The sequence below is a fragment of the Brienomyrus brachyistius genome, chromosome 8 (assembly GCF_023856365.1).
Source record: "Brienomyrus brachyistius isolate T26 chromosome 8, BBRACH_0.4, whole genome shotgun sequence".
NCBI lineage: Eukaryota > Metazoa > Chordata > Actinopteri > Osteoglossiformes > Mormyridae > Brienomyrus > Brienomyrus brachyistius.
This window is the reverse complement of record NC_064540.1, coordinates 11,670,089-11,813,405: the sequence shown is the minus strand read 5'-3', so window position 1 is coordinate 11,813,405 and position 143,317 is coordinate 11,670,089. Positions and strand designations below refer to the sequence as shown.

General features: G+C 43.5%; 8 protein-coding genes across 71 annotated transcripts; 4 read left to right on the top strand and 4 right to left on the bottom strand.

The window, feature by feature from the left end:
* The first annotated feature begins 6,563 nt into the window (after positions 1–6,563).
* On the top strand, positions 6,564–12,296 carry LOC125748203 (neurensin-1-like). Of its 2 annotated transcripts, XM_049024130.1 has the most exons (4): positions 6,564–6,627; positions 6,766–6,854; positions 8,732–8,957; positions 11,720–12,296. In XM_049024130.1, exons 3-4 carry the CDS (start codon positions 8,754–8,756, stop codon positions 12,089–12,091), a joined length of 576 nt encoding a protein of 191 aa, XP_048880087.1. In that variant the 5' UTR covers positions 6,564–6,627; positions 6,766–6,854; positions 8,732–8,753; the 3' UTR covers positions 12,092–12,296. The 2 variants fall into 2 exon arrangements, with proteins under 2 accessions (XP_048880087.1, XP_048880086.1); XM_049024129.1 differs by having other exon boundaries at positions 6,589–6,854.
* Positions 12,297–45,453: 33,157 nt separating this feature from the next.
* Positions 45,454–52,175, top strand: trib3 (tribbles pseudokinase 3). The gene is made up of 4 exons (XM_049022876.1): positions 45,454–46,751; positions 48,033–48,326; positions 48,711–49,003; positions 50,475–52,175. The coding sequence occupies exons 1-4, from the start codon at positions 46,728–46,730 to the stop codon at positions 50,938–50,940; spliced, it is 1,077 nt and encodes a 358-aa protein (XP_048878833.1). The 5' UTR covers positions 45,454–46,727; the 3' UTR covers positions 50,941–52,175.
* A 1,882-nt stretch (positions 52,176–54,057) lies between these two features.
* maf1a (MAF1 homolog, negative regulator of RNA polymerase III a) lies at positions 54,058–60,034 on the bottom strand. Of its 50 annotated transcripts, XR_007399215.1 has the most exons (9): positions 59,260–60,034; positions 58,804–58,932; positions 58,171–58,339; positions 57,860–57,981; positions 57,441–57,616; positions 57,273–57,328; positions 57,189–57,216; positions 56,654–57,049; positions 54,058–56,307 (listed from the first exon to the last, which is right to left on the bottom strand). XR_007399215.1 is itself a non-coding variant. In XM_049021993.1 (8 exons), exons 2-8 carry the CDS (start codon positions 59,340–59,342, stop codon positions 56,286–56,288), a joined length of 744 nt encoding a protein of 247 aa, XP_048877950.1. In that variant the 5' UTR covers positions 59,343–59,368; positions 59,678–60,034; the 3' UTR covers positions 54,058–56,285. The 50 variants fall into 50 exon arrangements, 1 of the variants encoding a protein (XP_048877950.1); XR_007399200.1 differs by having other exon boundaries at positions 57,273–57,616; XR_007399202.1 differs by having other exon boundaries at positions 56,654–57,021; positions 57,273–57,616.
* Positions 60,035–60,719: 685 nt separating this feature from the next.
* On the top strand, positions 60,720–67,800 carry rbck1 (RanBP-type and C3HC4-type zinc finger containing 1). Of its 2 annotated transcripts, none has more exons than XM_049021991.1 (13): positions 60,720–60,874; positions 61,203–61,275; positions 61,509–61,653; positions 61,731–61,827; positions 62,166–62,364; positions 62,857–63,005; positions 63,729–63,902; positions 64,232–64,392; positions 64,806–64,917; positions 65,266–65,445; positions 66,141–66,239; positions 66,523–66,666; positions 66,785–67,800. In XM_049021991.1, exons 2-13 carry the CDS (start codon positions 61,233–61,235, stop codon positions 66,863–66,865), a joined length of 1,584 nt encoding a protein of 527 aa, XP_048877948.1. In that variant the 5' UTR covers positions 60,720–60,874; positions 61,203–61,232; the 3' UTR covers positions 66,866–67,800. The 2 variants fall into 2 exon arrangements, with proteins under 2 accessions (XP_048877948.1, XP_048877949.1); XM_049021992.1 differs by having other exon boundaries at positions 60,725–60,874; positions 61,227–61,275.
* Positions 67,801–67,983: 183 nt separating this feature from the next.
* tbc1d20 (TBC1 domain family, member 20) lies at positions 67,984–80,370 on the bottom strand. 3 transcript variants are annotated; one of them, XM_049021990.1, is made up of 8 exons: positions 79,890–80,370; positions 79,066–79,315; positions 78,726–78,809; positions 75,665–75,851; positions 75,402–75,503; positions 71,986–72,127; positions 70,532–70,716; positions 67,984–69,511 (listed from the first exon to the last, which is right to left on the bottom strand). In XM_049021990.1, the coding sequence occupies exons 2-8, from the start codon at positions 79,259–79,261 to the stop codon at positions 69,247–69,249; spliced, it is 1,161 nt and encodes a 386-aa protein (XP_048877947.1). In that variant the 5' UTR covers positions 79,262–79,315; positions 79,890–80,370; the 3' UTR covers positions 67,984–69,246. The 3 variants fall into 3 exon arrangements, with proteins under 3 accessions (XP_048877947.1, XP_048877945.1, XP_048877946.1); XM_049021988.1 differs by having other exon boundaries at positions 79,066–79,251; XM_049021989.1 differs by having other exon boundaries at positions 78,726–78,806; positions 79,066–79,251.
* A 174-nt stretch (positions 80,371–80,544) lies between these two features.
* elmo2 (engulfment and cell motility 2) lies at positions 80,545–110,883 on the bottom strand. Of its 5 annotated transcripts, none has more exons than XM_049021789.1 (23): positions 110,800–110,883; positions 108,471–108,584; positions 101,385–101,485; positions 100,873–100,913; positions 96,152–96,224; positions 95,976–96,026; positions 95,367–95,536; positions 95,097–95,196; positions 93,046–93,197; positions 91,422–91,500; positions 90,481–90,516; positions 90,116–90,166; positions 89,668–89,790; positions 89,078–89,197; positions 88,492–88,596; positions 88,070–88,178; positions 87,248–87,384; positions 86,066–86,229; positions 85,576–85,688; positions 85,099–85,206; positions 84,661–84,743; positions 84,005–84,082; positions 80,545–83,732 (listed from the first exon to the last, which is right to left on the bottom strand). In XM_049021789.1, exons 3-23 carry the CDS (start codon positions 101,460–101,462, stop codon positions 83,532–83,534), a joined length of 2,172 nt encoding a protein of 723 aa, XP_048877746.1. In that variant the 5' UTR covers positions 101,463–101,485; positions 108,471–108,584; positions 110,800–110,883; the 3' UTR covers positions 80,545–83,531. The 5 variants fall into 5 exon arrangements, with proteins under 5 accessions (XP_048877746.1, XP_048877745.1, XP_048877747.1 ...); XM_049021788.1 differs by having other exon boundaries at positions 108,517–108,584; XM_049021790.1 differs by having other exon boundaries at positions 93,052–93,197; positions 108,517–108,584.
* A 1,935-nt stretch (positions 110,884–112,818) lies between these two features.
* On the bottom strand, positions 112,819–124,760 carry arfgap1 (ADP-ribosylation factor GTPase activating protein 1). Of its 7 annotated transcripts, none has more exons than XM_049021793.1 (14): positions 124,429–124,759; positions 123,646–123,710; positions 123,274–123,383; positions 122,862–123,033; positions 122,521–122,621; positions 122,280–122,369; positions 122,015–122,126; positions 121,725–121,781; positions 120,289–120,321; positions 119,387–119,416; positions 117,350–117,406; positions 116,783–116,842; positions 116,092–116,168; positions 112,819–115,743 (listed from the first exon to the last, which is right to left on the bottom strand). In XM_049021793.1, the coding sequence occupies exons 1-14, from the start codon at positions 124,613–124,615 to the stop codon at positions 115,407–115,409; spliced, it is 1,488 nt and encodes a 495-aa protein (XP_048877750.1). In that variant the 5' UTR covers positions 124,616–124,759; the 3' UTR covers positions 112,819–115,406. The 7 variants fall into 7 exon arrangements, with proteins under 7 accessions (XP_048877750.1, XP_048877756.1, XP_048877753.1 ...); XM_049021799.1 differs by having other exon boundaries at positions 124,286–124,509; XM_049021796.1 differs by lacking the exon at positions 116,783–116,842 and having other exon boundaries at positions 116,092–116,162; positions 124,429–124,760.
* A 2,507-nt stretch (positions 124,761–127,267) lies between these two features.
* rh50 (Rh50-like protein) lies at positions 127,268–129,255 on the top strand. The gene has a single exon (XM_049021801.1). It carries the CDS (start codon positions 127,394–127,396, stop codon positions 128,813–128,815), a length of 1,422 nt encoding a protein of 473 aa, XP_048877758.1. The 5' UTR covers positions 127,268–127,393; the 3' UTR covers positions 128,816–129,255.
* The last annotated feature ends 14,062 nt before the right edge of the window (positions 129,256–143,317 follow it).

Sequence of the window (143,317 nt, the reverse complement as noted above, 5' to 3'; positions counted from 1 at the left end):
TCGAATTTCATCCAATCAGAAAATAGATATTTAGAAACTCTATAAATTATGTCATAAATTTCTGGTTAATTATGTCATCTGCCATCCTACAAAAAATTGAACTGCTGCCATTGTCACACTTTTGATGGCTGGGTCCCCAGGCTTTGCCAAATAGGTCAATGGGTGACTGGGATCCAAGGTTAAAAAAAATGGGTGGAGCCTCCAACAGGCAATAAGAATTCAACAACAACAACAAATTTATTTTTGTACAGTATAGTGCATTATCACAACATTACATTGTCTCAAAGCGCTTTACAGCATCCCCACCCAAAGCCCCCAGTGAGTAAGCCATGGGCGACAGTGGCAAGGAAAAACTCCCTAGGAGGAAGAAACCTTGGGAGGGACCAGACTCAATGGGGGAGCCCAACCTCCAGGGGCCGGCAGGGAGAGTCAAATAGGAGAGATGGTTAAGTGCCAAGTCACGCTGTCCAAATCATAAGATTTGAGACATAACCGGGGAGCAGGGAGGTGATGACAAGCCGGTGCCGATTCTCCTTCCAATCACCAGGCAACCAGAGGTAAGGCAGTGAGTCATACATGGAAGATGACACAGGCAGAACGGCGAGCTGGATGCAGGGACGTCACTGGTGGTGGCGACGTCACATGTAGCAGGGTGTGCTGGACATCCTGATAGATTGAGGTCTCCAGGCAGCACACCCTGCCTGGAGAAATAAAATGTGCAATTAGTCAAAGCAGGGGAGTCTATAGGCAGTGCTAACAGCTAGGTGAGTGCAATATGAAGTGCAAAGTGTAAGCTCCTGTAGATAAGGCTAAGGCAGCATAAGTAGGAGGGAGAGGCAGGTGGGAACGCAGGTATAGGGAGTCCCTGAAATGTCAGCACTCCGATTCCACAAGGGATTGTGAAGCTAGAGTGACAGCACTGACAGTCCAGTTTATCCAATGTCAATGGCACCGATCCCCACCCAGCTCTACACCTCACACTATAGGCAGCTAGTGTCCCTATAAGTTAAACTAAACCGGTGTGTTTTTAGTCTAGACTTAAATATTGAGAGTCAGCCTGAATCCCACATATCCGCTGGCAGACCATTCCACAGCTGAGGAGCTCTATAGGAGAAAGCTCTGCAGCCTGCCGTAGCTATTTCTACACTAGGCACTAACAGATAACCCATGGCTTGAGAACGAAGCCAGCGTGGAGGGTCAGCAGGTCACTAAGGTATTCTGGTGCAAGGCCATTCAGTGCTGTATAGGTTAACTGCAATATTTTATAGTCAATCCAAGACTTAACTGGTAGCCAATGAAGGGAAGATAAGACCGGTGTAATGCGATCAGAATTCAGACTTTTAATGGCAGGATCCAAAAACATTGCACAGTTGGTTAATGAGCGACTGCGGTTGGTTAATGAGTGACTGCGGAAGTGGCCGGAGCCTCCAGCAGCCAATCAGAATTCACTCATTGAATTTAATGGGAAAATTTAAACTCCTGCCATCGTTATGCTTTTGATGGCAGGGTTCCCAAAACTTGTACAGTTGGTCAATGGGTGTCTGCCCCTATAGCAGGCCCTCTGATGGCGGACAGACCTGTCCCTAATAGGACAAGTAGTTTCAGAAAATGGATGGAGGAGCACACATGCCCCAAAAGTTAAAACTACGGAGTAGCACTTTTTTGCTTGAATTGTGTCCAAAAGTCTTGCAGGGTAAGTATCCAATAGTACCGGACGCACACTTTGGGAGTACTAGCCAGGAGAGAACCAGGAAAGCACAGTGAGATTTCAGTTGGACTGTTGGTGAACGGGTCTCCCAGAGTTTTTGTCAGATTAATGTGAGGGCTCAGACAGGGCCAGCCCTGGCTGTTTATCGTTTTATAGCTTTACTGCTGTGCTGTTGCCTTGGCAGTGTAACTTGGGTCATTGCTCCGTTGGGATGTAAATTACTCACCCAGTTTCAGTTTCCTGACAGAGGATAGGTGTTCTTCCAGAATCAGTCTACATTGAGAACCCTTCTGCCTTCCCTCTCTCCTCACAAACTGTAGAAACACCCCTCCCTATTCAGTTCTTGGACCCATAGACGGTCCAGTTTTTGCTCCCTCCCAGCTCCCTGCCCGACTATCCACATCTTTTGCTCCCTGCCAGCTTAAAGCAGAAACATGCAATGCCTGGGTTGGGAAACACTGCTCTAAAAGATGCTACCTCCTTCAATCTTTAGTGCAGGAATGGTGATCTTTACATGTTTGAATTTTGGATTTTTCTATCTTGGTGTCATCAAAACATGAAACCTTATATTTTAGATGAACCTCAGTCTGGCCTCGTTCTCTTAGAGTTTCTCTTCTTGGCACTCTTATAGAGAGATTTGCGCAAAACCTTTAACACTGTTGTAGCATACAAAAGTTAAGGGTTTGTTGACCAGATAGCTTGTAGGTTCTTCAAAGTGGCCCCTGGATCCTAGGGAGCTTCTTAAATTAATCTCATGGGTTTCTAGACCAGTTTGTTGGGAGGATCTGATGGAGGCAAGGTTGTTGTAGCGCCTTCCATTTCATACTGAGGATCTTCACTGGGAGTTTGTGTATCTGACAGGGATCAATCGTGATGTGGACTGTACGTCCCAACCAGCAGGTCTTCTAATGTCACACTAATGTCACAGGAAACGGGCAACTGACAGGACTATGGACTGCTGGTGGGCCTAGCGAACAAAACAGGACAAAAGTGGTGAACTCAATGGAGGAGAGAGACAGGAACCAAGAGTCCAATGAGGGGAAGGGAGCAGGAACAGAAGATGGGAACCAGGAATCCAAACAAGAAATGAGTATCAGGAACCAGAAACCAGGACACAGCAGCTGGCCAGGGGACTGCAGTCTAGTGACCAAGGAACTAGGAGATAGATTGCAACAATTTATGAACAGGGAGAAACAAGACCGGCCTTAAGGTGGACCCCAGAACAGGGAATGAGAAGACTTGGGTCAAAAATTAGAAATTAGGATCATGGTATCAAATGAAAGAGCACAAAAAATCCTTTCCAATGATGCTTGAATTTTAAGAATCGGACAAAAAATTATCAAGATATGCTAATTTGAAGTTTCACATTTTTGAGAAAAATGGTCCCAAAGATGATCAATATAAACTCCTTAGCAACACATATTACTTTTCAGGCAAATAAAATGAAATTCACACCATATATCAATCACATATAGACCAACATATTCATGAAAAATCTAATAACAAAATTGTAACAGGAACATATCAAACACATCTATTATACCATAATCCTAATTGCTAATTTTTGACCCAAGTGTACAGTTTTGTGCTGGAGGGTCACATATATTAGAATACATTCAATGTGCTGATTCATCAGTATAGCTCATTAGGTGTAATATAACTAGGTATGGCGCACTTGTCTGGGTAAATAAGTAATGAATGACAGCTATTAAATGTTAAATTTGACAGACTTCTCTGGAATCTATCGAGCCGGCCTTTGGCATACATACGTTTATCAAGGGGTAATGAGCAATATTAATCTAATTCACTTTCTGAAGGCTTAAGTCAAAATTGACATTAAATAGACACTTTAAACCAGTGAAACCAAAGCATACATTTCAATTTCCCCACAGTCCATGAGTACAATTTTCTAACAAACCATGAGCAACTACTAAAGCGAGGAACACAGCAGAGTATTACAGTACTTAAAGGCACGCTGGGGACTGGGGAACACACTCCAATTAACACAACCAGGAACTGGAACCCAAAATCTGACTGAGGGTAAATGAAGGTTTTCATGAGGGTGAGCAACTGCATCTTGTCCAAAATGCCCCAAACCAGACGTCTGCATAGAGAATGGCTATTTCCTGGCTGAGGCATCACCATGGGGACCAACCCCATCACCACCGGAGAGGAGAAGTTGCTAGAAACACATTTGCCAAACCTTGCCAGCTCCATTCTGCATTTAAGGTACCTGTGAGTGGTAGATCACCATGGTTGGTGGAGTAATCGCAGTACTGGCCCTAGAGCACAACCCTGAACCCTGACAACTGCTCCATGGATACCACATGAATGACTGACCTTCTACTCTGACTCGCGCTTCACTCTCACATGTGGAAGGCTCTGTGGAGAGCATGATGGGATATGCAAATCTAAAGAATTTCTATGTGGCCTAATTTTGTACAAATGGCAAATAAATTATAATCTGATGTGCTAAAAACTCCTTGTCGCCCTTTGCTGAGTACTAATGAGATACAGCACCTTGTAAAGAGAAGATCAACAAGGAGTAGGCACTTTAATCACTACAATAACACAGTCACTACAGCGGCAGATTAATGATTACTCACCTGGGAGGCAATTGGTCATGTCAGAGCCGATTAGCAATGACTGTTACTGGAGAGCTTTCAAAGATAGATCGCTTAAAAATGACACGAAAATAATGCAATATAATACAGCTCAGGGGTGGCTAGACGGCACAGTGTTTGGTACCAGGGTTTGAATCTCTGCCATGGTTCCATGTGTGTGGAGTTTGCATGTTCCCCTCATGTTCCACTGGGGGCTCCAATCCCCCCCCCCTCCCAGATATTATCAAATATCCCATAACTGTGAATGAATGAATGAATGGTGTGTGAGTGTGCCCTGTGTTAGGTTGGCACCCCATCTTGGTTTATTCCCTGTCTTGCACCCATAGCCTCTAGAATAGGCTCCGGATCCCCCGTGACCCTGAATAGATACAAAAAATGAAAAGATGGAATATATCTTAGTATCAGGCTCCGAAATGCAATGAAAGTTGACATTTAAAGGAAATTTAGATTCCTATGTCCAATTGATAACTTTCTTAATGAAGGATATTGTTATACATGTTGCTCAATGTTTTTTTTCTTGAAATGAATTATTACATTTGATTTCCATTTCCACACATTGCAATTTCCTGGCCAAATTTCTTCATCAGTTCTCCAACTGGAAATCACGAAATACATTTTTTTTTCCGCAAAGCCACATCAGATATGGCGATGACGCCTTCTGGCCTAGTGCTGGTGTACGTGTGTGTGCTGAGGAAATGCCTCACCACAGCCCACCCTGTCCCTGTTGCTAGGAGAGTCTGGAAAGGGCAGCTGACTCTGCTCTGAGTCACGCCTTACACCCCCACATTGCTGATCTGTGACTGAACGAAGGCAGCAAGGTGATTAATACAGGAAATTATTTTTTAAAAGCCCATCAGCTCCTTAGCAATTTACAAGAAAATGTATTTCACATTTCATTTGAGCCTGTCATTGTCTCGGTGTGACCCACCATTGAACTGTACTGTTAAGTGTATATCTTTTGGTTTTCTTTAATGTGCAACCTACTGATAGACAAAGCAATAGATGACAGCTGGGTTTGGTGGCCATGGTTGGTTACCAGTCAACAAATGCTCTCAGGTAATAAAACCCAGGTTGACTGGGCTGATCTCTTGGTTTAAATATGCTCAGCTGGGTGGAGTTTCTTACTATGCTGCCAGCAAGGAAACAGCGGCTGAACCCTAACCCTGACCCTAACCCTAACTCATATTTACCAGACTAGGGGCTTGAGTCTCCCCCGGCAAAGGTCAGTTCAGAGTTCAGAGTGCAGGTGAACTGGGCTTCTAATTTGGCCCGTAATGGGCTGGTATCCCATCCAGGGGACCCCCTGACCTATGCACCCTAGCACTGGCTGAATGATCTTCACTACTCTGTACTGTTTTTGTTTGTTTTGTTTTTATTCAACCCTTTATTGCTGTTGCAATATACCATGTCACTAGTTACGAGTACCAGCACTGGACAAGTAGTTTGAGGTTTGGATGCATCCCGCACTATTTAAGACAAATTTTTTAGGTGACGTGATCTTGAAGAATCATTGCAAATAAGTTACTGCATTGTAATAAATTACTACCGACGTTTAAATTATATATTGATCACAAGCAGCTGCGTTGCTCTTGAAGCACAGAGACAGTGTATGACAAAACTTTACACCGTAATATACAGGTGCACAACTGCCGATTGTAATTAAACCAACGTGAGTGGTGCCATAGCAACACAACACTGGACCAGATCTGAGTCACCAAGAAATGACCTGTGGGAGATGTTACCTTACTCAGTCAATGGGGGACTATTGCTCAGTCTACAGTATGATTTTGGGGATCTTGCTAAGAAATAAATTTACGTGTGCTCTTTCAGCAATGGAGTTCATTTTATGTAATATAGCTAGGAAATGTGCTTTTCTCTGGGGGGATTCATTAATGAGAGATCTTCAATTTGAATATTTCAGAGAGAATAATAAGCATGAATTTAAGTTTTACGGAAAGTTATGGCGTATTTTTCTCCAGCAAACACGCTACATCTACGCAACTAATCAAAAGCAACTGAAAAACACAAGAGTTACACTTTTGTACTAATATGTTGCTATAGCTAGATTTGCCATTCGCTTACCTGCAAATCAAAACACCAGAAGTTCTACAAATAAAAAAGAAATTACTGCATGGCTTTAATTTATTATCCATAGATGCCTTGTTTATTAACTTATACAGCTTTCAAGCACTCCATGTGTACAAGGCAGTGCTGTTTGCCAGTGCACAGATTAGTTTGAACCCCAACAGTGGGCAGATCTCCATCCTATAACCTTGAGGAGCAACTGAACGAAAGGTTTGCAGCGATCTTTTCGTGTTCCCGTCTCTCTCTCCCACGTCCATCCCGTTTCAGCACTCATAAACAGGCTGTGCGTATCGGACAGCTCCGGTGCTCCGGAGTGAATAACGCCGGATCTCGGTTTTTTCTCTCCAGCTTCGCCTAGTCTGATAGCCAGAAAGGCGTGTTTGTCTAGATACACAGACTGCCTGCGACGCGACAGAGAACAACATCTCAATTCACAGGTAAGCGCATCATCCATCCATGCATCTATTTGTCCTCTTTATGCTTCACGAGTTCCTCATTATAATCCCCTGTCTCGGTTACCCCTCCGTCTGAATGTGTATCTGTATGAACCCATCAGTCAGCAATCCGACAGATGTGTCAACATTCGTGCAATGAATGATAATACATATGTTTCAGTTACTCATAACGGAAAATGACCCAGCACTTTCCACCCGTCAATTAAATTTTGCATAAATAAATTCCGCAGCGCTTTACGATTGCGGATGATCATCATCAAAGCATCGATCAGTAATAAACTTTGGTTACTGATCATTCCTGAGCAGTTTTGTCTAGTTTCATGATGAGTAGGCTGTTTGAAATTAATTGAATGCTACAAGTGTTGCGCGGGATTAGATTTAGTGGCACGTTTTGACAGGATGTGCAGTTACAGCACTACCACAGCCGTCCATTTGCCTGGGGTTAGGGACATGGTGATGGGGTTACACAAACGGAATGGTCTGAGTCATAACTTACTGCTGTCTCGCATTTTTTACTTCCATTTTTTATGGGGGGAGGGGTGGCACATATGTAAAGATGATTTGCTTCTACCACAAAATTCACAAGAACAATGATTGCTAATCTATACAGATACACTAATCTGTAAACCTTTGTGAACAGGAAAAGGATGGATGGATTATTGTTTGATTGAATTGAAATTGCATGGTCAACATGAATGTCCATATTGCTTTTCGGGACTTATTTTATAGCTCCTCCTTCTCATTATTTTCCTCTGTGATTTTATGATCCGTATGTCATGGTGATGCTGCTTGCTGATTCTGCAGACTGCTTTTGAAGACCTGAGGTGTACATGTCTTTCTGCCCTTCTGGCTTTGATAGCTGGTCAGTGTTGAATGTACTGTATGGCTTTTCTTTTCAATAATAAGCCCAAGTGCCAACTGACTAAATGCAAAGTGCAGCTGAATCGTGTGCCAAGCACTTCCAAGAAGCAATTGCTAAATTTCAGCATCTGACTAAGCTTTACTTTGGCTGCATCAAAGCGACAAATCTTGACACATTATTCCTGAATATGTGCCAGTGCTCATGTGCCAGTTCACCAGAGTGAAAAAACTCTCCTAAAGACACATTTGCTGTAAGTTGCCGAAAATATTACTAATATTACTAAAATTGTTGTGAGTAATACACCGATTTTACCGGCACAAACACCTGGCAGCTATGCCTGATAACTGCCCTTTGGTTCAGGTGTCAGGTGCCAAAAGACAGCAAACTTTCCAACTCAAACGACTCCCGTCTTCCTGGGAGAAACAGTGAAACATGATAGACGCGGAGGCAGTGGTGGAGCCAGTGGCAGTGGTGGAGCCAGTGGCAGTGGTGGAGCCAGTGGCAGTGGTGAGGGTGGGAGCAGAAGTCATTTAGGGGGGGGGGGGTACATAAATTTAAATATTAATATAAGGCATCTAGAAAAAAAAGGGACTATTTAAGGTACCTAAATGCTATAACTCTATTTTGTCTATAATTCAGGCAGTGGTGGAATTATCAAATACACATTTAAAATGCGAATTTCTTGCAGTTAAGATAAAAAGCTTACATTAAGATCCCCAAACTTCTGCATTACTCCCTATGGCACATGTTTAGCTTAGCAGTACTACCAGTCTATCAGTATATCAAAGTCTGATTTAACCACAAAAATACAAATATGATGGGGGTTGGCCTGGGTTCAGTCCAGGGGGGCCGTGGCCACACCTTGCCGCCCCCCAGATCGGTGTATGCGCGTTGGCTGTGATTCTTAACTACATGTGTTCTCAGGGTAGCTGCGCATGGTTTTCCGCCATTTTTCGAGCGTCGCTGACTGCAGCCTGGCTCTGATTGGCTGTTACAGATCCACAGTGCAAGCTTGCCACATGGGGAGCGAATTGCCTTGCTGTTCTCTCCTCTCCACCACGCCTGCTGCTGTGAACCAGTCGTTTGGTGTGCGCTCCTACCTGCACCTCTTCTACGAGGACTGTGCCTTCTCGAGGGCCCAAGACGATGACGATGACGATGGTGATGAGGTGTCAGCGGAAGAAGCCCTGACTCAAGGTCTATGGATCTGGCTCCTTTGGAGGGTAGGGGCAGCATAGCCAGTATGACCAGTATGGCCAGTATGGCCAGTATATACCATTACTCCACTGTAATACTGTTTATCAGTCCCTGACCTCAGACAGTACAGCATCAATAAGGCAATTATCAGTTTATACATACACTCAGTGACAAATAAGTTAAGCACCCAGACGGAGTGATGGAAATTAAACGAATCTGCACATAATGAAACATCATATGATTGTATTATATGATATTATAATATATATATATAATATAATATATTATATTAACTTGCAATTATAATACCAGATCAAACAGACAACAGAGTGGACAGTATGGACACACTGCTGGTCCCATGTCAGTAGGGTGTGGCACCTCCCCGCCCCCCCCAGGCCTGAATACATGCGGCGATGCGGTGTGGAAGGGAGTCATACAGCCGTTGTATCCTCTTCTGCGGCAACTCGACCCACGGCTGTTGTAACTGGCCCTCGAGATCCTGCAGACTGGCACTGGGTCTGAGTTGATGTCTGAGCTGATCCCACACATGTTCGATTGGGGAAAGATCGGAGGACCTGGCTGGTCACGGGAGGACCTCAACATGACACAGGCAGTCCATGGACTCACATGCCGTATGTGGACAGGTGTTGTCTTGTTGAAAGACTGTGCCAGGGTTCTGTCTCAGGAGGGGTAAGACATGCAGACGCAGGATGTCACTGACGTAGCGCTGTGCCATCAGAGCCCTGAATCACTACCAGAGATGACCTGAAGTCATACCCTATGGCTCCCCACACCATGATGTCATACCCTATGGCTCCCCACACCATGATGTCATCCCCTATGGCTCCCCACACCATGATGTCATACCCTATGGCTCCCCACACCATGATGTCATACCCTATGGCTCCCCACACCATGATGTCATACCCTATGGCTCCCCACACCATGATGTCATCCCCTATGGCTCCCCACACCATGATGTCATACCCTATGGCTCCCCACACCATGATATCATACCCTATGGCTCCCCACACCATGATGTCATACCCTATGGCTCCCCACATCATGATGTCATACCCTATGACCCCCCACACCATGATGTCATACCCTATGGCCCCCCACACCATGATGTCATACCCTATGGCTCCCCACACCATGATGTCATACCCTATGGCCCCCCACACCATGATGTCATACCCTATGGCTCCCCACACCATGATGTCATACCCTATGGCTCCCCACACCATGATGTCATACCCTATGGCCCCCCACACCATGATGTCATACCCTATGGCTCCCCACACCATAATGTCATACCCTATGGCTCCCCACGCCATGATGCCAGGAGTAACGCCGGTGTATCTCTATACTACATTGGCAGGATTGGTCCTCCCCCTCAGTACCGGCATACGTCTATGACGGTCATCTGTGGTAATGCAGAACCGAGACCCATCACTGAAAATGGTACGACACCACTCATCATCAGTCCATGCCTCCCGGTTACGGCGCCACTACAAAGGCAGCCGTCTCTGCGCCGGTGTTAATGGCACCCTACAAATGGGAGGGTGAACCTGTAGTCCGGCTGATGCCAGTTGTCCAGACACAGTGCAGGATGACATAGGGCGTTATAGAGGGTCCAATACCTGTATCAGGATGGCAGAGGCAGATGTCATGGGGTTCTGTAATGCTTGGCACACAATACAACGATCCTCCCCTGGTGTGGTCTGACTTGGGCGACCGGAACCTTGACGCCGTGTGTCGGTTCCCTCACGTGCCCATTGGCTCCAACATCGAGTGACTGTGACATCTGCATGCCCCACATGCCAGGCAAATGCATGATACGACCCTCCGGCCTCATGTAAATCCACAATGTGACCCCATCAAACTCCGTTATGTGCTAGTAATGCTGTGTAATTTGTCTACGACGCATCCTCTGTGTCTGGTGACTAGACGTGTCAGTTCCTTGCAAATCAAAACATTTACATACCAATCGCTGGTCTGCACATGTAACAAATTACATTCAAATTGGACTATTACTTCTGGGTGCGTTTTTTGTCATTGAATGTACTTATGCATGTTTTTTAGTACTAACACCTTGTACCTGGGCATTCATTTTTAGTTATTTAGCAGACACTTTTATCTAAAGTGACATATAATTGAGTAGGGCTGATAGCGAAATGATAGCGAAAATGATTGCGATATAATTTTCCTCGATACAAATATAAAAATTGCTCAGTAAAAATGCTTTATGATTTAAGACCCAACATGTCATTGGCGACAAGTTTTGCATGATGTCACTTTTGTTTTGCATGATGTCACTGCTTCTCTGGACTGGCAATGGACCACAATACAAATACAACCATAGAAACACCCATATTGGTTCAAAACAAGACACAGCATGAAGCAGTATTGAATTATTATTGAAAATAATTATCCATATCAACTCATATGAAAATAATATATCATGATAAAATGTTTTGCCATAACACTGAGCCCTACAGTTGAGAAAGCCGGGTCTGCCAATCTCAGGGACAATTGGGGTAAAAGTTCTTGTTCAAAGGCCCATCAGTCACTCTACCGACCTCAGGAATCGAACTGGCAGACTTCCAATCACAAGCACAGCATCCCAACCCATTAAGCCATGCACAAATCAAAGAGTGACCTAGCTACACCTGTGTCCAGTCGTCTCTTTGCCGGCCCATATGTGTGTGATATGCTGTCTGCCTACATAAATGGGAATGTAGGAATATTTCTGTCTTCCAGAGTGACACTCTGCCCCCTGTTCCAGGCCAGCCTGGCGGTGGGGGTCCTGCTGGCATTGACGGGCTCCATGGCGCTGGGTGTCGGCCTGCTCCTGCCCCCACGCATCGAGGGTTTCGGGGACGGTGAGCTGCTGCTGGTGGACGAGCGCGCCGTTGGACACAACGGGGTCCTGCTGGCCTGCCAGCTGGTGGGGGGGGTTCTGCTGGGGCTCGGTGCTGGGGTGCTCCTGGGCTGCGTCCTGACGCGGCGTGCCAGCCAGCCCAGGGACGACGCCAGGGGGCTCTGGGACGGGAAGCCTCATGGAGCCTGGCCCCCTCCTAATGTATCCCCCATCCACTCCATGCTGCCCTCCAGCCTGTCCCAGACGTTTGGCACGCAGCCCAAAGCAGGCCTCTGAGCAGCCCGGGCAGAAGGGCTCAGCCTCCATCTCCATACAGTATGTCACCTGCATATGCCCCTTCTGTCCATTCTTTAGTCCAAATGTCAAGGAGCATCTTATCTACAGCGTTATTAATAAGTTGATCTGAAAGGAAATGGCTTTTCATTCAGGGATTCTTAAAGTGAAATATGTACAGTTGTGTCCTAGTGAAAATGCACCTTTTTTGCACATGCATTGTTTTTTAATAAAAATACAAGTCTGAATACTGTGCAGTTGCATCTGAATCTGTAAAAATCCGTAGCTGAAGAAAACTGTAAGGAACCATCGGCAACAGAAAGCAGTGCAAGGGAGCACAAGGAGCGCAGGGCAACAAGGCAGCAAAGGGCAGCACAGAGCAGCAGAGGCAGCACAGGGGACCACAGGTATCACAGAGCAGCACAGGGCAGTGCAGGACAGCACAGGCAGGACAGGGAAACAAGGCAGCAAAGGGCAGCACAGGGAGAGCAGGGCATCAGAGACAGTGAAAGGCAGCAAGAGCAGCATGGGGCACAAGGCTGAAGTACAGCCTGAATGAGATGCTAGTCCATCACAGGGCATGTCTGTACAAAATGGGCAATTCAGAGACATCAAAAAGCCTTCGGATTGTGTGAGGACACCAGCATACCCAGAGGGGTCCTACATGACACGGGCAGAGCATGCAAACTGCCCACATGGAACAGAGGTCAAAGTCAAGCCCCCAACCCTGGAGGTGTGAGGCAAGAGAGCTGCCCGCTGAGCCACCGTGCCACTTGTTAGGGGAACGAGAAAAACCACTGTGCAGCCCTTCTGATGCAGAGTTTATTTTTAGACAAGGTCATTTTTAAAGACGTATGCTGAAAAGCAGAGACCTGCTATCTCACCGGGAAGCCTGGTGGAAATGGCAGCTTGACATTGCGTCACACAAATGAGCATGATTTCCAATACAAGCTGTAGCAGATTTTTTTAAATTAGTTTTTCAAAGTCCATGACCATTTAGAGCAGTTTACATCATTACAGGGTCGGCAAAATAATGGAAACAGTGAACAATGTATTAATATCAAGGGTCAGATGAGAAGCAGGGCCATCCATTGCCTTCGTAACAGCTTCAGTCCTTGGAATGCTGCGACAGAATTCCTGAATAGTGTGCAGCGGGTTCTTTACGCTTCAGACTAAATGTAAAGGCATCAACACTACAGAATGACATATATGGAATTATGCACTGACCAAAAAAAATTATTATTTGTTTGGGGGGGGGGGGGGGGCTCTGTGTGCCTCTGCTTTTGGGGCTCAGATGGTTATCGGTTCAAACGCTGTAGTTGGCAGAGTGATGGCACCACGGGGCCCCTAAGTAAGGCCCTTAACCCCAATTGCTCCAGGGACTGGTCATAATGTTTTAGCACACTGGTATCTGTGTTTATGCTTGTGCCAAGACAGGCCACACCAAGGGAGGATTGTTGTATTGTGCGCCAAGCATTACAGAAGCCCATGACATCTGCGTCTGCCATCCGGACACAGGTATTGGACTCTCTACAACATATATATATATATATTGTACAGCTGTTTCCAGCACTTCAGCACTCAGATTAGATACCAAACTGCATTTTTTTCTGAGTTCTTCTTGGCATATGAAAATTAAATTGAATCTAATCTAATTTAATCTAACTAGCCTGTTAAATATTCATCTCTCCCTGTCACTGGCAAGCACTGCCCCTCTATGCCAGAACAGTTTGTCATATGCTTGATTAGCAGATGTTGTCATGCTTTTTTGCAACTGTTCCTCTTTACACATTAAATAATTTGTCAGTTTTTTGGCCTCTCTTGAAATTCTGTTAGATGTCTCATGTTTCTTTGAAAACTCACATGCCAAAGTGCTGACACATATTACTAATTAGCGCTGAACAAAATATGACTCACACTTGCTGCTCCATTTGTAATTGATTTTTAGTTTGAGCCACAATGTTAATGTCTCTTTTCTTGTGGTATTTCTAGTCTTTGTGTATGTGTGTGTGTGTGTGTGTGTGTGTGTGTGTGTGTGTTTGCGTGTGTTTGCGGGGTGAGGGGGGGATGTATATATTACATTGTCGTGAACTAAACAAATGTCCCCGCAATGTGATGAAGACTTATTTTTTTGACGTTATGGGGACCATTTTTCAGGTCCCCACAAAGATCTGTGAATGCAATAAAAAAACTAAAAATGCCAAAAGTCTTTAGTTTGGTTAGCTATGGTTAGGGTTAGGGATGGGTAGGGGTTGAGGTCGTCATGTTGGGATTGGAGTTTTATGTATAGAAATGAATGGAGAGTCCCCACAAAGATATAATTACAAACCTGTGTGTGTGTCTGTGTGTGTGTGTGTGTGTTGGCATATTACATTTATTAATTTAACCGAAGCTTTTATCCAAAATTTTGTACAATGGAGACAGGAGGGTCAACCAATCCTGGAGCATCTGCGGTAAATGGCGGTCACCGACGGTGACATCACTCTACCAGCTGTGGAATTTTAACTGGTTAACCTACCCCCCCCCCCCCCCCCCCCCCCCCCGCCCCAAGCCTAAACACGCAAGTGAAGGAAATATTAGTACAATTACTGCATCACTGGCTCATGTCTTAAGAAAACATCATTATGAGTTTCATTTAGGTGTGCTTTCTGTGTTCCTTGTAGTTTTGAGTCACAGACTGCAGTTGTATTTTATGGCCAAAAGGAGGCAGCAGAGAGTCATTTTCAGGAAAAGAGGCAGGTAATCTTTCAGATTTGGACATTTTTCCATTGAATTGCAGCATAAGCCTTTGCAGTAGCAGTTCTGTGGGGGGGTTGGTATGTTTTTTACCAGTATCAGTGATGTCTGACTTATAGAATGTCCCTGGAAGGGGTTCTCAAGGTCCCACGGGAAACAATTTATAGATAAACTCTGAGAGGAACACCTCCCTACCTCATTTAGGGAAGGAAGCTTCAAGCCAGGTGACAAACGAATGAGCTTTTTTTGAAATGACATTTCAACAATGAAAAGGCTGCCTTAAGTATATTCAGTAAATCTTATTTTTAAACATTTATATTACAGTTATTACCCAGGTGACCTCCATCCATCCATCCATTTTCCAAACCGCTTATCCTATTGGGTCGCGGGGGGTCCGGAGCCTATCCCGGAATCAATGGGCACGAGGCAGGGAACAACCCAGGATGGGGGGCCAGCCCATCGCAGGGCACACTCACACACCATTCACTCACACATGCACACCTACGGGCAATTCAGCAACTCCAATTAGCCTCAGCATGTTTTTGGACCGTGGGGGGAAACCGGAGTACCCGGAGGAAACCCCACGATGACATGGGGAGAACATGCAAACTCCACACACGTGAACCAGGCGGAGACTCGAACCCGGGTCCCAGAGGTGTGAGGCAACAGTGCTAACCACTGCACCACCATGCCACCCCCCACCCAGGTGACCTGTACTGGATAATTCTCATAATTCTTTTTATTCATCCCTCGAGAGGAAGACAGCAGATTACTGTCGTAGACAGCAGCACAATATAGCCAGATATGCAAAACTCCAAATACATTTTACGTAAAAGAACATATGCTTGTATCTGAAAAATCCAAGGCATATCCAAGGCTAATGTATTTGTTTATTAGAGTAATCACATGCCAGTTACGTCATTACAACAATTCATTTCATGTCCCGCCAGAAAACCAAATGTCCCTTGTCTGTGCTCAGTAGTGCATTTTAAATAAATAAATGGCAAATATTATGTTTGCCTTGCTAAGGACATAGAGCAGGGCAGATACCCACTGAACATGCTGAACGAAAACATGAGATCCTAGGTGAGGTACAGAACAGTCTGTCACTAAGCCTTGATCAAAAAGAGCTTTGCTGGTGCTTTCTACCGTAGAACACCCTTGGTGTCTAAACTGCCAGTATTTACAAATAAAAGCATACATCCTGCAGTCAATTGGAAGGGACTGTGCAGTCCAATTCCACTGATAAGATAATGCAGTATTTGTGAGAGTTGTATTTCGTACAAACATTTGGGTATGTGCCGGAGAGTTTCCATTGGTGCAAATATATGAGATACCTTTGGTCCGACAAGCATCTCTCTGGCCGTGGGATAGGGGGCGCTGTTGAGCGGGTAGGAGGAAAGCACAGGGGAGGTGGGAGGTATGTACAAATGTGGGGGCACACCTGCTGGCTGAGATGGCATATACCGCTTGCAGGCTGACATGAGAGGGAAGGGAGTTATCGTCTGGCTGGGGGTAGAACTACACCTGCACCCCACCCTTGAGAATTGGCCCCAGAAGCTGGCATCCGTCCAGAGTGTCCTGTGACTGAAATAGTCCTGGTGGAGGGTGAGCTTTTCCTGTCTCCTGAAGGATGCACTGTGTCCTGGTCAGTTAAAACTGGGCAAAAACACAGAAGGTTCATATCCTGCTGTTGACCGACTGAATGCTGAGAAACTGAGATTAATCCTAGCCGCTTTCTGGGTCAGGCGCGCTACCTCTTCTCATAATGAATTTGGGTCAAAAATGAAGCCAGATTCAAGGCCAAAGCTGCAATCTGAATGCTTTGTTCTAAAAGAGACACACAACTGAACAAACATAGGTCTGTTAACCATTTAAGACATGTAGCGATCACAAGGAGATGCTACAAAAGAGCCTTTTAAGCATTATTCACTGATTCTGCAGAGCCTGCATCCGGGAGTCTGCATGTATTGCAAAAAGGCATAAGAAATGCTCTTTATTCCTAATGAGCGATGTGCAGGACCAACAATAGTGACTCATGGGGCTTCTGCTGCCCTCTCACTGCCTGCTGCCCACAGAGAGGAAGTCACATGAAGGAAGTAACAGTGTCTGTCCTCGGCACAAAAAGGGCGTCGATGAGGTGGCCTGGCGCCGGCAGCCTGACCATCGCTCACGCCAACTCTCTGTCCCAGCACCGAAGTGAACAGCAGGCCTTGCAGAAACAGAGACTGTGGAGGGCCTCCAGCCAAGACCGGGGTCCTAACTGAACACAGTTGAACACTGACTGAATACAGGTGGGGATCTGACTGACCACGACCTTGGCCCTGACTGACCTCAGATGGGACCCTGACTGAACACTGGCAGGGATCTGGCTGACCACAGGTAGGGCTCTGATGGAAAACAGCTGAGGCCCTGACTTAACACCGGCAGGGATCTGACTGAACACTGGCGGGGATCTGGTTGAACACTGGCAGGGATCTGACTGAACACTGGTGGAGATTTGGCTGAACACTAGCAGGGATCTGACTGAACACTGGCGGGGATCTGACTGAACACTGGCGGGGATCTGGCTGACCACAGATGGGGCTCTGATTGAGGCCCTGACTGACTACAGCTGGGGTCCTGACTGAACACAAGCGCTGATCTGATTTACCACAGCCAAGGTCCTGGCTGAACACAGTTGGGGTCCTGACTGACACTGACTTACAGAACTATGGACACAGAAATACAACAATGGTTCCTAGTCACATTGCTGTTGGGCTCCTGAGCTGTGCAAGGTCATTAATCCTACAAAACAGTCCAGGGTGCTGGATAAATAGCTGACCCTGCATGCTGACTCCAGGCTTCACTCTACCCTGCATATGTGTGTGTCTAAGGCCTAGTTCAGCTTCCTGGAAAGGAGCGTTAGTGCAGGACCCTCTGCATTCCAGGATGTTCATAATTCTTGAGCCAATGCAACAGGCAACTGTACTGTAACAACAGGTCTGGGGTAACGCAGATAAGCAAATCTGCTCATTTGTTAAGTATCACATGCATGTTATATAAAAAAAAAAACAATCATTTCACTAATTTTACTAAAACTAACTGCATTATATATTTATAGTAAGCAAGGACAGAGATAGGGACTGTACATGGCATTACCATTCGAAGCATTTTATTTTAGCTTGCAGCCATCTGGGAGTCTTTATAATCGTGTTTTAAGGAAACGCACAAATGCCGGTGTTTCCAGACTTCCTCAGCCAGCCTTTCTTCGAATCCGTTCGCCGTATTTGTTTTCAGCCTGATCACAGAGGGCAGAAAAGGTGTTTACATACAATCTGGCCAAATCCTGCGGGGCCAGTAAACGATCGAGGCGCTCTTGCATCACCGGGCAGACGGTTGGCCTTGATCCAGTTCTCGAATGGTACGCACCATCACGAATGCCCCCCCCCCCCCCCCAATGTGGCTTCTACAGTTTGCCCCTGTGATGAAAATTACGTCATCACAACAGCGTGTGCAGCGGCGCCTGCAAGTATTAATTGGCCTGCAAGAAGATCACGACGGAGTCTATGACACTAAGCAATTCTTAAGTACCTGTACTTGTGCAAATTTAACACTTAATTTTTCATATTCAGCAGATGCTTTTGTGCAAAGTGACGTAGAGGTGAGGCAAATAGCACATTACAAACATATAGCGACGAGAGCTCCATTTCAGCCTGTCTGGGCCAAAGAGGGGGTCAGATCAACGCAGACCACCAGCATAGCATCCGCCTGCCCCCCCAGACTGCAGCTCAGCTAAGTATGCCAGCCTGAGAGGTAACTGTCCTGTGGACTCAGCAGCAATATGCACAGCTGGCTTTATGGGAAAGTGGATGAGAATTCTGGCCAAGTTACACTGAATGCCAATTTATCCCAGCTTAGACACACTACATAAAACTGAAGGGGACTGGGCGGCCTTAAAATGACTAATATTTCACTTTAATATTCAAATAAATATTGCCTCAAACTGAGGTCCCTTTTCATGTGATCTTCTTGTGGTATGGGATGTCTCATGCATATATGGGTAGCTATGGACGTCTCAGTGAATGCTTGTTCATGCCTATGATCTGTCATTCTTTTTTTACTCAGCTATATTTTAAATGAGGTCCCTACCTCAATGGATATACACAAATATGGTTTTTATATATCTGCAGAAGAATTCATGTACAGCATGTGAAATGTGCAAATGTGCAATTGTTTGCAAGACTGGAAGTACACTTTACTGTTTAGTCCACTAGGGGCAGCAGCGTGCATGCTTTTTATTTATTTGCTTTTTTCTCAAGAGAGCAAACTTCTGCTCTTACACAAGTAGGTGAAAGTTTTTTTTCCCAGTGAGTGTGTTTTCAGTGATGTCCTGACCTTTCGGTAGTTTTTTTACCACTTCTATAATGTCACAGTTAACCAGCCCTTGTCTATTATGTATGTTTCATTTTTTTGTGGAAGCACTTTAGTAAATAATCAGTTACTGTTATAGCCCACTAAGTAGTATATTAATGTAAACCACAGAAAAATGGGAGAATGAGAACGAGCTTTTCTTCTGACATAACCGCATGGCGAACAACCATGAATTTAAAAAAATGGATTTCTGCTTGTGTGTGAAAGCTGTATAACATAGACCTATCATTTGAGAAATTAAACAGGAAAACACCAATGAATATCACTGGCGGGGAGTGTTAACTTTAATAGCTACTCGTATGTGATCTTTTTCCCTTCAGAGGACAGCGACAGACTGAGGCTATAAACAGACATACAGTTGTCCTGAGTGTGTTTTCTTTACGAGAATTTCAGAGACTTACATCAGCCGACTGTATTTGAGTGTAATAGCATGTTTCTCCAGAGCGTGCTTAGCTAACCCTGAGCTATACCTCTCCAGCCCAAGTGTCGCTATGTATAGACCACTCAGCTTCAGAGTGTCTCTAATGATCTCTATTTTTGAGGGGGAAAGCAACTGCGAAAAGGCCTCACCACAACAGACAGCAAACATACGCGCCGAGAGCCGCGGCAATTTGTCAGATGAAGCACTGCCGTGCTGGCAAGCTGGGGGGGGGAACTTCTGGGCCATGCGGCAGCAGAAACGCACCTACGCGGGCTTTGCGGGGCGGGCAGGTCAGGTCGGAAAATGAGCTGAGTCAGCACACTTCTGAAGATGCAGACATTCACCTCAGCCACAGCGGGGCAGGGGGTGATGTGTTCTGAAGGAAGTAACATTGAGGTGTGGGTGGACCTGCTCTGAGCTTAAAAACAGCCAGAATTGGTTCTTCAAACGGGAAACTGTGGTCTTTCCGTTTATTTGTATGCGTAGAATGGGTCTCAAATAAAGACAGACAGCCACATGGTTGTGTTTAGCTCTGCCCCTGTAATTAATGTGGGAAGCGGTGTATGATATTTTGGACTGCGTGGGGGGCTCTTGCGGCGCTGTGCGGCCCCGATCCTTTCCATCGCCGCACAGACGGAGGTCGAGGACATGATTTCGCTGAACGCAGCAAACGGGGGGTATCTGTCCCCTCATCCGAAGCTGACGCAGGGAGAGGATGATGGCGACCTACCTCTCTGCTTCCCCCCGAGACCATGCACCCAAAGATAGCAGCAGAAAAGGCCAACATAAGCACACAGATGCCCTTATTTCTCACAGGACATATTCTCTGAGAAGCTTTAACTGTTACCTGGAACATTACTTGCTGTACTTCCCTGCCGCACACGGTCCTGACAAGCTCAGAAAGCTCTGAAAGCCACAAAAGTAATGATCTGACCCACAAAGGTGCTCAGATCCACATGACTCAAAATCCCCTGATGTGCTCATGCAAACGACTGGAATACTGAAGAGTTTCTCTCCTGTTTCCTGTTTGTCTTACCTGCCGGACAGCTGGTCACAGGAAGCCCTGCCAGCAAGAGCCAAGTGGCAGTCATGTGACCGGCTCTGCGTGGGAAAGAGGTGACTCACTTGTTTTTTTTTTTTTTGAAAAGCGGACCCCGGAATGCCTGTTTAGTAATCCTGAAACCGAAAGACCCACAGCACACACAGCCACACACACACACACACACACACACACACACACACACACATGCAGCAGTCTGTGTTCCTTGGAGGTGTGAAAGAACGGCCTCTTGTCAGAATACTGCTGAGTAGGACATGTTGAGCGAGGCATTGTGGAAAACATCCAAATACCCCTGGAAAAAGGTACGCCTGCATTTTCAGGAAAAAGCTGTTCAGAAACTGAACTTAATCAGGCCGATTTGTGTCACTCAGGAGGAACCTCTTGTCCGTATATATTAAAAGATGTTATATATTTTCAATGAATAGGCAGAATGGATGGATGGATGCAGGGTCAGCCAATCAGCTAGTCTGAATGGGAAGGGAGATGGTGAATAACAACTAGGAAAATCACATTTTTCGTAGAACCCCAAAAAAAGGTGGATGGATGGATGGATGGATGGATGGATAGATAGATGGATGGATTAAATTAATTTCATAAAACCAAATTCACGGTAACCCCTCCCACTTTTAACATGGTATCTATGACCCTGTTAACAATAATAACAAGAGTTCCAATACGTTTCTTAGATTCTTATCTAGGCATTTAATATGCAAATTTCATGTAAATAGGAGTGTTGTGCAGCAATCTGGGTAGTATTATTGGGAATTGCCAAGTACATGAGATTGCGAAGCGAGGACATGGGGGTGGGAACAATAAAGAGGGGCTTTACATATAAACAGGAAGGAAAATGTCAAAGATTTTGCAAAGAAATTCAGCAACATATGATCCTGACTCTTCAGAATAGCAAAGCTGTGAATCTTAAGCAATTCTTAAGCAACATTTATCCCCATGTGAGAGTCTAAAACATTTTCAGTGAATTTCCTACAAGAGATGCTTTTATTTACACATTCAAGGTACTTAGCTTCCTGAAGGAAATTTAATAATGGATGCCTAATTAAGAGTACAGTGAACACAAAACACAAATCATACCCTGCAGAGCTCTCTGTGAAGTCTCCATTAGATACACCAAAGGTTTGTCCGCTTTACAAAGCTGTTTGACTTCCGTATTAAAGCTATTTTGAAAGTCATCACACTTTTCACTATCAGCTTTAACAAGAAGAAATGCATTTAAAAACTTTAATCTAGCCTTCCGATGACCAATAGCAGTTCATCACAAGAATGCAAAAACACCTCATTTGCACCAGCTGTATTAAAGAAAAAAATTTGTAAGTGTAAAGTAGGCCTTTGTTGTTTTTTAACCTATTAAAATTGGTTAGGGTTAGGGTTAGGGTTAAGGTTTAATCTTCCATGCATTTCTTGATGTGGTAAATTCCTTCAAGGACTCATTCATCTTCTTTTCCAACTTAAGTTCAGCTCTGGAAAAAATTAAGAGACCACAGCAACATTTTTAGTTTCACTAATTTCTCAATTTATGGGTATGTGCCTCGGTAAAATGCACATTTTTTTGCAAACCCCAGGCTGAAGCTTCCCTGCTTCCCATTAATATAGGGCTTCTTCCTTACTTTATGGAACTTCACTCCTGCTTCTAGGAGCCTGATATGAACTGTGCTAGCAGCGGACTTCACACCTGCACTCAGTGTTTCCCATTCCCTTTAAAGGTCACTTGATGACATCCTCAGATTCATGGAAAACTATAAGATAAGTTATCAGTCATCTCTGCCATTAGATAGTCAATTCTACCCTTGATCTGACTGGTCTCTGGTCATTCCCAGTGTCTCCTGCTTCACCTTGTTCTTGTGTACTGCTGTCTTAGAAACTTTAAGCCTGGAAGCAACCTGCTGCTCAGCGTAGCCTTCTGCCAGCACAACCAGGATTAAACCAGGATTTAACAGTGCAGATTCTTAAAAAATGTGGAGTTGTCTCTTAATTTTTTCTAAAGCTGTATGTATCACTTGACAGCTGGAAGCAACCATCGTTTTCAGGGGTGTATAAAACAGGGAGGTAGGGCAGGTTTATACACCCTCGACATTTAATCTGGCTTAATTTTAACTCCCTATAAATAGACTTTTGCCTTCATATTATTAAGTTGTACCCCCACCCCAATGTCAAACTCTCTTCTGTGCCATTGGTCATTAAGACAATAGAAACTAAGGTAGGAACTAGACAGACCTTATGATTATGTTATCTACGTTCCATACCAGGCAGTTCCTATTCCTGAAGCAGGTGACAAAAAACATTAAAATTCCAGTTAATCTTGCCTTTCAGCGGCAATTTAGATAACAATACTCATTCAGTCACTGTTTCATAATGGTGAAACAGCAGGGAGCGGTGTACCTTTAACAATGTAACTGCAAGATTGTTTTATTTTTAGATGTCACCCATTAGTGAAAACAGATTTTGGACTGGCTCTTGTGTTAATGTCCTTCTTACAGCAGATAGTCACATTTCACCTTGTTCTCATGAAGCCCTGTTCCCTGGGACTCTCTGTCTCACACACCCAAAGGCCACATAGGAAGGGCAGAGAGTGAGAGCAGAGACAGGCGTCCAGAAAGACAGCTGCCCTAAAAGCATTCTAACAAAACCAGCCAGTGCTCTGACTTAATCAAAGTGCAACTGCAGAGATCGCAGTGGCCTTCAAACAGACTATAAGCAAATTATAAAGTGTAAAGAATCACCTTTCTCTCTTTCACATGTAGGCCAGAGTGATTTCTTTCAGCATTTTTTCTGTTTTGTTCGATGACAGGATAATTGATCGGGGGAAAATCACAAGCCAGAGAAACTCTTCTGACTCCCCTTCGAAAGTATCTGAATGAAATATTTCTTCCCTTAACCAGGGGATTTTACACACCGAGCTTCGTTTTTAAAATCTTTTTTTCCCTGTCTTGGGTATATTAGCCTTTGCAGAGATGTTTTCACCAAGGTTACAGTATGGTGTAAGTTCCCGAGGACTCCTTAGATGACCGCAGAGTTACCCAGAATTAAACTCATATCGCCTTGGGCATTCAGAATAACAGAGCTGACAGTTTTAAAATAGAGCTGCCTGGCCTTTTCCAGAGATACCAGGTAGCAACGTGCTTAAAGAAGTTCGTACATGAGGAATATGTTGTTTTATTGCCTTTTATAGAGATTTGATGGTATTTCAGGTTAGAAAACTGCCAGTGCCTGTGGATTATTATTTGAAAAAAAGAAACCTTTATAATATAGCTCAGTTTCAAATTACTGGTTCTCGGTATAGTATAGTATTGTATAGCACAGTACAGTGCAGTGTAGTGTAGTGTAGTGAAGTATATATTGTGCAAGGGTGTTCAGTATTTCCTGAATTAGACTTTCACCACATAGTATAATAAAGAGTTAATTAAGCAGGTTTCTCCAGTTATCTGTTGAAGGATAATAAACTGGGAAGTGAGTTCAGCTTTAGTCACCGGACACAAAGACACAGCAGTGCCATATTTGACATAAGCGTGGCATTCAGAACTGTCTGTCTCTGTTTGAAGGTCTGACTGTATCCATGACTACAGTCCTCCATTTTTTTTTACAGTGAGTCATCCTGTACCACTGTTACACAGCCAGGGGGAATTGAGAGTTTCCTGATGCAACGTGGAAATACATAACGTCAGATTCACCTTACAAGTGAATTTTGTAACATTGATTAGTTTTCGGTAACACGCATGGCTACACCAGAACTTCCCCTGAAATACTCCTCAGATCACGTAAAATCTATCGCTCTGTTGTAATCATCCTGATTCTTAGTATTTTATAGATGATCGACTATCAGTCTTTTAATACCCTTAAGACTAGTTGTTCATTGTTTGCCCTTCGACATACCAGAATACTCAGGTATTCAAATTTTGAAAAGTAATTGGGTTTTTTTTTCCATTTTCATTTCTTTGCATTCTGAGAGTGTTAGTGAAAATTGCAGTAATCACGTTAGGAAATAAAGACAAACCGGTGATCGATCCAGTCCATCGGTGCCTTTTCGCTACACACACCTTTAAAATTTTAATCGCCTCATCCCACACGTAAACTAGGAAACTGAGCAACTGTGCCTCACAGCATCCAAAAGGAGTGTTTCGAAAATATTGGAGACTCTTCTGGTCTCTTTTTTTTTTGCGAGCCACGCTCGCGTTACGTCTGCGCAAACCCCGCATGCAGGCAGCTGCGTCCCTTTCAGTCGGGAAATACCTCTGTCTTCGGAAACTCAGCTTCTTTAGCTTTCGAAAAAAAGCCTTTTCCTGTTATTACTTTCTTTTCCCACAAAGCCCTGCATGACAAGTTGGGGCTAAACAAGAAATAGAAAAAGAAACCAAGAAGCCACTTCTCCTTGTTAAAATTACACACCGAGTAAATTAGAATTTTCTTATCCAAAGGAAATCACCCAGTTCTTTTTGAAAATGTATTTCAAAAATGATTCAGTGATCTATTTTGCGAAATTAAGGCTAAATATTTTAAGTACATGAAGTAACTAAATATTTAGTGGTGCTTTTTTCAGAAGTTAAAGCTGCAGATCGTTTAAGGACATCTATTTGTAGGTGAAGTACTTCTGTTGTTTGTTGACAGCCAGTTGTGAGGTCTCCACAGATATTCCCCCCAGATTGGGCTTCCAGATTGAAAATTTACTCAACTAGATAGAAAAGAGTACTTGAATTCTGGGAAAAAAATGTAATTATGATATTTTAAGGTGTCCCTATCCACCAGGGTACACAAGGTAATGTGCCAAGGCACTGGAAAAAGTCATTAGTGAAAGCAGTTCATATGCGGCCTAACCTGGACGATGTTTCTTGGCACTGTGGCCATCTTGAAATATAATGTTGGCACCTTCTTACCTCTGATTTTAGCACAACTTATTTTAACTCTGCTACTATCCTTGGAAGAAAAGTGTAAATATATGGAAAAACTAATTTAAAAAGTCTAAAACAGTCAGAAAAAGCAACCTTTCACATAACTAGATGTTAATAGTCAGTGTCCTCAATAAAGAATTCAGGACTGAGACAAAACCTGACATACTGAGATTAAGAATGACAGAAAATAAACTGTGAGTTTCTCATAGATGGGATAAGCCTTTGATCCTGAAAAGCTTCAGAAGTACTTAGAGTAATGGGTCACTGGATATTCCTATATAATCGGATACCATGTGATCTTCGTTTAATGGGACTTCTGATTTTCGTGACGTTAAATCTGGCAAAGCTTGGGATTTGTGCTTGCCAAGCTCTTACAATTGTTCCTAAATTCAAACGTTGTTCCCTTTTCATGTAAACCTTAGATCAGGAAGCTTAGTGCTACACCCTCAAGTAAAGAACAGCTCATCGGCAAAAAAATTCCCAGGTTTCTTCTAAAATCGGACATTCTGAGTATCGCTGACGTTAGAATTTTCCCTGAGATTCTCCCGAAACACGTGCAAATGCTAATTTTCCACTATAACACAGTTTTGTGAAAAAAACTGAACACAAAGTGCCATTGCGGTACAGATATCACACAGTGCTTGGAGGGTAAGGGGCTCCGCAGGTTAAGCTTTGCATCTGTGATCGGCAGATCACAGGTTCAAACTCTATGCCTGGCAGAGTGATTTCACAGCTGGGCTCTTGAGCAAGGCCCTTAAGCCGAAAATGTCTCTTATGTGAAAGGTAGTGCAGACAAACTGAACCCTTTATGCTTCAAAGATAAGTGTCGTCTTCAGTTATATTTCTGCATGTAATTAAATGCATGTTAAATGCAAGCAAATATCATACAAAGAAAAGAGGCACGTTTCCGAAACACTGAACACTACAAGTTATTCAGATTCACGTCCTGTAAAGCACATGCCTTTGGCCTGTGAGAGGAAAGCAGAGATCCTTGAGGAAACCAGCGGAGCTTCCAGGAAGGGGCAGTGATGGCGTACGCACAGGAAGCGCAGAGGATCACACCGCTAACTCAGCAGCAGCCTCACCATGCTTATTCCATTTAGTTAATTTACTTATTGTTTATTCACTGATCTACCTGAAATGCAAGACGAATGGCATTTCCTCAATCGTAATTTAAAATAAATTGATCTTAAATTCATTCTGCAAGCACTTGCACGATGGACGGAGGACGATTTGAAATTCTAAATAGCATGAGCTACTGATTTCTTCGTGGTCCATAACGAATTTCCTTATTCTTACGCTAGTGTGGCCCAGCTTTCGACTCTCGCCGAAAACTCCTAAAACTACCAGTATATCATGAATATTTTCACCTTAAGTCACATGCAGTTAAAACTGAAGAAAACACACACAGGACATTCATTATTTCTGAATTTCACAACAAAAAAGGATACTGTAGGAAAGAGAACAACAGTAGAACTCTTTTGGAGTTTTGGTTATGAGTGCCTAACTTTAGCTGCTTTAAAATTAATTAATTTTTATTCATTATTTGCCGCAGAGTAATCCACTATAGAACTGAGGTCATATTTGCTAGTAGCCAGTTGAACATCAGATCATGTTCCCGAAAGAGGAGTAGATGCTCAAGTGAAAGGCATTTCCTCTGCTTTTAAGGAGGGCTGCCAAATTCATACCTAACAGGCTGCTTGCTACCATACATAGGCTCTGTCTAAACACACAATTGCAATCATGCTCCATTTTTAGTCCTGCGATGTGTTTCAGGTTAAGGTATTTTTGGACTGGGATGAGTTTACCAAAGTTTGCTTGTTATACACAATCTTTAAACACTCCCTGGAAATAGGTCTCTGAGACTGTCTACCTGCCTCACAGACTTCCAGGTAGCTTCAGTATGTTTTTCTCCGTAGACTCCATTCGGTAAACAGCTGTCGCAAACCTGCCGCAACTAGAGTGACCAAAACTATCTGCTATCAGGTGATTGCTAAGTGTCAGGCATCTGAATTGCATAACAATTGCCACTCATTACGGCATGATAAAGTCCAGTCAGACCATATTGCAGAGAGCGGAGGCAACATTGCCAGGAGTTGCACGTTAACGATGCCTCATCTGGGCTTATTGTCGACAGGGACAACATTTTTCAAGCTGGAACGCAAGTGAAGAACTCGATAAATCACCCTGTGAAGCCTCAGCTGGTGAAGTGGGACTCCATTTTCTGCTTTGGCCGCGAGCTCCAACAGGACTTAGTGCCTTAGCGTAGCAGCCCTGCGCATCTGCTTGGCGAGGCACTCAAAGGCCCAGGCAGGCTGTTACGCAACCCCCCCCCCCCCATGCCACGCAGCCTGATCCTGGAGTTATTTGCGAGGTATTACCTCACCCGACGTCCCAACACGTATCGCATTCCTAGAAGCGGCTGACTTACAGCCACGCAGCCTTGCACCTGAAACAGGGCCGATTGCGCAACAGGTGCCGGCATTGCACAACACGCTGCCCTGTCGCACTGTGTCGACACAGCAGGACGCCGAGAAAAGGAATGTCCAGCGGGCCGATTTAACTGAGTGGCTCGCCTAGGCACACATCACGGCCGCAGAAAACGCAGATTCACGCCGCCTGGAAATGCCTAGAACATTCTAGGGCACACCAGTGGCGTGTTTTTTTTTTGCAGCTGCACTTTATTGTGTTTGGGCATCAGATTTTGCAGATTTGGCTAAATCTGCAAATATATTTCGCAATCTATTTACATTAGTGTGATTAGCTTGGTTTGTTTGTACCGTAATATAAGTGGAAATGAGGCATACTTCTGTCCAAAAAAATGGACCAGAATTAAGTACACTGAAAATGTCTAAATCGAAGTGTTTCTTGTTATTCTGGTTTTACATTAATCTTTCGATGAGAGGTAGCTAAATATTGTATTCCTTGTATGCTTTAATTGAAAGATTTTGGTTTCCGAGTGTCTGTTTTCATGAGCTATCTACAATTCGACAAGCTGAAACAGAAAGCGAGTGCAAACGCAGGGACAAAGCAGGCTTCGCCTGTCATTTCTGGAAAGGGTGAGTTTGAATGTGCTTGCTACATTTCTGACAGCTAGACAAAAAAAGCAGAAGCACCAATTTCATTCACAGGGGCATTTTCTAACCCACCAAAATGAGGGGCACAGTTTCAGGAGTCATTTTCATTTTGCAAATTATCTTGACATTAGAGTGACAGAGCCCCGTTAGACCCTCATTTTCTTTTAATCTGTTGTAACAATGGGTGACGTATAGCTCAAAGTTTTAGAGCTCATGTCCAGAGGGTCGTGGGTTTAAATCCCACGGTTGGCAGAGTAATCATAACCATTTGGCCCTCGAGCAAAATCTTTAACGCCAATTGCTCCAGAGACCCAGTCGGATCCTTGCTATAAAAGCATAAATACATAAATGTGACACATTTTGAATTTATGTCAGTCGTAGTCTTTTTCATTAAGTTCTGTGCCAAAGACACCTCCAGCCAGAACTCTAGCTGCGAGACGTGCATCTCTGTCATTCCTGCAGCCGTGTGGCAGACAAGCACTTTTATGATTATGCATCGGCTGTGTCTTTTACCCTTTCTTTTGATCCTCCATTTACACCCTGTACTACTTATAGCTGGATGGATGGATGGATGGATTTCCTCAGTTTCCATCATTCTGGTTGGTCTGTGGAGCCGGGGCGAACGCCTACAGGTGCAGCGGTTTGATTGCGGTTTAGACCTAGCATGTAGTCACGAGGGGTTGCAATGAGGCTGCAGCTAGAATCCATTATATTTAACCTTTAGCAGAGAGCGGGGTCAGCCAGTCCCTGGAGCAATTAGGGTCAAGGGCCTAGCTCAAGGGCCCAATGGTGACATCACACTGTGGGGCCGGGGGTTGAACCCACAACCTTCTGATCACAAGCACAGTGTCCTTACCCGACTAGCATGCTATTCTTATGGGAGCCAGATCAGTTGGTGGAATGGAGTTCTACTAGATTCCCCCACAAGAGACTGGCTTGTTATGGTGGTTTTAAGACAGGAAGCAGTAATCAGTACCAGCAGGCAAGAGCTGAAGGTAGAGAATAAAGGTGGAACATTTAACAGCCAATCAGCTTGTAGCTCCTCTCCTGGGATGTGTAGTGTTACATCAGACAGCCTTTGGGAGAATGAGAACAAGGGAGGGCAAGAATAAAAGGCTGTGAAAGGCCTGCAAGGAAGGGGTGGAGCTCTCCTTACCTGCACGATGGAGCAGGTGATCTAAAGCACACCTCTGTCCACAGGCTTAAACACGGAGCGGAACCCAGTATCTCCTCATACACAGCAACCAGCTGCAGCAGCCCAGTGCCACACCCACTGCACATCACAGCTATCGGCCGTTAAATAAGGCTGAAGAGAAAGTTCATTTCAGAGCTGCTCTGAGCCACAGGATCATCACGCGAACTCTATAAGAGTCAAATGCAGAAAAACAAGCACTGGAGCTGCAGTGTAAATAAAACTCCCACCAAGGTTTCCTGATCCCACATGCTCTCCAAATATAAGCATCTATTAAAAAAAATGTTTTTAAAAATGTGCGTGCATATATAAATATACCGGTACATATTTGCAGGGTCTGCTTCATGAAGTAGCCCCTAAGAAGGCACGGAGCCGCAGGGGAAATGCAGTCATGTGACTCCGCATAGTGCATACACCCCCCTACCCCCCCACATCAAGCCACATCTTGTCAACACGGCACCTTAAATGATGCGATGCTGTCCCCTAGGACTACACGCCATTACAGACTGTTACATCAGTGCTGTGCTCCCTCGCTGCAAGCGGACCGGGCTCACGTGGGACTCGACGGATCAGGAAGGTACAGCGTGGTTCTGAATGGTCCCGGGTCGGTCAGGTTCAGGCCCAGAGCCCTGGGAGTCTCCGGTGTCACACAAAGACTTTTTACTGCTGTTTTCTGTTTCTTTGTAACCCAATACATTTTCACAAAATGCCTTTTTTTCCTTTTCTTCTACCATCATACTGGGCATAAAGGCTGTAGAATGCAAAAGAGCTAAACGCAAAAGCCCCAAGTGCACCTGGGACAAAAACCTACTGTTTCTGGGACGTGCCCTGTGTATGTCACAGAGAGAACACAGCATCTGTCCCTCTCTCTGCTACCTCCTGTGTGCCACTATTGGGTTACACAGAGCCGGTGGCAAGGAAAGGTAAGGATAGAGGAAATCCGGAAATAAATATAATACAGTGAGTTCCTCACATTCCAAGCTCCTTTTATACCTCCTGTTAGGTGCAGAGAATATATTTTGACCCCTGAGAAAATATCTATTCATGGGTAAAAATGGTTTGTCCTAAATTATGTGTATTTACTAGCTGTGATACCAAACAGCAGGCTTTGCTTCATGTGACGATGTGTGAACACAGAGAGAGTCTGGCACTGGTGGTTTCTTTAGGGATTTTCAGAAGAAGCCTTTCACAATTCCAATTACAAGTCATTCTCATCTAATGAGGCCCTTTTATGCGTCATGTGGGCAGAAAACAGGAAATGAATTGCAAGCCACAAACCTTATACCCTCTGCCCACCTCCCCCCCTAAAAGAGTCAATCAGGGTGGGAGGAAATCCTCGCTCACTGCAGCTTGCTGGTGAGAAATAAGCCACATAATCACATCCTGCCTGTTGACCCCGAGAGTGAGTTGCAACAATCTGCTCTTATCCTAAATACCCGAAATAGCAGCCGCTGTTCTGCACTCTGCTGTGCTCTGCACCTCTGACACATGGACCGCGGTAAAGACACTGCCTGCGCTGGTAATGCTAATCACTTAGCGATTATCCCAAACTTCCCATTTTAATGCTTGTTGGCTATAAGCCTCGCCGTCCTCTTAGACCTGCAGGAGCCGGTCAGCTAGTGGTGCCCAGAGTAGGAACTAAACAGGGGGAAATGGCGTTTAGCCATAATGCCACTCAACACTGCAATCAGCCCCCCTGAGGAATCACTGCCCCAACTGCTGCCGGTTTTAAAAAGAAGGTAAAAATCTGTCCTTTTTTTGACTACCCTTGATTAGCTTGATTAGAGTTTCACTTTGCACCATTTTAGCTTTTAAAATAGTCTGTTTTGTTTCTTGTATCTATATTATTTTCTATCGTAAATCTGTAAAGCACATTGTGTATGAATAAATTTGCCTTTACCATTTGCTCCTACAAAACCGGAATTTCTCCCACCAATGTGAGGTTTCCAATTTGTCCTGTATAGGCTGATGCATATATGGATTTCTGGCATCACTAAGGAAGTCCCATAGAAAAAATTTTTGCTTTCTGAACAAAACCTAAAAATTTACGCAACTATCTCAGCTGACAGAATACTTGACCCTGCACAAATAATATATAATGCCTCGCTTTTCATTTTACCATGAAAAGTGGGGTCAATCTCACCAAAACATGTTTACTTAAAAAAAAAAAAAACTGGATATATTAGGCAATATAAATGGTTATATTAGCCAACGCTGTGTCAAAGAATGGTTTACAAACAGGCCTGAACGTTGCCCAAGGGCTAGGCCTAATAGAGCAGCCCGTCACGGGTCTGACCAAAGCTGTCTTATGCAAGACCTTCTCCAGGAAGAAGAACGAGAAGGGGGGGTAGATATTGCCCCGGGTCCAAGAATTCCTCTGTGACTCCAGTAACAGAGCGTGACCCCATTTCAGTGTTTTTAACAGGGAAAACAGGAGTCTGCCAGGGCAAACAGAGCCATTAGCCACTCCCCCCCCCCCATACACACACAGCGGGTAGACTGGGAGCCGTACACTCAGGAGGCTTTGCACCCACGGCAACTGCAACTAAATGCCTGGCTGGGGGCACAAGTTGGCTCTCAACACTGAAATCGGGCTCTATAATTAATACTCATGCTATTCCCAGCGAAAGACAGGAAAAAACACAAGGACATACGCCTAGTTCAAAACCGGAGGCGAGGAATCATAGTTAACCTCCAGTAAACGACTCTTTCTGGTTCGCCTTTGAATTTCGACACAGTGCAATTATATTTAACTGTCCTTTATTGACAGTTGCGCAAAGTGGCGGGGGGGGGGGGGGGGGGGGGCAGGGCGCAGTGGGGAGGACAGCCCAGACATCTCCCGCATCTGCCACTCAAATACGTGGCAGGACAAGTCATGACTGGTCCCGCGGTTGAGAAACCCAGGATTCGCCTGTAAAAAAAAAAAATTCTTCTTGAGCTTGGAGTAGGATACTCCCAAAAAGATTCTGTTTATATGATGGAAAAGCAAAAAGCCACAGAGCCTAGAGACGCAGAGGCTCCACGAGATGTGGAGGCGAGTCACCTGTGCTGAGCGCGGCAGCTCCGGCGCAATGCCATCGCCGGCCAGGTTAAGATGGCCGCCTCTCTGCTTAATCATAAGCTTATTTTTCGTGCATAATCACAGGCTGCTGTTTTTCTTAAAAAAATGGTGCAAAGAGACACAGATGTACCCAGAGAGAGCCCTAATCTCCTTGTGACATCAGAAGGAAGCCCACACACAAAGCCAGAGGCGAAAGCGTGGACAGTATGCCCACGCTGTGCAGTCTGACAGATACTTTTTCATGCTTGAAGACCCTGATTTCAGGAAATGGTCATGCTTTGTTCATCTCATATTCTATGAGAGCAGCCCTAAGGATTTCACTGAATTGATTGTAAAGGCTATAATTGAATGCCACCCTTCACACACAAACACTACTCTGGGGCTGGAAGCGCGAGCCTGGCCCCCCACCATGCTAAATGGGGTTTGAATTCTCTCCTCTTGTCGTGTGGCTTTGCACCACTTCCGTCCTGCAGCCCAAAGACATGTAGTTAGGGAAACCGGTGTCTGAATTGCCCACAATTTGTGTATTACTGTGTTTACAGATTTGCAGAAGAAGCCTTTGGGAGTAAACTTGTGATATTTCAATGTTTCCATAAATGGTGAAAGACCTTTACCTGTTGAACCTCAAACAATTATGGTTAGCGATACTCTGCTATGTGTGATACAGTCCGATTGCACGTGGAAGTGTGTGTGAGTGTGTGTGCAGGTTATGTATACCAAATGCCCCCGTAATGTAATGTGATAAAAACCTGCTATTTTAACATCGAGGGGACCATTTTTTAAGTCCCCACAAGATCAAAGTCAAAAGTTCGGCATTTCGTTTGGTTACTCATGGTTAAGGTTAGGACTGGGTAGGGATTAAGATCGTCATGTTGGGATTAGAGTTTTCCCCATAGAAATGAATGGAGAGTCCCCACAAAGATATATTACAAACTTGTATGTGTGTGTGTGTGTCTGTGTGTCTTGCGGCAGACTGGCATCCTACTCTGTGTATCTCTGGCCTGCTTAATCCTTCCCAGGACAGGCTCTGAGCTCTTTCTGAACGTGCATTTGGAAGATGGATGGATGGTGATATATCGACAGATATATTCATATGAATTATAGATATAGAGACTAACAGAGCTTGAGTTACACTTGCTGACATGCCTTTTCTAGTCCTTATTTCAATACCCACCACTATTTCATGACTTTGGACGCTGAGTCATGCTGAAACTAAGCCAGATATCACAGGAAGACTGAAATCATGCGTTTCAGCATCTGAGGCTACATAAGCATTGTTATGGTTATGACTGGCCTGTCTGCTTATCTGATTTGTGTGCTTTCCTGGGTAATGATGTTTTGCACAACCAATACACTATCTCTCCCAAATTATAAGAGTGTGTTTGCAAGCTGGTCTACCTGCCTTGTTTCATGTTAGCATTCCGCTAGTGTCACTTTCTACACATCATGCTTATTCATTGTTTCGCGTTATTGGAAAACATGATGTCAGTAGTGTTATAACTCAGCTCTTATAATTAAGTCAGGTAACTCATAGTGTATTTGCTTATGTAAAACACAGCCATCGTAATTTTAAGGTAGCAAACATATCCCGTTAAAGCTACATGTTAACTGACCCCTGCAGTTCCACATCTACAGCTGACATGTTACTGACAGAAAGAGACAGCAAACGTGCAGTTTACTCAGTTCTATCCAAACACAAACCCAGATAAACCACAATGGGATTCACACATTCGAGCGGGGAGGTGTGGTTTGCTTCATGGGTTCTGCTGTAAGGGAGATAGACTGTCCTGTGTTTTACACTAAGCTCTGCGGGATATTCTGCCTGCTTGTGTATGACTCTGCCTTAAGCCAGCATTACACACAGGCCACGGCACACGGCACATGCTAACGCTAACGCTAACACTGCAGAGCCTCGCCAGGACTGCTTCTGCACACACTTTTGTTACAGCAGTTTAAACACCTCAGACACGTCGATGCTACGGGTTCTTAGCATTTTTGTAGCATTTTAGACTTTGTGTTTGCTAGTCTACGTCCTTGACCAATATGCTACCAGCTTTGAAATGGTGGGTGGGCCACAGGATTATCAGAGAAGGTCGGGGGGGTTGGGCCTACAGTAAATCAGCAAAGGGTATTAACACTCACCAGATAACAATTTGCTGAAAATGGGTCATACGCTTGCCCCCCAGCTCCAGACTCAGTATGTGCTATTGCGCTATAGGCATCCCTGAATGCATCACGGTCACAATGACATGAGGCCACGTCACCATAGCAGCATGGGATGCTGGCTCATGTTTCACTGCTCGGAGGCTACCTGATCATATGACTCCCATCCTTGTGGTGAGTCAGGAACACGGCGGCAGTGGAGCGTGTGTGCCATGCAGTAGCACCATCCTATTGCCGAACTGCTCCTAAGGGTGAGCGGCAGAGCGTGTGCAGGCCCCTACAGCGCACAGTGAGTGCCATGTGATAGAGCCATCGTATTGGCACACAGGCCCTAATGGCAGATAGCAGAGCGTGTGCACTGCACGGCAGGGCTGCCCTATCCGCGCGCCGGCCCTAATGGCAAACGACGGAGTGTGTATGGAACGCCAGAAGGGTCATACAGGCCTCAACTGATGCAATGTCTTCAGTGCACATGCAAAAAACACGTCAAACAAGTGTATTGTACGCCTTAAATTACGTGACATCAAGGCACTTTTAACGTGTAAAAAAAACTTGTAAACAAGGCACCGATTACGTGTCAAAAGGAGACACAAAAAATGCCTGAAACACACGTATCTTACACCTCAAGTATGCGGAAATTACATGACATCAAGGCGCTTTTAACGTGTAAAGAAGGACAGGAGCAAAAAATGCATCAATAAGGTGCTTAAGACAACTTGTAAGTTCAGGCATTTATGACCCTTTTGTCCTTTCATAAGCGTGTGTGGCATGCAGCAATGCCATCCTATTGGCACGCAGGCCCTAACGGTGAATGGCAACACAGGAGCGCCCCGCGGCAATGCTGTACTATCGGCGTGCGAGGGCCCTAACCACGAACGGCGGAGCATGTCAGCCCCGCGGCAATGCTGTCCTATCGGTGTGCGAGGGCCCTAACCACGAACGGCGGAGCATGTGAGCCGCGCGGCAATGCTGTCCTATCGGCGTGCGAGGGCCCTAACCACGAACGGCGGAGCATGTGAGCCGTACGGCAATGCTGTCCTATCGGCGTGCGAGGGCCCTAATCACGAACGGCGGAGCATGTGAGCCGCGCGGCAATGCTGTCCTATCGGCGTGCGAGGGCCCTAACCACGAACGGCGGAGCATGTGAGCCCCGCGGCAATGCTGTCCTATCGGTGTGCGAGGGCCCTAACCACGAACGGCGAAGCATGTCAGCCCCGCGGCAATGCTGTCCTATCGGTGTGCGAGGGCCCTAATCACGAACGGCGGAGCATGTGAGCCGCGCGGCAATGCTGTCCTATCGGCGTGCGAGGGCCCTAACCACGAACGGCGGAGCATGTGAGCCGCGCGGCAATGCTGTCCTATCGGCGTGCGAGGGCCCTAACCACGAACGGCGGAGCATGTGAGCCGCGCGGCAATGCTGTCCTATCGGCGTGCGAGGGCCCTAACCACGAACGGCGGAGCATGTGAGCCGCGCGGCAATGCTGTCCTATCGGCGTGCGAGGGCCCTAATCACGAACGGCGGAGCATGTCAGCCGTACGGCGGCGCCGTCCTGACAGCCCTGGCGGCAAACGGCGGCTGAGTCACACCAATGGACCTCAAATTTCAGCAGCCGTGTTATGAAAGGCCTGTCATTCAAATAGAAACACAGCTGACTCAGAGCACAGATGCATATGAGTATCTTTTTCCTCTTGGAATACCACACAGATATAACGATGCACCTATGTCGTGTCTCTAAAGCAGCACGTGGCTTCCTCTGCGTCACATAAGGGAGATTTGGCGTTTGCGTGGTGCGTCACACCCCAGCAGGGTGCAGGTCACACTGATCGTTCAATAACCCCCAGTACTTTGGGCCCTGGTATGGAAGAGTGAATAAACCATCACTGGGCCCCTGAGCAAGGCCCCTAACCCAACGGCGGCTCTAGCAGTGCTGTATACTTTCGAACCCCAAACTTTGGTCACTTGTACATCACTTTGGACAAAAGAGGTTGCTAAATGAATGCAATTGTATCGGTACCCTCCTGCCTGTGCCACCCAAGCATCAAGAATCACGTGGTTGGGGAGGGACTGTATTCCTCTGGGGGGAGGGGGGGGGTCATAATTATTGTCTTATCTTACTTTTGCTCAGGTTAGCAGAGAATATAACACAACATTTATGAACGCTAACCTTTATTGATGATACCTTATATATGGTCTCTGATATAGGCAATTATTACCATGGCAACCATGCCAGAAGGGTTTTCATTTTCCAATTTTATATTTTTCAAAAGAAGAGTAAATTAAATATTATACGTATGAGTCAGCCACACTCGGTTTACACTCAGACACACTGGGCTTTGTTGCAGTCCCTGACAAATTCCCCCTGGCCTTCTCAGGGAGAAGGAAACCACTGCCTGTACTAACTCGGTTATGCTTAGCTACTCCCTTACAGCAATTTTCTCCTTCATTACTAACCTCACCAACGGTAAAGTGCATTTTAAATGTACAAATCCCACCAATGAATTCAGCACTCCATCCAATGCTAAGAAGCACTGGAAATAGGGAAAAATCTGTGTGGATATCGCAGGTTCAAAAATAAACCACCTTTTACTATTCTATCTATGAATTTTAATGGACTACCTAACAGATTAGCAATATTTGTTTTAGAGGGCTGTACTTTATGTACATTCATCTATGTTTACTTAGCAGACACTTTAGTTCAAAGTGACTTGTCTGGTTTACATTTTACTCATTCATAGAGGTGGATAACAAGCTTAAAGAACTTCTACTGGGTATTTTATATAAAGTATTCAGGTTACACAATTCTTTGCAGCATTGATTTGTGGGAAACTTATTGGCAACCTTTAAATTCTCAGTTCTTAACTGTTCCAATATGTGGTTCCACATCATTAACATACATACACTATAGGGTCACTTTATCAAGCAAAATCTGCAATATCAGGCAGGAACCCCTTTTATCTCCAGGACTGTTTCTTGGGTTGTCGGGTTGCAAATTTGGAAATGCTGCTGCTGTACTGAGCTGTTATCTTAGCATCTGTCTGCAGGCTGTTTGCATTAACGAGCAGATGCACCTAATTAGGCGCCTCATCAGTGTATGTAGCCGTGTCTTCTGCTGCAGTGTTAGAAGTGGCAGGACCTCTTGGTTGAGATTAAGAAGCTGTCTTCTGTTATTATAGGAAAACATGCAAATAAATGCAAAAAATAAGGCAGTGAAAACCTTTGGACAAATATAGCAGTGAAAACCTTTCTTTCTTTCACCTGAATTACACACTTGCATTTAACATAATCAGCACTTTACAGGGCCACTGATAGAGGGTCATCTCCACATATATGGATATAAATATGTTAAAGAAACATATATAGATTTATTCCAAGAAGAACTATTGAGCTAAACATGACGATATTTATAAAATGCTTCTATTGAAAGAGATCTATTGCAAGGGCTTCAGTTATATGGCCCCTTACACATTTATACAGAATCCAGTTAAAATACATAATTAACATTAAATTGAGTTATTTAGCAGACATTTTCATCCAAAGAAACAGACATTTGAGGAAGGAGGGTCAGCCAGTCCCTGGGACAATTGAGGTTAAGCGCCTAGCTCAAGGGCCCAGTGGTGACATCACTCTGTCTGCCACTGGATTTAAACCAGTGAAACTCTGATCGTGGACCACCCTGCAGAGCCACACACTGCCCAAAGCAAAGCAAGCCCACAGATGCCACAGAACCATTTTATTTCGTACACGATTCTAGGTAACACAGTTGGCTGCCCACCATGAGGACCATGAGGTTCACTGGCTATATCTTTACAAAACATTTTGTTGTGAAATGTTTCACCGAAACAGCTGAACGAAGCATTTTGGGCCATGATTATAATTCATCAGTTAGGTAATCGTGTCCCTGACCTTTCTTATGAGCAAAACAATTACTGAAATAATGCAAAATCCAGAATGGAGAAGTGGGTCGATTAAGTAACCCGGAGTCATGCTTTCCTCTATAGCGGTCTCATGGAGAGGACCTGTTGCTCAACTCTTCCACATATGCACGCTCTGCACTTTCAGCTTTCAGAAGAAATAATACATATTCTTATTATTAATGTAATGGCTTTTCACGTGTTTATTTTTATATGAGTTAAAATATCTGGAATTTCCAGTTAATTTCCCATCCTCTATACTTTACATTGACCATTCCTGCCACTTATTGTCACCTATCGTCAAGTTTTAAAAAATGCAAGCCATTGACAAGGAGTATATCGGGGTAGGCAACCCTGATCTTTTCTATCCTACCTGGTCTCTGATGTGGAACACTGGATCTCAGGCAGATAGTAACTCATCAGGTAGGATATAAAACCTGTTGGATACCGGCGCTCCAGTATCAGAGCTACCTACCTCTGCTGTATGTGATTTCGGGTCTTCTGCCATACAGTGGAGTTCAGAGTCAGTGGTTTTATATTACACTGCATAAACAGGCCCTCTATGACACATTCAAAAGCGACATCCAACCACCTTATATACACATTTAGGTCACAAAGTCGCCCTGGTGTGATGCATCTTGCATAAACACCAATGGTACTCCTGTGTGCTTTTAAATTCGCAAACATTTCATATTGGACAATTTCACTGGCATTAAACTCACAAGATTCTGCCTAAAAGTGTGTTAGAGTAGGACGGGTAATGCTGTGCCCTTTGAGAGCTAAAAGATCCTGAAGCTGATCCCAGGAAACCCTCATTCTGATGATAGGCCTCATTCTGATGATAGGCCAATCCCTAAATCCTCGCAGTAGCAAAATATCCGATCTGATAAGATAATGCATGAACACCTCATAAAAAAAGATCATTCAACTAAAAAAAACACATTATGACCTTTAATTGCCCATACGTTGAACCACAAAGCAACTCATGTTAAAACAGAACTTTGTATGCTTAATTATCTTCATTATCTTTAAGTGATGTGCAGCCGTTCCCAGAACATAATTATCATAGATAATGGTTTATTATCACATGGCCTTTAACATGCATAAAGAATTCTTTAAAAGGCATTTGAAACACATCTGGCTGAACAGTGTGACAAAATTCGCAGGGCGAGCCAGGTTAACAACGGCCACATGACAGGAGGATTGCAGTTCGCCTGTGTTACCGCTGGCATTATCTGTTACCTAATCCGGTACATGAGTTTTAGCTCTCAAAGGGCACAGCATTACCCGTCCTACTCTAACACACTTTTAGGCAGAATCTTGTGAGTTTAATGCCAGTGAAATTGTCCAATATGAAATGTTTGCGAATTTAAAAGCACACAGGAGTACCATTGGTGTTTATGCAAGATGCATCACACCAGGGCGGCTTTGTAACCTTACGTGTGTTTGTGGCTTATTTAGCAAGTAAGGATGCTGTGACTGAAGCACAGAGTTTATGTCAAAAAGGCCCGAGTTGCTCGAGAGATTGTCTGATACTGCATTCCTGCTCATAGGTCACTTTGGGTAAAAGTCTGCTAAGTGTGTGGTGAGTTTTCAATTACCGTGTATCTTCCAAATGGCATTTAGGAACACCACACATCAGTTGGCGGGGGGGTAGGAGGAAAAGAGGGGGGGCTTTTCCCCATGGGTCCATCTTTCAGGAAAGGATGCGGAGAAGGAGCTGTGAGAAAATGGCTCGGGCGTGGGGTGAGCTATGACAATGCTCCAGCCACCAGAGGCATGAGGACCTCACTCTGAGGGAGTTAAACACCAGAGGCATGAGGACCTCACTCTGAGGGAGTTAAACACCAGAGGCATGAGGACCTCACTCTGAGGGAGTTAAACACCAGAGGCATGAGGACCTCACTCTGAGGGAGTTAAACACCAGAGGCATGAGGACCTCACTCTGAGGGAGTTAAACACCAGAGGCATGAGGACCTCACTCTGAGGGAGTTAAACACCAGAGGCATGAGGACCTCACTCTGAGGGAGTTAAACACCAGAGACATGAGGACCTCACTCTGAGGGAGTTAAACACCAGAGACATGAGGACCTCACTCTGAGGGAGTTAAACACCAGAGGCATGAGGACCTCACTCTGAGGGAGTTAAACACCAGAGGCATGAGGACCTCACTCTGAGGGAGTTAAACACCAGAGGCATGAGGACCTCACTCTGAGGGAGTTAAACACCAGAGGCATGAGGACCTCACTCTGAGGGAGTTAAACACCAGAGGCATGAGGACCTCACTCTGAGGGAGTTAAACACCAGAGGCATGAGGACCTCACTCTGAGGGAGTTAAACACCAGTCTCAGACGTCTTTAAATGACAGATGAGATATCTGCACCAAAATTCCCATAGCTGTGCCTGTGTGACTGGATGGTGTGTGAAAGTGTCTTGTGAAGAGTTGGTGCCCCATCCTGGGTTGTTCCCTGACTTGCATCCATAGGCAGCAGACCTCCTGCCACCCTGAATAGGACAAGCGATTACAGAAAATGGATGGATGGATGGATGAAGTAGCCGCTAACAGACTAATTGTCTGTATGGTTCAGAGAGAGGCTGACACGAGATGGGAACTCCAGCTGCAACAATCAATTAACAATGAAGAAAGCGACCAAACACCCTGTAAAGTTAATTTGTTGATTTGCATAAACCCTTCGAAGTTAATTTGTTGATTCGGGTTCATTTCCTTTTTCCTTATTGCATTTATTAGAAATCAGCATTTAATATATTTCTTGTATTGTTCTGGATATTTCTGAACGCTCCTGTCATGATTTATACTTACTGAACGATTAGAATGGAGCTTGGCCTTAGCATGAAATTTTTCCCACCCAGCTTCAGAGCCGGATCTTAAAGCCGAAGCACAATTCAGAACTGCAAATCAGGCTTCTCTCCACAAGGCCTACGGCCTTTTGCCAAAATGCAGGCAGTCATCAAGAGTACCAAACAAAGAAAAAAAAAATCCCACAACACTGCTTGTTTATGCTGTAGGACCCAAAGCGGCACTGGAATCCGGAGCTTTCACAATCAGCGCTGCCGGATTTACAAAAACACGGCGGATGAATGGAGTCCAATGGCATGTTATTTAAACCTCACTTTCCGCCACTGAAAGGCTCTGGGGTTTTGATTAACTGGGCTCTTGCACAAAATGCCGTGACGCAACGGGCTGCGCGACTCCCGGCCCATTGATCTCCAGCGGCAGTGGTCATGGGAAGGGGAGCAGCTGATCTTCCCCCAAAGCCATCCACCGGAAGGCTCGTTAATCAGCCAGCTAACAGCTTAGCGGCTAAACTTTGCCCCTCCTGCTCCATCACAACCATGGGAGGGGGAAGCACTATTTATAGCTATCTCAATAATTCACCCCGTAAGGTTTAAGCATAAGCAAAACTACCCAGCCACTAACTACAACATACACCTAAGATTCATAAGATAATGCTATTCGAGCGCTATGCTAATCCCATTAGCTTCAGACACCTATGCTGTTTTCTAATCACAGAGCAGTGGAAACAGAGTGCAGGTCAACAGCAGTCTATGCTAAACAGGACACACCTTTTGGCCACCTCACACTTAGGTCTCGCCCTGTTCTCATATGCATATGTCACCTTCGCAAGCTGCTTTTCACTGGGAAGAGCTTTGGTCTCATGGGGATTATATTACCTAACCCGACATGGGTGGTTCTCTTAGTACAGAAAAGACCTGCAGTAAAATAAAATTAAACTGGAGTAATTGGTTGCTTTGAAGTGCATCGCAGGACAAAGGCCAAGCTGACAAATTCATCCATCGTGATATTCATATTTCTAAGCCAAATGATGTGTTTTGTCAGCAAGCACAAACATCAAGTATTCAAAAGAAATGATATTTTGTATTAGTGGAGATTTAGTAAACAGCTACTAGCAAAGGTGCTTTTTTTAATGATGAATTTGATGTTTCTGCTCTGCACAGTAAATGTTTCCATCTAAAAGTCAGTCAGCCCACGGTCTAGGCAAAATCATCCTTGTTTCAGTAGTCGTGAGACCACATTAGTCTGTGTTTTTCGTTACAAAAAAAAAGTTTGAAAAAAGCCTCCTACTCAGCATCTCTGCTAGAAAGGTGTGACCCCCCCCTTCCTGCTCCCCCACACACAGACAGTGATAGAATTTAGGACCACAGAGTTAGACTAGCACATACATTTATGGGGCTTCCCACCAAAGGAAAGTGCTGCATTTCCCTCAAAATTCATTTAGAAGCTGTAAGTATGCATGTGTATGTAATTTCTGTATTAAGTCTTTGTTTAGAGCGATCACACGCGCCATAACTGGTGTTTGCAAAATAACAGCGGTTTTCAAATAACAAGTTAGTCAGACTTGAAGCATAGTTACAAAAGGCTGTGATGGCAAAGCTTTCCTCCAAACTAACTGTAATCAGTAATCTAAAAGTAAAATACACAAATGTAACAGATAGCATTCACGTTTTATTTACTGTGGATATGCTGCAAAAGTCGGGACATTTCTTGCCGTGAAGTTTGATCAGTTTTACCACAATTATTCATTCATTAACATGGAGAGGGGTGTTTTATGTTACTGGAAATAAATAGAGACAAAGAAAAATCTGTCTTATCATACCAGGGCAATGTATTGTGTATAAAGTTCCATTAGCTAAGATTACGGTCAAATGCTATAAACACACAAACATCATAATTAAATAAAAATAGGCATACAAGCCAAAAACCGAAAAATGCATCCATCTTACACACCCCTTTACAGTAGAGGGGAATTACAAGGCACAAGGCAGGGGAACCCCCTAAGACAGGATGTCACCCTATTACACAAGCTCAAATTATGTGGTACATTGTATGTATTCATAAATAGATTATTTATTTATAAATGGCCTTGCCATTTAGGCCAAAGAAACAAACAAATAAACATTTAACACTTAAATGCAAAGGTGTGCGCATATAGATGATTCGTTTTTCGTGGTTTACCTGATGCAGATGCTCATTTGTGACATACCCTACGTTTTAAAAAATATTTTTTAATGCAGCTGATCATTTTTTTGGAGCTATTCAAGTTATGTAACAGCGTGCTCTCTCCCGGGTTTTAGGTACGCATGTCCATCTCCCCAAGCAAAATGCTTCCTGTTGCAGGAAGAAGCGCTATATAAAGTATCAGTTTCTTGTGTTTCTGCTCATGTACATCATCTTCATCATCTTCATCGCCCGCATCATTTTCCCACCACTTCTCCTGGTGACGTATATCCTGGTCTTTTTCCGTAGCTAATGACTTACGATACTATTTTAATTTTACGTTTTATACGTCAATTGCTAAATCTAGGTTACTGAGACCATGAATTTTCAATGGCACCTGTATTCACCCATTTAAACAGCTCCATAAAACATCTATAAATGCATAATCGTTGCTCGTGTTTCCACGTCAGGCGAATAATAAATTACTCAATTGTGGCACGCATCAATGCGAATCAACATGCTGAACACACCTAAGCATAGTCCACCGCTCTCTCATAAGTGTGACGTGAATTACTATCGTTTTAATCAATCAAGTATCACTTCCGACGTTTGGCAAAAGTCTGGGCACGTCTTACGGCGGTGCCTCCTTAAAACCCACTGTCGGTAATCGTTAATCCAGTTAGGGTCCTACATGTAGAACAAGTCAGCCGATCCCTCTTTTAAGCAATTTAGAGTCATAAATCGGTCTGTGAGAAGTACGCCTACGTAATGTGTGAATGTGAGTTTTGAAAAAAAATAATAAAGCATGGGGACCCGGAAGAAACCCACACGACCCTGGGGAAAATGTGAAAACTCCGGATACAGCCGGGGCTGCAAGATGAACTTGAAATGGAGCCGATGCAAGAACTTTACGACCTAAATCGAGCAGGTTGCATGAAGCATGTAGTCAACCTGCACGCCATCTGCCACCTCTCTCGGAAAAACACCCTAAGCACACTGATCTAAAGAATCGAATCATGTTTACTGTATATTTGTCTAACGATGGCAAGAAGTAACGCTGCGATTTCCCCCCCCGAAATATTATTGTTACATAATGCTCGAATTCTTCCCGATGTATATTCAAAAAACCGTAGCGAAAGTAAGAAAATATGAGGAAACAGAAGCATTTAATTATTTCGTATAGTTGCGTAACTTAATATAGACTGACGCCCCATAGTAACGCATGTGTTGTCTCTGAATAATCGAAATCATAGCGCTCCTGTCTAAGAGGTTTCCATCCATCCGTTGTTCCTTTTCCTTTTTATCTCAGCTTGTTAGTATTTTAATTACTCAATGGTGCAATACCATCACAAGCATTGAGTCATGCAGCAGGGTGGGGCAGATCGTGCTATGGCAAACTGTTGCTCATGACCTCATCTTAACCTTTCCATGGTAAACCCTATTTTTCCATAAAGGGAATAGCCATTTTTATGGTTATTTTCGGGTCGATCCGACTCGACGACTACTTCGGTCAAGTTAATAATAGGTTTAATAAAAGATTAAGTTGTGTTGTTAATGTAGACTATTGATAAACGGCAAAATATGGCGCGATCGCGTAGAGTAGGAAGTATTTAACCGTTTCTGCTATTTGTTAGTATCCGCGGATCGTAAAATTGCAATAATGTGGCGTGTTGGTAAGGAATGTGTAACTTGTTGAAAGTCGTCATAATAACAAATAGCGGGGGGAGGCACGTCTCTTCCTAGGCTAGATGTGCATTTACAGGGCGGGGGGCAGCGGCACGTCGCGTCCGTCGGCGCTGCCTGGCTTTGTCAACCTTCCTGTCATCAGAAAAAAGGCAGCTAGGCGGAGCCAGGATGTCGCAATCGCAGGCAGGCAGCATCATTAACTTGAAACCCTACTGTAAAGCGAGTAAGGGATATTAGACATTACTGTCCTATACCCAGGGTCGACGCAGTTTGCCTGCTGCTTGGAGATCGACCGACTCAGGCTGGAGGCGACACCCGAAGTGGATCGTCTGACTAATTGGATTAAGCCGCCTGTTCTGGCCTGGGAAGCAAATCGTTTTTTTTCATGTTAATTTATTTACGCATCTCCGACAATAAGCACTGCTGCTTTCCAACGTATGATAAAGAGACGCCAGCTGGACATCCGACTCTCACTGTCGCCTTTTTAAAGTTTGATCGCGAGCAAGGAAAAAGCGGGACAGGACGACGATAAGTGCTGCCATACCCCTCCGGTGGATCGGTGTGCATCTGAAATATCGGGAGCTGGGATTGATAGCTAATTCAGCGGGAATAGCGAACAAAGAGCCCCGTAAGGACAACAAAAGCCAGCACCGGTGCACGGTGAAAACTACGCAAGTCCGCTACTACAAAGCCACCCACGACCATTTAAGTCGATCGCAACCATATATGACTGGGCAGCCTTTTCTTTTCTTTGGGAAAGTTCCGGATACGTTTAACAATCGCAAAAACCAAAGGCGACAATTTAACGTATAGCTCTTTCATCACTTTTTTTTTACAGTGGAATCAAGAAAAAAAAATCGCCATTATCTTTATACTGTCTAGTTTTTTTCGATCTTGTATCGAAAGTAACACTTGAAGTTTTTTTATTTTTAAATTTGATCTTAGCAACATTTATCTTTTTGGGAATGTTTTTTTGAGAAAAATAGAACACTGACAAACGGGAATTGCCGTAGCATTTGTGCGTTTTTTTGGAGAAGAGCAGATGCCTTTGTCTTCCACGGACGAGGTAAAATTCAGTGTCTTCTTATTACGTGTTAATGCTATTAAATGTCAGATCCGGTCGTTGCTAGTCAACATGCGCAGGTCTGTCGAGTCCTACATGATTTAAACATGAATAGTCCTATAAGGTTACATGGGGAAAGAGGGGGGAAATATCTCGGTTAAACTTCATGGAGGCGATGATGCAATTCTGGTTCAAACTGTATCAGAGAAATGACCCCATTCACAAGTGCAGTTACAGCTACGCACCCAGACATCCTGTCCTTGGGTCCTGTTTTATTATTAAAAGCGGGGACATCCGTGCCAACGCATACTTAACAAATACTGCGATCGCGCGTTGCTTAACTTTTAACTCGAGTCTCCCGGTTTTGATCACTAGTTATGAACTTGCTGTTTTGTGTTTATAAAAGCGGCGGTCGCCGGCTGCCATTACGTCCTTAAAGGCTAAATGAATGATCCCGGCCTTACAACGCTGACACATAGATCCGATGTTAAATATTTCGAAATAGCTGAAGTCATTTTTTGTTTTAGTAATGCAGAATCACCGGCTTGATCATCCTGCACGGCGTCACAGGCTGTTATTTGAAAGGGGATGCAGCGGCGCTTATGAATCACCTCTTCCGCTGTCCAGTCATCTCTTTGTTACACTAAGCATACTGCAATAAGGAATATTATGCTATTTCAGCCTGCTTAGTACATTAAGAAATCCAAACGATCCATTAAGGCAGCCGTTCTTTGGATGCTCCGCGAACTTCGCATTGTTTTATTTATATAAATGTTGTACGGATTGACTGGAATTGTGGCGTTAACATCGTCGCAGTGATTCGTACTCCCCTGGAAGGGGGGGGGGCTGTTCAGTGGCATTTGGATATATAATACGGGAGGAATAAGTTGATCTTGCTTGGATCATGACCGTCATGCAGGCCTATTGTCCTCGAAAGAAGGGAGACGAGCGTCAGTCCGGACGCCAAGGAGGGGGTGACGTCATACAAGTCTGACAAAATATGGGTTTTATCTCCAAAAGGGATTTCCGTGCTTTAGCACGACTGATTGCGATCGTTTCCTCAGTCCCAATAGCCTTGCATCAAGTGACCCGATTATTGGCAAATTTCGTGTTTGTGGTACAATATTAGGTTAGGTTGCCTGCTATAGCAGTTTTATGCTGGAAGGTTGCCAAGCTGCACTTGGCAATCTGTTGCATATAGTTTATTCATTATAAGGTCAGTTTTTCTTTGTTGTGAAGAGTTGCCGCTTGGCAGTGGTGTAAAGGACTATGTCTGTCTTGCAGATGAGTGTGAACCTGCAGCCTGGCCCATGCACTCTTCCTCTGCGCCTGAAGCGTGTGGATTTCGAGGAACCCCTCGACACTGACACCCCAAAATGCAAGCGCCCTCGCCTGAGCCAGCCTCCCTCTCCAGGCCTGGCCCCGTGCCTCCGTCCTTTGACCCAGAGCCCAAGGCCCAGTGGAGGGCAGCAGCCCAGCGCCTCCCGGATTGGTCCCTACATCCTCTTGGAGAAGATGGAGGGCTCACAGATCCATAGGGCCGTGCACAGTGTCACGGAGAAGGAGTACACTTGCAAGGTACGTCACGTCACTCGTCTAGAACACATCCATTTGATTAATTGAGAGTCCAGACGGGAAGGCAGAGAGGACTTCCCTTACCTTGCTGCGTACGGCGTGCTGTGGGTTGAGGCGATCTGCTGGGGACGTGTGTATTGTTTTTCTCAAACAGTATTGTCATGGCATTTATCAAACCGTAAGCATAATAACCGCAGAAGGCTTTTGCACGGAACTTTAGAAGCACAGGCATCCCCAAAGTGCTGAAATCTCAATATAACGATACGGCGTTTTACTTTTGATGTGTCCGTGCTCCAGAAGGCAGATTTCTGATTACAGGTCGCATGAGACCTTTGCTCTGCAGGACGGGGGCGTGTTAACCCTGCTGACTGCCGTTCTGACCCGTAGGTGTTTCCCATGAAGAAGTATCAGGAGCTGATCGCCCCCTACGCTCTCCTGTCGCCGCACGAGAACGTGGTGCCCGTCTCGGAGGTGGTGACTGGCGAGCGCAGCGCCTACGTCTTCTTTGAGCGCAGCCACGGCGACATGCACTCGTACGTGCGGACATGCAAGCGGCTGCCGGAGGACGAGGCGGCCGGGCTTTTCCGGCAGATGGCGGCCGCTGTGGCCCACTGCCACTGCAGTGGCGTCGTGCTGCGCGACCTCAAGCTGCGCAAGTTCGTCTTCACCGACAGGCAGAGGTCAGTATCCCCCCCCCCCCAAAAAAAAAAAACTTTGGGACATGCCCTAAGCACCTAGAGCTTCCCATGCCACTGATCAATAAGGTGATGTCGAATCCGAGTCTGTCTATTAAACTATCAGGCCGTAGCAGGGAGTAATGTTGGCAGGGTGCTACTGCAGCACTGGATGCACTACAATGGAGCCAGTATATTCAGACAGTTTTAAAGAAGCATTTCTGAGGAGGGTGTGGCTGTCGAGGTTTGGGTCAGATGCCCTCAAACAGTCGGTATCCTGTCCAAAATCAGAGTTGTGATTTTCATCTAAGAGATGATTTTGTCTGTTTATTACTTCCACGATATATTATTATTTTATCAATTCAATTCATTCTTGTTGGTATCTGCAGCCCAGTTAGGCCTATTAGGTTTCCATACATCTTAAAAAACATACAGTTGCGTAAAACGGTTGACGGGTAGATAATCGGCGGGAAGACGCCGTGCTTCTGTTTCGGGTAACGGATCCAGGCGGCAGCTGCATTCCCGCCCGCGAGCACCGGCTACGTGCGTCACGTGATGCCCGCGGTCTCCAGGAGGCGAGTGGTCCATGAGCCGGGGGGGGGGTCTCTGCTCTCCGTCATCCACTTGGCTCTCCTTCGAATAGCGTGCACATTCCGCCGAGATCTTGATGGAAATGTCAGACCGCGTGTGAGCGAGTGAGAGCGTCGAAACTGAACTCTCGTGGGGCCACAAAAACAAGACAGGCCTGCGGGGGCGACGGGCATATTTGAGTCATCAACGCTGAGCTCCACGTGACCCAAGATATTATAGCAGTGGTACAAACAGGAGCGGGCAAAATGCTCTCTTATCCGAGATCGAAAATCCCTCCATGCCGTGCGGTTATATAGTATTAAATGTCAGCACTGTGTAGGTTAGTTTCATGGCTAAAAAATGGACCCTAAATTTAGCTTAGCAGACACTTTGGCTTTGGGCTATAATGAGAAACAGTCATAGATTAGTGGTTTATTAACGTTGTATATTTTCAGCAGTAGTATAGAGTGTCTGGCCGTGTCCATTTAGATTTGCAGCATGCATTCTGCTTTGCATATGTTAGTTCCTCGAGTCGCGAGTGTTAGCTATTGCCAGGGCTGATGCTATCGCTCTGTACCATTGCTGTTTATAGAAACATTATGTTAGCAAGTCGCTTCGCCGTGCATCTGTTTGCCTGTGGGCTGTCAGATATTAATGTGCGTTTTTTTGTTTTTTTCTCCCTCGACTGACTTAATGCAAATAGACGTGTGAAGCAAACTGTTAAGCCCCAGAAAAAGAACTAGCGCTTCCCGCTTACGTAACCTGTCATGACTAACTTTCACTGTAGGAGCGAGGTGGTACAAATGTCACTGTAATGACCTGAGAGAATTAAAATGTATATTTATAACGACTCCCAGTGTTTTGGGAATGGGGGAGGTGACTAACATTTCTCCTGCTGCCTCTACAGGACGAAGCTGGTACTGCAGGATTTGGAGGACTCGTGCATCCTTAAAGGGGAGGACGATTCCCTGACTGACAAACATGGCTGCCCGGCCTACGTCGGGCCAGAGATCCTCAACTCGCGGCACTCGTACTCAGGGAAGGCGGCGGATGTGTGGAGCCTCGGCGTTGTGCTGTACACCATGCTGGTGGGCCGCTACCCCTTCCAGGACGTGGAGCCTGCAGCTCTCTTCGGCAAAATCCGCCGGGGGGTGTTCACAGTGCCGGACTCGCTCTCTGCCAGCGCCAAGTGCTTGGTGAGATGCATGCTGCGGAAGGCCCCCTCAGAGAGACTGGAGTCCAGTGACGTTCTGCTGCACCCCTGGCTGAATTCTCCCAGCCCCTTGGCCCCCAGCAGCCACCTCACCCCCAGGAACTGCACGGACCAAGTCGTACCAGACTTTGGGAAAAATGAAGATGAGGACTTTCTGTAATTCAAAGTAAAGTGAATGAAATAGACTTTCTTAAAGCCTACATTTCCCTCTTCGTGTTCTCCGGTGGTGAGAGTAATGTTTCACCTGCATAAAACAAAAATAGATTCTCTGTCAATGGAGAACCACGCAAAGCTGACAGGGGAAAGACGAGAAGTCTTTTCTGAGGCATTTTTAGGATTGTAATGTGTTCATTGTGGTTCAGCGATTATCCTCGATGTAGCTGAAGTTGACAAAACACCTGACAAGACCAGTGGCTTCACGTCTGCTGCTCGGACCTGCGATAGCGACATTCTGCGACCTTCCGCTTAAACTGAAAACGATCCTCTCCCGAATCCAGTCACCCGCCATTGCATCGTCCAGCCAATTCATACCAGTATTTAACCCTTTATGTAGTCTTTTCCATTTCGAGAGCGAGCAAAACTGTCGGTGGAAGAGGCCTGTGAGAGACAATTCGTCTCTAGGTCTAAGGTGGCCGGTGTGAGTTACCTCTAATGTTAACCAATCCTGGAATACTTGATGCACAAGAATATTTGTGCCCTTTTTAGTACTGTTTGCATAGTTTGCAGTGGAAAAACTAGATCTGACTGTTTTTAAGTGCCTTTTTGTCTTCTAGTTCCTGTTTTACCCCTTATTTATCCTCACCAGACATAGACAGAACCAAATATGAGGTGCTTTTTGTAACCAAAGAATCGTCTGTAGCTTTCGTCAGTGTATAGACCTCTGTAAACTGAACCCTTTTTTCATTGTGGATGGCAATAGGTTGACATTCTGCCTGTAACAGTGAAAATGACCCATTCGTTGAAGTGCAGGGTTGCTTTTTGTATGAAGAATGTGCTCTATGTCGTCCTGTGCATGCCGTCTCAGTTCCCAAATAGGTCCACCATAATGTCCGTGTCTGCGCCACTCTGGGGAGGATCTGGATGAGGGTGACAGTGAACTGGTACCTGTACAAAACCCCAGTCTAAAGCTGGTGGAGTCACGGTTTGCGGACCGTAGTGAGGCATTACGAAGAATCGGACCTGGAACCTGCATAACTCCCTGTGTGTCCCCCCCCCGTTATTGTTCTTGCATTCACATCACCACCTTTTTTTTGTGAATTTTGTAAATAAACTTATTATGCAGAGAAAATGCACACTACATGGTTGTTTTTGTTTTGGGGGTGTGTAATAAGTCCCTTAAAATAAGTGTATATTTTTTGTTGTTGCCAATAAGAAATAAAAATCCAAAAAAGCCAACCTTCCTTTGTCCTCCTTCCTGCATGAGCCGTAGAGCAGCATAAACTGCATTCTTACCATTTTGCTACAAAACATTTGATCACTTTGCCCTTTGTTACATCTGTAAACAATGAGCACAGGCAACAATATTGTGTTGTAGTTTTTTCACCAGCTGAAAAATGAACTAAAATGTAATTACAAATGAATCTATGAAACGAAACAGTGTTGACTAGTTCCAGGAAATTACCATGAAAATACCACTAGAAATGACTAGAACTGAGAAATAATGCAACATGTATTGGCCTATTTGGTGAGATAATGTTCAAAAAGGGTTTCTGATTAATTTAGTTTCTGAGTCTTTGTCTTCCTTTCAAGAAGCAAATGTTTCTTTATCATGATATACATGTTTTTATCCGGGACAGACTTAAAACCAGATTTAGAACAGCATAGTGAAACAATTTTTGGATACTGATTGACCAATTCAACAGAGAACTTTTAAGATAACTTAACCTATTTAGATTAATAAGTAATGTGTCAAATGCGTCATCAGCTAAACTTCTGTTCAACTAGTTGTTGTTTATACTGTAAAATTAATTTCCAGAGGGTGCCTCACACTTCCAGGGAGGGGCTTGGAATCCCACCCCTGCTCTCTGTGTGGAGATTGCAAACCATCCCCACAAACCCCTTACAGGCCAGTGATGTTTCCAGGAAAACGGGCATCTAGTATTTGTGTATATTTCTGGTTTTACTTGACACATTTTAAGAAAAAGACTTTGGATGTAATCTGTAAACTATTCAAAGAGCAAACAACACTTGTGCAAGTTCTTCAATTCAAAACCAAATGTTTTCATAGCCATAAAATGATTTGTCAACGTGCCTTTATGAATGAAATAAATGATGAACACTGGCAATGGTCAAGGTGCTGATAAGCTCAGGTTTCCCCCAGTGTTTTGTGTGTAGATATTGTGTTACTGGAGCTTGGCCTCTGAGCAGATGCCTGCTACGTGTGTCCTGGAGTAACCTGCATATTGCTATCAGATGGATATCGAAATACCATTACGTAAGGATGCACGCCATTGCACTAGCTACGTAATGTCACCCCGCAAAATCCAGCAGTATGCTGGGAAGGCTGGAAAGAACTCGGACTCTTAATGCCAGGATAAGTATGTCTCAGAGGCACAGGATGTGGATCGACAGATTTTGCCTCAGTCAACATCACTCCCATAGAGACCATGTGATATGTCCCACACAGACGGCTGTGTTCCTCATTGCCGGATTTTCTATTTAATACTGTCTGCAATGAGGACATGCTTTTCTTTCACTATTACAGAAGCATCTATTCACCAAAATTAGGTGTGGTAAGGGAGGAGTATTTTCGTGTGGTGAGAGTTTTCACATTTCATCATTTGGTAAGGAGGCCCTCATGACTCGGAACTTCCAAGTTGATGTTCTGTATCGCATGGTGCACTACACGACTAGGAAATACACAGCATTCAGGGCAAAGTTATTATTGTTTGGGAAAACATTCCATTTATTTAAACAAAAACAAATCTTTGGCAAAAAAAGTCAGTGTAATTCTCTACTGTGCTTCAATAATTAAAGGATTAGTCCTAAAAGTTAGCTTTTATTATTCTGTATATATTTTAAGGGGGGTAATATTTGAAGGGCACATTATCAGTCTATAATAATTAAAAACACACTCTAAAAACTAAATTAAAAGGGTTAAAAGCAAACACTACAATAAATGTTTCAGGTCCTTTTAAAAAAAACTGAAACTAAACATATTAAAATAAGTGCAGCAAAAATAAATAACTCAGGCTTTAATTTTAAATTGACATGTGAACGTTTGTAGGTCTATATTTGGAATGAGAATTATTAATGCAAACACACCAGTGAGGACAGATATGTTTAGGAGGAATGTTTATTGGATCAGACATCCAGTAAAAGCATAATAGCTTTGAGAAACTCAAATGTACTTTATATTTATACACATACAGAAATAAGGAGATGTGTATGTATATGTAAGAGGACAAACAAACTGTAAAAAAATATAACACATTTGGAGGTTTATTTTTTTCACAACTGTTAAGTGAAAGGTTACAAGTTCATTATTTGGTACCCATTTCTAACAATATTTATTCACTATGAATTCTACTTGAACTCATATGTCTCTGAGGTCAAATGTACTGAGTTAAAGTGAAATATAGAATTTAAGATCCTGTATATAAGTCACTCAGAATTAAACAAACATTATCTGGGGCCCCCATTTCATGAAAATAGAGCCAAGCTACAAACACAATCATAGCTCACAGGTTTGGCAAATAACAGTAGCTGCCTTCTCATACTGCAATTCTAATGAAAGCCTTATGAAACTGTTACGATACCTTGATAGTATCATTAGACTGCAAAGCAAAGACATCACAAACCCCTAGTATAAAAGGCATGCTATTCATGTTCTTAAACCTATTACAAATGAAATTAAATACATATTTCTTAAGAACATACCCTACAGCTAATTCTGTTCATTCAGTATGAAGCCCATTTCGTTACATCCATTATACTTTACTTTAACTAGGTTCACTTAGGAAAACTACAATTGTACACTTAGCACAATGGGTTAACAACAAAAAAAAACACACAGAAAATAGACCTCAGGATGAAGAGCATCATGCCAGAGTTACTCAGATTCGTTTGGAATTTACAGAGACTGCATTGTGTTAAATACCTATCCTGGCCAACAGTACGCTAACAAAATAAAAACCAGCACGAAAACAGGGAATCTGACCAGTACTGCCCACCGAAGAAATGGAGTTTCTGCAACACCTTAGATTAATCACAACCAATTATTCACATGTCAAAACACAAGCAAAAAATTAAAATGCAAGCACAGCTTCGATTAAATTAAAAGCCAAGACAAAAGAATTAACCCAATACTACATTACAACCCAGCAACTGACTACTCACAGGTCACAGGTATGGTGGCTTGTTTAAAGAAATTATTCATCACTACAATCTGGTGAAAACAACTAAATTCAGGTCTCAAGACCTCATTACACGTTTATAAGTTATGATTCTTATAGTTATGGCTCTTCTGGCCTTAGGACTCTATAAAATTTGCCGAAAGCACCCCAGCACACTGCAAAACACAAAAGCTATACAGCAGTATGGATGCTTACCAACTTCAAACCAGTGGTTTCTCTTAACATGAAAGTTTCACCACTAATACATACATTCAGCTTCAAGACAGAATGTGAAAAATCTTATAATAAAACCTCAATACATACACAGAGAAGTATATAAAGTGCACAGAGACAATGTGTTTATGTGTATAGACTATAATGAAATAATGAACTGGTGACATCTAGTGTCCAAAAACAGAACTTTAAACAGAATTTCACTAACCTTCTCAATGTCCTGATTCTTAAGTATCAATGACAAGGCTCAGAAGGGGCCTCACACTTCTTGCAGAGAAACAATTCTTTGAATATGAATATTGTAACTGCATACACTGCAACAAAGCTACCAGCACCAACCAATAAAAATTATTTTTTTTATTCTCTCTCTTAGCCATATAACCAATATACATTATACGTACATGTACACACACGTACACACACACACACACACACACACACACACACACACACACACACACACACACACACAAAAAAAGTAAAATTCTTATACAGTTTCAAAGTCAATTCTCATCTCTCTGGGCATACATTTGTGTAGGATTTCATGGTGATATACTCAGAAGGAATATTATTCTCTGTCTTGCAAGTAAAAACATTTAATATAAAAATATTTCATATAAAAGTAAAGATATATCCTCAATATAAATAAAATTAATGCCTAAAGACAAGGCAGAGTAGTGCAAGCTTGTGCAGGAAAAAAAAGCAATGAAATTAAATTAAATTATCAGCTTAATTAGCTTAATTTCTATGGTACTGCCTCACACTCCAGCATGCAGTCGGCTTTCCAATCTCAAACACTGAAAAATTAACACACCAACTTTAGGCAAAATGCATGCAGAGTTAAATGCTTCATAAAAAAATGCTGGTGATTCAACTGCAGCCGTACCGGAGAGTAGCTACAGAGAAGAAGCTTCCGGAACGTTCAGCCCTGGGCTCTTCAGGTGCACAGTGTGCCACACCTGAGGGGAAAAAGGCACCACAATCAAGCCACCATTAGCCATGAGACGACCTCCTCACTTTCACTCGGCACAACATGCTGTGTGTATGACTGCGATACACGACTTGGGCAAGCAGGCTTATACGTTGAATGTTAGGATTCTGGGTAGAGCCTCGACGTCATAAATGTGAGCAGAGGCAGTCAAAATGGACAGCTGACAGATTATTCAGCAGTTACAACATGAGTATGCTCATACTTGCCAAGCATTTTTAAGGCTGTCTTACCATAGTAAAGCAGTGAGAGGGAGGACATACGATATGCTCTGTGTTGCATGATGGGGGAGAGGTTACCTGATCAGGGATGCTCACCTGTCCTCATCAATGTTCTCCTCTTCCTCAAAGCTCCCCTCCTCTAGATCCAGGTCCAAGTCATTCCCAGTTTCAGAGTCCAGAGGAGTCATGAACACACTGACGCAAAGAACACATGAGGCCCTCTGAACTCACAAGGCAATTAATCAATTTCCACACAAAGTCGCCATTTGCCATAGACTGTAGTCAAGCAGTATGTCTAACGTATGCATGGGAGTAGAATAAATGGTGGTTATGGTGAAGCAGCCCGAATGACACAAGGGAATGGCACCCCCCAGCCTCACCTGACCGAACAGTGCACCTTAACCTCAACTGACAGAATAGTGCCCCCTAGCTTCACCTGAGAGAACGGCGCCCACCATCCTGACCTGACAGAATGGCGCCCCCTAGTCTCACCTGACAGAACAGTGCACCTTAACCTCAACTGACAGAACAGCGCCCCCCAGCCTACATGACAGAACAGTGCACCTTAACCTCAGCTGACAGAATAGTGCCCCCTAGCTTCACCTGAGAGAACGGCGCCCACCATCCTGACCTGACAGAACGGCGCCCCCTAGTCTCACCTGACAGAACGGCGCCCCCTAGACTCACCTGACAGAACGGCGCCCCCTAGACTCACCTGACAGAACGGCGCCCCCTAGTCTCACCTGACAGAACGGCGCCCCCTAGACTCACCTGACAGAACGGCGCCCCCTAGACTCACCTGACAGAACGGCGCCCCCTAGACTCACCTGACAGAACGGCGCCCCCTAGACTCACCTGACAGAACGGCGCCCCCTAGACTCACCTGACAGAACGGCGCCCCCTAGTCTCACCTGACAGAACGGCGCCCCCTAGTCTCACCTGACAGAACGGCATGTAAAGAAGACGATCCGCTTGAGCCTCTTGTTGTAAAAGAAATAGTTGAATGACCAGAGGTTTCCCTCCTCCCCATATGGGTCTGAATCCAGGTCGGGCCTGTAGCTATTAGCAAAATAAAAACATGGTAACATGGTAGCGTATGAAACAAAGTTGGAGAAACTTTCATTCCCGAACGGCATTTCCCTCAAGCAACTTAACCCCATAAAAGATATAAGAAAGAAAAAATAAAAGAAATACTCAGCCGAGTGAAGACTTAACGTCAAAAACTGATACCGCTAAATAAAGATAAACAAAAACACAAGATAAAGTTGCAAAAAGAGAGCGGATGCAGTGTGCCACACGTGCCTGTAGATGTCACATTCCGAGAGGCAGATCTCGTCATCGATTGCCTGCCAGAGCTGGGGCTGAAGACGACTGAACTCTCCCCCTGCAGCTGAAGACAGGCTGCTGTTCACGGCATTGAGCACCTGCAGACACATACAGGTGGCCTTAAAGGGCATCCAGGGCCCAAGGAAAGTCTCATTTCACAGTGTTCCCTGTGAAAGGGTGACTACATTCACTTTGCAATAACTCTGAACCAACTGAATTGCTTAATACTATACGTGACTATCACTTCCTTCAGACAGAGCTTTGTATTGGTCAGCATGCACCCTCACCCAGTTGACACTGGGTTCCTTGCTGAAATCATGGCTTTTCGTGCGGCTGAAGTCGTAGTCGGGACGGAAGGAGGCGTTGAGGGTAGCGATTAGGTAGAAGAGCGTCTTGCGGCTGCACTTGTCAGAGAGCGGCCCTTCTGCCTCGTCGCCGCTCTGGCTTTGGCTCAGCCTGAAAGTTGGGGGGTGGGGTGTTGGGTGGGGTGTTGGGTGGGGTGAATTGACATTCTTTCTTTGCAAGTGGCAAGTGCTTCAGTGTGTCTATATTAGGACATTTTCAGAGTTTCACACAGCTCTCTGGTCTAACCACCATTCGGGAGAGAACCAACAGACAGCCACTTTGTTAAGGAAGTGGAGATGTTCGAACCAGACACATTTAAAGAACAATACAGTGTGATTCCATAGCTCTGGGAATTTGTGCCTTCAAGTTCTTTAGGTCCAAGGTGCTTTATTGCAAAACCTGGTTCTGCTTCAAAGTAAGCTCACAGAATACACAGCATGCACATTTAAACACCTAGGTTCCTAAACTAAATTCTGCAGGCTTGATGAAGAAAAATGGACCTGGTGAATTTTAATGACATAGAAACATATTCTATAAACCCCAGCTGTGGGTTTGCATGTGGACTGTGACCTTACTTGTTGGGACTGACCCCCGTGGTCTGGGGAGGGGACAGGGCCTCGAGCACATGTGGGAGCCCCTCCTGACAGAATTGCTTGAACATCTGCTTGTCTTCCCCTGCCATTTTGCAGGAGTAGCTTTCGATCCTAAGGACAAAGTAAAAGAGTCTCATGCACTACTTACAAGCACATAACACACACAGAAACGGAGCACGACATACATAAACACCTCCCACTCACTCTGTAAAATAAACAGCATAACATAACAATACTACAATTACTACTACTAGTAGTAGAAATAATAATACTAATTTCTGTACAAACAAGTATCCCAAAACAACAAGGCTCCCAGTGAACAAATGCTGTGCAACTGACAGGAAAATATCCCTGAAATTACAATTTGAAAACTGCTAGGTTAGTCTGTATTTTTGCAAACTGGGAGAGGGCGCTTAAAGCTGTCCAGGACGAACTTACCGCCCTATTATCTGGCAGTCCCCGGTCTCTATGGTCAGCTGCGTGTTTATGGCCTCGAAGCTTGAATTCTCCAACAGCTTCATTTTGTTTTTTTAGCTTCCGCGACCCCCTGCAGGGGACGATCCGAGCTTAGGCGCAGGTGACAGGGGTCGGACGCGCAAATCACCCGCGATGCAAATAGTCAGCGCACCAAGCAGCCCTATGCGCACAATTACAGCCCAAGCTCCCCGTGTCACTTTTCTATTTTGTTATTTCCCGATCGGGCAATATTTCATGCAAATTGATAAGAGAAGCGATAACTTTCCCCCAGGCCTTTATATCCTCGGCCGAGCCTCCAGTTACACACCGGCCGATAAGAGCGACTCCGGCGGCCGTCGCTCAGCACTCGCGCGTCGGCGAAGTAATATCTCACACTTACGATCTGCAAAGGAAAAACTCCGGGTAAGATGCAAAATAATTCAAATTTACGGTCGCGGTATCGATCGTTGTCGAAGGCTTATGCTACTCCTCTGTCTAATAAAAATGTCTTCCTTTTTACTATGAAATTTCCAGTACCGTCCATTAAATAAACTGAAACGGAATACCAAATTCCTCATCCCAGCTATTTAATCCTAGTTTGAATTGATATTCAAGGCTATTAAAGCCTTCGCTGCAACAGCTCACTTTTTTATCTGAAAACTCCCAATTTGTGTAAGATTGCTATCATATACTAGCTACACATGCGGAAAGCTTACGCTCCTTCAAACGTCTTTATTTTTCTACAAATAATGTGTAGTGCGCTATCTAGACCAGGCGGTGGCGCCACAAACGCATATTGCGAAGCTTTTCTTCTTGTGCGCATCATTTCATTTCATATAATTTTATCTCAAGTTTTATTCAGTTAAAGATACTTAAATGTAATGCCGTGAGATTTTCTTAGAATTTGTAATTCTCCAAAAATGTTTTAAACGCAAATTTAAGACATATTTGTTGCGACCTGCCCATCTTGATTACGAAAGACGGTACCGTAATTTAAATAATTTAAATGTAAGTTTGTGCTTACAGTTCAATTCAGTGTCACAGTTCTTATTGTGATGTAAGAATTTTCAGCTAGAAACTAGTTTTTCAACTTGCTACTTTTGCTATTATTTTCCACAAACTTCTGTTTCTACAGTTGGAGCTACTTCAAGCCAATAAATATATATGACATTGTACGTTCTGTTCGGTGCTTTCAGATCCCAAGCAAAATATTAATTCATAATTGTTAATGTAAATCGTCAATCTATAAATTCTCAGAATGATTTATTGTTAGATAATTGCTTATTATTGTGAAAGGCCTCATAGTAAGCACATAACTTTGGGTTGATCATTTGGCGGATGGCTCGGGGGTTGTATTTCCTGGTTTTGATTATCAGGGGGGTTACAACTACCCCCACCCCCCTCATAATTTGCTCCCATGTCCGACAGTCTCTATATAGACTCTGGCTACAGTTGCGGTCCATCTCATTTTGTAAAGGGTCCCTTTAAATGCCCACTTCCTGGAATTTACTTTGCTTTCGCTTTTCATTCTGAAAGAAACTGATTAGTATTTGCCTTCTTGCTAAGAGTATGTAGATAGATAGCTTGCCACGTAAAGGTAAGAACATGGTAATTAACGATAGCATATTTGATTGTAAAATACACTTCTCTGCACTGACCTACTGATATTACTTGAGTATATAATTACTGGCGTAATTGAAACAAGTTTCAGTACTTTTAGTGCTGTTTATATTATTATATGTTACTGTAATGACAGACCATGATGATGTTTGTGCAAGAGTTGTAGGTACCAACGACGAACAGCAATATTTTTGGAATTTTTTTAAACAAGTGTGGTGTAAAAATGTAATAACAAAGCACTTCCGTTTTCAATGTAGTTATTATGTATACATTATTATGTATTATTATGCGTGTTTATTGCACAGGTCACATATATTGTCATTTGACAGTAAGAAATGGCTGCGCCTGACGTTCCAGATTCCGACCGGTTGGAATTGGGTAAGAACACTGGTTATGGCACCAGGTTAAAGCTGCGTTGAAGGGTATATATGGTTGCAATCCTACGATAGGCTATAATTTAAGTTTCGGGTAAATGATCGCACGTAGAGCTTCAAATGTGTAAATGGATATCTGCTATGTAAAGGCGGTATCACGAAACGTATAGACTTATCATTTTGTAAGTAAGTTAAAATACATAAACAAAATCCACATCTGTATCTCCTTCTTAACAGCGGAGCGTTTAGCTCGGTCCCTAAGCGAAGCACTCAGCAGTGGCGATAAAGAAACTTCCTCGAAAAACGCGGCGTTACTGGCGGAATTAAGTCTGCCGGTATCCGTCAACATCCGCGGTGAAGCGTACTCCGACAACCAGATACGGTATGTATCTACGGTATAATTATTAGTATATGTGGCTTTATTAAATAGATTAGACAGATAAAGTTTTTGTCTTTCAGGCTAAAGGTTGGAATTGAAGACGCCATTCAAGAATTAGCTGCTCCCATAACATTGACAGTGACAGCAGATATGACCATCTCAGAACTGAAAGAAAAGGTTTATCATAACCCACTTTTTAATTTCTGAATAATTAACGTTTAATAATAATAAATGTCTTCCAAGGACCATTTACTGCCCCTCCCCCCTTGCAGTCATATGATCCATGTGAGATATGCCCTGCAGAATGTACATTATGGACATTATGCAGTGATATCTGCAGTGGCTGTCTTTGTCATCACCAAAGTAAACTTCTGCATGGGGCCCACAAACCACAAACAGTCACTACACTGGTGGGGGGGAGGGAGTGACGTTTTAAGTGGGGCGCCAACATTAACGAACTGGCCTCTGAATATCTAGTGCTCTTTGCCTTATTGATGTGGTCTGTGTCTGTACAGGTGAACAAGGACTTTGGATTCCATCCAAGCCTGCAGGCCTGGGTAATCGGCAAGCGTCTTGCCCATGACGATGAGTCGCTCTACAGCCATGGCGTACGGAAGGATGGAGACCAAGTGTACTTATACCTCAGGTCAGCTAAGAAGGCAAATCTGAGCCGTGAGCAGCAGAAACAATATGAGGAAATCCAGCGTCTAGATGGTAATTCCCCCAGTTCCCGGCCCAATAAAGAACTACTCAGAATATCGTAGACATGGTGGAGCTCAATATAAAAATGTCTGAGCATGATAACATGCATATAAATCCTCCTGAGATCCAGCAACAGTCCTCTGTAGAGAACATTAGATTTTTGCTCTTATCTTTCATACTATACATGCTACTCTTTTAGTTCCCGTTGTTCCTTAAAGAGGACAGTTAGGGCTTTGAGGTGACATCACATATGTCGGGGTATGCTTTTTACCATCCCAAACAAAAAATCGAAATTGATAAACCTTTTTTGCCCTGGATCTCAGGAGGATATGAGGATATGTACTGAATGCAAATGAATCCCGCTGATTGAGTCACATGATATTGTTAATGATGGGAGGTAAACATCACATGATGGCTGTCACTAGTCTGTAACACAATAGCAAACATTTAAGTAGCACAATTCTGATGGTAAATAAGTACTGATCATGTGTGTAACCTTTAAAGGCATCATTGAAATCATGGAAGCGGACTCACTTCAGCCCAGAGGTACTGGAGGAACGCTGGGTGCGCAGAATGAAGCAAGGAATCTCCTACCGAAACTGGCCCCTAGTCTTAAACCTCAGCCTAAGCCTAGACCTCCTCCTAAGCCACAGGTTGGGATCTAATCATACGAAAACAAAGACTTTGTGATAGAGGAGAACATTCCTGATTGCTTGTGGATATTTAACTATTCAGTTCTGACATCCGATATGATCTAAATCATATGTTTGATACATTGTGTATTGTTCTGTAAGCAAACTCTCACTAGTGCACTGTACGGCCTTGGTCTGTTTTTGTACATATTCCTGTTTTGCTATTAATATAATTACTCTGTCTATTACATAAGGTAGTTCAAGTAAATAAACCCTTTGTTGTGCTAAGGGCACCGGTAGCTTGCATCTGATGTGGTTTGGGCATATTCTTTGTTTGGCATATGCTAGTACTGAATTTCTGTTTTTGCCAAGTCAGAGATTAATTTACACAAGCAAAACCGAAAATTTGATTTATTTATTGTTTACTAAGCAATGCAGCAGACAAATGACAATTAGGTTGTCACATTTTGATTGTGCGAAGTATGCAAACTAATAACGGTAATTAGTTTATTTGCTGTCTTTCCCTTCCTCAGTCTTGAGGCTTTCATGATTAATGGGTTTCATGGTTTTCGCTTTGTACTCCTGGTTAAACCTCAGATTATGTAACAGTTGATTCATGCCACTGTCTGATAATGTCCCAGTTTTATAAGTAGCATTTTATGTTAAGATTGCCATGACATTACATCACATAAAGTGTTTATCAGGACTGAGTCAATCAGCAGTCGTGTGTGTGTGTGTTTGTAGGTGGGGTGGCCATGTCCCATTTGCACGTTTGTGAACAAACCAACACGTCCTGGCTGTGAGATGTGCGGGGAACCAACGCCTGCAGATTATAAAATCCCCCGTGACTACCAGGCAGATGCGGAGGAGGAGAACAGGCTGAAAACAGAGGAGTTTGCCTGTCTGCAATACCAACAGGTGGCCCTCTCTTTGAAAAAATATTTTTGTTTCTCATTTGCTCATCATTTATTTATTTATATGCTTGCTTGCTTGCTTACTTCCTTACCAGCGTAAATTCCTGTATATGTCTGTGAACAGATTGTATTAATTTATGGTACAACTACAGGGGATGTGAGCATATTACCGTTTCTTAGTACATGTCTTCTAGCCCTCACACTGCCACACATGAGAAGAAATAATCAAGGCCATTTTAGAAGATATTGGTTCTGGTGACATTATTTCGGCATTATTTAGTGTTATTTGACTGGTCTTGCAACACAACATTGAATATAGTTTTAACTTTGCAGGCACTGGAAGATGAAAGGTTGAGAAATTTCCATATTCTAAAAGAAACGGAGGAACACAACCTGATTCCTAATCAAGAAGAGGTGGAGTGCCCCATATGCTTTACAGTGATAGGTCCAGGAGATGGCGCCACACTTCGCGAGTGTCTTCACAACTTCTGCAAGTATGACTCCGATTATCCGCCACTGGCTGACCTCCCTTTGTCTGTAATAAATATGCGCATGACGGCAGTGCGGCCTGTTTACAAGTATTCTTGTGAAATTGACAGGGATATTTTACAGTGGTCTCGAAATGCAAAATAGAACAAAGGACAAACCTAACAAAAATAGTTAGATAAATAGATAAAAACACATAGACAGATAGATAGATAGATAGATAGATAATATAAAACATGCAAAGCTTTGAGAAAACTGTTTTTTTGTGTTATTTCTTAATAATTTTGCAACTTTTTTGCATTGCATTTAGTACTTCAGGCCGGCAGAGAATGTACATAGAATGTACATTATATGCAGATATATATGCAAAACATTATATGCCAATATGCAGACATTGTGTTTTTTTGTTTTGTTTTTATAGGGATTGTTTGAAAGGAACAATTACAAACAGCATGGATGCTGAAGTGTCCTGTCCGTACGGTAATGATGACTATGTCTGTGAAAGCAAGCTGCAGGACAGAGAAATTCAAGCCGTAAGGCCTGCCGCTCGCTTGCTCTCTCTGGGGCACTTGACTGCAAAATGAATTAAAACATATTTTTGCAATATGTAAAAATCCTGTGTGTAGAGTTTGCATGTCCTTACATTTCTGTGTGGGTTTCCTATAAAGGCTGTCATTTAGTCACACAGTCCAAAGCCACGTTCGTGCTTTAGATTGCTGTTCATCTGTGAGCCCCTTTCAAGACCAGAATCTTGCTCATGACACCACACAACTAACCTGCGAATAATGTTACCTGACTAATAGGGACTGATAATGGGTGGATGACTGAATATGAAAAGAACAGTCGGCGAGACTTTATGTGTCTCTCCTGTGCTCTACCAGCTTCTTTCCCCAGAAGAGTATGCCAAGATTCTGGAGCTGAGGCTCAGCATCGCAGAGACTCGCAGCGAGAACAGCTACCACTGCAAGACCCCGGACTGCGCTGGCTGGTGCATCTTCGAAGACGAGGTCAACGAGTTTGAGTGTCAGCTTTGTCGTGAGACCAACTGCCTGCTCTGCAAAGTGAGCACCTCCCAGAACTGTCCTCCTGCCCCTGTGTCATTTCCTTTGTCACATCTGCTGCTCTGCTACCGATATTGCACCATTTGGTTTTATTTATTTAAAACAATTCACCATATATGCCTACAATTTTACTCATTTTTTTTTCTGAAGATGAAATCTATGCTGTTATTTCAAACTTAAATGAGGCCAGATACATGGACTCCTATGTGTAAGAACAGCTATTCTGGCTGAAAAAAAGGAGTCACCCTCAGACAAGTCGCTTGCAAAGCCAAATATTATTAACCCTGCATATATAAATAAAAATGTTCTAAAGAATTGAACAAATTAACTAAAATTTAAAATTCTTGACCTAACCCCTGCAAATAGTCCTGTTGATGGTTCCATGAACAGTGATTTCTGCTGTAAGAGTGATTTGAAACCTAAATATTCAGCCTGTGGTAAGTCTCCAGAATTCCTGAAATCTTCAAAATTACCTTAGATTACTTTACTATACTTAAAACACCAGGTTAGGCGACTTATTGTCAAAATAATCATTTCAGCACTGACTGCCGAATTAGTACCACTAAAATCAGTGCACCCTTAGTCTTCAGACACAGGAAATGTCTGCATCACCAGTAGCCGAATGTCCAGTATACTAACATGCAGAATGTCTACTGCCTCCGGGACGTTTTAAGCCTGCTGGTTCTTCTCTTTAGGCCATTCACAAAGACATGAACTGCCAGCAATACCAAGACGACCTGCGCATCAGGGCCGAAAACGACGTTGCTGCCAGGCAGACCACCGAGATGCTCAACGTAAGAGCCTTGAAAAGACACACAGCCTTTGACCAATCAGATCCATCACATGACATCTGAACCCTAAACCCATGTCGTAATCGCAGTTCCCAATAGAAGTTAATATTCTGATCGTCATTACAGGGCAAAGTTAATGTTTGATTTTTTTTGATGAATGTGGTCATTCCAAAATGTAGATAAAGTTAAATGAAATGTCATTAAAATAAAATGTCACACAAGGCTTGAAACACAGAGCTGCCCAACATTAAATCTGAGACCCAGAATGTGTTACTAACCCCGACAGACCATGCTGCAAACTGGGGAGGCCATGAATTGCCCCAGGTGCAAGATCATTGTGCAGAAGAAGGATGGATGTGACTGGATGTGCTGTGTCATGTGCAAGACGGAGATCTGCTGGGTGACCCGACAGGCGCGCTGGGGACCCAACGTACGGCCAGTTGCTTCCCAACCATCACATGACACAGTGCAGGCACACAGATAGCACGTCTTTAGCCATGCTAACAGAATGGAGTCATTACATGTGACACCTTCTCCCTTCTCAACAGGGTCATGGGGATACCTCCGGTGGATGCAGATGCAGAGTGAATGGAGCACTCTGTCACCCTCAGTGCCAGAACTGCCACTGAGCCGACGAGCCCTCTGGACATAACGGACTTGCATGTTCCGCTGAAACTAACGTCTTCCCAGATCCTATTCTTTACTCCCGACTCAAGGCTAGTTATCTTACCTGGTTAATTTAATTATATATATTATTCAAATTAAGTAGTGACATTTTTAAAATGATTGCAAATTACTTTACAAAATGGTTGCTTCCAGAGGCGATTCTAAGATTTGACCCTTGGGGGGGGGGGGGGGGGGTTTCCCAATTGTGTCTTTGCCAAGCTGAAGGGGTACAAAGTGTGTACAAGAACATGTGACAGATTGCAAAAGGGATTTAGAGAAACATTTTTCCAGGAGGGCTGAGGCGAAATACAGGGCGCATGAAGATCCCCTGCATGAGATTGAGAATCATCTCTGGGTGTCTCTCTCATTCTTTTCTTTGAAAGTACGGACACTAAGCAGTACTGTTTACCTTTTATAAGGGGCATGCTTGAGTGCATCTCTTACATCGAGTTTGTTTTCATTTTGTTGAAATTGTAATTCTGAGGTTTTCCAAGTTAAAAATAAAGGACATTTTTTTGTTTTGTCAACATTATGCATTCAGTACCCATAACCACTTATCTAGTTCAGGTGTGTCTGATCATGATCATTAGCTCATGTCTAGATTACAGTCTGATTGTCTCAATCATGTCATCATTATGACATCATAATCCCATTCTACTCCAACCAAAACCCAAATCATACAAAACAGCTTTGCAGTTAGTTTCCTATGAAGTTAGTACATTGGTTTTCATTACAGGTCTGATTCAAAGTGACTACAGATTATGTTGTTTTTTGATACTTTTGATCAAAAATATAAAGGATTAAAATGAAAGGTTTTATGGTGGTATAAGTATGGATATGACAACCTCTTAACCTGATTTTGTTGTAAAATATTAATAAAAATATTTTTAATCATGAATCTGTGAGTGAAATCTGAGCCATAAGGAAAAAGTTCTTATAAGGTGTACAAGATATACAGAGTTGACATTACAAAGATCTGGAACATGACTCAACTCTTTGAGGTTGACCTTTGATCCAAAAGACTGGAGAAGCAGCAGGTAGCCAAATAGAAGCCATGAAGTTAAAAAATAACCCTACAAACCACTTTCCTGTATCGTTTATTCAAGATGGCGTCATCGGCCGGTAGGAGTTTCCATGACAACATTTAGGGCAGATATTAGCACAGCCAGGGACATTCATCCTACCAGAAGCCACATATCCCAGTGTATAAACTCCACCACACCCTGGTTGGCTTCACGCAGCCAAATTCCACCAACCTGAAGAGCAACAGGTAACGAGGCGATGGAATAGATTACCTGAGTTCCGAGAAAATTATTCTCCAAGAGCCACGTCGAATGAATGAATGTGGTCCATATGATCAAATTTCTCATCTTGTTTTCAAACTATTAGAAGTTTAATTCCATATAATATACTATAATACTCTTAATATACAAGTAATATTTTTATTCCTGCAATTAACGACAAACTAAAGACTGACAACACATTTCACCATTATTTAGCTTGACTTGTACTTTCAACAGCAGTCGTGTTCACTACAACACCAAAATCTAGTGGGTCCCCCACCCAGTATATTTGTAATTATTTGGAAATACCTCTGTACACAACACAGAAATAGAGCTGAAACAAGCTTCCTTTGTGTGCAACAGAAGGTGGGGACCCTGTTTTACAGCCCTGCTAGCTTTAGGTCCTGTGATGAATGTAGACAACAGACTTAAGAGTGAAGACGTGAGTATCCTTCAAACCAGGTCACTCCTTCTGCATGAACCAAAGGCACAACCCTTCCCTTTAGGCAAATACCAACCAGATCACATTTGGTAGTCAACCTATGTTAGCATCCTAAAAGATAAAAAAAAAATAAAAAATTACCATGTTACCTAAAAAGCAAACAGGTGACAAAAAAACTCCAAAACTTACAGAACAAAATGCTTACAAAAATAACATTTTGACTAGAGTTAGAATGACAGCTTACTATTTTACTTCCGTTTCCTGAAAAAGCCCATTTTAGTTTTCTGATGAGCTGCTGCTGAACTGCACTTTAGGCTGAGGATTTGATAGCAGGATTGAAGATTAGATAATGGTGCTGACTGCCCAGTCCAAAGCCTAACTGGAGACTAATCTGTCACCAACAAGACGGGGAATGATCCCTGAAGCATGCAACCGGTTTTTACAAAGCGCTCTGTGATGGGGGCAGTAAGCACGCCTCCTGTCCTTCTGCATAGTTTAATCTCTGTGGGCAATACACATCATTTATATATACATGTATTAATTAAGGTCCACAGAAGTTCTCCTCTTCCCTGCCTTCTGAAGAAATGGAGAACGTCCCAGATGTTCTGCGGCAGTCTGATCAGGGGAAGAACTGCAGGTCCAGTCTGGGGGCCCAATCCAGTGCTGTGTTGACCACAGCCAGGGCCGCCGCCCCTAGGGCTACTGTCAGGCCCATGACGGCCAGCCGGACAAAGCGTTTGGCCCGGGGTCGCACCACCGCCACCGCCGTGCCGGGAGGCCCTGCCAGCACGGCCTGCTCCCTCCTCCGCCGCCGCAGCAGCACCGTGTCAGGGCGCTGCTGCGCCGACGCCAACTCAAAGTCCTTGAATGTGGAGGCCGCCGTCCTGGGGGGGGGGGGGGGGGGGGGGGACAGAGAGGGAGAGAGAGATGGAGAGAAAGAGGGAGAGATCCTTCATCAGCTACCAGTCAGGGTGTTTGACACACACACACAGCATCAAGAGCCTGTCAAAGTATTACGTCTGTTAATGTAGCTATTAAGTCTAATAATGTAGCTATAATACGAAATAACGTAGCTATACCAAAAATGTAGTTATCTAATAATGCAGTAAGACTAACGCTATAGTATAATATCTAATAATGTATACTAGTGGTCCATCAGTCCGTCCATCCATCCATCATCCTCGGTGTTGCCGAGATATCTTAACTTAAAGGTAGCATCACATGGTTTCATATCACTAATAGGCCTTTTTATTGGCAGCCAAACTGACATGAAATAGTATAACAGGCACAGGTGTAAAGGCGCAAGTAATAACATTAATCCTCTATGCCTGCTTGTCCTATTCTGGGTCACAGGGGTCTGAAGCTATGGGCGCAAATCAAGGAATAACCCAGGATGGCCCACCACCCCACCACAGGGTGCAGACACTATTCACAGACCATTTCGTAACTCCGATTCACCTTAATGTGTTTCTGCTGTTGACTGACTTATGGTCCCAGAGGCAACTGTGCCACCATGCCTCCACATATTATACATAACTATGTAGATATAATCTATAATATAATGCATTAGTTGCGTTGTGCGTCAGTTTTGGCTGTGCATGACTTTCTAATATGTATTCAGGGATTGTTTATCTAAACAGTCATTCCAGAAGAGTAACTCCTAAGGGTTAAGCTTTGGGATACTGAAAAACTGATGCAGAGAGAACAAGATTAAGCCACTGGGCTGTGATAAATGAGACCAATACTCCTGAATGCTCATCAGTTCCTATACATTCACTTTAACTACTCAGCAGACATTCTCACCTGCAGCAGCTTATGCATATAACGATCGAGGCTAGGTGTTTTACCCAGTAAAACAGCGACTGTTCACTGGTGCCCCACGAGAGCCCAGTCCCCTCACTCACTGCTGGCTGTGCTGCTGCGCCGCCTCTCTGGCGAGCTCGGACGGAGGGAACTGCACGAAGAGATCTCCGGCACGGCTGATGAGCGGCTCGTAGGGGAGGTCCTGTGGGATCTGGGAGAGCAGGTGGTGCACGGAGGCCATGTCACACTCGCACTCCAGCACCTCCTCCGCCCGGTGCAGCACGATCTGTGGCATAAAGCACAGGCACTCCCCCATGAGCAGGGCTCATGCCCAGTCGCATGTTCAAAAGCATAATGATCAATCAGTGCCGCATTTCCCCTGGGTGCTGGTGTCCTAGGCTAGCTCCTAGAAGGTGCAACGTCGTATTTTTATGGATTTAAATGAAAATGAATGAGAACACACTATTTTGACTGATTAGCATGCATTTAGGGGACTAAAGCAACCTGCCTGTGATGAGCCTGAATGTCACTCTAATTACGTCCTACAAACACAGATATTTCCCTTTAAGGCAGTAGAATATGTATGGAAGCCAAGCAATTAATAAGTACGTTTCCTAAGGGCACAACAGAAAGGACTCATGGGTCCAGGTCCTTAGCACCTGTGTTAGCTACTGGCCCTCATTCATTTATTGGTTAGCAGTTTTTACACAAACCTAATTGAACTGGCAGTTTAACATGCAAGCTGCATAACACCCCTGATGCTTAAACGCTTTGTTATATAAACTAGTGTTTCATTGTATTTACATTGCGAATTTCCACATATTTCATTCTCTGAGAACTGTTAAGGTGAGCTAAAAGTGGGTTTGGGGGGGCAGTGTGCGGCTCAGCCCGTTAGGATGCTGTGCCTGAAATTGAAAGGCTCAGGTCCCAAGGAGGCAAGAGTGATGTCACCATTGGGCCCTTGAGCAAGGCCCCTAACCCAAATCGCCCCATGGGCTGGCTGACCCTCCTCTCCCAAAAATGTAAGCTGCTTGGATAAATGTCTGCTAAAGAAATCATCTAAAAGGGTAGGATATCACCAGAGCTCGCTATTATTTAACGAGTGGAAATTATATCCCTAAAAATACACTGTGAAATAACACTGCATCCCCAGTAACCTGCCCATTTAGTACAGTAGGATAAAATACCTTGAGCTACTTAAAATGCTAGAGAACACCATCTGGAGGAACAAATGTAACATCCAATTTGTTAAATAAATTAGCCAAGTTAAAAACTATAAGCAATATTGGGTAGTAATGGCCTCAAATTGTCCCCAATTAAAGAAAGGTTTAGGCTACAATATTTTAAAATATATAAAAAAACACTAACTAAAAATCTGAAATCTACTACTATTGCTAAAAATATAGACAAAGACCATTCCTGTAGCTCCACACAGGTGATGAGCTGTAGTTCTGCTTGATGCTTGCATCTCCCTAGATTTTATGACTAAATGAGGAATTTTTCCTTTAGACGGCTGAGCAAAGTTTCCCCACAAGCCACAACAGCAGTCCCTCACCACAGCTGCGAAGTAGATGGGCATCAGTGGGTGGCACGCCAGAAAGAAGTCGTACAACCGCACCACGTGACGGAAGTCTGCCAGCACGTGGCCGAACCATGTGATGAGCCAGCTGAGGGCGAAGATGGTGCCCACTTCTGCTCTGGGGACGGGAAAGGAGGACATGGGCATGCCTCAGTGCCAGTCACCGCACCAGGCTGAGAACACAATTACACTCCCAGGAAGACGACAAAGACCCGTTAATATTATTAAAATGCTTAGTAGATGTGCACTGCATTGTGCAATTAATCTATAATGATGAGTTCACCATATAAAAGCATTGAGATCAAATAATTTTCATAGTAATTTATATATCTGGGTAATAAATGTATATTTCCCAGTAGTGGAGTCAACAAATGGGTATATTGGATGGTTATTGTAACACTGGGGATTTTAGGAGAGGTTTTGAAATGGTCAATCTACCATAATTTAACAGACGTCAGTTTTACACCATTTGAATTTCACTTTTAAACACAGAATTTCTGGTTTGCCTAAGACTTTTGTATAGTACCTTACATACAGCAAGTGCCTTCCATAACTTGGAATGTTTGCCTCTGTACTCCACATCTTGGTTTTGCCATGTAGGAATGACCATACGTTACACAATCCCCCCCATTACAGAGCACCATCATGTTAGAGACATAGCAATGGCATGTATCCTCTATGACCCTAGGAACAATGTTGTCGGGGGCCAAAAATTGGGGTGTGAGCTCAAGGATGAGCACCTAGTGGCTAGGCTTTCACCCAGGGGCATGGATTGATGGACATTGCATGGATGTCGGGGACAGTGCCTTTGGACTGGCAGACTGGGGTGGCGGTCCCAATCATTAAGAAAATGGACCGGAAGACGTGTTCACAATCCTCAGCCTCCCTCGGAAGGTCTATGCCGGGATAATGAAGATAAGGGTGTTCCCATTGGTTGAACCCCGGATCCAGGAGGATTCTGTCCTGGTCGCAGAACACTGCACCACCTCTTCATCCTCACAAAGATACTGGAGGGTTCAGGGGAGTTTGCCCAACCAGTATACTTGTGTTTTGTGGACTTGAAAAAGGCATACGACCATGTCCCTTGGGGCGTCCTGTCAGGGGTGCTCTAGGGCTTTGGGGTACAGAGTCCGTCAGGTCCCTGTACAAACAGAGCGAGAGTTTGGTTCGCATTGCCAGCAGTAAGTCAGACTCACTCCCAGTGGGTGTTGGACTCTGCTAGGGCTGCCCTTTGTCACAAATTCTGCTCATAACTTTCATGGACAGAATTTCTAAGCATAGCCAAGGGGTGGAGAGGGTCCAGTTTTGGGACCACAGGATCATGTCTTAGTTTTTTGCAGATGATGTGGTCCTGTTGCCGTTGTCGGGCTGAGACTTGCATGCACTGAGGCACTTTGCAGCCAAGTGTGGAGCAGCCAAGGGGTTCAGCACCACCAAAACTTACAGTTCTCTGTCCCGGGGGGGATGACTTGCTTTGTTTAAGTATCTCGGGGTCTTGTTCACAACAGGGGAAGAATGGAGCTGGAGATCGACAGACAGAATGGTGCAGTGTGGGCAGTAAAGTGGAAGCTGCACTGTTCTGTTGTCATAAAGAGGGCGCTGATGCAGAAGGCAAAGCTCTCAAAATACCAGTTGAGCTATAGTCCAAGCCTCACCTATGGTCATGAGCTCTGGGTAGTGACCAAAAGAACGAGATCACGGATACAAGCAGCCGAAATGAGTTTCCTCTGCAGGGTTGCTGGGTTCAGCAATAGAGATAGGGTGAGGAGCTTGGACATTTGGGAGGAGCTCAAGGTATAGCCAATGCTCCTCAGCATTGAAAGGAGCTAGTTGTTCGAGCATCTATCTAGGATGCTTCCTGTATGGTTCCCTGGGGATGTCCAATCAGGAAGGAGGCCCTGCGGCAGATCGAGGAAACTCTGGAGTGACCAGGGAATGCCATGGTAGTCCCCCAGTGGAGCTGGAGGAGGTGGCTGGTGAGGAGGAGGTCTGGACATCCCTGCTTAGACTGTTGCCCTTACAACCTGACTCCAGATAAGTGGCAGAAAATGTATACATGTATAGATGGATGGATGGATGGATGGATGGCAATGGTACATATATTAAAGCAGTACTGTTTAATATATTGTCACTTGTCCCTTTCATATAATGACTGCTTGAGGTCTCTGAGGCATAGACATCAGCAGGTGCCGAGTATCAGGCTGTGCCAAGCCTCTAATGCAGCTACCTTCAGCTCCTACTTGTTTTGAGGGCTTAAGTTCACTCTTTGACATATGGGAGGCATAGTATTTAGGCTGGGTGACTGACAGGGCCAGGGAAGTATTTTCCTGTTTTCAACTCTGAAAAACTCCCATATTGCTTTAGCAGTACATTTAAGATCACTGTCTTACTGTAGGATGAAGCTGACCAATGAGATTGGAGGCATTTGCTTGAACTTGGCAGATGCTAAATGAATTATAACGTCATCAGCGGTTAAATCATCAATGAAGGCAAGTAAGCCAGTACCTGTGGCAGCCATACACAGCAGGCGTCAACACCCCCAGCAGCCTCATGCTTCACAGGTGAGTTGGTATGCTTTGCATCTTGGTCTTTTCGCCTCCACACCATGTGCTTGCCATCACTCTGATACAAGTTAATATTGGTCTCATGTGTCCACAAGACTTTTTTCCTAATATCTGCTGACAAGCACCTCTTAGCAAACTAAAATCTGTCCATCCTGTTTTTGTGGCTAATAAGTGGTTTGCATCATTCGAACAATGTGTTGCAACTTCTGTATTTTCGTTGCAGTGCAGACAGAAGTGACTGCCAAGTCCACAACAGTCTCCTGAAGAGTGTTTCTCATCTGTTGAACGGGTCTTTCAGAATGCTTTCATTATGCTGAGAATTGGCCTAACTGTCCCTTTGTGATTATAACACTGACCAGGGTTTCATTTCTTCTTAATAATATTCCAGTCAATTGATTTTGGTAGGTGTAAAGTTTGTTTTGTCATTTTTGCCAAAAATTCACATTTTTTTCTGAGATATAAATCTTTGTTTACATGGTTGCGTCACTGCAGTGAAGAAGGCCCCGTATTTGTATTAGATTTCGACCAAACCAGTTTCAGTCATTTGTGCTGTACTTGTGGTGGAGTGTGCCGTATTTTATTGATGTAAACAGGGGGAGAGCCCCAAGCACAACGGTGATATAAATGTCAGCTAACATCTCAGAAACTAAAGCAGCACAAATAAAAATTTCAACAGCACAAATTCAACAAAAAAATGATAACACCCTCCAGCTGATGCCATTCCTCAAAACACATACCGCATTCCAGGGATTCAGTCATATCATTACTGGTTACTTTCATTAGCTAGGGAAATGCCAGGGCTTTGTAAGCTGCAGGTTTACCACTTACTGCTGCATGAAGTCGTGCACCTCTGGGTTGACCCGCTCAATGATTGGCATGAGATAGTTTAAAATGTGTTTAGTGTTGTCCATTGTGGGGTCCATGAAATCCCTGCGAGAAACAGAACAAAGTTAGACAACGGGCCCACTACCATCTGAAGCCCACTTCAAGGATAAGAAAAATTCCTTTATATCAAACAACAACATCGATCACTGAAACGACCGATGCAATAAGAGCAGGACTCCTCGCCAGGCTTCGGGCAGAGCGCTTACCGGAGATGGTGGGTGGAGAGCTTTTCTACCAGCACGGTGGCCAGAGGCTCCCCCAGGACCAACAGGAAGGTGACCACGATGTCATGGTAACCCTGGTAGTAGTGCAGCTGAGGGTTACGCTGGAGTACCAGGAGGATGATGTCGATGAGCTCCTCCTGCAGGCCCTCGCGCTGCTCGTCCGGCATTCCTGCACGAGGGCCACGTCCACCACATTTTAATCCATCCACTATTCCATCCACCCATCACTGCTAGCCTACAGCCAATCCCAGCAAGCTCAGGGCAGAAGGCAGGGGGGTCCCCAGAGTGGCCTCCAGATGTGCTGACTCATAAACCATATTTTCACTGTCATTGTGACATGAAAATGCGCAATAAATACCTTGCAAGAGACTGCCAGAGACACAATGAATGAGAAGTCATTTAACGCGCCACACATTCGCAGCACGTGAATTTAACCTATCAGATGGAGCTGTCAGGTGAAAGTTTCAAGATCACCCCTACTGCGGCAGCAGCCATTAACATCAATAAAACACTTAATGTTTCTGAATGTTTTTTAAAAAGGTGTGTTTTCTTTACATTTAGCTTGATAGAATGACTGGCATGCTGCGTTAGAGTATCGATGTACATTTAGCTTGTTAGCAACATCTTTTATCAATTATAATCGTATAGCTATCGAGCTAAATGTATAAGTCATAACGCCATTGCAATATTACAATGTTACTGCACATGGCAGATTTTCCTCATATTGACCATGTCAAAGCACATATGCATGGTGACACACTGGGGGGCAGTTTCAGAACTGCTGAAAACAACTAGAGCTCCGGACCAACATGGGGAGGACATGGGAAGGACATGCAAACTGCAGACTAGTGCTGAATCAAGACCAACATTCTCATACAAATACCAGCTTTGGCACCTCGATATCAAATTGATACTGTAAAGCATTCCCATTTAAATATTATTTTGCTTTGAAACAAACAGGCCTATATATATTTTAACAATATCAGTGAAATATTCATAATTAAATGTCATTTCATAGGTAGATTTAGGAATGTCATGACCCTCTTTTTGGTACCTAGATCTGACCTGATCCATTCAGTGTTTACAGCTGCCGATTCCCAGTCCTGATCCAATCTTTTAATATATATTTAAAAATACACACACAAACAGTAAGCCAATAGTTGCTCTACACTAATATATCTATGTCCAATTTCATTGTTTCGTAATGTACTTTCTTACCAGTTAAAAATAGCTATTTGAGCTTTTCATTGCATCTTTTGTATGAACTTACACAACATACGTAAAAAAAAAAAAATAAAATTAATACACAAATAAAATGATTGTTCCACTGAGTCAAGCTGCATCAGTGCTATCTTCATGCGAGTAAGCCTCGTGATTTCACAGTATTCTTCCTTATGATATCTCTGCAACTGCCTAATTTTCATTTTATTGACCAAAATTTTTCAAAATTTCCTCGAAAGGATGGCATTGCAAACATTGCAAGTAGCGGCTGTGTTACTTTCAGTTTGCACGTTAAAGAATTTCTACATGGCTGACATCTCGATAGTTCATAGTTTCAGGCCACGTGCCTCAGAATCTGTGCAGCGCAACTGACGTAAATTAGGCGATGTGGGAAGTTAAATCAGGCTTTGGATCAGGCACGTCATGGCATGGATTCTGACATTAATTTGGCCTCAGCTGTAACAAAACCTCACCGATAATACAGTAACGTTACGTTTGTATTTGCGTTTGTTCTATTCATCATTTACCCTTGTCTAGTTTTTGTAACTGGGGGAAGGGATATGAATGAACTCGCATGTAGGCTAAACATGACTTGAAACAGAAACATAATCAGTGTGGAATAACATGACTATAATGCATCTTGCATCTGTTATGTCCACCTTCCTATGTTTAAACTCCTTATATACGCTTAAATCAGGGTGAGCGAGAGACAGATGAGTGTCGCCAGGTTATTAGATATGGTGTCCCCACCTAGAGGCACAAGTGGGCAACAGCAGTTTCCATTTCCCACCTATTTAGCTTCTCCACACAAGACACATGAAATGAGCGCAACTGTCTACCTCCTCAAAGCGCAGATTTATCATCTCCACTACATTTTGTTACTAAAGTGTTTATGATGTTTGCAGTAGAGATGTGTTCAACATTTTCAACACCAAAAATAGCAAAAGATAGATATATATTGGTTTTTAATATTAGGCATCATGGTATAATATGGATACAACACCTGCTTCATACAGGAAATATACAGTGAGGATTTGGACAACTAAATTTTTAACTGATGCAGTTCTGATTACTGCCATCTGTATCATATTACATTTACTTCACATCATCTTCTGGTGCCAAGACTAGATTTTTTGTGAAAATGCTCATCAGTGCACTATGGTTATGTATTATGGCTGATGTGAATCACCCTACTGCATATCCTGTTCAGAACTCTAAAGTAAAATTTAATACACTGCAGTAAACACTGCAAATAGTAAATGACTTTTGCTCCAAAAGAATATCAGCAATACTTAATACCGTGTCCCCATTTCGAAAGAGAACTTGTGAAATTATCTCCATGTCTTACATTTTAATTTTTTTTTTTTCTTCAGAAGTTCCAAGGCTGAGATCCACTGAGACCACATGTGATGTGGCTCTGGCCTGTTCACTGAAGTGACTGCTATTTTTTCCCGTTACAAAGATCTCTTTCAAATGTCATTGGAACACTGATATTCATTTATACAGCACACTTATATTGTAAGCAAAGGATAGCTTAGAAAGGATTCGAACTGACGACCTCCACACACACCGCCCCCAGCATCTGAAGAACTGAAAACTGATTGTGCAGGCTAATTGATTTCCCCCCCCCCCTCCATTTCGGAGAAACAAACATTGTGTTCAATGCTTATGCTGCACAAATGTAGAAAGCAGTTATTTTTCTTATAATATATTTTCGCATGACACTCATGCCCTTCAACCAGGACACTAGGCTCAGTTCCATTTCTAAACAAACAATTTAGTCATTTAATCAATATCGGCAGGTAACAGGACAGAAACTCACCAGGCGGGAACCTTCTTAGGGAACGTCTGACATCCAGCAACACCTGATTGTAGTCTTTGTTGTTCTCTCGCAACTCTTCCCCTGCTGGGAACACAAAGATAAGCAAGACCAGAACTAGTAAACTACAAATGTCCCCTCTGTCCACTAGACTAAGATGACGTGCAATAACCGGATGCTATGATGTTCTGAGTTGACTTTACATTTTTTTCCCCACACAAATGCCAAGTACTGATGGCTGTGTGTAGGTTTTGGCCAATCACACGCAGCAAAGCTACTGCTATTTAAAGATGCATTGTCTTGGATGTAGTAGACAACTGCCCATTGTTCCCCCATATTCTACCTGGTTTCTCAGGCAAGTTTTCCGTCTGTACATTTAGCAGCCTGGGCCACACTCTACAGCGGATCTCGTCGGTCAGCAGCCCCCCCTCGCTGATGGCCATCCTCCGTAGAGCCGCCACATCTGGTGGGGTCCCGCTCAGGGCCTGATGGATCTCGGACATCTTCCTCTTCTTCTTCGAGTCCCAGTCTGGTCGCATGACCGAGAAGATCAGCCGGGGAAACAGCAGAACTCCTCAGCCACAAAAAGCGCCCTGAATCACAAGTGAGCGCTTATGCCAGTGACCCAGTTCGGGAAAATTAGTGTTACAAGTGCCTTAAAGTAACCGACCCCCGAATAAATACGAGCACTATGTCAGCGGCTAATAAGCACAGCCAGAGATGGAATGGGACACCCGTATCCGCGTTTTCAGAAACTTTTATTACTGATTTTATCAGATAATGATAAAAAAAAGCATAACGTTAATGTTGTTTAAAATATACAACACTGTCTCTAAATTTAGTATGTATACAGTGGAAGTAAACCAACCCACCAGGTAGCCAGAAATGTTCGATTCTGGGCGATTCTGTATGTAAGCATGAATGCCACTACTAGTGAATTTGATACGATTCCGTTGTAAATTTATTTTATCTTATAGTATTAAAATTGTACGGTGCTGGCTAAAGACACGTTTCTAGTTTTACAAATAACAGACACACGCAAACAAGAAGCGAGCTTAGTGACAGCAGCCATAAAAGGAAAACGGTCGCACCAGAAATACATTTAAACAGCAATACACACATGTAGCGTAAACAACAGATAATGAATATCAAAGTAATAACGCCTACCATGTTTTCCGATGCCATTCAAAGGAGAGGAGGCACCAGCACTTTTAGTTTTCTTTAGGTACATCTTGCCCTGCGGCTCATTTTGGACATTTTCAGCGTTTTCGTCGCGTTGCTCCTTCATGAGACATAGAGACTGTTACTTTGCACTTCCAGCAATCTCAGGAATATCTCCGGCAGTTGCACTCATCGCTTGAAATTAGCAGGCTCGGTGGCAACATCCCTCTCCTTCATGGTCGTCAAAACAGGCCACATTGCCTTGTGAAGCGGCACGTCATGCCGAGCAAACACGCGCCAGCCTTTCTTACTTCCTCATCAATAAAGCATCCGTTCTTGTTTATGCAAAGTTAAAACGTGCTAGAAAATAAGCAGTGCGCTTCATTAATCTTCACAGCTAGCTATACAAACAAACCTTCCGGCGCTGGGAGTGTAACAAGCCAGCCCATCAAGCTGGGGCGGCGAAGGAGTGCCGAAGGGTTTCCTGGGATCTGTAGTTCCTTTCGTAAAAGATGCTCGTCACTTCTACGACATGACGTCACTCGGTGGAGGTGCATATCACGATAGGCGGTCACTGCCGCAAAACCGGCTAATATATCTGCATTTTTAATTGTAAAAAATGCCCTTTTAAGTCAATAATAGGTCGAAGAGTCATAGACAATTTTATTTTGGGAGCTTTTTATTAGTTTAAGTTTTTTTCTAAGGTGTCGTAAAGTTCGGTTAAGGTCATACAAACACTTGGAAGCACCGTTTTTAATCGTATTATTCCGTAACATTCATTTACATTCCAATTTAAACGTGATTAAAACATGTTAGCAATCGCGCTGTCATGAAAAAAGACCCGTTATCATATAAACAATAACGTTTTATTTTACATTCAAACTAGGCAACTGACATTTAACTATGTCCAGTGTACCGCCGTATAATTGATTCAAATTTGTGATCTAATAAAATATCCTAAAGGACACTCTTTTTAAATAAACACTTGAAACCAGTCAGAAAACGAAAATAATGAAAAACCATGTGCGTGGGTGGTGGCATTATTGCAGTCAGCTGCCTTATAGAATTTTCCCCGTCTAGTGGTAGCCAGGTGTTGCAGGTCGCCCACAATACAAAGAACAGTAGAACTTTGATTTATTCACTCGGTACAATTGTCTCAGTAAGGCAACACAAAATATACAGATTTATATTTATAGATATATATATATATATATTTATGCATATATGTATGGTTATACAATATATTTTATTTCAACACCTCATGTCATTCACTATAACTACTAGCATTCACAAGAAATTACTGAAGTATGAAATAATGTTATGGTACCAAAATTCACAGCCACTATACAATGTCCGGTCCCTTAGATTGTATATAACAGATTTCCCTTAACGAGTCCCTTTGTTATAGCAGATCAACACAGTATCTGTTATGACATTATACACCTTTTGGGTATTCTTTGGAATGGGGTGACCAGAAGCTGAAAAACTCTGCTAAAGAAACTGCATAATGTCAGTATATTCTTTATAAGTATCTTGTTCATACGGTGGGATGTGTCTCTGCAGTTTAGATTAGGCACCCTGTGTGAGAGATTGCAAAACGTTTAAAAAGTCCTATGGTCAGATCATTGTTTTATAAGCCTATCAGAATGAGTTCCTAGAACGCATGACAGACCTAGGAAGAAAACATTATTTTGTATTTGTATCACTATAACAATCACTCTGTTACTCAGCAATATCCAAAAACAATTTAAGGCTTACAGTTTAGCATTTTAACCCATTTATAAAATCGCTGTATGTATTTATAGATCAGAATTATAGATATTATTATATAGAATATTTAACTTTGTTGTGGCTACTACCAAAATGTCCCTCCCTGGCATGCAGACCCACAACGCTGTGTTAGACTTCTAATTCTGTAAACATTATGGTACCTGCTACTTTGCAGGAGAAGTCTGACCACAAAGCAAGAGTCAAAGGGCTCCTCAGCCCCCTTTTTGGCCGATCACATACATACATCTATATTACTCAGGACTGCTACAGGAGGTCTTTATGAGAAGAGAGAAAAGAAAAACAGCCAACACAAATCTGACCAGCAGGAATAAACCAGCCACACTCCATTTCACAATTTCTAAGCAATGTGTTGCTTGTAAAGCCTTAGAGAATTAATGGTGTGCAGAACTCATACCGTCACAACTTAGACCAGAAAAAATGTCGAACCGTGTGAATCCGCACGCACACACATGGGTTACACACAGATCCATGCGATCATAGACGCGGTTTACATTGACTCCCATGTCCATGGAGATGTTTTTATACATCATCCTCCATGACTGCCGAATATAGGGTTCATACATAAATTACCACACTGACACAGAGCAATGTGTCACAAGGGGCGACATCACAATGCATATGGACGTCCATTCCCAAAGCTAACACGTTAATTACAGGCTACAGCCAGGTTCCACCACACGCTGAGGTTCACCTGCAGGATCTTCCGAAATGCAGGATTTCTCAGTTGGCTTAAGACAGAAGTCATGATTGCCCAATAGAAATGCTCCTCACCTAAACTTTTATTGAACAATCACGACTTCCAGCTTAATTTAACCCTGCTAATTGAGAAATCCTGCTTTGCACAACACCCCTCAGGTGTAGCCCGGAGCTACAACAAGCAGATGCACTTCATGCAATGAACTTTAATGTAACAAAAGACTTGCAGGAATGACATATCTCCAATCACAACCAAAACGGGCTCTAATATAGTGTTCTCAATTTTTTTTTTTAAATATATCGCAGGTGTCTGTTTTGTCTAATTTTACTTTATTGTTCTAATACTTTTCTCACTTGCACCTCTCAACAATTACTGTGCAAAAGGCAAATAAATCTTGATCAGGACCATTGTGTCGATTTCATGGTAGCTGGTCTTTGTACAGTGGTTCAACATACAGTCCACAGGGGAAACTACAGCATTTACAGAGGGCAGATAACGAGGATGTTGTAGCTTTCTAGTGTTTACATCAAACAAACAGGCAATTCATTATATAGCTATCTGAGAATTATGAAGAAGGCGTCTATACACGCTTTTTCCACACATTTTCAAAGGACATCAGGCTGAAAGGCTGAGGTCACTCAGAATAAAGATCCCTTTCAATGCTGGGCTCGCTTCATATATTCCTTTACAAAAATAGAATCTATTCTGCATAATAAAATCAATGGAGATTAGTACAGAATTAGCGGACAGAAAAGGGACAGCTACTGGTGACAGTAACTTTAGAAAGACCCAACCTCTACAGTACCGGTCAACGCAGATAAGCTGCTGAACAGCTTGGTTAGAACATTGGTAAAGCCATGGATTAACGCAAGAAAAAAAAATTAAATAATAATAAAAAAAAAATACTTGACATATCTTGATACTGCAGCTGATAAGGCTCAATAGTGTTGGATTACGGTATTAATAGAACAACCCTTTCGGAAACACATGTAAGGGCATGAATCGAGAAGGACTGCATATTGTCAAAATGGTTTCATTTTTCTTTGCCCCACTGAAGTCCTCCTCTTACTTAGTGTTACAGAGGAGGCCTGTAGGGGCGGGGGCTGAATCTCTCTTCTTCCCCCTTCCCTCACCCTTCCTAAGCCCTCCCACACACTCCCTCAGCCATAATTGTAGGTGAAGTTGTAGGTGCTGGGCTCCTTTGGCACGGGGGGCGGGGCCTCTGGAATGGTGATGTTCTCCAGGTCCAGGAGGCGGAGCTTCATCTCCATGCTGATGAGTGTGTCAAGGTCGCTGCGTGTGAGGTCACTGCCCATCTCCCTGCCCAGCAGCGCGCACAGCCCGTCGATCCAGATGCAGTACTGAGGCACAGAAACGCAGTAAAGGTCACAAACCCTTATTCCACGTCTATCCATTCAAATACAGCCCTTACATATTTAGTATTTAATAACTGGCCCCTCCTGGTACGTCAGACAGTAACCCTCACCGTGCAAATGACTACTTTTCTGCTGCTTAACCTTAACAGTTCCAGCAGAATGTGTTCAGACAATGACTATAGTATTTTTACTATGCCTATTTTTATAAGCCATGAAATGAACACCCTGGATGGACACTTTGGAAATCCTTGCCTCACCTCATACTTGTTTGGGGCAACGAAGTTCAGAGCTTCATCGGGGTCATAGAGGATGGAGAAAGCAAGTTCTAAACCATCCTAGAGAGGAGAGAAATGAGGGTTAGCTGGCTGGTAGAGAGTGATCACTGATGCAGGCCTGTTTGCCATCAGCTGCATTCACCGCTGATAAGGCACTTAATGAGGTTCTCAGTTATTAATCTATATACCAAACACTCAGGTTGAGGGGCGTGGTCAAACTGGGCTGGGGCGTGGTCATCCTGGGCTGGGGCGTGGTCATGTGATGAGCATATTACTGCCTTGTTAACGTCCATTATATAACAGCCTAGGCTTCGGCTGCTTTCCTGTGCGTTTCCTCTCATGCTGACTCTTTTCTCCTGCGCCCGCCCCCCCTAGTCCCCTCCCCCTCCAGTTCTGTCAAACCTGCCTCCGCCCACGTCCCCAAATAACATTCCTGCACCTTCCTCTCCGCTCCCTTGCAACACGGTTCTGTTTGAAATGTATTGCGGGGATATTTACTGCAGTGAACCGAAATTGGAAGCCATTGGGTCTCGCTCCTGTTTTAATGTGCAAGTTGATGGCTTCCTGTTTGCGTCTTTGTGCTTTTCAATGCTCACTCAGGGCAGTTCTGCGGTGCCGTGACTGTAGCAGGGCCCTACCTTGTTCTGCCTCAGCGCAGTCTTCTCCTTCATGTGGGGACAATCCTTCCCTGTCACCATGGACTTTATGTCAGACACAGGTACTGCAGAGAAGAAAGAGAAGGACCATAAAACGTCTGCCTCACTGTCTAGACTCCCCTCCCACAAATCCACGCTTATCCACCACACATGAAAATGTGAATATGTTCTCATTTACGCAGCTAGACCTTAAAGCTGCTCACCTCACATCCTCCCCAGCACCAGGGGGCAAACCCCCCCTTACAAAAGCCACTCCCCTCCCCACAAAGATCGCCGACTCACTCCTGCCCTTCAATGAGTTATGTGACTGCTGATCGTCGACCCGTAGCTCCCAAAACGTCAGGCCGAGCCCCACCCCCATAAGACAGGCCCCTAGCTGGCTCCCAAATGCCACGCCTCCGCGCTCATCGGGGGACTCACTCTTATCGGTGAGCAGTTCATAAGGCACTTCACCCTGGGGGGGCTCGTCCAGGTCGCCATAGTGCAGCACCTTGTGATTGAGGGACAGGCGGCAAAACCAGAACTTGTCTTGGTGGGAGGAGGAAGAAGAATAAAATGGACAATGAGGTTATGGGAGCTGGACACAAGCCATCAACCAGGAGAAAATGCAGACAGTGGAGGATCTGACTTTGGAGTTTCAGAGACGCAGGTTGGGCTGAGGGGACAAGCAGGACTGTACAGTGTAATTACAGCATAGAACACTGCCGTACATTATTCCGGGCGTAAGCATCAGCTGAGCAATTAAATCACATCTGGCTCGGTGATAGAGAAGCCAAGGGCCGCCCAGGTGCCACAGGGCCGAGGTACGGCCCAGAATGAGTCACGGCCAGATGGGTGGCAGCGAGGGGCGGATGTGATGGGCGGAGGAGTGGCCGGCTGCGAGTGGCGGCAGCCCACCTTGCCGCCGGCGGTTTCCGACTTTCCGGAAACAGCTTCCCTCGCACAGCCGGTTGAGACGCTGCTGCTTGATCAGCTCCAGGATCTCAGGTTGGATTCGCTCACGCAGCTCACTGACGGCAAAGACGCACAGGTTATCAGCGTGTCACTGACAAATATTATAGTTACACACATATATATGGGTAATTACACACACACACACACACACACACACACACACACACACACACACACACACACACACACACACACACACACACACACACACACACACACACACACACACACACACACACGTCGCTCTCTCCGGAAAAAACAACGAACGTCCAGCTTTTAATGATTGTCGCTTTTTACATCCATTCTCCTGTTTACTGATGCTGAAATTCCGCCTGACTGTCTTGATGACCCATCTGTCAAAACATCCAGCTTGTAGAATGTATGTGGCCACTGCATGGAGGGTAAGAATGATGGGAGTCAGCGGCAGCCTCACATGATTGGTGGGGACTGGAAGTCATCCTGACTCATTCGCTCAGACTGCCTCAAGCGCAGGATCTCCGAGTAGTTGAGTCCCCGCAGTTTGCTCTTCAGCTGGTCCAGTGACGCCGGCTTCATAGCCAGGGCTCTGGTGATCTGCTCCCGGACCACCTGCATGACCTGCAGGTCACCAGAGGGGTGACAGCTTCGCTTACACAAGAGATCAGCAGGGGTCTGAACCGAAATCCAGTGTCGGGATGCCATCCCAGTACGTCCACCTGCAGTCTAAGCACAGACTCATGGAGCCTTGCCGTCACTCATGGAGTTCACTTCTAAAAAACATTCCACCGGCCCTTCAGAATCAGTAGCAACTGTTGCTGGCTTTTACAGAAACACAACACAAACAAATCTCTGTCCCTTGCAATAACCTTCTGCCATAAAGCCTAGTTCGTAACTTCGTTCTTCACTTTCTGGCATCTGCGCAGCAGTTTGTGTTCACACTACATCCGGCTGTGGATGCAGGTGGTTGCAGTCGGTGCATGCATACAGCAGTGATATCCCACCAGAAGGGGGGTAAGGGGGGGTGTATTGCCAGAAACACAAATACAAGCACTATAATGAAATGGGTCAACTTTTTTGAACAGTTTTAAAGTTATTCGTGGAGGTTTGGACGGTTTCCGCTTGACATAAATAACTGGGTTACATGCACTGACTGCAGCCAGACCCCGACGACAAAATTTACATCATGTCCCCTCATCCGCAAGCGAAAATGTGCCCTTGAGAGGTAAAGTGGACTATCCCACAAAAACAAAGTTTTGAGAAAATGAGCTCCAAAGTTGAAACTTTTTTCGAAAAATCAGTGTGTCTATACCCTACAATTGATATATATCATAGGTAGCACAGAGGTATGACTTAGATAATAGCAACTTATCCAATTGAAAATATTCAATAAAAAGTGGGTAGGGGTCAAAAATGTGGGATAGCCCACTTTACCTCTCAAGGGCACAAACTGAAGTATGACTTGGCCTTTACTGTCCCACACAGCAACTCTACATAAAAAGAAAATGAAAGGATTTGGTTTCTGGCTAAACCATTACACACGTCCACTCTTGAATCTGAATGAATCCCAGACACCCGGATATCGCTCAGGATTAGTCATATACGCCCCCATCCCAGGAAGAGCAAGTCGGCGCCCAACCTTGTTGAAGTCCTCCACTGTAGCTCTCATCTCCTTCCAGGTCTTGTTGAGCAGCTGGATGCAGACACAGAAGAACTCCTCCCAGGCCCGGTCGTGCGTGAAGAACATGGGATGGTAGTCATTGCATCCCTCATTCGCTTAACGGCAGAGACGACGCAAAATGTCAGAACGTCTTTTTATTAGTGAGCGGGAGGAGGGATTGGGATCAGGAGCAGGCTGTCCATCCCCATCACAGAAGCTGACGTGACACACATCTCTATGCACTGACAGTGACCCAGAACATCACAGATACATACGAAGCAGCTGCTAACGCGATACCGTATGATTCAGCCTTATTGCAGTGCCGTGCATTTCGACATGATACGATGCCATGCAAAAGAATACGATGCTATGCAATTCAATATGGTGCAGATACAGGAAGAGTTTAGAGAGGGGGATCAATCTAAATATAAAATTATTGGCCAAACACTGGCCACATTTCTAAATAATAAAGGCATAGGGTCTTTACTAATAATTATATATTGATAAATCAGATTTTATCGATGCAAAGAAGTTAGAAATGATGCATCCCGAGTTCCTCCCAAATCACATCAGGTTTTACACTGTTTTCGTCTGAACGATTTCTTTGTGAACTTTTATGCTGGTGCACCACTGCAAATCAGTCTCACTATACCTATAAGCAGGATCAGCAGTTGGGATTAAATACCTTGCTCTAGGGCCTAATCAGTGATATCATTACTCAGGGATTTGAACTTATGACCATCTGGATACAGGCACTGATCCATAACATGCAGGTTAACGGGTGAGGGAGGGGATACCTACGCAGCTCGCCCACTTGAAGGATTTCACAGAGCATGCGTGTCAGCTCGATGGCGCAGCGGCCGAAGGGGCACTCGTGCTTGTCCTCACGGCTGCTGTTCTCCAGGACGATCTGAGGGGAGAAACGAGAAGGCGCCTCATCGCGACCCGTCCACCGCGAGGGGCACGCCGGCCACACTTCTAAGCAGCAATCATAAACGCGGCCAAGATAATTCTACCCTCCTTCATAAATATAAATGTGTAAAATTGCACTCGGAGCAAAAGAGAAGCACACATCTTATAGAAGACAAATGCGTTTTTGATCGTATTCTAAGTCTGAAGACCCCCTAACATATTTAAGGACCACCCAGTTATGGAGATGCACGGGCTGCATGAAGGGGCCGGACCTGGGGCAGAGCCGGCCGGACACACTCAGCACCTCTCACCCGAATGTAGGTGTCCTGGTGCAGCCTGGCCAGATAGAGCATGTTGTCCAGCGCCAGCACCCCCGGGGGGGTCTGCATGAAGTCCACAGCCGGGTTCTCATGGTTCTGTGGGGACACCAGAGTAAATACAGACAATCCGCAGAGCAGCCGTCTAATTCAGTGTCTGTGGAACCTCAGAGAACCCTAGAAAGTCCATGCCTTTCTGAGGGGCAGGCTGAGAACCGACGCTCTAATGACAGCCCTGTTCACATTAACGTCTGCGTTACACTGTGTTTAAGGATTTCCTGTCACAATCGTACTCATATTTAATCTCTTAATGACTTACTGTTTAATTGCAGTCTGCTTTCTTAACTTGTATGTGTGTTTAATTGGAATGCATCCCCATTGTATTGTGTAACTGATTACTTATTGTGTATATGACAAACTTGAATTTAATTGAATATATTTAACATCAGAACATATCCGAAAGGAAATTTAACATACTTATGAAAACATGATTACAAAGTGAATGAATAGTGCTCTGATTCTAATAGTGAAACTGATGCCGGTGAATGGCACGACAGCGCCCCCTGCAGGGCTGGCTGACCGTGAAGCCCAGCATCCTGTAGTCCTTCGTGTGCATGGCTTTGCGTTTCTCCGTGTTGCCGGGGTCATTGGCCCCGTCAAATGCGATCCTGCGCAGCTCAAAGATGATGTCCCTCTGCGTCTGTCGGGGCCGTGGGGGGGGGGGGGGGGGGGGGGATGACACGTCGTTAAGACGCCTGCCAGCTAGCGGCAGGAAGGCAAGTGCTTAGCCAAGTAGAAAGTGAACTTGACATTACAGACTGCAGGATAATATCCAACAAATGTAGCACGATGTGGGTATCTCACTGGATAAAGAGGAGCTGCCCCATTTCATTAATCACACTACGAACAGATCAATTTAAAAAAAGAAAGAAAAAAAAGCGTTCAGATTAATAAACCCTTATTTGGCACCACCTAGTGAATTAAACTCCAGGGTTTTAGGGTTCAGGGATAAGGAATTAAACTCCGGTGTAAGTCTTGGATGAGTTAGGGTTCAGGATTAGACTTTAGGGTTTAGCGTTAGGGAATTAAACTCCAGGGAAAAGCATGGATGGGTTAGAATCAGGTATTAGGGTTAAATTCCAGAGTAAGTGATAGGTGCTTTAAGCTCACCGGATCACTGGGATCCATCTTTGTCATCATGCGCTCCTCCAGGAGATTAAAGGTGAGCACCTGCAGCACGTACAGCTGGTGCGCCATCTCGGCTTTGATTGGCCGGTTCCCGTGAATGATGTGCTACAGAAGAGAACAGGGAGTGTTCAGGGCAACTACACCATTCATTGCAAAGTTTAAATACAACACTATACTAATTCAAATTGAGAAAATTTTCACATTAATATTTTGATGTAAACAAGAATACTGTTAAAACTTCCACATCAAAGAGACATATTAATACTTATTCCTGTTTCTCAAATAACAAGCTAAACAAAAACCACAAGACAGGAACAAGAAATGATCATTTTCCTATGTACTTTCAAGGTACTTTTATATTAGACCACTTTATAAACGCTCTTGGTTATTAAGTGAATTTTAACACAGGAAGAGAGAGAGGTGTACTCACGTTGAGGATGATGGACCTCAAGTGCTTCTGCGCCAGGCTGCTTGCCATTTCCTGCAAAGTGGGACACACCTCTAACAGCTCGCCAGGGAGAGCAAGGCCAGCCAAAGCCACATCCTGGGGGGGGGGTCACATGACCACCAGGGAACCAATGGGGCTGAATTTCAGCTTGGAAAGTAGTGGTACACCTGTTGTCCGCTGAACAGGCTCAGGGCTTGAAAGAGGATATCGTGCGCTGGCCAAAATACGCAGGAGTGGGGAGCACAGTCACATGGGCAGAGGGACCAGCGGGGGTGGGGGGCACCTCGGGGGGGCAGAGTCAGCGCTGCGAGCAATGCGGTGAGGTGGAGGAAGAGGTGGGTACTCACGGTGAGGCGGAGGTCCTGCAGGTTAATATGTTCTTCCTGGGGGTGGGGCAAGGCAGGGAGGGCGTGGGGCAAGGCAGGGCAGGAACGGGGCAGTTTGGCGGGGATGGAACAGGAGCGAGGGATGCAGATGAGAGCAATGGGAACAGAAAGCGCCGACTTACACACAGGCAAGGACGAGGCGGCAGGCGCGCACGGGGACGCACACACATGCCGTGCAGGCACATGCAGCGCGTTAAACACACACACAAAGCGTGCACAGAGCGTGGCACAGCAGAGTCCAGCTGCCAAGAGGAAGAGACTCGGCACCTCTGGGGGGTGACAGATCTTTTAGTAGAGAAAAAGTAACGTTGCAGCCAACTGCAGTCCAAAGATGCAGCGGCTCCTTGCTGTCGCCACATACTGTCATGTGACACCAGATGGCGCTCTGCCACTTACACTGGAGGCTACAGGTTTTACACTGGTGTAAAAGTCATCAGAAGCGGGAGCCAAGAATCCCCGATTCTAAAATCGTAATCAGGAAAGCCTCAGCTGACAGCAGTGAATAAACACCAATGCAACATTCTCATTCATTTATTTAGTAGATACTTTTTTCCAAAATGTCACGGTCAGACAGACTCCCTGGAGCAGCGGTGGCTAAGGGGCCTTGCTCAAGGGCCTAAGGGTCACTTAGTTGGCAGGGGCAGGTCCAGGACACAACCTTCTGGACACGGGCTTTAGATCTTAAGTCCCTGAGCTAAACACCAACACTCATCTGAACTGAGGAGGGTTTCCATGACAGTTGCTATGAGAGCAATAAAACACAGGGCAGAAAACAGAAGACTCCCTTCACCCTGCACACTGCCCATAGGGGGAACTCTTCTATGTGTGTGTGTGTGTGTGTGTGTGTGTGTGTGTGTGTGTGTGAGTGTGTGTCTCAGAGGGGGCATGGAACAGGCACTGACCTGGCGCCGGTCCTCAGGGGCTTTGAGGAACAGGGCATTGATGAGAGCGATGGCATACGTCTGGATCTCCTGATTGGACCTGAAGGCATGACAGCAGAGCAGAAGCAGGCACAGTCAGAAGTATCTAGCCCTCCTTGTTCCCACATTCTCTCTGCTATTTCTCGATACAACAGTGGTGACCAAGCACATGAGTACTGACTGGATGATAAGGACACGACAAGCCAGAATACAATCATTTAACATTTATATGAAGTTCTAACACCTTTTTCCTGCCATTTTCCTTAGAATTCTTTTAATTAGCAATGTTTTAATTATGGCAGCACTGCACTGCAGGTGGAACAGAAACAGGAGAGAAATGATCATTTCAGTGCAGAAGCCTGAGGTGACCAGGGTCACACTACTGCTCTCAGGGGGACATTATATTTTCCCTCTCCAGGAAAAGCTAATTACATATATACACAGTGCTCCCCCTTATCCACGGATGCCTGAAACCATGGATAGTAACCAACGCTATATATAATATTTTTTTCCTATACATGCATACCTATGATAAAGTTTAATTTATAAAATCAGGCAGAGTACGGTATTAACAACCATAACTTATAGTGAAAATGAACAATTATAACAGTATACTGCAATAAAAGTTACATGAATGCAGTCAAATGTGATACCGATCTGATAACCGAGACAAATACTAAGTGCCTACTGGGTAAACGGCGTGGATATCATGGATGGAGGGGTGATTTATGTCCCCGGGCAGGACGGCGCGAGATTTCATTACGTTACTCAGAATGGTGCACAATTTAAAAATCTAGGATTTTTTTTGACACTGGGAATTTTCCATTTCATACCATGGTTGATCATGGGTAACTGGAACTGTGGAAGCTACACACTAGGCATAAGGCCGCAGTCGGTGAGGTTCTCTGATCTTCTGCAGTAAGACCTCAGAAAGACGGCAGCAGAGGGTCAGAGGCTACGCAGGACTCCACATGGTGCACAGGCACTACCCGGAGACGCTCCTAATCCCTCTCTGCGCTCGCTCCTCCCTGGCATCTCGCACTGGCCCGGCCCGGATGTCATCCGCAGGCCCGAAGGGCCCGGATGTCACGCCTGGGGAGAGCCGGCCGCATGCGCCGTCGACTGCCCTGTCCGAGAGCCAAAACCTGACCCCGCGCACTATTCGTGTGAAGGACAAAGGGGAGCCATATGTTTGACGGTGCGGCAAGAGGGAGGAGAAGATGGAGGAACCTTTAAATAGCATTTCAACCACAGTGGGGGAAAGACTAGCGTTTGCGGGACACCTATCCACCAATAATGTGCTGTATCATAAATTATCATTAAATATGATAATACTGATGCTGATAATAACTACATCTGCAGCAACAAAATAAATATATTTTTAATTTATTGACCCACACAGTGATATGAACAGACAGAGGAACATGTACCTATATATACATTATGTAGACACACAGTGTATGTGGTGCCCATTGCACACAGATTTGCAGCATGTAGATGCATAGAGATGCATGGGTCTCCTTCAGCTGCGACAGACGCCCACGGTACCCAGACCCCAGAGAGCCGTGCCCGTGCGCTCGCTCGCTGTGCGTGGGTGTGTGCTCACACTTGCAGGTGCGCGATGAGCTGTCCCACGGTGATCTCTTGCGCCACCCGGTGGTAGAGGTTGTGGCTGTTCAGCACCATACTCTCCAGGATGGCCAGCGAGCGCTGCAGGATGGACACGTCCACCATGGGCTGGTTGACGTAGCCGGCGATCTGAGAAGAGAAAAAAAAAAAGCATGAGAGGCGGATGTGTGACGTGCTGCGGCGCGAATGATGTTTCATAGCGACGATAGCGGAGTTCCAGTGGGGAGGAATGCCTTTGAGGGCCGCTGATAACATTCAATAATCCGGATGAAACCCTTGTGAATCGTAAAAGAGAATTAGATCGCCGCAGATTCAGGCAGCCGGCGAAAAAAGAATGAGAAATAAGGCTCAATTATGACTCTTGGTCCTTATCGAGAGCCAGGAACTGGCTCGAGGGCAGAAAGCTGCAAACGCAGGAAATTATTGGCAGGAGCCGGAATATCATCGATGGAGGCCAACATTGTGGGTTGCTAGGCAACGGCCGCCCACTCATCACGTCAGTCCAGGCAGCTTTTCAGAGGTCAAAGTTCACGAGGAGGAACAACGGAATCGGCTATACAGGCTTAAATTACTAGGAAAAGTGTACGCTTCTCAACAAACATACCAAACAGGGCAGGAAGAACAACTCCCAAAATTGTTACGCGGATCAGTCCTACACGTGTAAAAGTGTCGAAGGCATCAATCTGTCTGCCGCTCTGCCTTTGAGGAAAGAGCAGATGTTTTTACGACAAAACACAGCACTACAGGCGTCCAGCAGTGAAAACACCCCCCGCCCCCGTATTTCCCCATTCTGGGTGTCCAGGAATAAAGACTGTTGGCCAGGCAGCTGTATGTGCATATGGGCAGGCAGCGTGTGTGTATCGAGGGCAGGACGGGGAACACCCGAAACCTCGCTCTCCCAGGAGAGCCGTTAGCACCAGCGTCCACCAGATGTCCCTTTACTGGACTGTCTTTGTACAGAAGTCAAAACAGAGGCACTCGCTAAGAATTAAGGCCTTCAGTCACTGGCCACTGGGAGTCGCTGTTAGGACCACGCTGTTTCGCTTCATAAACCCTCTCATACTCTGTGTGTACTAAGATTTCCATTCACTGGATGCAGCCATTTCTGTACTCGGCCACCATACTCATAAAACTGCTCTGAAAATCGAGGGCAAAAAAGTGCTGGAGGCAATTTAAGTGAAAATACAGTCAAACCAATACATTAAACATTACTGTGGACAAGCAAACAAGCCTTAGAACAAAATACTTGTTTAATTCATATTATATGTATGTTGGTTGGCACCCCATCCTGGATTATTCCCTATCTTGTGCCTGCAGCCTCTGGGCTAGGCTCCAGGTTCCCAAAATGCTGAATAGGACAAGCGTACAGAAAATGGATGGATTATATAAATGGTATTCTGAGTATAGAGTACTTATTTAATATGCATTATGTGTATGGTATTCTGAATTTAAATTAATTTTAATTTAATATGTAATATATGTATAGTACTCTAAGTATAAAGTACTTATTAAATATGGACTGTGTGTATGGTACTCTGATTATACTATTTAATATGGACTACAAGCATGGTATTCTGAGTATAAATTATATTTATTATTTGTTATTTTTATTATTATTATTATTATTATATTATTTAATGTACATTAAATATGTATGGTATTCTGAACTTATTTAAGTACTTATTTAACATGCATTATATTTATGGTTCTCTGAGTACCAGGGAATTCTGAGTATTGATGAGAATGAGTTAAATACACTGTGACGTTCACTTTTGAATAATGATGAACTGGCTATTCTCAGAGGAGCCCCCACGGGGCCCAGAGACTGAACTGCATGAGCTAACAGTGGTTTCCTGTCTCCACCCTTACGCAAACAGAGTCGGCCACCAAGCGAGCAGTCAGCATCGCACACGCGGATCTCACCGGCGATTCTGCCCCAAATATAGCAGCTTGTAGTCCTTTGTGGAATAACTCGTTCAGTGCGAAATTCCGACAGTCAGATCGGGTCAGTATTAAACGACCTCTCACCTGCTTAATGAAGGAGAGAGAGATGAGGTCCCAGGACACGATGCCATGGTCCATGAGCTCCAGGAAGGCGGTCAGAGTGAAGGCCAGCATCTCGCCGAAGCTGCAGGGAATGGGCAAAGGGGGCGGGACCACCAGCAATTAGCATCTTGATTTAGGGCAGCGTTTCAGCAGTGATCCTCTCAAGCCTGAACCCTGTGACAGTGGCATCTGTGAGGGGGTGTGAGCGGTGAACAGATTTCACACGGCCGCATCCAGCCAGACCCTCCTTACTGTGTGCCACTCTCCACCAGGCGTGCCAGGGTCCCGATGCCCTCCAGGTTGATGAACTCGGTAGCAAAGGTTGGGTCGGCGGACAGCTTTGCCAGCTCCTTCAGGGCCTCGAGGCGTGCATCGATCCCATGGGACTGGATCCTCTCCAGGAGCTGTCTCGCGGCACGGGTCTGTGGGGGGGGGGGGGGCATGACACCGCCTTCAGCAGACTAACGAGCTCGTTAAGCCAATTAGATCCATGCTAATACCGCTAATTGGGCACGGCTCTTATTGGAGATTCTTTCAATGAGCCAAATCCACCGATCTCTCAATTTATTTAGGATGTGAAAACTGGTTTAAATCGGATTAAGACTAATTAGAGACCAGATAACGAATGGAGTTTAATGAGTATGATGGGTAAAAGAGCAGCAGTAAACGTGCTGGTTGAGAACTCGGCCGGCAGCTGAAGTGAGAGGATCGTGTTGGCAAAGAATAAAGTGGCGAGATGCAGGAGAAGGCCTACAAATGTCCTCAGTGACCAAGTAAAAATGGCCCTGTGATCCTGATCAGGACTGGATGGATGGATGGATGGATGGATGCATAGATAGATGGATGGTAAAAACAGCCTACCGGAGATATGGCCAGTCGTAGGATGGTGCCATTCTTGATTTCCCCACGGCTCTGAAAAATGTGTGGACGCAGGTGCTTTAACAGGAGAGCAAAGACCCTCCACAATCCACACACACAGAAACACACAGCTTGCACCACCTCACCTGCCCCCCCCCCCCCAGAAAGGCCTCGCTCACCTGCTCAGTGATATACAGCTGTGGGCCATCGGCGTAGCGTAGCGCAAACTGCTCCGAGCTCGACAGAGACCAGCTGAGGGCAGGGAACAGGGAAACGGACTCAGTCCAAGCCTGACCTTAAGACCTCACCCCAAGAAACAAGCCAAAAGCCGCTGCCATGAATTAGGTCACATGATCTTCACATCCTGACCCCAACAGCTGAGTATTTAATATCTCATTTTCACTAAAAAGCTAAAGGAAAGGCACATAATGGAGCATATTAACTGACCTCCTAACAGGGGAAAAATGGACCAGCATCTGCTCCCAGTCATGCGGCTGCAGGCCATTGCCGTTCCATTATGTTTTCAAAGCAGTGCATTAGAAAATTCATAAACCAAGATCAGCAACAACGAAAGAAGAGTGAGGAACACAAGAGAGACAGAATGCAGCCAGAGCGTCTGCAAGGGCATTTTCAAACGAATGCAAAAGATGACGATCTAAGGAACCACCAGGATTCAGCTGCATTCACACGCAGGTTAGTACTCGTCACACCCCGTTCTCAATGAAATACCGTCTAAGTAAAATGGCTGAAACATGCTAGGTTTAGAATTTTGACTTGCTGTGGGGCCAGGCATCCGCCAGGTGACCTCCTGTTTACTAGGGTATAATACGATAGGGGCACACATTCAAAGCAACTGCCAGACATTGGGGTGAAACGTCAAATACGAGTTCAACTGCTAGGGTATTAATCAAAATATTTAAAGATGGAAGAGACACGTTAATTTCAAGCTTCTTCTCAGGGCAGCTGACACAAAAGCTGGCGCGGACGTTCAGCCGTGACTATCGGCTGTGATCCGCTGAGCTCTCCGAACACGCACACGAGCATTTTGCTTGGCATCGGCAGCGTGACACTTTGAGGAACCAGAAGCCTGCTGTGAAATACGGCAGTTGGCCTTTGTTGACTCAGGGATTTTATTCCTTCCGTAGATGGAGCCATGAACTCCAACACACAAAAATAAAAGCACTGGCCAACCTCCATGCTCACTGTGCCTGTGGGCTGGAATCTGCTTCAACACTGACTCTCCCGTAAAAAATGATCCGAAACCTACATAAAAATCAATCGACAAAAGATTGAGCACAAAATCGGAGCTCTATTGACCAGTAATCCGAATGCAAGCATTAATTTTACATTACATTAGCAGTAAATGCAGCTTAGTACTTCATGGTTTGTCTTTTTTAGTTCATTTTCGAAATGTTCGGGAATAAAAATGGAGAATATTCCGTTATGTAGTCATGCATGGGTTTGCGTTCCTGTTTTATAACGGTGATGTCACTATGGGGGAGTCACAGGGCTGCACTGCAGCACTGTCGTTACTCAGAAAGGTCACACTGGGGAGTGTGTGTGTGTGTGTGTGTGTGTGTATGTGCCATAATCACGAGTGGTAGCGGTATGCGGTCGCCATGGCAACTGCAGCACGAGCAGCCTGTGAGCATTGAGAGGAACCAGGGAAAACACACACACTTTGGCGAAGGAGGGAAGCAAATGAGGGAAAGGGATGCAGAGACAGAATGGAAAAGGGAGATGGTGGAGCCTGGCGGCGGAGGTGCCGTAATGAGAATGGTTACGTAAGCAGGGCTTTCAGGCTTCGCAAGGTCTGTTAATGTACGGTGAGGGAAAGTGCCGGAGAAATACCTCAGAAATACCCGCATACTGAACACTGAGAACATGGAGGTGGAGAGCACAGCCCAAATAGCCAATCGATTTACCAATAAGACTCATCAATATGGCATTTTATTGGCAGGGTTTGTGGCGACCCTTAGACTGATTACAGCTGATAACTGTCACCATTAATAATTATACCTTAATCACATTTGGCAAGTACTTATGAATAGATCCTGCAGTGATAACAGACTGTTTGAGGCTCCACTTCATACACTATCGGCATCGTTTCCGTGGAGGAATGCCACTGAGCGGCATGTTATATCGCATTGCTATAATCGATGGCACAAGCTAAATGGCTATATGATATTTTCAGTGTGTCTTTGCCAAGTAATCAAAAAACCGTTGTACTCATGTTATCATAATGTCACTCTAGCTAAATGTCATCAATATCTATGGAGGGTAACCTCCTATGAAGGACGTAAGGCTTTTTATAGATGGTACTATACAGTTTGGAAATGCGTTTATGAATACAGTGTTTGTAGGTTTTAAACATGTTCAAGCAAACCATTTTTTTAAATAAATGCATTCAAAAGAATCTACAAAGGTCATTCGTAAATTGTACTAATTTAGATTTTCAGTCTGCATTCTTAACCTAGAATTGAGTCTTTATCTTGTCATCACTATTTATCCAAGCAGAGTTGACCACCTTCCATTTCACTGCAGGTTATAGCTGGACTGTAGACTTTGTATGTGACAAATAAACCACTGATTCTTGTAACAGTGATAATTAGCGGCACGCTGATTAAAACTGGGGGCGTGGGGGGGTTGGGCAGCAGGAAGGCAAGGAAATCAAGCTGGCAGTAAACGGAGAAAACAGTCAGAGGTCCCGCGTTTTCACACAAGCAGGGGACAGTCGAGTGTGGTGTGAAATATGTTAAATTCAACCAGCATGAATGAGCTTGTGACAGGGAAACATCCCAGTTAGATGGGGACTTTCCCGGAGCCAGCCTGCGTTAGCTGGCTGGGTCGAAACAAACGGGGGAAATATTGATATTTAGCATGATAAGAGTGGCTTTAGCATTACCATTTGGTCTTGAGAAGCAGCATTTTGGATAATACGGTTTATGAAATTCCCATAAGGCATCTTTACATCTCACCTGTCAGAGGTACAGTATATTAATCATGTTTTTGTTCAAAGTTATGAATATTGGTGAGTGACCTAATGGACGCTTAACTTATATAATGAAATCACTCAGTTTGTATGGTCTGAAAATATCCTTTAGTGTACTAGCCAACTTGTTAAACAATTCAATAGTTTTACTGTCACTGTACCAAGTAAAGTGAAGGTCATATATACATGTCATATATACATAACCTCCTCAGACACAAAACCACTAGCTGCAGATCATTTAAACAATGTTAAACGATTCATGCCTTTTCATTAACCATATTGTTTTAGTTTTTAGGTAATTGGTTTCATTATATCAGTATATGAGAGTATCTATACAATAATCGAAATTTTGAATAGGAAAAACTGAATATCAAAATAATCAACTGTTATGGCTCCACAGTGTCCTCAAACATTTCCTTGAGAAAAATATATGGCGAAATATAGAAGTTCTAATGGAAACTCCGTCACAAACTTCAGCGATGTCAGCGAGCATTAAAAACTGCTGCAAACACTCCAATCTCCTGAAGGCCACGGACTGCCTGGAATTAATGTATTCCGTCTTGCTTCTTTTCATAATCCCATGTTTTAATGCTGTACAAAAGGAACAGATGTTTCTTAACTGGATGCTGCTGGCTACTAACAATGAATATGTAATTTTATGAGTGGCAGAAATTTCATTTGCCAATGGATCCGTGTTAAATGGAGAACTAAATGCTCAAGCTCTACAAACTGTACATCTAGACTTACTGCTGGTGCTTAGGGCCAAGAACACCACCAGTACGGAGTACTGTACGAAAATCTCAGGCAAGTGAGTGATCTTCACATTGCTGTAGAACTGTGATATCATGTCTCTGACGGAGTGTTAGCCATGTCAAAACTTACCCCAAGGTCACCTCAATATTTACAGCAGCCAACCAATATGTCAAGTATTTGTTGATCTTGACCACTAGCACAATATGTTTTGATAATCAACAACTTTTTTTTAACAAATTCATTGACAAAATTTAAGGAATGGCTGAGGTGTCCCCCAGGAGGGTCTGGGAACCAAAGTGATCTTCTTCTAGGTGTCCAGCAAAATGTCAGTAATATTATGGAGAAGAAAGAAAATTAATGTTATTTTTTTGTTGTGTTCATTTGCATATATTTTACTGTCAACTTCCTTCACTTTCTGAGCAAATTTTCACTTACTGCCTACGGAAATAGCTAGTTAAATATTTCTACTATATTATCAACTGCCTAAGATGTTCACCAGCACCATAACCACATATCCATAACAAAGGCTGTACAGTAGGAGTACGTTAATGCCACGATTATTATATGAGACACCCAACAGCAGTGTGTCTAACGGGCCCCAGTGCACCTGAACAGCAACAGCAGTGTGTCTAACCGACCCCAGTGCACCTGAACAGCAACAGCAGTGTGTCTAACCGACCCCAGTGCACCTGAACAGCAACAGCAGTGTGTCTAACCGACCCCGGTGCACCTGAACAGCAACAGCAGTGTGTCTAACGGGCCCTATAAGATTTGGCAGGTGCTTTTACGAAGACGGCATCTCACTGCAAAAGTGGAAAAAGCACTGTATAAACAACTGGCGCTGGCGAATGATGTGTTGACATTAACTGATGCAGAAAATTAGTAATCAAGTTGGAATTGTAATAGCAAAGCAATCAGCCACTATTTGGGGGGCTGAGGTGCAGCCAGTAGGCCGAACCTTTACATGGGGACTGGAGTGGGTCTGAACATGTCTGCAGTCAACAGGAGCTTAAGCAAAGGGGATCCAATCAAACGCAAGTGACTGGGACTGTGCAGCAAGTGATCTACCTCTATACCAAACGGGGTGGAGCTCTAACACAGGCATGTAGATGTCATGTGCCATGTGTCCTTTTTGGAGGGCGAGGGGCCACTCACCCGTCACACACCTCCCGGATGATGGAGGACAACGGCTTCTTCTGTGGACAGGAATCAATCCGAAGTCCGTTCGGACAGTCCGTCGAAGATGGCGCAAGTGTCGGAAAAAACAAAATATTAGAAAATGCCAAAAATGTCATTATATTGTCTCGACTATGTTTCTTGTCTTGTCTCTACTATGTATTACGCAAATCACTGATCTCTGATTTAGTTTATCATCCACTGTACAATTGCCCAACATATTCTGTACTCCTCTACAAACTAAAGGCATTACTTGACAATGAAGGCCATGGCAGCCTTATCCTCATTGCTTATTTCAATACAACTTCATTCTATATAACTTGTCTTACATCATAATGGTACTGAAAGTTAATCCCCTTTATTAAACTGGTGAATGGAAACCTAAAGGCTGAGGTTGAGTCTCTTGGAAATTAATGAACTGGAGAAAGGGGTAGCTTAGAGCCAGCAGTAATGAGGATGACTACAGTGGGATGAAGATGACCATCGCTGACCTGGTCGATCTCGATGAACTGAGCGTTGGCCCCGGGCCACTCAATGGCCACCTTCACGATGTCAGAGGGTGGGGGCATTGCTGCTCTCTCCTCACGCCACGCTGTAGAGATAGAGGGAGGGAGACGGAGAGAGACGGACAGAGGAACAATTAAAGAGGAAGTACACTGAGTAATGCTCTACTTTCATTTATAAGTCCCCCAATGGCCTCTGGCTCGTCATAGTCACCATAGCTACATAATGGCTCCAATGCACAGGTCTAGACATATAAATGACTATGGTGATCAGCTATGAAAAATGGACAAATGGACGTTAAATTTATGCGAGTTCAAAATAGAAATAATAGGGGACTGCCTGCTGGGATTTAGAACTGGAACAGGTGTTTGGTTTACTGTATTCTCAAACAGGAAAAAGTTACAGAAAACGTTTTCAGGCTGTTAGTGTGAGGAAGTCACTGATACAGAACTGTGTGTCATCCATCCATCCATCCATTTTTCAAACCGCTTATCCTACTGGGTCGCGGGGGGTCCGGAGCCTATCCCGGAAGCAATGGGCACAAGGCAGGGAACAACCCAGGATGGGGGGCCAGCCCATCACAGGGCACACTCACACACCATTCACTCACACGGGAGTCCAATTAGCCTCAGCATGTCTTTGGACTGTGGGGGGAAACCGGAGTACCCAGAGGAAACCCCATGAGGACATGGGGAGAACATGCAAACTCCGCACACATGTGACCCAGGCGGAGACTCGAACCCGGGTCCCAGAGGTGTGAGGCAACAGTGCTAACCACGGCACCACCATGCCACCCCATACAGTGCTAACCACTGCACCACCATGCCGCCCCATACAGTGCTAACCACTGCATCACCATGCCACCCTACTGTGTGTCATATAGGACAAAATGTTTCCTGATAAGTCGTGATTGATACTCCTCAGATCACACTAAAGGCCGCCTTTGTGTTCCGCATACAATTAGATTCAAGCTTCAGTTTGCGGTTGACAAAAAAAGCACCTTAATATAATGAAATATAGGAAGAATAAATGAAAAGTCATCTACATGAGAAAATGCTGCACAGACATCTGTGGGGAGGAGAAGTCCCCACAGCGTAAAGATCATTTTAATACTTTCAGGTATTAACATGTTTAGACAGCAGAAGTGCGATGAACCATCAAAGTGAAATAATGAGGATGGGACCTACAGGCTGGAGGAACTTTGGCTTAATCTTCCTGCCAATGTGGAGGAGTCTGAAATTTCACATTCATGCAAGACAATGTTGCAGTGTTTTCCAACCTGGTCCTTGGGCACGCAAAGCAGTTCACGCTTTTACTGCTTCCCAGCTCCTCTGTTGGGAGGGAGCAAAAACATGGACCGGCTGTGGATCCCAGAGGACCGGATTGGGAAACTCTGCAATATTGGATATTTAACTTAGTCTATCATCCATCCATCTGTCCATGCACGATCTAATCACTTACTCTGGTAAGGGGGGCCTGGAGCCAATGGCAGCACACATTGAATGGGATGCCACTCCATCAGAGGGCACATACAAGAACACACACCCATACTCTGGATAGAGATACCAGTTAGCCTAACTGCCTATCTTAGGGCTATAAGGGGAAACTGGGCAACCTGGAGGAATCCCGCAGAGAGTCCTGCTTAACATGCCAGAATTTAACTACACCAACAAACAAGTAAATCTAGACAGTAAAGTTTGACTTGTCCTGACTTGACTTGTCTTGTCTTCTCCAGTCAGCCAAAGAGTATAAGCTTGAAGTCAGGTCGACCATGAAGCCTTAATTACACGTCAGTGCTGGTCAGACTTGATGGACTGTGCAATTAAAAGGAGCAGGCAGCGGGCACTGCAGCTGACCCACAAAGAGCAGTTCCACATAAGAGCAGGCAGGGGGCAGTGTAGCAGACACCAAAGTCCAGTCACGTATAAGAGTTGGATGGGGGCAGTGTAGTTGACCCACAAAGTGCAATTACACATAAGAGCAGGCAGGGGGCAATGTAGCAGACCCCAAAGTGCTGTCCCGTATAAGGGCAGTTATTGGGCAGTGTACCTGACTCCAATGGGCAGTCGTGAATAAGATCAGACAGGGGGCAGTGTAGCTGATCCCATCGTGCAGTGACATATAAGAGCAGGTAGGGGGCAGTGTAGCAGACCCCACAATGCGGTCATGTATAAGAGCAGGACGGTGAATGGTGCAGGACAGGACTTTAAGGGTGGTACTGAAAGGAGGAAGGACATGAGAACTGAATCCATCCATCTATCCATGTATTTTCTAACCACTTAACCTAGTCAGCACTGTGGGCTGTAGAAAAACAAATGGTTCTAAATATCTGGGTGAAGCTTGCAGGGGAGAACTTGTATAAACTCCATAACTGTTGCCAAGTACATTTTTCAAAGGAGCTCCTCGCAGCTCACCCTGCTCCTGCCCGGCGCTCTGGTTCGCCCGCATTCTTCAGCTACACGACACTTACTGTACGGTTCCAGCTTCAGCTGCACTTCCTTGTGGGAAATGAAGAGCTGTGCGGGACGGAACATTCCTGAAGCTGACGAGCAAAACAAACCGACGTTACGTCAGGTGTTCAGTGTCAATGACAGGGGGATGCAAAATCTTGATTTTTTTTCTCCAGCACGAGGGACAAGATGCGACTTTGTCTGGCCTGCAGATTCATTTGTTTAAAGGGTGAAAGAACGTTTGCCAAAGAACGCGGTGGAAATTATGGCTCGTTTTAGCTCACAGATGAAAAACGTGTCAATGCTGTACGCCTTATTTCATAACTCGTAAACAGGCGTGAGCATTTTCAAGAAATTCACCTCCCACAAGGCAACATGCCTCAAAGAGCCTGAAAATCCTGGCTATGAAAAGAGAAGAATCGGGAAGGACGGCATGTTTATGAAGAGGAAACGGACAAGGCCACAGGGCAGTATATGCGCCGGATCCTTAGCCTCGAATCATCTTCATCCTCTAGCTCCTGACATCTCTTTATGTCGCGATTGGCAAAGTGTGAGTCAATTTTACGTCAGCTGCTGAAGGCACAAAGTAACGATCGCAGTCACCTGGCAACACAGCGAGAAACACCAGCAGCCCGAGTCGTTTGTTCTCTTCCCCTTCTTGTTACAGTGCCTGCTTACCGAAACGAAAGCTCCTTCCGTACGCTTTGGCGGTATTTACCATAAACGCTTCTTCCTAATATTTCCTTTGCTGAGAGAAAACGACGGTGTTCAGGTCTTAGTCACAGCAAACAGTAAATCCTGTATCAGTGCAATTTACCTTGAACTAGAGACCCACAAATAAAAAGAGACCAGAGCCTGCGATGTGCATGATAATATAAGCAAAAAGACCTAAGAAAGGGCGTGGGGGGGCTTTCATATTTCCTTCATCTTTCTTTCTTTTGTATTGAAATCTGACATAAATTTTTAAATGCATGCATTCCCCCATTTGTACAGCCAAGGGCTCCCCTTTGTAAATCTTTCATTACCTGGATTATTATGCCAACATTTTGGAAATGTCCCTGTGGACTCCCAGCGACTACCCTATGGAGCCCAAGGGGCCTCGCAAACCCCTGGGAGAAACCCCTGGGAGAAACCCCCAATTGGTGGGAGTCAAACTGTTCATTTCCTGGCGGACTCTTAAGCAACTAGATTAGCTACGCTAATCCAGTTCTGATAACTTAATTATAGCTAACCATTTAATTTTACTATAAGCAGATGCTATTTTCATAACAACCCTACCAGTGACTTCTTGTGTCTAACAAGGTATGAAGACATTTAAAATTGGACGTGTGTAAATATGGATGGAATAAATCAAAGTTGTTGATGTGCCATAATCTTCTGACTCACTGCAGACCAGCAACGAAAAGCGGGCAGTACTGAAGCAGGAATAGCTACTGAATGGCTATTTCCACAGAACGAGATCTTGAGCTTAATCCCAAACACCCAGCCAGGCCTGGCCTAACGCCCAGAGTTCCAGTCGTGTTTCTGTGCGACCTGAGGCTCTGAAAGCGGCAAAAGCAGATCCTGTTAACTTCAGGTGTTGTTTTTACTCTTTTATAAAACAGTTTGCCTCTCTTAGGCTCCTTTAATTACAACCCAGTTAATTGCTGTTCCCTCCAAACCTTTAACATCTGGACACTCTGGCATGTTGGACTTTACCCAAACAATTGCCTAAATTTGTTAGCAGAAAAAATTGGTGCTGATTTCTTACCGTTTCATTTCTGTTACTGTGCATTTTGTAAATATGTAAACTTAAGCAGTATAATTAGAAACTTAATATATGAACGCTGCAAACTTAAGGCAAAGCTTACATTCCACACGTAAGGGACGGACTGCTCTCATAACATTTAAAAATTCTCATATTAAAATCAGACATTAATTGTTAAATGCATGCATTCCTATATTTATGCAACCACACAAATTCACATTATACTAAGATGACAGAAAGTAACTTGAATCATTATAACCATATCCGGAGCACTTTAACATAACTTCCTTAAATTTCATACGATCTTCCGCAGACTGTTCTAGAATGCCAAAGATCTCAAGGAAATTCGTCCTTTTCATCTGAAGTCATCCGCTGCAGCAGAGTCCCCTCGCCTGCCGCCACTTTAGTTAGTTTCAGATGTAGCCGACATCTTTTCTCTCCGTTTCCATCCCGTTTGAAAGCGGATGAAACCTTGGCAGCACGGCAACGCCGCAGTGTGCCAGGACTGACCTCCCTGGGGACAGACGACACAGTGAGAGTGCAATAATGCCACGTTTGTAGCAGGCAGACATCCGCTCAAACCCACGCAGCAAGCCGCGCTTAGTGGGGTACAGAGGCCTTTGGGGGGGGGTGGTAATGTGGCATGGGGGTGGGGGCGCCGATCGTTTCGGGAAACTCCAGCAGCACCAAGTCCGGCTAAATGAACAATGTTTGGAAGGAGCCCAAAAGTCACAAGAAAAACAGCCCTGCTCCCACAATTCAATGTCTCTGAGGGCTTGCAGTCTGGCTGGGCTCACTGGTGACACGGCAAAGTCCAGGAAACCACACTGACTGCTGGGATGCACTTCTGCTGCCATTTTGTCTTCCAGCTGGACACATTTTCAGAAAGAAAAAAAAAACTTTCGCAGAAGTCTCGTACTTTTCTTAAAAGTAGAAAATTTTAACAGGAGCACAAGGCTCAACTAGGATGTCCATTTACCTTCTCAAAACTAACTGTGATGAGAAATGCAACCGGTTAAGCTATGAATACTGCAGCGACGCATCACTAGACTGCAGAATAGATTGTGAACACACACGGAGATGCAGACAGAACTGAACGGCATGTCAGAGAGTGAAGGAACGAGAAGCAGGACTGACCCTTGAAGAAGAGGACAGAAGGACATTCCAGAACCTTCCCACGCTGCACCATTTTGGTGACACTGGTCTCTGCAGATGAAAATGAAACCGGCCGACCACATTGCGATCCACACAAAGACAGCGTATCAGCCCATGCGATTACATAAACCGCTTCACTGAGATGTCACACTTTTGCACAAAAACAGATGCGCGCTAGGCTCCGGCTATTTCTATGCTTTCCATGCAAATAGAAGCCCCTCACTCAGCCCACAAAAGAGAAGTCCCAATGAAATCTATACAGCAGCGACGGATGGACAACTTAGCATGTAAGAAGGGGAGTCACACTCCTAGCTGTGGGCTAAAAATCCCCCCCCCCGAGTAGCCCAGGCTAAATCAGAGAAAATAAAGCCAGCAAGTGTGTCCTTAGGACATCCTATCCAGTGAAGCTTAAACGACAAGTCAAGATGTAGACTGAATAAGGGAGCATCATAAAAGAAATGGGACACTCTTAAAGAACTTAGCGGGAATCAGACAGGAGGTAATTAACCAGCAACTCTATGAATATGAGTTATCATGTTCATATGTGAGAGACACTGGGACAATGTGCCCCAAAAGACCTTTTTCTCACTCAGAATTAAGGATATTTAACAAACAATGACGAAACTTGGTTGTATCTCATGAATTATGCAATGTCAGAGCAAAGGGGTAAACGATGTCCTGGGCCTGGACAGGGGTTAATGACATGAATATCCAAACTCGTGCACACCACCAAGTCAGCGTGACCGTCTTGGGGTTGGGCATTCGCTAATGTAGGACAGCGGGAACAAAACGCAGCGAATGAGGACGAGTCCAAGCACTTTAACACACACACAGCTTCAAATGTCTGTAATAAAGTGACTAGAGCCTCGACCGCTGGCCTGAAGTGAGGCAGTCGGCCAAAAGTAAAGGCAGAGCGTGAGTAGCGCCGGAGAGGGCAGCCGCGGCGGGCCGGGGGCGGGGCCGGTGGCGAGACCGGAAAAGCCGTCCGACACGGTCTGGGCCCACGGGCCACAGCTATAAAACTGCCAGGATTGAAAGCAGATGCCTGTGCAGCAGGCCCCTCCCCTCAGGAAACAAAGGGGGGCGTCCCAGTGTCCACTGGCCCATGTGAAGATCGAACATATATTTTACAGGGAGGTAGCCTTTCTCTCGATCTCTCTATAAATACTCCAAAACAAATTCAATCCCTTTAGGGAGACAGCTGGGACAGACAAGAATTTAACTGGAAAAATCCTATAGAACCGCAAGTAATCGTGAGGATGATATTTAAAATCTCAGTGTTTTTATAACATTTGTGATTAAAAGGTCTTATGAAGTTCTGAATGAATAAAATTACATTCAGATATGCAATAACAAAGTTTTGCTTTGAACTATTAACTCATTTGGGTAAATTGTAGGGCCCCATTTACAAAACTACAGAATATTAAGAGTGATTATGTATTATGTCATAGCTTCAGAACCCCTGAAGTCAAATGCTGGTGAGGAAACTAGGTAATTTCCTAATTAACATCTAACGGCTGTCATGTGTTTCATTATGAAAGGCCACACAAACAGGGATTCCTTTGTTGCAGTAAAGCAATACAACAACAAAGTACCAGGACAAAATCTCACAAGATCTGCAGGAAACCCGCAGTGGCCAGATGTGTACAATCATGGTAAAAATGATGGTAAAAAAGACAATAATCATCTAAGCAATGAGAAATGTGATATGACAATCAAACCTCCTTTCGGCCTTCAGGCCCCGGGTTTGAGGGGTCCGACTCTTACCAGACAGCTCGGCGTCGGACGGGCTCCTGGTGTCTGTCTCTCACCAGCTCAATGCTCACACCATTTCTCTGGGGGAAAAAAATGTATATATATAAAATGCAAAAAGCCAATGTCACTCAGGGTGTGACACAGCACCCCCTAGAATAAAGCCATTTGCCATCTCTCTTCTCCCGCAAGACTGCGTCGAATCATGTCACACGAATAAAAAAATCCCCAAACTATGTAAATATAATGTAAATATGTATAAAAGCCATTCTCCTTCCTCAGGGCCACGTGACAGAGCCCAGTCAGATGGCAGGCATTTTTTTCCGCATCAAGTCACTTATATAACCTGCAGATTCCCATTGCCAGTTTATACAGCTACATATTTTGTTGAGTCACAAATGTAGCATTTTATCTACCGTGCTACAGGCATAATACAGCACATCAGAAAGAGATTTTTTAAAAACTCTAGCAGGGTGAAAAGCAAAAATGAAATCTGGTGCTTTTGCTTTACATTTATTGCTCACAGACTGAGGTTCCAGCCATCCATAGGCAGCTATTTTTCACCCATGCTGAGCAGAGGTACGGAGCGCCAGGCACTTCCAACAATAATGCAAGTGCTCAGCATCAGCACTGGGGCTGTCACCATGCGCAGCAGTGTGGGATTCCACATCAAAGGCAGTGCTGTGCACCTTCGGTTACTCTGGCAACTGCTGACCTACCTACGCTGTAAACAGCTCCATGCATCCCATCAGAAACCTTCAAAACCGACAGCGCTCCCACACCCCCACATAATAACCCCCCAGTTTAATAAAAAAAAAAATATATATATATATATATATATATATATATATATATGTTCTCATCCACTATCCTATTACTTATTTGATTTTTTAAACTCACAGCCACAGCTGCTACAGTCCCTACAAGTATCAGCAGTAATAAACACATATATCACTGCAGAATGTAACTTTAAATTTCGAGGAACAGCAAAACTAAGGGCTCAAAAATAGACGGCTTCAACAAGTACCCTTTATGTAATGTGATAAATAAATGCAGTGATCAAGCAGTAAATATGGGTACTATGTCTATTTACGTGAAAATAATCGCACTCCCCACTGACAATTTCACAGAATATATATGTATATAGATTTTCCAAAATAGATAATTTATTCCTTCGCGTTTTAACTCTGGTGTACATTTTTGAAGTGCACGAAGAGGCTAGGCAACGCTGCAATGCCAGCTATACGTTAGGGTTGTTTTATATATAAAAAGTATCTTAACCTTGCTTGCCGCAACGACATTTTGATCAGGGGAATAACAGGTATCACATCGATCCGGCGTTGTCACAAAATGTCTACACGCTGCACAGTTAGCTGCGGTTACTTTTATTTCCCCTCTTTTTGCCTTAAAAACCGATTTGAGATCGCCTGTCTGATCGGTGATTCAACTCTAAACCATTAGGGGCAAAATAATCAAACTGATCCCAGGTCAGTTTACCCAAGGGCATTATATACATACACAATCACGACCACCGTTTCTGGCTAAGTAGCTAGTGCTGTGCAGGGGTTACATAATAGACTCCATGTATCCAGCGCAACAGTGAGCATCTATTTGGCAGATATTAACTGTACATGTTTACATGCATCAATCAATCTCCAGTAAAACCCCGAAAATAATGGAAGATGTAGTTAGACATAAAAATTACCCGTCGCAACATCCCTCCACTCGAGTCTTATCGGTCAACGTGCAAAACTGCACCAGTTCCCACATCTCATACTTGACAATTTAGATAATTAATATTAATATGCGCCTTATTTAGTAGGAAAAATTTAAAATACTATTCGGGAAGAGTTGTATGCATTCACAGAAGACGTGGGCAAGAGGATAAAGAAACTGCTGGTCCATTGCATAAAAACAGCGAGCGTTTGCTGATCAATTTCACACAATTTAAATACTGACAATTAGTATATATGTCATAAAAATCGGCCAGCTACGCGTTTACTTACAATCCAACCGAGCTACAAGTACTGACTTAGAACACAGCTTGCTGACAAAGTAATGATAATCAAGCAGCTGTTATTGCCAAAATGATCATTTTCTTCGGAGTTAGACAATAGGCAGGCATGCGGCTGGTAATATACTTAAAGCGTAAGCACATCGTCGGCGATAATCGTGCACTTTTCCATAGAAATACAAAAAAAAACAGGCGCGATCATCCGTGGCCGAGAAGCGCAAGCCACTTCGATCGCTGTCAGGTTTTTTGGGAGCCAGACACTTTGCAGCGGAAGCGGGACTCACCCTATAAGCTCCGACGCTTCCAAAACCGCCGAACCGTCTGTACTGTGGGAAACTCTGGGCGATGAGACACGGCGTGGCCACACCTCAAGGGCGGGGCCTGGAACAGCCCTAGACGCGATGTCCCGTAAAGCTCCGCCCCTTTTGATGGACGCGATGATAATAATAATAATAATAATAATCGTTATCATTATTATTAATCCTCAACGCTTATAATGATGAGGTGACAAACCACTGAAAGAGTTTTGAAATGGATGGATGGATGAATGGATGGATAATACTAATAATTGTAATAGAAATAATGATGTTGAGTATTAATTTGTTGCTTGTCTAATACTTTGACTCCTTCCCCCCTCCACCCACCACAGGTTTTCAACCTACCACATTCATTATTAACCTATTAAGGACAATGTGAAGCTGATTATGGTAAAGTTGAAACATTCTGGTGGGACGGGCACTGGAAACAGGATTGCGAACCACTGGTCTAGACCAAAATGCCTGCTGAATAAAGGCAGCACTGGAATCTCCCCTCTGCTGTGTGTGGGGGGGTTCGTATTTTTTCCCAAGGTCACATGGGTTTCTTCTGGGTACTCTTTATACAGTGCATGGAGATACATCCACTAAAAGGTGGTGTGTGACTCCGTAGGTTAGGACTCTATGGCCATTACTGGTAGGTTGCTGGTTCATATCCCGTGGTCAGCAGAGTGATGACACTGTCAGCACCTTGAGAAAGACCTGTAACCCCAAATGCTACAGGTAGTCATTTTGGTTAAAAAGTGTCTGCGAAATCCACAACTTAAAAACAACTTAAAACCAAATAATCTAAGCATGGAAAAGTGTGCCTTCATGACTTATAGGGCCTGAATCAAAGTAAGAACATTCTTATAAAACCTTACTGTTAGCTTGTTGGAACATTTATTCCAAAGATTCGGCTGACCTAATGTGCAAAGAGACCTCCCTCAACTGCATACGCTACACAGCTAAAAAGCTCAGTTCTCTCCTCTGTCATACAAGACACATCCGACCAAAGAATACCACTGCGAATGATACCCAGGAAGTCAAGTGTAGCTGTCATCTCATGCGAGGCAGTCACTGCACCCGGGAGTTCTTACGATGTCCTGGAAGATCAGTGGAGTTTGAATAGCATTAAGATGATGTGGTGGGATCACTTCAGGCCCAGAAGGATTCTGGCTGTCTTCTGTAGGATTAGCTGAAGCTGACTGAGAAGCCCAGACTGCATAACAGTCAGAGCAGTATTACAATAATCCAAGAAAGATGTGGCAGAAGGTAGATGTAAGAGTTTCAATACATACAAGAGTCATTTTCACTTTGGAAGTTTGGGTTGAAAGGGGAAACGACTTTAAAAGCGTCACCAAGAGTGATCAAGAGAGCAACTGAAACAGAGCAGATCTGAACAGTACATGTGTTCATGCATACCTTTTAATTTGATGTATTTCAAACTTGTGACACTGTCTCGGGTATTTGGTTGGAGGATGATTATGGAGTGAGGTGTTCTGTGGGTATATGGGTCAGAAGGTCACTGGTTTGAATCCCATGGCTGGTGGGGTAACAGGCACAACTGGCCCTTTGACCATAGTTTATGTATCAACATAAATGTATAAAATAAATATTTACTTTAATTTGATATGCAGATCAGAGCAGATCTTTTTATGTGACTGTAGTAGAACCTAAATGCATATCACCAGTGTTTTGTATATTTCATATTTTAGTATATGAGTACTACCCGAATTTCTAAACTACAAAAATACGTACATTTGCACTTAACAGATTATAAATCTAACAAAAAAAATTCCAGCCTCAAAAAACAATTTTTCCAGAAATTAGTAAATATTTCTCTCAACCCAGTATTAACCAGAAAGTATGTAAAGTGTCTTGGTTGCGTTTCATGCTAAATTTATTAAAGGAAAAACAAGCTAATTAAGAAAAAAAAAAGTTGGAAAATTTGTAGTAGCTTCTTAAAAACACTTTATCACACACAAGAAAGTAATGTTATACAACATCTGATGTTTTTTGTCTTTATTTTCAGACAAAAGGACTACACAACAAGGATACCCATTCAAGTTTGTTTGTTACATTGTTTGAACTCCATCGGGCCGGTCCCAGCTTTGTTTGAAGCCCAAGGGGAAAAGATTGATTTAAGACATGAAAATATATTGCACATTATAACCCAGCATAGTGACCTCTTGTGGCCTTGGAATGCTTTCTGTCATTTTCAAAAAAATGCATTTTATCAAAATAAAGTCTTAAACAGGAAGAATATGCAGTGAAAAAGCAAATGTCACATTAACCAGAGGGGGGGGCTATTGGTCTGTGGAACAAAATTTGGTGAAACGACAAAACTTCCATTGATCTTTCTGGAATTCAGACAATTTTTTTTGATTAGACACAAAAAAAAGGATTTATATTTTCTGAAAAATAAAACTACAATAAATGACTTTTATACATTTACATAAAATTTAAATTGGTGTATATCATGCAACAAGCTTTCTGTGAAAAAATGCATAAAGTGACTACAGTATTCGAGATGGGGACCGAGTAGTTTGTTATTTTTAAAAATGTCCATAATTACAGCCAGGTATGACAAAATGATGAAAATATGCAAGATATATATTAGACACTTTGTTGCAACTAGCCATATGAACGAAATTCTGAAAAGAAGTGAAGAGTCCTGAATAATTAAGTGCACAACCTCATCACTCATGCATCTGAAGTCATTTGATCATTTGTAAAAAGTCATATCTCACAGCAGGGAACAATTTGTCTGGGATTTTCTAACTTCTTATATTTCACAAAAATTGCATGGAACAGATGTGCTTATTACAATGGCAAATTTGCATGAAGAGATTAAAATTGTAATATAGTATAATAGTATAATATAAACCGAGATGTGGAAAGGAGAAACAAGTCATAACATTGTTTCTCACTCCACTGTCAGTTCATATGGAGCAGAAACAAAGAACAACAACAATAGTTCAATTTATATGGAGGCAACGGAAATTTTAAGGGTCAAACAAAACAGGATTTAACAATTATCCACCTTGGGAAGGCGCTTTTACACAACCAATGCAAAGTTCACACTTCAGGGACATGTTATCAAGAGTTTGAAAAATGCAGCATAAACATTTTTTTAGTTTTTCTTGTGGGGGGGGGGGGGACATTTTTATAGAGCCCATGTATCTTTTGTTACACAACAGCATTATGATGTTTAACTATTACACACGACATGCCCAGACATACGGAGCTATTGTATTTGCACCTGATCGTGATGAATCTGGGAACGGCAAGCAAGTACAAGTCACGCAATACCTTTCCCATACAATATAAACAAACAAGTAAGGTTTAATGCGCACACACAGTCTATTTACAGCACAGAACTGGAACAATCAAAACTGCAGAGGTTCCTACCCATGCAGTTAAATTGCAAATAGGAGTGGAGAATAAATTCCCAGATACACCCGACTGCAAAGCGTACACTACTCCACAGCAGGAAATAAACAAGAGATAGTCATGAGAGCAGCACCTCACCGTTCCCCAATACCACTCTAATTTCCTTTACTGGCGTTAAGAAAGCAGGAGTAATTCCAAGAAACAAGAGAAACAGCACTTAGACCGAGTAGAGTTTCGACAATGCACACATAGGATGGATCAGCTTCCAGCAGGCCCAGTTACGGATATGCTGTGTCCAATCAGCTGCTGAGGTTACAGAAGAACCAGTTATTCCAATCCTCAATCACCGACTCCTGCCAACACACTAAATATTAAGGCTTTGTTTTATACAAACAACTGATTTGAATTCTGAGACTATTTTTTTGTGTTTTTTGTCATTTACTTTGCAGGTCTGAGATCCATGGAGCCTCGGCAATAAATTGAGGGCAGGATAATCTCATTTTATTGCTGTGTGACCATCCCAGTGTTCAGGTGAAAATACAATAATACAATGGTTATCACTGCATGTAACAGCACCTGAAGTTTAGTAGGGCCTCTGACAGAGAACAGATTAGGATGCAGCAGCCTATTATACATGCTTACAGTATATACAAATTTGCCATCACTGGAACGTACGTAAAACGTCCACTTTTAAGAACCAAGTGTATGCAATCCTTTGGCTACATCGACAGGATGTTAAAGTGTTAAAGTTATCACTGTGCACCAAATTAATTGCATTCCATAACAAGTATGTTACAGAAATGTTTATTTTATTTTTTACAGGCAGTTTATATGTGAACAATATTACTTATTTTATAATTCCACAATTTACCTGAATATATTTAATTTTAAAAAGCACTTGGTAATGTAACAAATACTTTCTTGGGAAAAACTAAGAATGAGAATTGTGGCATCATAAAACAGATTTTTTTGTTTCTTGTTCTCGGTCTGTACAGTAACTGAGGGGGACAGAATCTTTGTGGATGGAGATCGATCTTACAGATTCAAAAAAATATTTTACTGGCGAGTCAAAGTGAACACTATAAAGACAACTTACGTTACTCTTAGACTGCACCATTAAACTTTCAGAGGAATCGTTGGGGGTCGCTGTGCGTTTGATGCTGCGTCAATGTAGGGGGAGGAGCGCTATCGGAGTACCGCTCCTACCAGTCAGCACTGTCCCAGGTTTCCTCCGCAGCTTTGGGCTGGCTCTTCTTCGCCTTGTTCTCACCCATGTTCTCCCAGTTGCTGTCCCACGCCTCCCAGCTGTCCCCCGTGCTGTGCTTGTTGTTGGACGGCCCTTCAGATGCCCAGTTGTCCCAGCTGTCGGAGCTCTTCTTCCCTGCTGAGGCGTCGGCGACGGTCCAGCTGTCACTGCTGCCGGAGCGCTTGGCGCTGCTGCTGCCCCCGGGGCCATCCCAGCCATCCTGGTTGGCCCCAGTGCCGCTATGGGAGCCCTCTGGGGAGTCCATGTTCTGGTAGCTACCACCTACTGATGACCTTTGGCAGAACAGCACAAAAATAGGTTATAAACAAACTATGCAAGCAAACAAGGCTGGCAAAAAAAACAAAGCAAGCGATTCTGGCAAACAAAACCAACCGTGAAGGCAAACAAACATTCTGCATTGGTCCTATTTCATCAATTTTAACTGGATGTGGTAAATTATTTGCCTCCTTTTTCTTAATATACTAAATAAACTGCAGCACTTCACTTGCACTCAGCTTGCGAGATTTAATAAACCACTGCCTGGGTGGTTTAAAATGTTCCACTGAGTGCGGCCCAGCGGCATTTTTACATTTCTGCTGACTGAGCTCCATCTCTGGGGTACGGCCTGGCTCGCTCACTACCTGTCTGTGGGGTCCTCAGTCTTCCCACTGAAGAAAGAAGTCATGTCCTTCCAGCCCTTGGAACCAGCCCCCTGAACCTTTTAAAGCAAAACACACATGCTTTACATAAAGAATAAGAGGGGGTTCTTCGTAAACACTATTAACATCAGTAAGTATTAAACAATTGAACTTTTCAACTACAGAATATAACTTCATATATTCATAATAAAAGAACCAAACCAAACTGTGAGGTACACAGTACTCACCATTACAATTATAAAGGCAGCACAGAGGAAGAAAGACAGGAACTCCATTAAAGTTTTAATATACAAATAGACATTCAAACCCGAGCCAGCCCCCCATGAGGAGCACAGTATTAATGGGGCCAGTGAGGCTGCCCTAAATCTGTTACACTGAGAAATGGCCGTCCTGCGGGCATTTCAGACTACAGGAAAAGGTCCACGTCCTTACAGAAAGTCCTCAAAGGGAGCACAGCCCCTCTTAATTACCGAAGTGACTGTCTGTAAAGACACTGTGCTTCTCAAGCCCTGCGGCAAGCAGTGAATGTGAAGCATGGATGACCTGCAGTGTCTGTAGGACTCTGGTGCCGTGCCCCCCCCCCCCCCCCCACATTACTCTGGAGATAATCCCTAGACACACACTGGGAGGCTGGCGCTGGGTGCGTGAGGCACAACACTGGGACATTGCCTACCTTCACAGCCAGCTCAGAGAAGCCGGTTGTCATGTCGTCAAGCAACTTGCCCTCCTTAACCTGGACATGTCGATTTGCCGTTAATGCCAGGTGGAGCAAACGTGGGCCCCGCCATGTCATTTTACACAGAAGTACAGTGCTAAGGGCAAACACTGATTGTTTCCAGCTATTTTTAATCTCTAAAATTACCATTTCAGATCCAAGAAATTCTAAATACATTTTCATAGGCTAAGAGTACACAGTTTTACAATTTATAGGACAGATTCCTGTTATTCAAAATTACCTTAAAGATGTGTATTTAACATGGCTCTTTCTGACTCAGAGAGAGGACATGAATTTTTACAAACTGGATTTTTCTTTATACAGACAAAGCCATCCACAAAATGACTGAAGTACATTTTACGCTGCTCAAATACTTTCATGCATTCTATTCACTGGACACACTGACACAGAAAACAAAGACAATATTAACTGCTAAATATAAATGCCTGTAACTAAATAATTAACTAAGCAGCATAACAATAGAAGCTGCCAGGGAACACAATAACTTGGAACTTCCAGCGTTACCTTTTCGTGGGTAGGTTTGATAACATTCTCATTTAATGTCTGGCCTAACTCTGCAGCCTAGTTGAAGTAGAAAAGAAAAAGACATTAAGTTGAGAGCACAGAATTCTACAAAGAGAAGATGAGGCTCATCAGTGTTACGACATTGAAAAAGCTGTGCTTTTCCTTTGTAACACTGAGCCAAAATGAGAAGGCAAGCTGAGGGGAATTTGCCCCAGGACGCACAGAAAAGGAAAAGCAAAGCGTTTGGCCTATGAGGAACCCAGCACAGTTTCAAACAAGATAAATATGCTTATTTTCGGAAGCCTAGACATCACAGGGAAATTCCCGTGAGTTCCAAATTAGATATAAAGCACCGACTACTCACACTGCTGCCTGAAAGCAGCAATGCACACTGAGGATACAGTCAAAACCAATTCAATATGGATAATTTCAAATCAAATGAAAGAAAATCGATTACATTTGTGCATATCTAAGAACCCAAAGGATGTTGTTTAGGGCTGCCGCGATTCGCTGACGTAGTTAATGACCAAAATTACTCTTATGGATTATGAAACGTTTTAATTCATTAAAACAAATGTCTTCCTTTAATATCACTACGTAATTATGGGAGTAGTTAAAATTCTCACAGAACAAAAAGGTGGTTTTACGCTGTGCAAAGTGCGACAGCATATCACAGCAGTACCAGCACTATACACAAACACCTGATGAGAAAACAAAGGTGCTACTCTAGATCCAGAAAAGGCAAAAGCGCCGCATTGTCTAATCGTGTTTATTAAATTGCCATAAGTATGGGGAGCATTTGAATATCTTTGGTGCCTGTAGCTGCTAAATACACTCATTATTAAAGCCATAAAAACATCTGGCTGCTACTCTAGAATCCCTATTGAATAAGTGCTTGTGATTGAAATGTTTAGGCTAAAATCTGCTTATTCTACGTTGATTGACAGTGCTAGTGTGCATGTTCGTGCGCGTTGGGACTCTAAATTAAAGAAAATAATTTGTGAGCTGAAATAATGAAAACTTCTGCAAAAAGTACCGCCACACCACCACAAACTTTTTACCTTGTTTAACCAAAGTATCTCCTCCTTTAAAAGATGTTGTGGCTGCTGATCTTTCCCTTCCTTCATCATGACCTCAGTCACTTGTGTCGCAAGCGGCGGCTCCACTAAATTTATTAAACATGAGGATACGCCAAATTCATAGAGACATCGCAATTTATTATAAAAACTGGACATCACAATACGCATCTCATTAATGAAGTATACTACTAATCTGCTTATTGAATTGCGGGTGAAAATAATGCTCATATAGTGATCAAAAGCCATCGTACATTATCTAAAGCCCTGCACAGACATACAGTTTGTTGTCATGAAAATAAAATTAACAAAAACTGATTTTCCGGAGGAAAATTAATCGTTTAGATTAATCGAGCAATCGATAAAATAGTCAAGATATTAATCTGTAGAAAAAGAGTTGTTAGTGGCGGCCCTAATGTAGATGTTTTAGAGTACACTGTGCTGGGTTTGGAAACTGTGGGGAAATGCTGGGGACGACGGGAGCTGGGAACAGAGCATTGATGACAGAACAGGCACTGCATGAATCTAGTCTGCACCTCACTGGAACATGCTGGTGTGCGGGTGCCACATATATCTAGCTACTGACATGAGTTGCTGAAACAACCAGTACTACCACAGCCAGGACAGTAGCAAAAGGACTCAACGTCATTAAATAACGATAAAGACAGCGAGACGATATACAGCAAAACGATAAATAAAAACAGCAAAACTAAGAATAATAATATTCTTGGCAACATCCAAAATTAACTGAACCATTTTGGAGCAACCTGACATCACTCACAGCTCTACAAAGCATTGTTGCATTGACTGTCTTATAAGCTTGCGAAATGGACCATGCACATTACAATGGATGAATCTCAGTGAAGTGAATAACAGAAATATAAATGGGACCCATTGGAAGACCAAGTCTGACCAGAGCCCACTGACAGGGTTGCCATGCATACACTAATGCGATGATTACCGGCTCTGGAGGAGGTTTATAGCCCCTTAACTATGTCCAGGGAGCAGAGAGGCAAAGGGAGCAACAGGCATTTCAAACTACAGTTTACACAGAGGTCATACAAAGGGGTCCACAACAGCCACTATGATTTACACCTATGTGGAAGAACTGAGACTCACGACAATATATGAAACACCAGCCTTTGAAATGAACTTGGATTATCAAGAGATACCAAAGGATAGAGCATAAATGCCTTCAGCTAAGTGTATTTCACAAGTAGTAAAAAAAACACAGAGTGCTTTGGGCTATAGGTGGTAGCCATATATTTCAGACAATAAACAGACTATAACCAGTAAACCTACCCGATCAAGAGTGTCAAACTCCAGTCCTGGGGGGCCACGACCCTGTGCAGTTTAGTTCTTTCTCTGTTCTGCCACAAATGATTCAGCTGAAGAGCTGAGTGGTAATTAGCACAAGGAGGTGCAAGGAGTTGAATCAGGTGTTTTAAATGAGGGGAAACCAAAAATGTGCAGGGCTTTGGGCCCCCCAGGACTGCAGTTTGACACCCCTGTACTAGATACCCTCATAACACAAGCAAATGTTATCAAGAACGGAGGATGACTAAAGTATGAACATCTTTACCAGATTTTATGTGCCTGACATCTTGAAACATATTCAAGACAAACCATGATCATACATTGCAGCCGAGTACTGAACTGTTATATTGCCTGAGTACTCCAAGGTGATGTATAGAGAACTATTCAATTTATATCGATGTTTTTAAACGTAGATATTTAATCTAGATACCAGCTCTATTAACAGCTATCAAGCAAATGACAGGCTTGTTGAAAGTTGATCAAAGCAGCTTAAGCATACGTAACGGTATATATCCGTTGACAGAATATGTAAGCTTATTGACTTACCTTTTGAGTTGCTTGAGTGGCAAGTTTTGCTGTCTGCACAAAAGAATACAAGACGTTTTTTTGCAACATGTCTTAAATCTTGGCAATGATCACAAATCAATATAGATACACACTGAACAGGGCTACATGCAGCACAATGAGGTGGTAACACATTTCAGGTCATTGTGCAAGATATCAAATCCACTTTATTGAAAGCATAAACTATTCACCAGAATAACCACTGATAATAAAACTGCAGTAAGACTATGCCTCTCAAAACTGAACCTTATCATTGTGCTTTAAAGTTCTGAGTCAATGACACCTCAAGTAAATTAACTGCATCATGAAAGCTGATTTATTAGAAGTACAAATAGGGCTGCCACTAATGACAATTTTTCTATAGATTATTCTATTGACTAATTTACTGATTGGTTGATTAATCTAATTTTCCTCCAGAAAATCAACTTGACTTGAATTTACGTTGACAACAACAAACTATGTCATTGCAGGGCTTTAGATAATTGAGATAAACAGATTAGTAGTATGCCTAAACATATTAATCAAATGTACGGTGATGCCCAAAAGTTAGTAATATGTATAAATTTGAAGTATCCTCATACTTAATAAATTTGGCAAACAGAGCACGTCACATGCAACACAAAACATAGGCACTGAAGTCGTGATTCTAATGCTAATATAATAAATATGAATAAAAGGCACTTAGGCTTGTTTTGGGTTTAGGGTGGCTTCTTTAGCGGTCCGGCTACCATCCACACTAGCGCCTGTACCTTTCCGCTTCAGGTGCTCCTGCATAGTGCTAGTGCTGCTATGGTATGCTGTTGCACTTTGCACAGTGTAAAACCACCTTTTTGTTGTGTGATAATTTGAACTTCTCTCATAATTATGCAGTGATATTAAAGGAAAACATTTGTCATAATGAACTGAAACATTTAAGAAATCATAAAGGTAATTTTATTTAAATAATTAAGTGTCAACTAATCGCAGCAGCGCTAAGTATGAAACAGACTAGATGTCAGCGTGAAGCTCATCAGATTACTCACATGACCCTTAAGGACCATCCCTACGACAACATACTGTGTTTAGGACCAAAGACAGTGAGAGTGATGATAAAAAGATTTTATATAAAACTTTGGGCAAAGCACTACTGTTACAGGCCAAGGTGCTAAAAATAATATCTTCACGGGATCAAGAGCCATTGCTCTGAATGAGAATTATTTGCTTGCTACAAAAAACAAAAGTTTCTAATTAAAGTACAAAACTTGCATTACATCACGTTTTATGCATATGCCGTTTTCTTTTGTTCTAAAATACCAGCTTATTGAAAACTTATTCAGACCTGACATCATACAGAAGTCTTATGACACTAATATGTATTAAGAGCATGCAGCCCTATCCAGAAACATGGATATTACACTCACATTAACATGAGTACTCACATTATCTTTAGCTACAGACGCAAATTTAGTAGCTCCAGTTGCAAAACTGCTCCAACCCTGAAAATTAAATAAAGGATTACATTTTCATACTACAAAAGACCAAGGGGTAATTTACCATAAATACAATGTCAAACTGCGTAGCAGTTTAGCCAAGTCATTAGCATGCAGGGAAACTGCATAACATGGATTCATAACATACTTAACATATATTCTACTCCAGCACAGCATATTCCAGCAGGTTTTCCAATAGCAGCCACATCTGAGCATTCTGTCAGTACGGAGAGTCATACCGAGTAAATAGAGGACATCGCATTGTTCAAGAAATCATCCTCCTTCTTCTGAGGAGTGACTGTGTTGCCGAAGCCCACATAGCGATTGTCTTGACCACTGTATCCACCGCCACTGTAAACAAAGTACAAAAATATCAGCCTCCATTTACTATCAAAAAATTAAACAATTGTGCACATTTCTGCTGGTCAGTGTCCTTCATAAATCATCTTTATTTACAAAAAGAAAAATAGTTCTGTAAAAAAAAAGAGTGAAGACAAAACTGACCTCTGGTAAGAGTTGACATCATCACTTAGCCAGTCTTCGAAAGCCTTTTCTGAAGAGAGTCCTGAGCTTTTCGCTGGACCGGCTGAACTGCTGTGAATCGAGTTTCAGGTGTTATTTAATGCATGTCTCCATGTCTCGCTCTGGCCCCAGTAATCTGCTTTTGTGGTTGGCTGAACAAGCCGGTATGATGAGGTATGTGTGGTGCTCACTGACGCTGGGGCAGACCTTTTCCTGTTCTTACCGGTGTGAGGAGGAGAGACCAGCCTTGGCTTGTGGTGGTGTCCAGTCTTTGGCAGAGGATGTATCAATGCTCCACTCCTTTCCCTCAGCTAACGTTGCTATCTGCACAATCAGTTACATTTTTTTTTTTTACTTAGCAACCTAGACAGTAAATTTGACATTTTACAACAAATCATACAACAATTAGCTGGGCATGTACTACAGGAGATATTTAAGTGCCACATTAGGCCTGTTTTAGCACTTTGATACCACTTCATCACAGTCTAGCTACTTAGCCACCATGCTAACTCAAACCACCAATCACTACTCAGAGAAATGGCTAAGTGAGTCTGGTGTGCTCACCTTGTCTCTAAAAAGCGCAGCTGCCCTGCTATTGTACTTCTCCTGCAGAGTCCAACAGGGGTCATAATCCTCTTGTAGCTCCAGGAAGAGGCGAAACTTGCCATTTCCACCTGCTTTCATCTTCTCCAGCTCGATATCCTTCCATTTGTCCATGGTAACGGATCTCACAAAGCTAAAAGGATTGACACTGGAGTATTGTGACGCTGCACCACAACCTGATTTGCTAAGACACCCACCCACACTGCGCGAAATGTTCAAGTGTCAAAAAGACAAGAAATAACCCAGCACCACTTCTTATTGGCTTCCACTAAATGAAACGTAGGCTGCTGATTAGTAGACACCTTGCACCCATAATAAAACACCATCCAATACAACTGCATCATCCAAATTAATCCACATTAAAAAGACTCACCTAAGGTGCACTCCCAAGCCTCTGTGTTTGCCAGAGCACTCCAGACAAATCCATATTCCATAGGTGACACTCACCCATTGGGGGTTAAATGCCCCACACTCAAAACATGTCTAAGAAAACAAGAAACAGCAAAAGACTGAGCTAAATTCTCAAAGAGATACGTGTAAAAAAAAAAAAACACAGATAAGATATTCATTTTACTTGTATCATATGTTAATTAACTTGCACAGTAAAAGCTTTACATAACATTTAACTAGATGACTACAGTTAAACACGCATAAGTATAGCTTACATGCAGTTCAGAGAATTTTAATATCGCACTTAGAGTGTCTACGGACAGTCTGAAATTTCAGTAACTGCACTTAAACTTACGTTGTTTTCATCCTGAGTTCTCACTTCCTTTAAAACCCTCCTGGTCCGCGGACTCGCCATTGTAACTGAAATATCAGAATAGTAAATGTTTTTTGTAATACTAGTCCAACTGACTCCATTGTACGAATTTACATATGTAAATGAAAACAGTTATGTGACGATCTGATATATTTTTAATAGTCATTCAAAAGTAACTCAGACAGCCCGAGTTAAACCATGAATATCCCTCAATAAATCAGCAAATAGATGTGCCTCACTATCCCTCACCCCCCAGAACGCGTAGCCCACATCACCAGCTTATAAACGACATACATGACAAGGTAGCCAGCACCCTTTCTGGGGCCGTCTGGTCATGGTAATACATTAATATATTAACTTAACAGGAATAAATAGCAGTACACTGAGGCGTCATTCAAAGGTGCTGCGAAACCCAGCAGCGTTAGCCGACCAACACCAGCTAGTACGCATATCACCGACAACGTCAGCGACAAGACATGGCATTCAACAACCTAACCAACCACAAAACCTACTACATGGTATTACTCTAATGAGTTACTAATAACCAACTAGTATTCGACTTCGTCTATCTGAAGAAGCCGGCTAGCCATGGTGATGTAGCCGGCGAGGCAGCGAACCTTACCTTTCTAAACTGGAAACGAACCGGTAATTTTTTTAGTCTCCTAGCTGAGTGTAAGATGACAAAAACTGGGCTGCTGATATAAACTTAACCTAAACCGTGTATCAGACAACCCGCTTTAAATATCATTATAATGGTGACTTTACCCTCGATATACGTCCACAGTAAACCAGCCGCCTGTATTTGCCGAGTGCCTACGTTGCAGAGCGGCGGTGCGATGCATGCTGGGAAGGCGGCGGACGCTGCGTCTGACGTCAACCTCCGGAATGACTGGCAGGAGGAACCGGGACAGAGGGGGGTTGTTTGAAACTCTGAGCAGTAGCTGGCTGGCATCTGGGAAAGGAAGCGCTTCTTTGCGTTGGTGACAGAAGTGAGAGTTAACTAGAGTAGTTCACAATGTCAACGGAAACGGAAATCTTTAAGTATCAGCTGAAAGAGAAGCTCAGCGATGTCATGTATGATCCTGGCCTTCATCCAGGCTCTCCCGTGTCCCTGTGCTTTCTGAGAGGTCCCAGGCGACCCTGCATTGAATATCTGGTTAAGGAAAATGGGTGGATGACAAAAATGTGTGCTTGTATGCAAAACTCTGCAGTGCGCAGATTCGTATTGGTTCCTTGGGTGGAGTTTGTTAGAAGTGTACCGATTATTGATTACGGTTTTTTTCCCTTATGTCAGTTAATCACCGAATTTGTCTCTTTTGTGTATATCCAGTTAACCGCAATTTAGCAAGGACATATACCTGCGGACTAAGAAATATTTACAACATGAGGGAAATCTGGCTGTGAAGCGGACCTGAATATTGAAAAAAAAATCTATTTTACATTTTTATTACTTTTACTTACATTTTTGAGACATCTAGTGCTACAGTCAGTGGATATTACACTTCTGGGCAAAAAAAAAATGCGCCAAACCCCAAATTGTAAAACACTAAGGTTTCGATGGTCTCAACAGGCTACAGCAAATAGCCAGAAGATATTTTGGAAAATTTTAAATACCCAGACGTGTGTTACTTTGAATATTATATTAAACATTAAAATCTTTACATTATTTTATCTTTGCCTACAAGTATGTAAGAAAATTTCCCTGTTTGCAGCTTTTTCCAACAATTCACTACAGCAAGGAGCATTAGGTCTGTCATGATAATAACGTTATTGGCTTATCACACAATATATGGACATAACCGCTGCACGATATTGGCAAATTGTGTTTACATACATGTTTGCTTACATAACAATGAGTGCCCCCAACATTTTAGAAAGTCAAGCTGCCCCTGCCCTACCTCTGCCCTGCCTCACCTCTGCCCCTGCCTCGCCTCTGCCCCGCCCCTGCCCTGCCTTGCCTCTGCCCTGCCTTGCCTTTGTCCTGCCCTGCCCTGCCCTGCCCTGCCTTGCCTCTGCCCTGCCCTGCCTTGCCCCTGCCCTGCCCTTGCCTCTGCCCTGCCTTGCCTTGCCTCTTCCCTGCCTTGTCTCTGCCCTGTCTTGCCCCTGCCCTGCCTTGCCCCTGCCCTGCCCTTGCCTCTGCCCTGCCTTGTCTCTGCCCTGCCTTGCCTCTGCCCTGCCTTGCCTCACCTCTGCCCTGCCTCACCTCTGCCCTGCCTCACTTCTGCCCTGTCTTGCCTCTGCCCTGCCCTGCACTGTCCGTGCGGCGCGCTTACAGAGCAGGGTTCTGCAAAACTGGGTTGGCATTATATTGCCTGTAAAGGACTGAATAACTACCTGTATCCAATATATGATGCAATTTATGTTAACAGAGCCAGAGAGTCCATTTTACCTTTTTCGTGTGTGATTTTATTCATGTTTTATTTACATTTTGTTGACATTCTAATGTCTGAAAATTCTTAGGAATTTAAAGTTCATTGCTCTTGGAAAACATGTACTTGCAGTATTATGCTATAATGATTTCAGTATAGCCATAAAATGATATTACCCAGACAGTGATATCGTTTATCACAATTATTTCTGGGACAGTGTATCATCCAACAGAAGTAATTTGTGATAGATTAGTGTTGAGAAAATGGTGGCGCAGGTCTCAGGAGTGCTTTATTCAGTTCTTGCTATTTATCTGATCAGTAATTTATTGTTAAGACCATTAAAACTTAATATTTAGCAATTTCGGATTTGGCTCTTTTTTGCCCAGGATTGTACAAGTATTTTCCCATATACAGAAAAAGCAATCAATATTTAAAAGAACATCCATCAGTCTTTCATATCTTTTATCCCAGGAAGCATCCAAAATGTGTCCAAAATGTTGTTTCACTTTCATTTAAAAAAAAAAATATAGATCTGTTCTTTGAAACATTTTTAAAACTATATTTTAGTCTGGCTGTTTAGGTTTTATGTTTCTGAACTAGTAATCATTGTTTTTAATTCAAACTTAAGTAACTGATAACCCATCTAAGGCCGTGGCAACCTGGAGATTTTTCCATGGTCCTGTGGTAAGTTTGTTTGAATTAAATTAATCGGTATATGCAGAGGAAACATCAAATCCAACATAACCAGATCAAATGTCAGCCACAAAGCTGCAAAGGTTTGATTTGATGTCCATGTCATTGTGAGGTAGCCCTGCTAAATGGCCGATGAACTATGAACTACTGTGAACTACTGAAGTGTGAAAATATCCAAGATGTAATTTCCCCCATGTACACAAGAGAGCAGGATATTGCAGAGTAAATTAAACAAAGTTTTTTTTTTTTTTTTGTGCAAAGTCATCTAAGTAAGGCACACGATCTGAAGCTGCTGGCTGTGTGTCAGCGTCTGAGGCATTATCCCCAATACAATCACAGTGCACTGCTCTTTTCAGTTCATTTATACCCTAGTTTTTGGTCTGGAGTTCTAAAACTTTGGTGTGTGTTTTTTTTTTTTCTGTGACTCAATAAGTAACATCAACAAGTGCAAATTTCTTTTAAATGCGCTGGCTCATCAAAACTTTATTGTGGGCAATTATATGAGTTTGTACTTTGGCTTTTTTTTGCATAGGATTCTGGAAGTCTCTCTCCGTGGGTGACCTTGTTTTTAGCCAATGCCTGAGGCAGGTCTTATCTGGGAGGAGACGATATAAGGAAAGAGTGTGTGCAGTAATGCCATTCACTGCTTTGTGATCGCTCTTAGTAAGATGAAGAAATCCACAAGTTTGAAAATACGCCTCCCTGCCCTCGTACTTGTCTCTGAGATTGTGTTCATTGCTCTCTATGCTGGCTTTGTTACATATGACACTGATGCTAACGCAAAGCTACAGGACAACATGACAAATCCAATGGAAAATGATCTCTATAAGGACTATCCTGTCTTTGTTGACGTTCAGGTGATGATATTCATCGGCTTTGGCTGCCTTCTCGCCTTTTTGCATCGCTATGGGTTCGGTGGCTTGGTTTTTAACTTCCTCACGGCCACCTTTGCCATCCAGTGGGCGATTCTTGTGCAGGGGTACTTTCAGTTCTACTCTGACGGCAAGATTCACCTAGGGGTAGTTAACCTCCTCAATGCTGAGTTTGCCTGCGCAGTGGTGCTGATCAGCTATGGCGCTGTACTGGGAAAGACCAGTCCTGTGCAGCTCCTGGTTATGGCTTTGCTGGAGGTCCTAGTTTTTTCCATCACTGAGTGGGCTGTCCTTAACCACCTAAGAATCAACGATGCAGGTGGGTCCATTCTTATTCACGTCTTTGCTTGTTATTTTGGGCTGGGAGTCACGTTTGTTCTGTATCGGCCAAGCCTCAACAACGGCCACGAAAATGAAGCCACCAGCTACCAGTCAGACATTCTTTCAATGATGGGGACCCTGTTTCTCTGGGTCTTCTGGCCGTCCTTTAACTCCGCTGTGACTTTCAAGGGAGATGACCAGCACCGGGCCATTCTCCACACGTTCATCGGCCTTAGTGCCTCCACCCTCACTGCTTTCGCGCTCTCCGCCCTGCTAAGCCAACGGGGCAAGCTCACCATGGCTGATATCCAGAACGTCACCCTGGCAGGGGGTGTGACAGTGGGGGCGTCTGTTGACATGATGATCTCACCGGTGGCTGCATACATTCTTGGTGTGCTTGGGTGCATCGCCTGCTTCTTCGGCTACAAATACCTCACTCCATTCCTGGCTCAGCGCTGTAGGATCCAGGACCAATGCGGCATCCACAACTTGCACGGCCTGACTGGAATCATCTCCTGCCTGGGTGGAATTTGGGGCATTATGATGGCAAACGAAGACACTTATGGGCCAAGCCTGTATCAGACCTTTGCCCATAGAGCACCTATGGAAGGGGACCCCAGGCTTCATGAACTGCAGCAGCTCATACCAGGCCTCCAGCCGGGCTTGGGTCGCACCGCCTCGGAGCAGGCCCTCTACCAGGTGGCTGCTATGTTCTCCACCATAGGGGTGGCAGCAGTGGGCGGCATTGCAACAGGATTTGTCTTGAAGCTTCCTTTCCTAGCCTCGCCTTCCGATGAGTGCTGCTTTAGTGATAAGCCGTACTTCCATGTGCCCTCTGACCATGAGAGTCTAGCAGTTCCCAAGCTCCCCGAGGGTCCAGAAGACACGAAGGTATAAGTTTGTCAGACATCTGGCTCAACAGATGCTATTGTACTGTAGCAAAATCATTTCTTAGTCCATCCAGTGTTTTCTGTTACTACAGTAATAATATCTTCATTTTTTTATTGTTGCCATGTGGGACCAAATCTTGATTTCCAAGCATGCTGAGATCCCCTTACTGTCTTACCATTTATTTTGCAAATTAACCGGTCAGAGTGACCAGTTAAGCAGTTGTTAGTTATCTTTTAAAATGCCAGTTTTTGTGTAACCATGCACTAGTTTGACTCACTAGAATTCAACTTCTAGTTTAAAATAGTTTTAATAGTCTGTTTTTTAGCGGTTTATTTTTGGCACAGGCTAGTCTTCTTGAAGTATTTTGAATCCTATTTTGCACAATTATTATTTTTCCAAAGACAATGAACAAAACGACTGGTTTCATAATTTTCTGTAAAAATTCAGTGGAGGTATCTGATTTGGAAATGTGTTTGGTCTACATTGTAATTTGTTGTTCATTATTATAAAGTGAAACATATATATATTATATATATGTGTTCAAGAATTTTTTGATGATGGTGATGCTAATTGTTGGGTGCCAAACGAAATAAATGCCCTTTTGTAAATAACTTTTTTGTCAACAAAAGCAGGTTGGCGCCTTGCACGGCAGCCTCCGCCACCGGTGTGTGAATGAGTGTGTGGATGGGTGAATGTGAGGCATGAAATGTAAAGCGCTTTGAGTACTCGTAGGAGTAGAAAGGCGCTATATAAATGCAGTCCATTTACCATTTACCAAAAAACATGTATTGACTGTAGCACAGCAGAAGGTGCAATGGAGACGGAAAAAAATGCAGGACACATCAATGGTGTAATCAATCAGATTTAATTGATTAACACACATTTTATCAACACCAGAAGAAACACAGTTTGCTAATGTAGCAAAAACAGAAAGTTATCCCACACACGCTGTAGGAAAGAAGCTTAGAACAACATAAACTCAGGAAGAGCTAAATGTCAAGATCTGGCTCCAAAGTAAATCGATCAGTTTGTCTATCTGATTAAAAATAGGTGTGATGGCCTTCTTGGAAAATATGACAGCAGTGGTGGACAGGTTGGGCAGAAGAGAGGCGGCTTTGTCCTCCTGCTTTGTGGCTGCCTTCCCAGGACCTCGCGAGGGCCGCTCTGTTTGCAAAGCCAGAGGAGGAATGCGGCGGAGAACGACAGTCCGAGCTGCTGCCCTCTTTCTGCGGGTGTCGGCGATTGTTTTCTTTGCAGACAAACCCTTAGCTCAACAATGAAGTGTTATGTGTCCCGCGTGACTGACAGGCAGCGCGTCTGATGAGTTAGATCACCGTGCGCTTCTTGTTTTGTACTGCGTTTGTTTCAGGTTACTTCAGCTCTGGCTGTTTTTGCTGGAAGCGCCCGGCGGCTTGCTGAGGTGTGGGAAATGGCTGTCCTCCCTGCTTAGGGAAATATTCGCTCATGCCTTTTGGATTATGTAGCTCCTCCCAGACCACTGGCTTGCTGGCATACAGAGTTGTGCAGAGGGCTGACTTGCATCTGTTTCCATGGTTTCCGTTGGGGACAAAATCAGCTGCTTCCCTTGGTTCAGTGAACAACAGTTTGGGGCACGTTCAGCAGGACGCTCCAGGCTAACCTGAAACAAGAAATGCCATCTGTGCCAGCAGCTTGGTTGCTGGGACTGGGCCCCGAGACGTGCAGGGCGCCCTTGGGGTGCCTGAGCAGCTGCTCATTTTGCATGGATGGTTGGAAGTGTCTCCATTCTGAGCACCTCTTTGGAATTTTACTGAGCAGGGACCCCTGGGTTGGCATATTTAACCAAAACCACTTTCAATCACAGACGGTCAGGCTAATTGTTATGTTGGACGACCCCCAACCCTCTCCAATCTACTCGAAAAGCCCTGATGGAGACCCAGCACAAACACACAATAGTACATCAATACAGGTACAGATCTGATTCCCCTTTTCCTTTGATGTACAAAGGAAAACACACCTCGTGTATGTGATTATAGACTCAGATGCTCTTTTTGCCTGGTTTTCAGGCTGAAAATACTTATAAAATACACTTGATGTTTTAGTCTTTCTACATTAATTGACGTCATCCAAATTGTCCTTGAAGAGATCACCACCCATCCATCCACCTGGTCAGGGTCACATGGGGCTGGGGTCCCCCCCAGATGGGGTATCAGTGCGAGGCACCATATCACCCAATTGCAATAGCTAATGATTCTTTAGATTGGTGACACAAATGGATGAGCTCAGGTTGAGATGCGTCACTTAATTTGACTTGGTTTGTTTGCAAGTTCACTCTTTTCATTACGATTTTGCAATGCCTGTTACGGTGGCAGAGTTATTTACCCTGTGTCTGTCTAGTGATGATTCTCTTGACAGTACGATTTAGTGGAATGATAGGTGTATACTCTAACAATGCAATAATGATTGCTTATCCTGTATCACTGCAAATGTGTTATGAAGGTAATTGTGCAAGTGCACAGATGGGAAAATGCTGTTTGTGCACTCAGCAACATATTTGATGACATTATCTATGAAGAGTACAGAGGGTATGATGCTGAGGTTATTGACCTCTGCAGATCATTAAAAACTATCATTGCTTTGTGTATAGATATCCGTTCTTAGTTCCTTGCCAGATGATTTTCACCATGCTTACTTATCTTGCTAGCAGTTTTACTCTTCACCTTCTGATAGAAATACATGCAGGCTAAGTAACCCAATTTTCCTAAAAAAATTAACCCTTTAACTCTGCACTGGCATTGTGAGACATCAGAGAATTAGAAATCCAATTAAACTGTTATGCATGGTTTTGAATAGCGCCACCTGCTGTTGGTCAGTACAGTAAGTCATGTATTGGGTGAACAGAGCAGTGTTAACAGAAGCATTTTATCAGTGACTTCAGCTCACTGTGTTGCGAAATAACACCAGTATTATGTAACCTGGGGAAAGAGCAAAACAGTAGAAGAATAAGGGACACAGCAGAATTATTTAGTTCTTTACATGCTTAGACATCAATGTGTGCTGCTACACTGTGGAGAATATCTGGAAGCTGATTGGCTGACACAATCATAACACCAGAATGGATGACCTGCGACAAAACACACTAATATGGAGTTTAGGCAGTAAAGCTGCAGCCTCACTTACATCCTTAAGTACTTATGGAGATACGGAGGATGTACTCTGGATCTACGCATCAGTTTCATAAGAACTCTAAAATCGAAATGTTGAAAGTAATGTGCTCTCTTTAGTATTATTTCAGAACACAAGGCAATAAAATTATAAAAAGTATACATTTTTTTATACTTTTTCTTATAGTAGATGTAAAATAATGTGCTTAATTATAGGAATGTTCCATGAAATTTTAAATGGTTATTAATTATTTCAAATGGATCTGAGGTAGTAGAAACTGGTTCACCAAACTGACCAGAGTGCAATCAGTTATGTAAAGGAAAGAGGAATGAAAATAGTTTTAATGATCAAAATCACCATTTTGTCCAGGACAAAGTCACTTTAAGTAACATTGATTCATTTTTGGAACTGAAGCATTTGTGTAGATTGAAAGTGTAATGAATCGTATAATTTATGATTTAAGCTACAGACCATTTAGTCTAGAATGAGTGTCTGCTGAATGAACTGGGCAGATATAAAGGAGGTTATTTCAGCTAAAGATCAAAGGGTCAATGATTAGAAGTAAAATAAGTTGGCATCCGAAATATGACTGATCTAAAATGCAGGTTTTCACACCATATTATAGTACATGAGTACAAATGCACATATATGAGACTAGTTTGTCAATATACTTCCTGCACTTTTTCAACAACACTTACAGTTCATTGTCATTTTGCACATTCTGCATAGCTACCTTATCCCCATATTACAGTACATATTTATTATTTATTCTTTATCATATCTTTATATTCTTATCTTACATTGTTTTATCTCATAGTGTCCTTATCAAGTATTGCAGGGCTGTTAAGTGGCCATCGGGGGGTGTGATATTTACGGTCTTCTGAGGTCCTACTTTGGAAAGATAATTATCCATATTGTGGTTTTATTATTTTGATGTGGGGGGGGGGGGGTAAATGGAGGGGGGGTGGCACACCATTAAATCCACCATTAAGTCCTACCACTTCATGCCCCCCCCACAATTACAGCTACAAAAGTGAATCATATTCTGCTGAATGTCAGTAATTAGGGGACTGACTATCTGAAGTGTCCTCAGATCTAAGGAACAGCTCACCTAAAGGTTATCCCAAAACCCTGCACAGACACTGCAGATAAGATTGTCCACCCCTGACCTAGATGGATAGATAGCACTGAAGACTCTCTAAAATATATCTTTTTTCAGTTTAGGCATGTACGGCCCCTTGCAGTATTACTATAGATCTGACTCACCATCTCTGTGCAACTGTACATTGGGAGCAACACAAAGCTGGGATTTAGTTCAGGAGCCACTTGTATCCAAGATTAATGCACGAAGATGCTGTAAGGTGCACAGAACAGCGAAGGGCAGTAATGCACTGTGGTCTGATGAGTCACCGTTCACCCATTTTGCTACATCCAGTGGGTGTTAGGATAAAGCCAAAGGATGCCTGATGAGAGTCTGATGAGAGTCATTAGACCTGCCAATTGCCCTGATTGGTCGTATAATAGCCAGAGAACATGAGGCCACTCTTTAAGACCAGGTGCATTCAGTGGTGCAGTCACTGTTCCCTCATATTGTTCCCATATTCTAAGATATTAAAGCCCCTGTGCACAAAATCACCAGTGATGGTGTAAACACCAGAATGAAGGCAAACACCTGCCACAGCCTCCCCAGTCACCAGATCTGAACACAAATGAGCCTTTATGGGACATTCTGGAGCTTAGAGTACATTGGCGATTTCAGCCTTCTTAATCTTTAAAGAACCAGAGATTTGAAGAATAGTCCAATATGGTATAACATACAATCAAGAAGGACTGACACCAAAGAGAGGTACTCTTCCTTATTATGTCTTTGATATTAATAATCCCCTTACCCACTCTGCCCCCGATCGACTTGTCTGCAGTACAGCGGCTAGTTTCCAGACTTTAGAAATTTCAAAATAAAACATCGTAACATAAAAACAAATCCGACCGAAATTCCACATCCGACTTAATTATATATGGCCATTAGGGGAACTGTGCACTTCTTGTTTGTTTATATGAATAACATAGACTCACTGCACAAAGTATGCTGATCCCAGCATTTGTATGACGGCGAGGGTCCAAAGACCAATGTCTGTCATAGGCCTATAGATTAAAAACTAGTTAAAATGATCAAAACAGAAAAAACCGTCCCATTAAATATGACAGATTTCACCCATGAATTTACACTGCATATACACACAAGTCACAGCATTCAATGTGTAGCACTTGGCCTACTTAACAAAATGAACCCACACACAGGCCTATCCATTAGGATTTTGCTGCAAGGGTTTCCAGCCAACCACCTTGTAACATGGGGACTGCCAACCCTCCTTTCTGATGGACCTCTCAACCACCCAATAACTTGAAGCTCATTCACACAGAAAGAAAATAACAGCCCGGAAAAGACGAGATCAATGACATATTGCAAGTCACACCTTATATTTTAAAACTATGTTGCACAACAGCTTTGTGCACCAGTCACTCTGGCGGCGGGGATAGTGGCCAATCAGTGGTGGGCAGGAAAACTTAGGATACAAAGCCAGGAATGGAATTAAGCAGAAATAAGTCAAATTAAACACAGGTAAGGCAATTTTTCACTCTTATTTGCAGTTTTCAGGACTGCATAATGCAGACATCCTGTAGGGAAAGCTGACCAAATGCTGCGGCCACTGATCTAATTGAGACACGATTTATGCTGATTGTTGCCAAGGGTAAAAGCTTTCAAAATAATATCTTTGACTGGGGACAGACGTCTCCAAAATACTTACAATGCCAAAGAAACCTTTGTTATCCCAACACAGCTCGTGTTTGTTTACGATTAAAATGTATGCATGTAAGGAAAAATTCTAGAAATTGTTTTTTTTATCAGCAACTTGAGCCTGTCAGGATTTGGGTGCATTTGTCCAAGATCAGGAAATACTGATCGCTTGTGCCATTTTCAAACAGGGGGCAGGCTGAAAATACACAAGGCTACTTTTTCAGCAATGTTGTCAGGCAGTTGCCAGCTTGATGGGCAATGGGCAATTTATCTGGGTCTGAATGATAGTGAAAAGTTGCCCACTGACTATCATTCTCCAATTTCACTGGAAAAGTGCCCGAGCAACATTGCTCAAAAAGTTGTCCTGTATATCATTACATCAATGGCTAATATATTACTAGGTGTTTCAATTATTTTGTCCATCTCCTGTTTATCCAACAGATCTGTATGTGCTTTTAACACTAGAACAGGATGACCATCAAGTATATTGTCCAAGTAGCATGAACATCATTGTTTACTCCTTATTTGCAAAAGCAAGATATAACATAGAAGACATTTCCTTCTAAAGTAATGTACAACTGAGGCAGCAGAGTCAGGCATTGAGGACCTTGCGCGTGGGACCAACAGTGGAAGTACTTTGCTGACCATGGGATTTGAAGCTTCAGCCTTTTGTTCACAGACACAGAGACCAAACCCACAGAGCCACTCGTCACCACATCCATCTTCATCTACCTCAATGAAATGTCTGAAGATCAACAACGAGAGTGTGGCTCCTGAATGTCCACTGCAGCCCTGCCCTTGAGGACGCCATGAAAGGGGACACATAATGAATCACATCAGCAGTTTCACTGACAAACGCCTGACACAGCTCTCCATGTCCCCTATTACAATACCAAATGCTGAAAATGGGCCTACCCCATGCCATAAACTATTTATTAACTGTATAAGCTGGGAGTAACATTACACTGCCTGTACAAGCTAAGACAGACAGCAAGCAAGTATATTGACCAGCAGGTTGCATTTGACACTCTGCACATCGATATCTATTAAAAATATATGCCAGGGGGACATCTAGTTGATTTGTTAGCAGTATCTTATGGTGTGAAAATGACTTAAGGTGACACTTGTGCTTTCATACTCCTTAAAACCCCCAAAAGGCCATTTGTATGATTTGGAGCTAACGGGTGGACATCCGGGTAATCGTGTTTTTCAACATTTTATTGATATGTATGAAATATGTACAACAATCACTAAAAGAAAAACAAACATTACAATTTTAATCAGTCCCAGATATATGGTCACAGCTGAAACAAGCAATAAGGCATAACTGAACCAAATATCTCAAGTAGTCCAAGAAGAATTCATATACTTTTTGGTTGTTTTTGACCAGTGGAATGTTTTGCTGCAGAAGGGCCTTAAAGATGGATAATGATTAAAATAAAATCTGATATTTTTTATAATTCATTTTTGCTGGTAGTTATAGTCCTTATTAAATTTTTTTATGGAAATTGGATACACAGAATTGCAATAATTAAATTCAAAGTCTATATAGAAAAAATCACAGGGAAGAAGGTAGGTACAACCTGCACAGGATGCCAGACAATCATAGGGCACAGGGCGGGTACACCCTGGGCGGGATGCCAGTCCGTCACAGGGCACAAGGCAGGGTACAGCCAGGGTGGGATGCCAGACCATCACAGGGCATGAGGCGGGGTACACCCTGGGTGGGATGCCAGTCCGTCACAGGACACAAGGCTGGGTACACCCTGGGTGGGATGCCAGTCCATCACAGGGCACAAGGCTGGGTACACCCTGAGTGGGATGCCAGTCCATCAAAGGGCACAGGGTGGGTACACCCTGGGCGGGATGCCAGTCCATCACAGGGCACATACACACTGTGTAATTTATAAAAGTTAGTTTGCTTCACTGCATGTCTTGGAGCTACGGGAGAAACCAGAGTACCTGGAGGAAACCCATTTGTCACAGGAAGACAAGAACACAAGAGATTTTTCAAATCCCCTACGTTTGAAGTGTGAGGCAACAGTGCCACCCACTGAATCATTAGATTTCCCCTTGTTGCTTGTCCTTAACTGCATCACATGGTAGCCATTACATAACATCTGCCAGCTATACTCTCATCAGTGAACTGATCTCGTCTAGAAATCCCCATTTAACAGGGTAATTCTGCAAACACTGGAAAAAAAGATCTTCTGTAGCAGCAGTTTCCCATGCACTGCTGCCATTTCCGTTTCTCTTGAGTGAGACTCAGACGTGGTTGGCGTAGTCTTTATCGCTGCCAACGGTCTTATTGCGCTCAGTGTCCACAGAGGCATACAAGTCGGATCGTAGGGAGACGACATCAGTGTCCACGGCAGTCTCCGAGATTTCCTCTGCTCTGGGCAGCGTCATCACATCAGAGTACTGGATCTTCGGAGAGCTGCGGGCTGAAGGAGGCTTTGGGGTTTTCAGCTTCAGGTTGGCGTAGCAGTCCTGTTGTCCAGAATGTGCCTGAGATAAAGTACAATGTCAGATAAGATAAAATAAGATGAATTTCACTGAATTTCTCCCAGGGTTAAATCGTGCACACACTCATCATTTGCGTTATCTGCCTTTAGTAGTGTTTAAATGCTACGCCATCTGCTGGTCAGTCTAGTGTAGTGTCACATCTGGCTGTAAATGGCGTCACGCCCTTTCTGTAAGAAAAGCGTTTCTGACTGTGAGAGGCAACTTCACTGCAGCGCTCTGCGGTCGAGAAGCACTCTGAAGAATGAGGTCAAAGGCAGGAAACGAGAGGAAAAACAAGTGCAATTTCAAATTTAAATACGTTTAAGTTTTTTAAAAAAAACACCCAGTCTGTAGTTTACTGGACTGGGAACTGGACTTGTAACCACAGGGCTGTGTAATAAAGTTAAAGGACGCTGCCGATGCAAATGTTCAAGAACACTAGACAACGTTGATCACCATGGACACTTTTAAAAGCAGCTAAATAAGACAATGTGCTCGAATAATTAGACACAGAAATCACTATTAGGCACAAACTCATGTGAGTGATTTTCAATCAGTTTCTTGCAATCCTTAATCAAAGCAGCCACCTCACTGGACCAGTGTATAACTGTGCAGCAACCGAACAACAAATAATATGTAAAACCTTGGTCAAATTAATTGGATTTATGGAGTATAAACATAAAGCATGCACTTACAAATGAGCGTGAAATGAATAAGTAACAGTTTATGCACAAAATGAAAATACAGGGGAGCGTAATAAACCAAACAGAAACAAGGGGAAGTGAACCAGCGCCTCAAATCTAAAATGATGTGATGCTCAGCCACAATAATACAATGAAAACAATTCAGCATAGTAAGACATTCAGAAAAACAAACGAACCGCTGTTCTGATGCTAACGTCCAAAAGCATAGAAAGATGGGAAACTCTATCATTTCTGTTTTGCTGAGGCTTAATAGGCCCCAGATGTAAAGATATTGGGAGCGTATTTGGGGTCAGTTTCACAAAAAGAGACCATACACTTTCCCAAGAGCCTGTAAAATCAAAATATTCCACAGGGGACATGCAGTTGTACCTTTCATGGGATACTCAAAACTGAACTGCATCTGTTCAAATATAGCTATCTACATTTATAAAAACCTAAGGTGGTTTGGGCAAATTACACAACATAAAGTATATTTCATCTTACTGGCATCACGGGATGTTTAGATTTTAGAGGCTGATATTCACAAGTTTACATTTTCTCTATTACAAGTGCTTGAGTAAAATGTGGAGGATTCTGCACTTTTCAGAGCTTTCTGTCAACAATACATTACTTCTAATCACATTTATTTTCAAAGAAAACGCTTTTCACATAAAAAAAAAAAAAAATTATCCAGAATGCTAGGATCTTCAGAAACATGTCTTATTTTAAGCAAACTTTCACTGCACACCGGCAGCTGCACGTACAGTTTGTCAAGTAAAAAGAGCAGACTGACGTAACGTGTAATAGATAGAGGAGTTGGTGAGTAACTCGACAAACTCCTTAGGATCACACAAAATGAACATGTACCTTTAATTGTAAAAGGAAGAACAGCTGCATCACACTTTGCAGTCTTGCATGAAAATAAATTAGGAATATAAAAGAGAAGCTCACTGTTCAGTGATTTGTCTTTTGGTTTGATTTGAAATTTAAATTCGGTTGTTTAGAAATATTTAACAATACTTCTTGGAAAGTTGTTGGAGGTTTAATTTCCCCCTTTATTATAATTTAGCAAATTCTGCACAATTTAATTTAACTTAAAATGCTAAATTTTGAAAAATGTGCTATTTCTCAGCCATACTATAATTCTGTCAGTTATTCAGTCATTTGAAAAACAAAGTGTAGCTCTAAAAAATTATTTAATTAAATTCTTTTTTTGCCTTTAATTTGAGTCCTTGGTTTTTGGAAGCAGCAATACTTTTACTCATGCTTGTTTTTCTCCCTTGAGTGTGTCATTTACCACCTGTATTAGTATTTATATACTCTGTCCACAAATGCTCACCTTCTGTTTGGCCGGCTGATGCTCACTGGCTGTAGACGAGCTTGGAGGCAGATCCGAACCTGCTAGCAAACAGGGAGCAGGAAGCAAACGTCAGCCTCTGTTATCATTTAAACTGGCATTTAAATACCTTAATATAAGCCCCCTAATGAAAGCATCTAAAGCCACTGAAAAGGCAAAGAAATCCTAGCTGGTGGCTTGCAGTACTTTTCTGATCAATCAACTCACATATTTAATTATTTTAACCCTTAATGCACTGATCTGCTAGTTTCCTTCATATTCGTTAGCTGATAATGCATGAATATAATAATTAAGATTATGGTTTATGAACAGTAAATTTGTCCTTATGGAAAATGGTAAAAAAAAAATCTGTAATACATTCATATTCAAACCTTAAATTTTTTCTCAGAGTTTGAATTACGGTAACCTGTCTAAATTGGGACCGTCCATTCATTTCTATGGGAAAAACCTTAATCCCAATAACAACACCCTTAACCCCACCCAGTCCTAACCTTAACAATAAGTATCCAACCAAAATACAATAGTTCTGGCATTTACAATTTTTGATTATGTTCACAGATTTTTATAAAATTGAGGTTATCCAAATGAGGACCTGAAAATGTCCCCAATATTTCAGGTTTTACCACATTTTTGTCTCCAAATGGGATCTATGGAAATGCACACACACACACACACACACACAGGTTTGTAATTATATATTTGTGGGGACTCTCCATTCATTTCTACGGGGGGAAATCTCTTATCACAAAATGACAGCCTTAATTAACCCCTAACCAGCTCTAACCTTAACCATAAGTAACCAAACAAAATATGAGACTTTTGGCATTTTTACTTTTTTGATTTCATTCATATTACATTGTGGGGACCTGAAAAGTGGTCTCCACAATGTAAAAAAACATGTTTTTATTGCATATAATATGAACCTAATCCACACACACACACACACACACACACACACAGACTCACGGGTCTGGGTGTAGGTGATGTTTCCGTAAATGGGGTTGTCTTCCATGTCCTTCAGTTTGAGACTCAGACTGTTGTCACACAAACCAATTCCAGAGGAAAAGAGGACAGAAAAAATGCACAGTAAGCACACCTGTGACCCAAAGCTGCGACATGCCACCGGCCACTTTGAATCGCACAAATATAAGATATCAAGGAATAGAGATGCACCTTTTCCTGAAGCGAGGTATGAATTTACTTCTTCCATCTGCAGAAGAAACATGCGACATATCTGTATTGTTTTAACTTAGTAATTCCCCTATCCAGGAAGGCATACACTCCCAGAGCAGGCAATGAGATCAAATAAACAAACAGCTGACTGAGTGAGTGAGTGAGTGAGTGAGTGAGTGCGTGAGTGAGTGAGTGAGTGAGTGAGTGAGTGAGTGAGTGAGTGAGTGAGCGAGTGAATCATGAATGATAGACTGGAGTGTAAAAGAAGATCCCCCTGAGGTTTTCCTCACCTGTGCAATGGCTGACTATAAAACAAAGAAGCATCCATCCCCCACATAAGGTCAGCAAAGCACAGACTACGGCCAGGACCAGCCACAGCTCAGCGGACCCACATAATTTTCCCAAACCTGTTGGGAGCAAGTAACACACAAAATATGGGAGTCATAGACGACTGAATAATGACCTTAACAGCAGAACCACAGAAGCATATTAAAGTACCTAACATCAAATGATGTGCGTCTACAATGGTAGATGACTAAACAAATAAATATCAGTATTATTTAGTTAGTATATGGGTTACTTTTTGATTATAATTATTGTTGCTATTATGTCCTTATTGCTTCCTCCATATTTTTTGGAAATCTGCCATGAGACAGCTTTGCTGATTATTGCATTGTCTTTTGGTAATATCCTTACACACACACACACACACACACACACATATGATAGGCTCCGGTCCTCCTGCAACCCCAGTTGGGATTAAGCAGTTTCAGAAAATGGATGGATGGATGGATGGATGGACAGAGAGAGTTATTCCGAATTAATTGACAAGAAGTCTCATTGGGTAGTAACACCTTTGCAATAACAGAAAACACCAAACATTTGTCTTCGGTATCCCTTTGGGAGCCAATGACTACAATTGCAATTAACAGCAAAATGGCAAGAACAAAACTGAATGGATCAGTCAAAAAACACAACACTTAATAAAAGAAAATGTCTGTGTGGAAGGTATTGGAAGATATGTGAACAGGGGTGATGCTAAAAATTTTGGAGAACACGAAAGTGTATCATATTGGGCCCTCCAATCCAGTTATTTTACAAATTTTTAGGGCCCCTGTCAATACAGGGCCCTTGGAATCGTCCCCCCCCATGGTGCCCCTGTATGTTAAACACTGCTTGCCGATGTACTTTAATTGGGACATGCACATGTAATATTTTGACAAAAGAGTAATTGTACCAAAACCGTATTGAAGCTCTCCTACGCAGTGTCATGTCTTCCTTGTTAGATCATAGATCGGTAGTCGGGTCGCTTCTCATCTTTGTCACATAACGCGAGTAAGTTATAAAAGGTTCTCCAAGATGGGAACCATTTGATCAACAGACCAACCGGGGATAGTAATAAAATAAAATGTCCAAACTCACCTACAAAGTTTGTACAGTTGCAGAGGTTTTCCATATCAATGTCTTTCAACCTCTATATATGTGAAATACTTCCAAAGGTGTGCAGTTTTATTCAGCTCCACATCATCTTTCCTTCTTTATCAATGCGTAAAAAAAATCATTAAAACCTCACGAAAATGTTTTTCCAGATGGTTTGAAATGATAGTTATGAAGTGCAGGCTGTAAATGGGACGCTGACGGCTGAGTGGGTGGTTTTGAAGGAGGTTGTAGCAGGATGCATGCTGTGCATCACCTCCCCAGCACGGGCTAAATGCCTGCGTGCAGAAAACCACGATCCTTCCTACGACAACGAGAAACGCAGTGAGGAAGGTGGAGGTCACTAACACACCCTTTCTTCCACATTTATGAACTGAAATCTGATGGAAGTTTCACTTATATTTTAATAATAGAATAGGCCTAATCCTGAAATTATTAGTGTTTAATGAAAATATACGCAAACTGGTCAGAATCTAACCTTCAATTTGTATTGTTTGGGAAAACTAAAAATAGGTAGAAATCTTCATTCTCGTGCATAAAAAATTTCACCAGTTACTGCTATATAGTTTAAGGTTTATAGATTCTGGGAACAGATTTGTTTTATGGTACCTAATATGAATTGAAAACTCTGATCCGAATCTGATTTAATTTTTTTTTAATATACAGAATTTAGGTTGTTTTTACTATACAGTGTAATATAGGTATTATGCCACAAAAGTTACCAGCTTCAATTTCTTTGTTTCTCTGTAGTTTGCATTTTACGTTGTAATCCACATTATTCTTCTTTAAATCAAATCTTTTTACAATTAGGTGGGAAAAAATGATTACACAATCCAATTATTTGAGAACACGCTGCAATTGGTGTAAACTCTGGGGGGCGCTGCAAATCATTTGTTTAGTATTACGGTTAATAGGCTATGCAACTCCTTATTCTCACTGCAGCTCTCTCCTTAATGAAATGATTAGAAGACAGTAGAAATGGTAGTTGTTATTTAGGTGTGCCAAGTTAATATGCTAATCACTTTGACAGACAGAATGGGTAAGAAGATAAGCTTTTTCAATAATGTGTGTGCTACAGTTGTGAAATTCCTGAATGAAGACTTCAGCACTACTGTGAAATTCTCACAGATTTTGTGTCATGACTATCAAACCATCTAGAGATTTCCATCAAGAGGAGGAAGAAAAATCAGAGGCCTCTTCCGGAAAGTTGAGATGATAAGATGTCATTGCCGCCAAATGAGAGATGGCCAGTAAAATGTATTTTCAGTTCACAGATACTCAAAACTACATGACTCCCGGTCGACATGGTGCTACGCACTGAGAAGCACTGCAAAGTTTCAAAAGCCGTAAATAAGACGTCCACTAAGTAAAAATCATAGAGAAAATGCTTAGACTTGAAAATACCTCAAAAC

Bases quoted from the DNA above. Each gene is read 5' to 3' on its own strand.
- tbc1d20 (XM_049021988.1), bottom strand. From the start codon at position 80,010: ATGAAGGAGCAACGCGACGAAAACGCTGAAAATGTCCAAAATGAGCCG. The intron at 78,810-79,065 runs GTAGAATATGGG...TTGTGTTCCCAG, and splicing joins AAACTTGCCTGAGAAACCAG to CAGGGGAAGAGTTGCGAGAG. The intron at 75,852-78,725 runs GTGAGTTTCTGT...GCCCTCGTGCAG, and splicing joins CCTAAGAAGGTTCCCGCCTG to GAATGCCGGACGAGCAGCGC.
- arfgap1 (XM_049021793.1), bottom strand. From the start codon at position 124,615: ATGCCAGCCAGCTACTGCTCAGAGTTTCAAACAACCCCCCTCTGTCCC. The intron at 122,622-122,861 runs GTGAGCACACCA...CTGATTGTGCAG, and splicing joins CTGCGCTTTTTAGAGACAAG to ATAGCAACGTTAGCTGAGGG. The intron at 116,843-117,349 runs GTAACGCTGGAA...CGACATGTCCAG, and splicing joins TCAAACCTACCCACGAAAAG to GTTAAGGAGGGCAAGTTGCT.
- maf1a (XM_049021993.1), bottom strand. From the start codon at position 59,342: ATGAAGCTGTTGGAGAATTCAAGCTTCGAGGCCATAAACACGCAGCTG. The intron at 58,340-58,803 runs GTAAGGTCACAG...CCCAACTTTCAG, and splicing joins ACGGGGGTCAGTCCCAACAA to GCTGAGCCAAAGCCAGAGCG. The intron at 56,753-57,496 runs GTGAGACTAGGG...TCTTTGCGTCAG, and splicing joins TTTACATGCCGTTCTGTCAG to TGTGTTCATGACTCCTCTGG.
- rh50 (XM_049021801.1), top strand. From the start codon at position 127,394: ATGAAGAAATCCACAAGTTTGAAAATACGCCTCCCTGCCCTCGTACTT.
- rbck1 (XM_049021991.1), top strand. From the start codon at position 61,233: ATGGCTGCGCCTGACGTTCCAGATTCCGACCGGTTGGAATTGG. The intron at 64,918-65,265 runs GTAAGGCCTGCC...GTGCTCTACCAG, and splicing joins AGGACAGAGAAATTCAAGCC to CTTCTTTCCCCAGAAGAGTA. The intron at 66,240-66,522 runs GTAAGAGCCTTG...TAACCCCGACAG, and splicing joins AGACCACCGAGATGCTCAAC to ACCATGCTGCAAACTGGGGA.
- elmo2 (XM_049021789.1), bottom strand. From the start codon at position 101,462: ATGCCCCCACCCTCTGACATCGTGAAGGTGGCCATTGAGTGGCCCGGG. The intron at 93,198-95,096 runs GTGAGAGGTCGT...TTCTCTTCTCAG, and splicing joins CTCTCTCCTTCATTAAGCAG to ATCGCCGGCTACGTCAACCA. The intron at 84,083-84,660 runs GTAGGGCCCTGC...TCTCCTCTCTAG, and splicing joins CTGCGCTGAGGCAGAACAAG to GATGGTTTAGAACTTGCTTT.
- LOC125748203 (XM_049024130.1), top strand. From the start codon at position 8,754: ATGGGGAGCGAATTGCCTTGCTGTTCTCTCCTCTCCACCACGCCTGCT. The intron at 8,958-11,719 runs GTAGGGGCAGCA...CCCCTGTTCCAG, and splicing joins GGATCTGGCTCCTTTGGAGG to GCCAGCCTGGCGGTGGGGGT.
- trib3 (XM_049022876.1), top strand. From the start codon at position 46,728: ATGCCTTTGTCTTCCACGGACGAG. The intron at 48,327-48,710 runs GTACGTCACGTC...TCTGACCCGTAG, and splicing joins AGAAGGAGTACACTTGCAAG to GTGTTTCCCATGAAGAAGTA. The intron at 49,004-50,474 runs GTCAGTATCCCC...CTGCCTCTACAG, and splicing joins GTCTTCACCGACAGGCAGAG to GACGAAGCTGGTACTGCAGG.